The following is a 144,179-nucleotide window of genomic DNA, read 5'->3' as shown; positions in this document are numbered from 1 at the left end:
AGCTTCCCACAATAAGTTGGGTGAATTTTGGCCCATTCCTCCTGACAGAGTTGGTGTAACGGAGTCAGGTGTGTAGGCCTCCTTGCTCGCAAACACTTTTTCAGTTCTGCCAACAACATTTCTATAGGATTGAGGTCAGGGCTTTGTGATGGCCACTTCAATACCTTGACTTTGTAGTCCTTAAGCCATTTTGCCACAACTTTGGAAGTATGCTTGGGGTCATTATCCATTTGGAAGACCCATTGGTGACCAAGCTTTAACTTCCTGACTGAGGTCTTGAGATGTTGCTTCAATAAATCCACATAAGTGTACCAGTCCCTCCTGCACCAAAGCACCCCCACAACATGATGCTGCCACCCCTGTGTCAAGAATCCCGCCGAAGATGGTGCCTCTTCCTGTTCGGGCGGCGCTCGTCGTCGCCGGCCTACTAGCTGCCACCGATCCCATTTTCTGTTGCATTTAGTGTTGTCTGATTAGTTGCACCTGTTTCTTGTTTAGGTTTTGGGCTATTTAAACCCAGTAGGCCCGCCGGCTTTTGTGCGGGCTTGTTTTTCTGTATTTGGTGTGTGTGATTTTTGTGGATTTTATTTCCCGAACCGTTTCGTCCTGTTTGTTTTGCACTGGGTCTTTTAGCGCCCGTGTGTGTGGCGTTGACCAATACTCTGTTGATTTGGGAATAAATATATCCCCGTATCTAACTACCCTGCTCTCTGCGCCTGACTCCTCCACGCACTACTTCTAGAAGTCCTGGCACCCCGTGCTTCCTGGTTGGGATGGTGTTCTTCGGCTTGCAAGCCTCCCCCTTTTTCCTCCAAACATAACGGTGGTCATTATGGCCAAACAGTTCTATATTTGTTTCATCAAACCAGAGGACATTTCTCCAGAAAGTACGATCTTTGTCCCAATGTGCAGATGCAAAACTGTAGTCTGGCTTTTTTATGGCTGTTTTGGAGCAGTGGCTTCTTCCTTGCTGACGGCCTTTCAGGTTATGTCGATTAAGGATTTGTTTTACTGTGGATATAGATACATTTGTGCCTGTTTCCTCCAGCATCTTCACAAGGTCCTTTGCTGTTGTTCTGGGATTGATTTGCACTTTTCGAACCAAAGTATGTTCATCTCTAGGAACGCGTCTCCTTCCTGAGCAGTATGGTGGCTGCGTGGTCCCATGGTGTTTATACTTGCGTACTAATGTTTGTACAGATGAACGTGGTACCTTCAGGTGTTTGGAAATTGCTCCCAATGATGAATCAGACTTGTGGAGGTCTGCACATTTTTTTCTGAGGTCTTGACTGATTACCTTTAGATTATCCCATGATGTCAAGCAAAGAGGCACTGAGTTTGAAGGTAGGCCTTGAAATACATCCACAGGTACACCTCCAATTGACTCAAATTATGTCAATTAGCCTATCAGAAGCTTCTAAAGCCATGACATCATTTTCTGGAATTTTCCAAGCTGTTTAAAGGCAAAGTCAACTTAGTGTATGTAAACTTCTGACCCACTGGAATTGTGATACAGGGAATTATCAGTGAAATAATCTGTCTGTAAACAATTGTTGGAAAAATGACTTGTGTCATGCACAAAGTAGATGTCCTAACCGACTTGCTAAAATTATAGTTTGTTAACAAGAAATTTGTGGAGTGGTTGAAAAGCGAGTTTTAATGACTCCAACCTAAATGTATGTAAACTTCCAACTTCAACTGTATATCCCACTTAAGACACTCCTCCTTCTCTCCAATCCAACCCTTATTATTCCCTTCAGGGGATCTGACCTCATCTCCTGACCACAACCCCTCCTTCACCTAATCCACAGATGTCCATCTGCCTCCCCTATAGCAATCCTTTGATCTCCTCCCATGCACCCAGCACATTCCACAGCCACTCTTGTCTTTCTACAGATCTCACTCCTTTATATACTATGCGTCTGATCTATCATGTCTTTAATATCTCAATGTTCAAAGTATTGAAGTATCGCAGCTGTGCAGCATCTAGATGGTTGCTAGATATTTGGTGGTCAATGATTGCGAGTCGCTCCAATACAATATAAAATACTGAAAGATGACTGCTGCCTGGATAAAGTAGCCTAAAGCAGTTGAACTACTCACAGCTCAGATGTCTGGATGTGCGTGGCGGTGCCCTCGATGGTGTTGCAGTAGTCGATGGTGTTGCAGTAATTTGGTGACGATCTGCAGCAGGGTGGTGCTATGGTCCTCTACTGGCTGGCCGTAGCTGCTGAGCCAGGCCTGGTATTGGGCACCTAGCACGTCACACGGGTCTTCAACTCCGGCAGGCAGTCCCGGATGTAGAGCATGAGGAAGTGGCTCAGGGTGTGGGCCAGGTAGCGAGACCCGCAGCGGGAGGCCAGAGACGGGTAGTGGCACTGGAGGAAGGCCTGCTCGTCCCACGCCATGTCCTCTATGCTCTTCTGGGTGTTGACGTCATGCTGGCTCCTAGAGGGGAGAAACATGGAGAGTGACACCTGGAGTTAGAGAAGACTTCACAGTGGCTCTGCGTGATCAAATAGTCACCAGTTAGCTACAGCATAGCAGGAAATAATACACCTCAATTACAGGATGAAGCACTTTTGAAATGGCCGTTACTATATCTGTAACATTTCTTTAAAACACTAATCCTCAGCACTCTGGGGGAGTTTGCTAGCCTACTGACTCCAGACAGCCTTCCCTGTGAGTTGCTATGATTGACTCAGCTCAGTGAAATTGCTTCAGAAAATGACTTAACATTTCAGCCTCTGAGGAGTGAATATGTCGTTTTTTGGGAATCTTGCAACCTTGGTGAAAAATCACTCACATAACTCATACATCAGCCCTGTGCTGGAAACCAATGAGCAAGACATGGCACACATATTTCAGCAGGATGTGTGAGATCCTAATATCGATCTCAAAGTGGGGAGACAGAAATCTTTAATTGCTGAATGATTGTTTGGCAGATGCAACTAAATTGAGCTGGTGAATAGCATTGGAACATTTGTTGTTTATAGTTAAGGTCTCTGAGGGTACCAGAGTTAATTTAACGACACAAATGACTCAGATCCATCATACTCAGTCTGATAGATGTGGTACAATGATCACATTTTTATATGCCATCTTTCACTGCTATGGAGCTGCATATTTTTAAGCATTGTGGTGAATTCATCCAGTAAAAATGTTAGATAAGTTATAGGCATATGATATAGACAAACCTGTTGACCACTCCCACAATTCCAAGCTGCATTGGAATGACCCGACACAGTAAGGCCTCCAGAGCGTCTGTCCCTGCGTCCATCAGGTCCAGCTTACTGAACACCAGCAGTGTTCTACAGCCTGTAAGACACACAAGGGCACAAAAGCTGGGTAAAGACAAGCTCCTTTTGTCCATGGCTCTCATATACAGTGGGGAAAACAAGTATTTGATACACTGTCAATTTTGCAGGTTTTCCTACTTACAAAGCATGTAGAGGTCTGTCATTTTTTATCATAGGTACATTTCAACTGTGAGAGACGGAATCTAAAACAAAAATCCAGAAAATCACATTGTATGATTTTTAAGTAATTAATTTGCATTTTATTGCATGACATAAGTATTTGATCACCTACCAACCAATAAGAATTCCGGCTCTCACAGACCTGTTAGTTTTTCTTTAAGAAGCCCTCCTGTTCTCCACTCATTACCTGTATTAACTGCACATGTTTGAACTCGTTACCTGTATAAAAGACACCTGTCCACACACTCAATCAAACAGACTCCAGCCTCTCCACAATGGCCAAGACCAGAGAGCTGTGTAAAGACATCAGGGCTAAATTGTAGCCCTGCACAAGGCTGGGATGGACTACAGGACAAGAGGCAAGCAGCTTGGTGAGAAGGCAACAACTGTTGGCGCAATTATTTGAAAATGGAAGAAGTTCAAGATGACGGTCAATCACCATCGGTTTGGGGCTCCATGCAAGATCTCACCTCGTGGGGCATCAATGATCATGAGGAAGGTGAGGGATCAGCCCAGAACTACACGGCAGGACCTGGTCAATGACCTGAAGAGAGCTGGGACCACAGTCTCAAAGAAAACCATTAGAAACACACTACACCGTCATGGATTAAAATCCTGCAGCGCACGCAAGGTCCCCCTGCTCAAGCCAGCGCATGTCCAGGACCGTCTGAAGTTTGCCAATGACCCTCTGGATGATCCAGAGGAGGAATGGGAGAAGGTCATGTGGTCTGATGAGACAAAAATAGAGCTTTTTGGTCTAAACTCCACTCGCCGTGTTTGGAGGAAGAAGAAGGATGAGTACAACCCCAAGAACACCATCCCAACCGTGAAGCATGGAGGTGGAAACATCATTCCTTGGGGATGCTTTTCTGCAAAGGGGACAGGACGACTGCACCGTATTGAGGAGAGGATGGATGGGGCCATGTATCGCGAGATCTTGGCCAACAACCTCCTTCCCTCAGTAAGAGCATTGAAGATGGGTCGTGGCTGGGTCTTCCAGCATGACAACGACCCGAAAAACACAGCCAGGGCAACTAAGGAGTGGCTCCGTAAGAAGCATCTCAAGGTTCTGGAGTGGTCTAGCCAGTCTCCAGACCTGAACCCAAAAGAAAATCTTTGGAGGGAGCTGAAAGTCTGTATTGCCCAGAGACAGCCCCGAAACCTGAAGGATCTGGAGAAGGTCTGTATGGAGGAGTGAGCCAAAATCCCTGCTGCAGTGTGTGCAAACCTGGTCAAGAACTACAGGAAACGTATTATCTCTGTAATTGCAGACAAAGGTTTCTGTACCAAATATTAAGGTCTGCTTTTTTGATGTATCAAATATGTCATGCAATAAAATGCTAATTAATTACTGAAAAATCATACAATGTGATTTTCGGGATTTTTGTTTTAGATTCTGTCTCTCACAGTTGAAGTGTACCTATGATAAAACATTATAGACCTCTACATGCTTTGTAAATAGGAAAACCTGCAAAATCAGCAGTGTATCAAATACTTGTTCTCCCCACTGTACATACATACCCACAATATTTGAATGGCAGTTCATTATGTCCTCTAAAATGTATTGTGCATTTAGGAGTCACTTATCTTAAAGTTCACTGAGGTCAAACCTAAAAAGTAACATTGACCAGGTTTACTGATATTTATTTCAATGAACAAACAATACATATACACTGAAAAGACATGCAATGAGAAATGAAGCAGCATAAGTGTACAGTATGCCTCAGCATCTGGGTCGACATCGCTTTGCCAATTTAATGGCATCAGAGGTGGCCAAGTCAGAGTTGGCAGGAGACACAGAGGATAAGGGAGTTGGGGTTGGAGATGAAGGATAGGATCATGTTTTGGACTTGAGCTTCTGTCCTCTGGCTAGTCTCCAACTGGAACCTTGTACATCAACAATAAATAAATAACTCTACAATACTGTAAATAAATATATTTGTTTTCTATGAGTAATGGTATTTATTTTACCATGAGGAACATCATAGTTCTGCATATTCAAGTAAGTGGGATTAATACACTGGTTGGTATTACCTTGGTTATTCCTGGCAAATCAACCAGTGTGAGATTGAGGACATGAGGAGAGAAAATCTTCAAATAGATGGGCTCAGGGCTGATTCCCTAGGGGTCACAAGAGGAAATACAGATGGCGATAGAGAAGCAGATAAATTAAAGCAGTAGCTCATAAACTAGAGATAAGCCATATTTACCCACAACTATTTATCCAAAACTTGTTGCCTCCCAAGCTATGTTCAGTCTCTTCTTCAATCTCCTTGCGAATCTCCAGGAAATCTGAGAAAATCTATAATTCAAAAAGAGAGATGGAATACTGAAATATCGACTTCACCAACACCACCTAGAAGCATGACATTAGGAGATACAGTGTGTTTGAGACCACCTAAAGCGAGACCAATTCAAGACCAAGTCCGGAGCAAATAGAGTCCGAGTCAAGCCCAAGACCGGAGGGGAGTCAAGATCGAGACCAGAAAAATGCGAGTCCATTTCGAGACCATGATTGTAATTGTCAAATCACCACCATAATTAAGAGTTCAAAATGTCCAGTATTTCTGTGTTCATATTTCAGAACAACATATGGATTCTTTAGACATTCAGAAAAGTGCAAAAAATGCATACTGAGGGAAATTATTACTAACCCAAAACACAGTGGGGAACAACGGGTCTTCAACGCCTTCAGAGAGGGGCTAAGGATTTATAAAATAATTATTACTGACCCAAAACACAGTGGGGAACAACGGGTCTTCGACGTCTTCAGAGAGGGGATAAGGATTTATAAAATAATTATTACTAACCCACAACACAGTGGGGAACAACGGGTCTTCGACGTCTTCAGAGAGGGGATAAGGATTTATAAAATAATTATTACTAACCCAAAACACAGTGGGGAACAACAGGTCTTCAACGCCTTCAGAGAGGGGATAAGGATTTATAAGATAATTATTACTAACCCAAAACACAGTGGGGAACAACGGGTCTTCGACGTCTTCAGAGACGGGATAAGGATTCATAAAATAATTATTACTAACCCAAAACACAGTGGGGAACAACGGGTCTTCGACCCCTTCAGGGAGGGGCTAAGGATTTATAAAATAATGATTATAATAATAATAATTACAACAAAAACTGAAGCGATTAACACTGAAGAGAAGAAAAATATCTAATCAAGGTTTTTCTTTGCTGGTCTCTGGGGAGATAGCTCGCTAGATTTAAGTTAGTCATTGGCTAGGTCATCAGAAGCTAGATAAAGGCATCTTCCATTGAACTGCATTAGGGCCAAATGTTGAGTGACAGTTAAATCAACCAATCACATTTTGACTTAATGTCTGCCTTCTTGAAGGCCAACATGTCACTGCACAACAGCAAGCAGTAGTTATCCCACAGTCTACCTAGCTAGCTTTTGTTGTCGACTAGTATTTTCCCAACAATGCTTGTCATGGAACGTTGATTCAAATATAACTTATTTTTAAAACCTCCTATAAAGTTGGTTTTGTAGTGTAAACTGGGAATTTAATATTTTTTTGACTGATATTATGATTTTGTGTTTAATTTTTTCAAAGTAGTTCATTATTATGTCCGAGTTCATGGTCTACTTATCGTTTAAGATCATGCTGTGTGTGACTGCTGCCTTTCCATCAGCCCTATGCAGTGGTGCCTGGAGAAGTGGGTATACTTTAATTTAGGCAAAAAGTTCCCGCCAAGCGAAGGAAAAGAACCCTGTGTGAAAACTCCGGTTTCCCTATGAGTTCTCCTACAGATTTTCACTCTCAAACATTTTTTTTAATAGAAAAAATACCAAACTTTGATGATCTAAGTACACAACAATACTTAAACCACATCAATATGATGGGGTGGGCCTGCCAGGGTTCCCCAGTGAGTGGGCCTCTGTCCACCCACGCCCATCCATGTCTACGCCCCTGATGCAAACAGGCATGATGACAATTGCGCATTACAAATAGCCTACTAACCAACACTTCGGACAAGGCCTTCCGAGTGGCGCAGCAGTCTAAGGCAATGCATCGCAGTGCTTGAGGCGTCACGACAGAGTCGGGTTCGATCTCGGGCTATGTCGCAGCAGGCCGCAACCCGGAGACGGCGCACAATTGGCCCAGCGTCGTATGGGTTAGGGGAGGGTTTGGCTGGCCGGGATGTCCTTGTCCCATCACGCTCTAGCGACTCCTCGCAGTGGCATGCACACTGACACAGTCGCCAGTTGTACGGTGTTTCCTCCAACACAATGGTGTGGCTGGCTTCCAGGTTATGCGAGCAGTGCGGCTTGGCTGTGTCGTGTTTCAGAGGATGCATGGCTCTCTACCAATTGGATGGGAGAAAATGGGGTAAAAAGTCATTTTAAATGTGTTATTTATTTTTTCTAAATAAATAAATACAAAACTTTTTCAATACCTGGTTTGCATACCCTAGTAAGAATTTACTGGTAGATATCAAAAATGTAAACGTCTTTATTACCCTACCGGCTACCGATGTCATTCTTCTGTGAGCTGCTCCATATCAAAACCAGTTGAGAGCTGCACACCTTTGCTGCCTGCAGATTATATTCCTCTGTAACTAAACTGTGTGGCGCATGAATATATTTAACGTGCTTTGCGACTGTGTAGGCTACTGTGCTTGTTCTCTATTGTACTATATAATTGATACTGTTAAGTCATATACTGCCACTACACTACTCAAATCAACTTTGATACACATCAATAGAGATTAAGGAGTATAAGCAATGCCCACTGAAAAACAAGTGCGTATACGGTTTTTAACGGCATATACCCTACACGGCATAACTGGCCCTTTGTGTTTGACAAAAAGTACACTCTCCTACATAAATGCACTGGTCTTGCAGTTGCTGTCCTTTCAGAATCACAAACCTGTCACACTGCGCAAACATGTCTATAATAAACGCTGTTAAGATAATCATGTTTCAAGAACGGAGTGTATATATTTAGCCTGGCGAAGCGGTTTTATGTGCTGACTGACTGGAAGCTGATAATTTAGTTTTTTACTCCACTGGTCTCGGGAAGAAATTACGAGTCCTCACTGTCCGAGAACGAGTCAAGACGGAGTACAACTATATTCGACAAGACCGAGATGCACAATATGTGGTCTCGAGACCTGTCTAGTGTACTACAACACTGGACATACAAGTACCAAGACTCTCAGACAATGCAATGCTGTTCTACAAATATGGAAACCCTCACAATGTGCATTGCAAAACAGCTAAATAGACGTGCATAGCGAATGATGGCGTCACATACCTGGTTCTTGCTGTGAAGGAATGTGCCCCATTCCTCAGCCTTGATCCCTTGACAAAATATAAAGGAATGAGTATAGAAGGCAATATGACAGAGACAGAGTTTGTAAATTGATGTGATGATTAGACAGAGTATGTAAATTGATGTGATGATTAGACAGAGTAAATGAAAAATGATGAGGATCACAAGACGATATTAAGACGAATAACAACACAACAGGTCCATGCAGATAAACTATGGAATTAAAGACCTGGGTAGGTGTTTTTGCGTTTTGTTTTACCCCATTTCCTGAGAAAAGCAGTGAAGGGAAAGTAAATATAATGTTAGAAAAGAGAAACAAAATCTCTGAAAGATTTTTATCCAGTGAGTGAAACTACATGCATGCGAGATAGAAACGTGGAACCTAACCGTTCAGACCACAGTCCTACCTACAGGTTATGGACAATTTGCTCTTTTAGTTTGCCCAGTCAGTTTCTTCTAGGAGAAAACAACAACTACTAGCCACTTTAAACAATGCCACTTAATATAATGTTTACATACCCTACATTACTCATCTCATATGTACAGTGGGGCAAAACATTATTTAGTCAGCCACCAATTGTGCAAGTTCTCCCATTTAAAAAGATGAGAGAGGCCTGTAATTTTCATCAAAGGTACACTTCCACTATGACAGACAAAATGAGAAAAAAAATCCAGAAAATCATATTGTGGGATTTTTAATGATTTTATTTGCAAATTATGGTGGAAAATAAGTATTTGGTCAATAACAAAAGTTAATCTCAATAATTTGTTAAATACCCTTAGTTGGCAATGACAGAGGTCAAATGTTTTCTGTAAGTCTACACAAGGTTTTCACACACTGTTGCTGGTATTTTGGCCCATTCCTCCATGCAGATCTCCTCTAGAGCAGTGATGTTTTGGGGCTGTTGCTGGGCAACACGGACTTTCAACTCCCTCCAAAGATTTTCTATGGGGTTGAGATCTGGAGACTGGCTAGGCCACTCCAGGACCTTGAAATGCTTCTTCCAAAGCCACTCCTTCGTTGCCCGGGCGGTGTGTTTGGGATCATTGTCATGCTGAAAGACCCAGCCACGTTTCATCTTCAATGCCCTTGCTGATGGTAGGCGTTTATTACTTTGGTCCCAGCTCTCTGCAGGTCATTCACTAGGTCCCCCCGTGTGGTTCTGGGATTTTGCTCACCGTTCTTGTGATCATTTTGACCCCACGGGGTGAGATCTTGCATGGAGCCCCAGATCGAGGGAGATTATCAGTGGTCTTGTATGTCTTCCTAATAATTGCTCCCACAGTTGATTTCTTCAAACCAAGCTGCTTACCTATTGCAGATTCAGTCTTCCCAGCCTGGTGCAGGTCTACAATTTTGTTTCTGGTGTCCTTTGACAGCTCTTTGGTCTTGGCCATAGTGGAGTTTGGAGTGTGACTGTTTGAGGTTGTGGACAGGTGTCTTTTATGCTGATAACAAGTTCAAACAGGTGCCATTAATACAGGTAACGAGTGGAGGACAGAGGAGCCTCTTAAAGAAGAAGTTACAGGTCTGTGAGAGCCAGACATCTTGCTTGTTTGTAGGTGACCAAATACTTATTTTCCACCATAATTCGCAAATAAATTCATTAAAAATCCTACAATGTGATTTTCTGAATTTTATTTCTAATTTTGTCTGTCATAGTTGAAGTGTTCCTATGATGAAAATTACAGGCCTCTCTCATCTTTTTAAGTGGGAGAACTTGCGCAATTGGTGGCTGACTAAATACTTTTTTGCCGCACTGTATATACTGCACTCTATACCATCTACGGCATCTTGCCATCTTTATGTAATACATGTATCACTAGCCACTTTAAACAATGGCACTTTTATATGTTTACATACCCTACATTTCTCATCTCATATGTATATACTGTACTCGATACCATCTACTGCATCTTGCCTATGCCGTTCTGTACCATCACTCATTCATATATTTTTATGTACATATTCTTCATCCCTTTACACTTGTGTTTATAAGGTAGTTGTTGTGAAATTGTTAGTTAGACTACTCATTGGTTATTACTGCATTGTCGGAACTAGAAGCACAAGCATTTCGCTACACTCGCATTAACATCTGCTAACCATGTGTATGTGACAAATACAATTTGATTTGATTTGATAATATTGAAATTAATTGAATACATGTCAACTGGACTGGGTTTGGTTTGAGGAAGTGTGTCCAGTGTACTGTATGTCTGCTAGAAGTAACACGAGATTGGGTTTAAAGTGACAGTCAGGTCTCTGTTCTGTGTCAAGTCCATACCATTTTTCTTGCAGAATCCTCTCCATCAATTGAGACCAGCTGTAACACTAGGGGTCGCTGTGTGACTATCCATGATCCCCGAGGCAAAAAAATCCCTTCCAACCAGACTCTCGAACACAGAACTCTTGGCGCTGCTCTGTAATGGGAAGAGAGGAGATTGATTTTAGAAAGGCTTTGACACGTTGCTACATTAATGATTCATTGCTATTATTTATGCTTTTTTTCATCTCCCTGGACATTGATCTGTTCATTTCAACAATAGCACAATTCTCCAGTGTAACAGGTAACAGTTGATTCTTGCATTTTGATTCTGTAATGACCTGAGATCCAACCACCACTATCTGAGGCAGCTGTATGATCTCTGCCCCCATTGTCATGAAGACTTCCTGGAGCCAGTTGATGATGGGAATTAGAGCCTCCATCGCTCAGGACTGGACACTATAGTTGGTAATAGAAAATGAAAGAAGCAATGGTGAGATTAAACACAATATTGTACGCATCAGTCTCTGTATTCCCCTACAAAAGCAAAAACAAGAGACCTCTTACAGATACTAGATAAGCCTGTGTACAGGACCAAGCAATAAACACGTAATAGCTTAGTGTTTATTGTTGTGATTCATAAGCTCTCGTGATGATAGCCAACACATTACATAAGAAGGGTAGTCAGAATTTGAAAGGGAAAGGAATTCAGGCCCTAATGAGAGGAAACTGGAATCGTTTGGAGTTGACTGTTGATTTAGTGGCCACATATAGCTTGCTTGCTAGCTACTGTAGCTAGCTTTGATGATAGCATATATAGTCTAGCTAATTAGTTAAGGGATCCACCCCCTATTCCCCCCAATTTTCGCATGAAAGGACATACCCAAATCTAACTGCCTGTAGCTCAGGCCCTGAAGCAAGGATATGCATATTCTGTGTACCATCTGACAGGAAACACTTTTAGGTTTGTGGAAATGTGAAAGGAATGTAGGAGAATATAACACAATAGATCTGGTAAAAGATAATACAAAGAAAAAAAACGTTATTTTGTAGTTTTTTTGTACCATCATCTTTGAAATGCGAGATAAAGGCCATAATGTATTATTCCAGCCCAGGTGTAATTTAGATGTTGGCCACTAGATGGCAGCAATGTATGTGCAAAGTTGTAGACTTATCCAATGATTTATTGCATTTCTGTTCAAAATGCTGTATCAAGACTGCCCAAATGTGCCTAATTTCTTTATTAATAACTTTTCATGTTCAAAATTGTGCACTCTACTCAAACAATAGCATTGTATTATTTCACTGTAATAGCTACTGTAAATTGGACAGTGCAGTTAGATTAACAAGAATTTAAGCTTTCTGCAAATATCAGATATGTCTATGTCCTGGGAAATGTTCTTGTTACTTACAACTTCATGCTAATCGCATTAGCCTACGTTAGCTCAACCATCCAGTGGAAGGGACACCGATCCTTAACCCAGCTTGCTTGTGAACCTCTGTGACCCTATCATGCAATAATGTAACGTTAGGCCTCATTTCACAAGCTAGACAGATTTTAAGCATGGCCAAGTCTGCATATCTTTCGCAACATGATTTTGCTATGAAGGGGAACAAACAAAGATGCTGCTGGACGGACGTCCTATTAGCTTAGCCGAATCAGGCCAAGATGCTCTGTCATGAGGAAGCAAGGAAAGTGGCTAGCTAGCTGTTTCCTTACCGGAGGAGGACACGGCGAAGGCTTTCCTCCGAATCCAAGAACGTTCTACTTCATACTGTAATGATAACTACAGCAACTGAAGTTGTGTATTATCTGTCAGCATTTTTAGCGACAACAAACCGGTTCGTATTCAAGGAGTGATGGAAAATTGGGTGTTCTCGCGTCATTTTAAAAAGAGGTGATTGGTCATACAACGTGATTCGTATACATTTATTTAATTAATTTTTGAAGGGGTGGATCAGCTTAATATTATGGAAAGAATGTTGCTTCCATCAATGTAATTGTCTGCATCATTTCCAATCCCCCATATATTTTTTGGGTAAATATATATATCCATACACACATACAGTATATACATACACATACCTATATTGAAATACATACTTTAAAAAAAAATAATATACCTTTATTATTATTCTCTGCAAACCCTACCACCGATCCCCCAATTGGAGTAAACTAATAAACACTTCGGCTTTTACTTTAAATTTATACATCTTATACACATTTTACAGACACCGTCTATTTTACAATCGTTCTTTTTTGTTTGTTTTTAGTCCTTCCTCTATTTCTGATGTCCATCCAGTTTGATTTATATTTGTAACTGTGCTATTTCACAAATATTCTGAACCGATATACATTTTACAGATCCCGTATGTTTTACATTGTTAATCTTGTTATTAGTCCCACCCTTCAGTTCCATTCAACCCCTCCCATCTTTCTCTCAACATCATCCATTTCGGATTTCTATTTGCCATATATTTTTGAACTGTGCTGTGATGCTTCACAAAATAATTGAACCTTTCTATTCTCATGGCTTCTACAGATTGTAAATTAAAAATAAACATTTCTGCTAAAATAATTATTATATTATTGATTTATTGACTATGGCTTTTCAAATCACCCAGTATTGCGATCTGTAGTGTTAGTTCTAGGAAAATGTTGCAATTCTTCAGCCATTCCTGGACCTGTGACCAAAAACGAGCTACATATGGACAATACCAAAATAAATGATCTAATGACTCTGCCTCCTCACAGCAGAATCTGCAGAGCTGGGAAGATTGCATCCCCCATATATCCCCCATATATACAGTGGGGCAAAAAAGTATTTAGTCAGCCACCAATTTTGCAAGTTCTGCCACTTAAAAAAATGAGAGAGGCCTGTAATTTTCATCATAGGTACACTTCAACTATGACAGACAAAATGAGAAAAAACATCCAGAAAATCACATTGTAGGATTTTTAATGAATTTATTTGCAAATTATGGTGGAAAATAAGTATTTGGTCAATAACAAAAGTTTATCTCAATACTTTGTTATATACCCTTTGTTGGCAATCCCAGAGGTCAAACGTTTTCTGTAAGTCTTCACAAGGTTTTCACACACTGTTGCTGGTATTTTGGCCCATTCCTCCATGCAGATCTCCTCTAGAACAGTGATGTTTTGGGGCTGTTGCTGGGCAACATGGACTTTCAACTCCCTCCAAAGATTTTCTATGGGGTTGAGATCTGGAGACTGGCAAGCCCACTCCAGGACCTTGAAATGCTTCTTACGAAGCCACTCCTTCATTGCCCGGGCGGTGTGTTTGGGATCATTGTCATGGTGAAAGACCCAGCCACGTTTCATCTTCAATGCCCTTGCTGATGGAAGGAGGTTTTCACTCAAATTCTCACAATACATGGCCCCATTCATTCTTTCCTTTACACGGATCAGTCGTCCTGGTCCCATTGCAGAAAAACAGCCCCAAAGCATGATGTTTCCACCCCCATGCTTCACAGGAGGTATGGTGTTCTTTGGATGCAACTCAGCATTCTTTGTCCTCCAAACACGACGAATTGAGTTTTTACCAAAAAGTTATATTTTGGTTTCATCTGACCATTTGACATTCTCCCAATCTTCTTCTGGATCATCCAAATTCTCTCTAGCAAACTTCAGACGGGCCTGGACATGTACTGGCTTAAGCAGGGGGACACGTCTGGCACTGCAGGATTTGAGTCCCTGGCGGCGTAGTGTGTTACTGATGGTAGGCTTTGTTACTTTGGTCCCAGCTCTCTGCAGGTCATTCACTAGGTAACCCCCGTGTGGTTCTGGGATTTTTGCTCACCTTGTGATCATTTTGACCCCACGGGGTGAGATCTTGCGTGGAGCCCCAGATCGAAGGAGATTATCAGTGGTCTTGTATGTTTTCCTTTTCCTAATAATTGCTCCCACAGTTGATTTCTTCAAACCAAGCTGCTTACCTATTGCAGATTCAGTCTTCCCAGCCTGGTGCAGGTCTACAATTTTGTTTCTGGTGTCCTTTGACAGCTCGTTGGTCTTGGCCATAGTGGAGTTTGGAGTGTGACTGTTTGAGGTTGTGGACAGGTGTCTTTTATGCTGATAACAAGTTCAAACAGGTGCCATTAATACAGGTAACGAGTGGAGGACAGAGGAGCCTCTTAAAGAAGAAGTTACAGATCTGTGAGAGCCAGAAATCTTGCTTGTTTGTAGGTGACCAAATACTTATTTTCCACCATAATTTGCAAATAAATTCATAAAAAATCCTACAATGTGATTTTCTGGATTTTTTTTCCTCATTTTGTCTGTCATAGTTGAAGTGTACCTATGATGAAAATTACAGGCCTCTCTCATCTTTTTAAGTGGGAGAACTTGCATAATTGGTGGCTGACTAAATACTTTTTTGCCCCACTGTATATCTCACTAGGTCAGGGTATTTAAGTCTCCATATATCCACTAATTCCAATAAATCCATGACATTCATTATTTCCTTAAGTGCCTGAGGGTGATAGTTTGTAGTGTGATTTCCTTTCCGGTCCATAGAGGTATTTAAGACCGTATTAAAATCTCCCACCATAATAACAGAGTCTGCTGTTGCTTGTAGAGTTGATCAATTCTTACAGTGCCTTGCGAAAGTATTCGGCCCCCTTGAACTTTGCGACCTTTTGCCACATTTCAGGCTTCAAACATAAAGATATAAAACTGTATTTTTTTGTGAAGAATCAACAACAAGTTGGACACAATCATGAAGCGGAACGACATTTATTGGATATTTGAAACTTTTTTAACAAAGCAAAAACTGAAAAATTGGGCGTGCAAAATTATTCAGCCCCCTTAAGTTAATACTTTGTAGCGCCACCTTTTGCTGCGATTACAGCTGTAAGTCGCTTGGGGTATGTCTCTATCAGTTTTGCACATCGAGAGACTGACATTTTTTCCCATTCCTCCTTGCAAAACAGCTCGAGCTCAGTGAGGTTGGATGGAGAGCATTTGTTACCAGCAGTTTTCAGTTCTTACAGATTCTCGATTGGATTCAGGTCTGGACTTTGACTTGGCCATTCTAACACCTGGATATGTTTATTTTTGAACCATTCCATTGTAGATTTTGCTTTATGTTTTGGATCATTGTCTTGTTGGAAGACAAATCTCCGTCCCAGTCTCAGGTCTTTTGCAGACTCCATCAGGTTTTCTTCCAGAATGGTCCTGTATTTGTCTCCATCCATCTTCCCATCAATTTTAACCATCTTCCATGTCCCTGCTGAAGAAAAGCAGGCCCAAACCATGATGCTGCCACCGCCATGTTTGACAGTGGGGATGGTGTGTACAGGGTGATGAGCTGTGTTGCTTTTACGCCAAACATAATGTTTTGCATTGTTGCCAAAAAGTTCAATTTTGGTTTCATCTGACCAGAGCACCTTCTTCCACATGTTTGGTGTGTCTCCCAGGTGGCTTGTGGCAAACTTTAAACAACACTTTTTATGGATATCTTTAAGAAATGGCTTTCTTCTTGCCACTCTTCCATAAAGGCCAGATTTGTGCAATATACGACTGATTGTTGTCCTATGGACAGAGTCTCCCACCTCAGCTGTAGATCTCTGCAGTTCATCCAGAGTGATCATGGGCCTCTTGGCTGCATCTCTGATCAGTCTTCTCCTTGTATGAGCTGAAAGTTTAGAGGGACGGCCAGGTCTTGGTAGATTTGCAGTGGTCTGATACTCCTTCCATTTCAATATTATCGCTTGCACAGTGCTCCTTGGGATGTTTAAAGCTTGGGAAATCTTTTTGTATCCAAATCCGGCTTTAAACTTCTTCACAACAGTATCTCGGACCTGCCTGGTGTGTTCCTTGTTCTTCATGATGCTCTCTGCGCTTTTAACGGACCTCTGAGACTATCACAGTGCAGGTGCATTTATACGGAGACTTGATTACACACAGGTGGATTGTATTTATCATCATTAGTCATTTAGGTCAACATTGGATCATTCAGAGATCCTCACTGAACTTCTGGAGAGAGTTTGCTGCACTGAAAGTAAAGGGGCTGAATAATTTTGCACGCCCAATTTTTCAGTTTTTGATTTGTTAAAAAAGTTTGAAATATCCAATAAATGACGTTCCACTTCATGATTGTGTCTCACTTGTTGTTGATTCTTCACAAAAAAATACAGTTTTATATCTTTATGTTTGAAGCCTGAAATGTGGCAAAAGGTCGCAAAGTTCAAGGGGGCCGAATACTTTCGCAAGGCACTGTATATATATTTTCAAAGAATCTTGGATCATCATTATTCGGACCGTATAGGTTAATAAGCCTTATCTATTTATTGTCCCAAAACATATTTAAAATAATCCATCTACCTTGAGGATCTGTTTGGACAATTTGCACATTTGGATCAAGATTACTGTTAATTAAAACCATCACCCCTTTTGAATTTCTTTGCCCATGGGAGAAATATATTTCCCCCCCAGTTCTTTTTCCACAAAACTTAATCTAAAATTGTTGAATGGGTTTCCTGTAAACAATAGATATTATATTCCTTCTCTTTTAGCCAGGTAAATACTGATCGTCTTTTCTTATTATCTGCTAGGCCATTAAAATTGTAACTGGCTATACTTATTTCACCACTTACCATATTGAGACACAACTTTCAATTATTTTTATCAAAATATGTTTTTAAACGTACCATTAAAAAGTAACATGATGATTGAGTGTCTATATAACTGTACCATGATATTTGCTTTGCTACTAAGTAAACCTCCAATTGGTCCCTACTATTCCACCCGCTAAAAGCCCTCCTCATCCTGAGTTGGGATGTCATCCCAATGCCCGGCAGACCACCCCCGACCCCCTGTATCCCATAGCCCTGAACCGACTGGGATCCATCCTTTGAAAAGAGCACACAGTGCCATTTACCGAATTGAAGTAGATCAACTGCCAAATTCATTTCCATCGCCCTCACCTCGATTTGTATTATATATAGCTGTGGATCATCCTCTATTGTCCCTAACATCTTTTACTCCTTCGCAACAGTTGTGGGATACACACATACACCCACACACACTCAACCCTTTCCCCCCACACAACCATAAGCTCACATTCTCAACAATTGCACCATTCCAGAGCCCAACTCAAGAAAGGTCTTGATTTACAAATGCACTTACAGTTGCAGCTGCATGAGAAGGCCTGTAAGACCACGCAAAAAATGGGCAGAAATTGAGAGATTTTATTAACCATTGTCACATCCTAGATGATAGAGGTCAAATGTACACCTTTTCCTTGAAACACCCACACTACGGTCACCCGTATTGACCATATTCCCAAGCATCTCTATGCAGTCAGACTTTTGATTTTGTGCCACCAGGGTCACAATAATATACCCTCTCTCTGAATGTCAGAGTGTGACCGCCTCCCCATGCGTTACTGGGGAAGCAAGGAAAGTGGTTATCTAGCAGTTTCCTTTCCGGAGGACACGGTGAAGGCTTTCCTCCGAATCCAAGAACGTTCTCACTTCATACTGTAATGATAACTACAGTAACTGAAGTTGTGTATTATCTACTATTTAGCGCTGTCTGCATTTTAACTTTTTATGGCTGCAGGGGCAGTATTGAGTAGCTTGGATGAAAAGGTGCCCATTGTAAACGGCCAGCTCCTCAGTCTCAGTTGCTAATATATGCATATTATTATTAATATTGGATTGAAAACACTCTAAAGTTCCCAAAACTGTCAAAATATTGTTTGTGAGTATAACAGAACTGATTTTGCAGACGAAATCCTGAGGAAAATCAAAACATGAAGTGGCTTCTATTTTGAAAACTCCATGTTCCATAGCCTCCCTTTGCTGGATTTAAAGGGATATGAACCAGATTCATTTTCCTATCGCTTCCTCAAGGTGTCAACAGTCTTCAGACAAAGTTTCAGGCTTTTATTTTGAAAAATAAGCCAGAACGATAACATTGCGTCAAGTGGTCACATGAGTTTTGCTCGCGCAACAGAATTTGGATAGGTATTGCGTTCCCCTCTCTTACTGACATTTGCGGTTGATATTTTACCGATCATATATTTTAAAAACAACCTGAGGAATGATTATAAAAACGTTTGACATGTTTCTGTGGACATTATGGAAACTATTTGGAATTTTCGTCTGCGTTGTCGTGACCGCTCTTTCCTGTGGATTTCTGAACATAACGCGACAAACAAACGGAGGTATTTTGGATCTAAAAATAATCTTTATGGAACAAAAGGAACATTTGTTGTGTAACTGGGAGTCTCGTGAGTGAAAACATCCGAAGATCATCAAAGGTAAACGATTAATTTGATTGCTTTTATGATTTTCGTGACCGAGCTACCTGATGCTAAGTGTACTTAATGTTTTATCGTGCGATCGATAAACTTACACAAACGCTTGGATTGCTTTCGCTGTAAAGCATAATTTCAAAATCTGACACGACAGGTGGATTAACAAAAGGCTAATCTGTGTTTTCCTATATTGCACTTGTGATTTCATGAATATAAATATTTATAGTAATATTTATTGTATGTAGCGCTATGCTATTCAGCGGTTGTTGATGACACTTATCCCGATATCGGGATTGCAGCCATAACAAGTTAAGCGACAACAAACCGGTTTGTATTCAAGGAGTGATAGACAATTGGGTGTAATTTTGAGTTGATTGGTCAAACAACGTGTTTCGTATACATTTATTTCTTAGCTGATTGGTTTAAATAAAGATCTCATAATTTTTGACAACGCCCTCCACACTTTTTTTAAAGAGCAATTAAAAATAAAAATACATTTAAACAACGGGTGCGTTTGTAAATTCACTCTGGAGTGCCAAAGAGCGCTCTGGGCGTTCGTAAATTCAGAGCTTTGCCAGATTGTCCGTTCGTAAATTCGGAGCGTTTAGAGCGCACACTGGACGCTCTGGCGGAGGAGCAGGGTTGATCCGAGCGTTCTGACCTCTCAACGTCAGTCAAGCACCCAAGCTAACTGGCTAAAGTTAGCTACCTTGCTAGTTACAGTACTTCCAGACATAAATGAGAGAACACATCACTCTGGCCATTTTACTTGCCCTAGCAGAGCTGGTTAGGCTGTTTTCATGTTATACAGAGGGTTGGTGACTAACTGTGCTGCTGGTAACAATTTAATTAAGCTTTTTTTGCCAATGTTTACTGACACCGGCCATATTCAACTGGGTGTTGAGCTTTCGTAAACTCGTCAGTTATTCTGAGCTCAAGCACTCTGAAAATAGAGTAGATAGCCAGGGTGAATTTACGAACGCGCACTGTATAGAACAGAGTATACAAACAGTCAGGGGAATACAGACAATACATTATATATAAGACCTTGTATGGCAGTTCTATCTTTGTGGAAAATGTTATAGTTAGGGATAGAAATTTCAGGGTTTTTGGTGGTTTTCCTAAACCAGGATTCAGACACGGCTAAGACATTCGGGTTGGCAGAATATGCTAAAGCAGTGAATAAAACAAACTTAGGGAGTAGGCTTCTAATGTTAACATGCATGAAACCAAGGCTTTTACGGTTACAGAAGTCAACAAATGAGAGCACCTGGGGAGTAGGATTAGAGCTAGGCACTGCAGGTCCTGGATTAACCTCTACATCACCAGAGAAGAAATAGGATAAGGGTAAAGGCTATAAGAACTGGCCGTCTAGCACGTTCGGAACAGAGAAAAGGGAGCAGTTTTCTGGGCACAATAGCATAGATTGAAGGCATAATGTACAGACAAAGGTATGGTAAGAAGAGAGTACATTGGAGGTAAACCTAGGCATTGAGTAATGAAGAGAGAGATATAGTCTCTAGAGACGTTTAAACCAGGTGATGTCATCCCATATGTGGGAGGTGGAACAACATGGTTGGTCATTTCATCTCGAGTGTTCCACTTATTCAATATTTTATATAATGCGCAGATGCAACCCAACAGGCACAAAATGTACTTGGCAGCAACTGAAGATGAAATATGAAAATATACTTCAAACAGGTAAGGCATAATTTCATTACAAGCAATTGTGATGTTTAGCCTACCCTACCTAATTAAACAGCATTCAGTGGCTATGTTCAACATGTGATATATTTAAGTAGTTTAAGTAAACTTTTTTTCTTAGATAATTTCACTTTCAGCCATCCCAACACTACCAGTATTTAATATTGTCTATTTGAAAGTAACACCTAAATGCCTTTGTACATACAAATCTCCAAATTTGTGCTTATTGGACATGTTCAAATTTGACCTCCATTATAGCCAATAGAACAAGTCTGAGGGTCAAAAAACAGGTGGGGGTCCACCACAACTCAGAGGCTGAAGAGATGGCCCTCAGTCAAAATAGTGGGTGACCTATTGCTGAAGGCATCTCTGGAGATCTCTCTCTCCCCCCCCCCCCCCCCAGGACACAGGGGCCTACATAAGAGGTTAATTATTGAAATGAATGATATATGTACATTCATCCTTTTGCCAGTATTACCTCAGTGATGCCTACCCATTGATCTTAGACACAACTTGGCACACTGATTTTCTTGTAGCGGTACAATTCTTTGTAGTTGACTGTTACTTTTTCAGATTCTTAGATGTCCTTCAGACATCAATCTATTTTAAGGTGACTCAGAGTTATATATTTGAAAAATTGTGACATGGCCTGCACACTGTTGTAAAAACATGTGGGACACTTTTCTGGGTAAAGTTATAATTTAACTGTCTAATCTTCATCTTCTACCAGTTACTGGTGGTGTAATCTGTCTGGTGGCGCCTTCTGCCATAGGGCCTCCATGCAGTTGTAAGTACCCTTAGTACTCATTTTTCATAATGGGTTAGAGTAGAACACCAAAATTGTTCATTTTCAATACAGGGGAATGATGAAGACGCCTTGTCAGCTGCCACAGAGAGGGACGATAGAGAGGCCTATTGGGGTTTACACCTTAAAAATAACATCTAACAGTTGATAGTGTTGTACCATAATAAAATGTGCACCTTTTTATCTAACAGAGCAATGCTGAAAATTACAAAGAAGAAGAGGGTCCATCCACCTCCAAAGCACAACTTACAGCATTAGCCCATGAATTACAATGAAACTAAGTTGAACTTGCACTGAGAAATTCAATGTAATTTATACTTGCAGGAAATAAAGACTTCATAAAAAGGCATATTGTGTCTGTTTGACATGGGAGAGGTGATGGGTAAATCAGAAATGATGGTAGCATATTGTCTCTGACTGCTCTTCCATCTTGTGCGTCAGTGTGTGGTCAGGATTGTTATCAGGATCGTTCACTGCTTGAGTAGGACATTGTTCTCCTCTAATTGTGGCAATGTTGTGCAGAATCACACATGCCACAATAATGTCACATGCCCTTTCTGGGGTGACCCTGAGCCTATGAAGACACTGGAACCGGGCCAGGAGCATCCTAATGGTCATCTCTACCCTGGTCCGTGTCCTGCAGTGAGCCAAGTTATGTTTCTGCGGATTGGGATCAGGATAAGGGGTCAGCAATTAGGGCTGCCAGGGGTACCCTCTGTCACCGAGCAGGTAACCATTGAACTCTCCTATTATTTTTTATTTAACCAGGTAGGCCAGTTCAGAACTAGTTCTCATTTACAACTATGACCTGGCCAAGATAAAGCAAAGCAGTGTGACACAAACAACAACACAGAGTTACACATGGAATAAACAAATGTACAGTCAATAACACAATAGAAAAGTCTATATACATGATAATTTGATTACACAGTTAACATTTTCAGTTGCAATAGACGGAAACAAAATATTGATTATAATAGGATATATATAAACTCACCACAGGCAAATTTAGCGCTCAGTATACACTCATGAAAAATTTGCGAGTCATGCACAGACCCAGGCCACTTACAGTAGCTTCCACATTGCTGATGATGTGGGCTGCATCACATATGATCTTCACAGTGCAAAACAGTAATTAGCTGTATTGTGAAATATCTTTCACTTGGAATGCTAAAGACTACTATTTAGGTCTACCTGCACATTAATACTGTGGAAAGACTTCCTATTCACAATCTCCTTCATTTACTGATAGGAATATGAGTGCCATCTATGCAGCCCATCACACCTGGAAACCCTAAAATATATCAAATTAATTTATTAGTGCTTCAAGTCTCAAAGCTTCATACTAAAATCAATTATTGCTTAGACTGATACCTGCAATTCTGTGGAATTATTTGATTATTTGAGTCTTGTTGGTCTGTGACTGGGGAACACCACAAAAGTAAATGTTTCAGTGCATAAGTCACATTTCTGACAGCCCGACAGACCGATAATATATAGAAAACTCCTGTTGGCAAAAAAACAAAGTGCAACACATAATTTGTTCCGAACTGAGAGCATGTCCACAATGCGTCATATGAACGATATGAGGGCTGAGAATATTGTTCAGATGAATGATCGATTGTGCATAAAAACGGAAACCCTCAAACAGAATCATCAGGGAATGATAAAACATCAAAGCAGGGTCTGATCACCCTCTCCCAACAGAGATTTCTGTGGAGTATTTGTGCTTCAATATCAACTGGCTCTTCAAGAAATGGACACGCCATGTCTGACACCTGCTTCAGTCTGCAGGCTTCAGCTAAAGAGGAGAAACTCAAGGTTATTTGAAAACCTGCCAGCGAGCAGGTTAGCTTCACTGAGTATGTTGCCATAGTAACTGACTCAGAGTTAAGCTGAACTGGCTTTGTGAAACCAAAAACCCAGTTTCCTTCAACTCTGAGTCAACTAACTGAGTTTTCACTAACCCGCTTCCTGAAACAGGGCCCTGTTGATTAAAAAAACAAACAGCAGAGGATTGTGTATAGACAGACAATCCTAATCTACCAATTTCTAATCAAAGTAGTTAGCTAGTTAATGACAAATAATTATTTGAGAGAAAACAGTTTCTGTGTCGGTTAACGTTATGTGTTACGAACCCCCTTTGCTCAGCAGTCTAGGGGGGATGGAAAAGAGACCCGTAACATATCCCATGCAAATCATAACAGTGAAAAGGAACAGTGAGAACTAAAAGAAATCCACAGACAACTTAAACCTACCGTCAAACACCTTGGGTTTATTTTAAACACACGGTAATGGGGTGGGGAAAACAGGCTGAGCTGGACCCAAGGAAAGAAATAATAAATATCCAAAAACCCTAAGCTAGTCTTACTTGCTTCAAGCACAGCTAGCTAACTAACCAATAAAATACAGTGGGTAGTTCGCCCAGTTCTAACTAGGATATTTAGACAATGTTTTCCTACGGGTAATGTATTTCCATGGGTGACTTGGTATCCCCTTTTCCCACCAACAAACAGTCATACACCACAACAATACATGCTCACAGGATAACGGACAATGTGAGATGTGTGTGTGTGTGTGTGTGTGTGTGTGGGGGGGGGGGGAGAAAGAGAGAGAGAGAGGAGGTCAAAGCCTGTCACACATCCCAAGCATCCTGCATAGACTTATTCTCTCATCAACACATAGCGTCTCGGAAGATGCTACTTAAGGTGATAATCCTTGGAGACTCGGGTGAGTGGAAAACTTGCAGTGTGAAGCCTGTTCATTCCAAAGTATCCTTCCCACAGATCAGTTTTACTTCTTTCGTGTATAGCACAAGTCAAAAGTTTGGACACACCTACTCATTCAAGGGTTTTTCTTTATTTCTACATTGTAGAATAATAGTGAAAACATCAAAACTATGAAATAATGGAATGGAATCATGTAGTATGGAATCGTGTAGTAACCAAAAAGTGTTAAATAAATCAAAATATATTTTACATTTGAGATTCTTCAGTAGCCACCCTTTGCTTTGGTGACAACTTTGCACACTGTTGGCATTCTCTCAACCAGTTTCATGAGGAATGCTTTTCCAACAGGAATTTCCCACATATGCTGAGCACTTGTTGGCTGTTTTCCCTTCGCTCTGCGGTCTAACTCATCCCAAACCATCTCATTTGGGTTGAGGTCAGCTGATTGTGGAGGCCTGGTCATCTGATGCAGCACTCCAACCCTTCTTGATCAAATAGCTCTTACACAGCCTGGAGGTGTGTTGGGTCATTGTCCTGTTAAAAAAATTAATACTAAATAAATCACTGACAGTGTCACCAGCAAAGCATCCCCCATACCATCGCACCTCCTCCTCCATGCTTCACGGTGGGAACCACACATGCGAAGATGATCCGTTCACCTACTCCGCATCTCACAAAGACACGGCGGTTGGAACCAAAAATCTCATCAGACCAAAGGACAGATTTCCACCGGTCTAATGTCCATTGCTTGTGTTTCTTCACTCAAGCAAGTTCTCATTGGTGTCCTTTAGTAGTTGTTTCTTTGCAGCAATTCGACCATGAAGGCCTGATTCACGTAGTCTCCTCTGAACAATTGATGTTGAGATGTGTCTGTTACTTGAACTCTGTGAAGCATTTATTTGGACTGCAATTTCTGAGGCTGGTAACTCCTAATGAACTTGTCCTCTGCAGCAGAGGTAACTCTGGATCTTTCTTTCCTGTGGTGGTCCTCATGAGAGCCAGTTTCATCATAGTGCTTGATGATTTTTGTGACTGCACTTGAAGAAACTTTCAAGTTCTTGAAATGTTCCGCACTGACTGACCTTCATGTCTTAAAGTAATGATGGACTGTTGTTTCTCTTTGCTTATTTGAGCTGTTCTTGCCATAATATGGACTTGGTCTTTTACCAAATAGGGCTATCTTCTGTATAAGACCCCTACATTGTCACAACACAACTGATTGGCTCAAATGTTTTAAGAAGGAAATAAATTCCAGAAATTAACTTAACAAGGCACACTTGTTATATGAAATGCCTTCCAGGTGACAACCTCATGAATATGGTTGAGAGAATGCCAAGAGTGTGCAAAGCTGTCAAGGCAATGGGTGGCTACTTTGAAGAACCTCAAATATCAAATATATTTAGATTTGCTTAAAAAGAAAATGGTCACTACATGATTCCAAATGTGTAGAAAAGAGTAAAAAATAAAGAAAAACCTTGAGTAGGTGTCCAAACTTTTGACTGGTACTGTAGCTCTAAGTATAAGCAAGTGCAAGCAAACGAGCTGCGACAAATTGAGAGATGTTAGTTCAGATACATTTTGCAAGATGTTGAGGCCTGAACTAACACAGAGAGTGAGAGAGCGATGCAGAGTCAGCGGTTAGCCTACGATTTGACATTTTTTACTATGTGGTCTAAAAAGAAAGGAAAATCCACTTTTATAGACAATATACCGACGCGCAGACAATGCATTGCGCAAACAAAACAACCCTCGCCATATCAACTGGAATTACAGGGGTCTATTACTGAACCTTTTTTGAAAAACAATATTTGAATGGGGAGAGACTGTCAAACATGTTTACAGACCCAACAACACTATATAGTATCCCCTCCCCGTGAAAAAAAGTACACACTAATTATAATACAAATAGTAAGCAAAACAATGAAATGCACCATTCTAACATCGCATAAACTGATGAATGAGACGGACCTATATAAGTAATATAACAATGGAGGTGTACAAACGATGGCATAAGGGAACGATGAGCGGTTGAGAGGCAAGCTGTAATTTCGATTAAGACATCAGCAAGCTGAGGCGGACGAGCCTAATGTATATGCCTATTCGTTGGGCACTTTTCAAATTGACAGCGACAGAATTCAGAACATGGGCCGTTTTTACAGTATTCTCTCAGTACACCAAGTCAGAACCGCAGGATAAATAACAGGGGCACATAAGCAGACAATGAAAGCTCTTACAATATTCAATGATTACATTTCTCTAACAGCTATAGGCTACATGTGCACCACCAAGTCAGAACAGTAGGCTAAGTTCTGAGGGGGAGAGGATTTGTAGCTCAATTGGTAGAGTATGGCACTAGTAACGGCAGGGTAGTGGGTTCGATTCCCGGGACCACCCATATATTGAGATGGACAAAATTCTTAGGGTGAGACACATAAGCTACTAACAGCTTACTACACAACATACACTTAGTATTACTTTCTTAGCTAGAGTATACATATCTCCCTGGCATATTACATCACTTATGCAGCAGCATACAATAAATATTTTTGGACTCACTGTTGTTGTCCTGTTCTCACTTGTACAGGAAGATGGCATGGTGGTCCACCTTGTAGACAAACTTGTGACACAGCCCTGCAGTGCTGTCTCACAATTGCCACTCAATTTAATGTGTGCTATAATTTTGGCACGCACGTACCTATTCTCCTTTGTTTATTGGTTGTGAAGGTCGGGGCTTGTCTATACGCAGTGTCTAGCTGAGCCACAATTTTCCCCAGTAATCCCAGTTTAAAGGCCCTGAACAGCCATTCTGAAAAGTACTTTTTCTCTCATGGCTAACTATCAGGAAGTTTGAAAAGACAGGCTGAGTGGCCCGGAAGCTTATATTAATGAGTTGACTGACGGCTCTTTCAAACGTCTATGTCAAGCAACATGGATGCACTCAAAGAAACCAAGTTTGTATTCTGCTGTATTAACTCAAGTAATTTTTTCTCAAAGCTGACCTGTTTTGCATACCCTACCCTACCATGAGACATCCATGTCTTCATCACTGGAAAAGATAAATGGTTGAGTTTGATAAAATTAACAAATAGGGTTGTCAAACTATTAAAACATATCTTGAATAAAACATTAAAAGAAATTGTTTACATTATTTTACCTTTAACATCTAAAAACATGAACGCTTTCGCGTATGTTGTAGCTTAGACCCTATTTGACATAACCTGAGGTATTTGTGTTGTGCCCGCCATCGGCTGAGAGACGGCATACTCTTGAATACAGTGTGGGTCTCATTTCAATCATGGTCTGAAGGGATATGTACAGTCTATTGCAATTTAGCGGGTACATCATTTACATTTTCACTTCCAATTACTACCATAACGATGGCTGTCGGTCAACCCACAAATGTGAATGTATATTTGATTTATTAATTCAAAAGGTTTTCTTTGTAAGATTGAAGTAGAATTTAAAACTACTAATATTCCCATTCAAGTCTAAATGTTCTGATGTGTGGACCTCCAAACATGTTTGCGCTACCTTTTAAATTTTATTCCCATTTCAGTAAATTTATCAGCCAAAACATGACACCCACATGCTGTGTGTCAACCAATGGCAGACACAACACAAACACCTCAGATGATGTAAAATAGGGTTTAACCTAAAATATATGCAGAAATTATAGTTTGTGGTTTTTAAACACATTTCTGGGATTTCCTTTTTTTTTACTAGATCTGGGACATCGCACGGCAGGAGAAATTCCAGTCGTTGGGAGTTGCTTTCTATCAAGGTGCAAACTGTTGTGTCCTTGTGTACGATATTACCGCTCCCAACACCTTCAAACTCTTGAAAGCTGGCAAGATGAGTTCCTGATTTAAGTCACCCCTCGTGACCCAGAGATCCTCCCCTTTTATTGTGCTTGGCAACAAGATTGACTTTGAGAACAGCCAGGTCTGTGCATTTGCCCAGATGTGTGAATTATGTGAAGTTATGCCATGTTGCATAGTTACCTCAGTTTTTGGTTTGCTGTGTGAAATGTCATTTGTAAATATTATATTATTGACCAGGTGATAACCAATCAAGCCCAGGCATGGTGTACAAGTAAGATCAGTACACCTCCTTCGAGACAAGTCCGGAGGCCAATGTTGATCAAGCATTCCAGACTATTTGCCTAAATGCTCTCAAACAGGTAGCCAGCCATATGCTGATTGAATTTAGATGTTAAACTAATGACAACTTTCACACTCGAACAATTGATTGATACAGATACAAACATGCATTCAAAGCTTTTTTTCCTTCCATTTCTAGGAATCAGAAGTAGAGACTTATGATTTCCCAGATCAGACAGAGGGATGACACACCAGCCTCCTCCAGTGATGGCTGCAGCTGTTGAAGGGAGGAAAAAGGATGAATATACACAATGATGTTTGATTGAGGGGGGTGGGACTACAAACATGTACATTCCTAACATTTTATGTCTTCCCATACGTGAGATATCAGATGAAAATGCAAATCTCTGTTTTTCTCTTTTAAGTTTTTTTTTTCTCCCCATGTGACATGAACTGAACATCAGTTACATCAATTTCAGTCTTTTCACCAAGACAACTGGTTTTGTATTAGATATTCATCAGTCATGCCATAACCTATGTTATGTCGGGGAGACATCCAATGCAGATTCTACCTTATCAACGTGCCTTCCATTTTGGTTGTGTTTTCTGTGCTAGCTCAATGTGTTTGTCATGGCAGTCATAACTACCATTCTTCCTCTTTAAAGAACTTGGTGTCACATTGTCATTCTCACTTATCTGCACTACTATTGTATTTACTATTAAAGGAGGTTAATACTTACGTACTGCATAATTGCATGAACAATAGAGAAGAATTGGAAGACAGTTCTGAGCTGCTGATTTGAGTGTAGAAATGGAACTCAAGTGTGACAGTAGGTGGTGGGAGAGAGGAGACAACTCTCACTAGGAAATCCATTATGATCAGCAATTTGTGCTGTATCTCTCTAATATGGACAATGCAGTCAGAGGCAAATTCCTGTTATCAAGTCACATTGATTATACAAAACTGGACATCTTGTTAGATGCGAGCTGAAATAGCTTTTCCCAGCTAAGAATGTTCAATATGCAGGCCAATGTGCACCCTGCTACCATAGATAAGGCAGAACGTCTCTCTCACACACAGACTTTATGTTTTGATATTTTTTAAACCATCCATGGGTATATATACACACAAACACTGCATAGTTATGCAGGTCCTCATCAAGTCTATATACAAAATGTATAAGGTTGTAAGTAGAAGTTAAATACCCCTATAGATTTAATATAAATTGCTAAATAACGTCCTGATAAAGTTGAATAAAAAGGTGAAATTATGACAGCACTATTTGAGGTAGATTGTGCTTTCTTTCATACTAGGGCTAGGCCTATTGAGTTGTACTGTATTTAGAATTTAGGGAAAACAGTTACTTTCTTTTTTAATGCTTGTATAAACACAATATTTACAAATCATACAATGGCTGAACAGACAGGCACCACTCACCTTCTTACAGATAGTTTACAGAAAACATACCATCACTCATTTCAAACACAATGCTTATAAATAAGAACTTCCATAATTACTCAGTGTCCTCTTGTAGCATGATGTAGCAGCCACAGATAACTTTAGACCAACAGTCAAAAGGGATTGGCTCTCATTGCAGTCTTGATTTGATCAAGTGAAAATATCCTATTAATTGAACTGGAATGACTGAAGAAAACAAAGAAAATAATAATTAAGCCAGGCTGTAATCTGGAAGCTTTGCAATAAGACTATAGTCAACAGTTCATTTTATCCCTGTACAATTAAACCTTTATCAGGCTGACACTGGGGATTCTCAGCATGAAGTCAATTTACACTGCAGCTCCCCTGCCATAATCTGTCAAAATTGACCCACCACTCCTCTGGGAATCGCCAGAATACTGTCATGTCAGATAGGTAGGCCTTCAATCCATGTACGATGTGTCCATACCCTCACTGTCTGGGTGAAGCAGTCGCCCAGCCAGGCGTTCAATGTCATCCATGCTGAGTTGCCTAAGTGAACGTTCATAATCCTTAAAGAGAAAGCAGTGTTAATCAATAGCTAGAGAAATACACTGCTCAACAAAATAAAGGGAACACTTAAAACAACACAATGTAACTCCAAGTCAATCACACTTCTGTGAAATCAAACTGTCCACTTAGGAAGCAACACTGGTTGACAATAAATTTCACATGCTGTTGTGCAAATGGAATAGACAACAGGTGGAAATTATAGGCAATTAGCAAGACACCCCCAATAAAGGAGTGGTTCTGCAGGTGGGGACCACAGACCACTTCTCAGTTCCTATGCTTCCTGGCTGATGTTTTGGTCACTTTTGAATGCTGGTGGTGCTTTCACTCTAGTGGTAGCATGAGACGGAGTCTACAACCCACACAAGTGGCTCAGGTAGTGCAGCTCATCCAGGATGGCACATCAATGCGGGCTGTGGCAAGAAGGTTTGCTGTGTCTGTCAGTGTAGTGTCCAGAGTATGGAGGCGCTACCAGGAGACAGGCCAGTACATCAGGAGACATGGAGGAGGCCGTAGGAGGGCAACAACCCAGCAGCAGGACCGCTACCTCCGCCTTTGTGCAAGGAGGAGCAGTAGGAGCACTGCCAGAGCCCTGCAAAATGACCTCCAGCAGGCCACAAATGTGCATGTCTGCTCAAACGGTCAGAAACAGACTCCATGAGGGTGGTATGAGGGCCCGACGTCCACAAGTGGGGGTTGTGCTTACAGCAAAACACCGTGCAGGATATTTTTCATTTGCCAGAGAACACCATGATTAGCAAATTCGCCACTGGCGCCCTGTGCTCTTCACAGATGAAAGCAGGTTCACACTGAGCACATGTGACAGACGTGACAGAGTCTGGAGACGCCATGGAGAACGTTCTGCTGCCTGCAACATCCTCCAACATGACCGGTTTGGCGGTGGGTCAGTCATGGTGTGGGGTGGCATTTCTTTGGGGGGCTGCACAGCCCTCCATGTGCTTGCCAGAGGTAGCCTGACTGCCATTAGGTACTGAGATGAGATCCTCAGACCCCTTGTGAGACCATATGCTGGTGCGGTTGGCCCTGGGTTCCTCCTAATGCAAGACAATGCAGACCTCATGTGGCTGGAGTGTGTCAGCAGTTCCTGCAAGAGGAAGGCATTGATGCTATGGACTGGCCCGCCTGTTCCCCAGACCTGAATCCAATTGAGCACATCTGGGACATCATGTCTCGCTCCATCCACCAACGTTGCACCACAGACTGTCCAGGAGTTGTCCTCATCAGGAGCATGCCCAAGCGTTGTAGGGAGGTCATACAGACACATGGAAGCCACACACACTACTGAGCCTCATTTTGACTTGTTTTAAGGACATTACATCAAAGTTGGATCAGCCTGTAGTGCGGTTTTCCACTTTAATATTGAGTGTGACTCCAAATCCAGACCTCCATGGGTTGACAAATTTGATTTCCATTGATAATGTGCGATTTTGTTGTCAGCACATTCAACTATGTAAAGAAAAACGTTTTTAATAAGAATATTTCATTCATTCAGATCTAGGATGTGTTATTTTAGTGTTCCCTTTATTTTTTTGAGCAGTGTATAAAATAATTCATACAGTACAAAAGTTGTTGTAACTACACAGTCTCAGGTGAAAACATTCAGTGAATTACAGTGCCTTGCGAAAGTATTCAGCCCCCTTGAACTTTGCGACCTTTTGCCTCATTTCAGGCTTCAAACATAAAGATATAAAACTGTATTTTTTTGTGAAGAATCAACAACAAGTGGGACACAATCATGAAGTGGAACGACATTTATTGGATATTTCAAACTTTTTTAACAAATCAAAAACTGAAAAATTGGGCGTGCAAAATTATTCAGCCCCTTTACTTTCAGTGCAGCAAACTCTCTCCAGAAGTTCAGTGAGGATCTCTGAATGATCCAATGTTGACCTAAATGACTAATGATGATAAATACAATCCACCTGTGTGTAATCAAGTCTCCGTATAAATGCACCTGCACTGTCATAGTCTCAGAGGTCCGTTAAAAGCGCAGAGAGCATCATGAAGAACAAGGAACACACCAGGCAGGTCCGAGATACTGTTGTGAAGAAGTTTAAAGCCGGATTTGGATACAAAAAGATTTCCCAAGCTTTAAACATCCCAAGGAGCACTGTGCAAGCGATAATATTGAAATGGAAGGAGTATCAGACCACTGCAAATCTACCAAGACCTGGCCGTCCCTCTAAACTTTCAGCTCATACAAGGAGAAGACTGATCAGAGATGCAGCCAAGAGGCCCATGATCACTCTGGATGAACTGCAGAGATCTACAGCTGAGGTGGGAGACTCTGTCCATAGGACAACAATCAGTCGTATATTGCACAAATCTGGCCTTTATGGAAGAGTGGCAAGAAGAAAGCCATTTCTTAAAGATATCCATAAAAAGTGTTGTTTAAAGTTTGCCACAAGCCACCTGGGAGACACACCAAACAAGGTGCTCTGGTCAGATGAAACCAAAATTGAACTTTTTGGCAACAATGCAAAACGTTATGTTTGGCGTAAAAGCAACACAGCTGAACACACCATCCCCACTGTCAAACATGGTGGTGGCAGCATCATGGTTTGGGCCTGCTTTTCTTCAGCAGGGACAGGGAAGATGGTTAAAATTGATGGGAAGATGGATGGAGCCAAATACAGGACCATTCTGGAAGAGAACCTGATGGAGTCTGCAAAAGACCTGAGACTGGGACGGAGATTTGTCTTCCAACAAGACAATGATCCAAAACATAAAGCAAAATCTACAATGGAATGGTTCAAAAATAAACATATCCAGGTGTTAGAATGGCCAAGTCAAAGTCCAGACCTGAATCCAATCGAATCTGTGGAAAGAACTGAAAACTGCTGTTCACAAATGCTTTCCATCCAACCTCACTGAGCTCGAGCTGTTTTGCAAGGAGGAATGGGAAAAAATGTCAGTCTCTCGATGTGCAAAACTGATAGACATACCCCAAGCGACTTACAGCTAGCTGTAATCGCAGCAAAAGGTGGCGCTACAAAGTATTAACTTAAGGGGGCTGAATAATTTTGCACGCCCAATTTCAGTTTTTGATTTGTTAAAGTTTGAAATATCCAATAAATGTCGTTCCACTTAATGATTGTGTCCCACTTGTTGTTGATTCTTCACAAAAAAATACAGTTTTATATCTTTATGTTTGAAGCCTGAAATGTGGCAAACGGTCGCAAAGTTCAAGGGGGCCGAATACTTTCGCAAGGCACTGTATGTACTTCAGCAAAAGTACAGCGGGATCTTTTTAAACACTTCATTGGTAAATATTGTAGCGTAGAAACAGCATTCATTGGGTGTGCATGAAAAGCAGGTGAAATACTCCAAAATCAGAATAATGCATTTCCTGAGTGTTTTGTTTTTGTTGGTGAGCATGATAAGACCTATGGATATGGACCAACTGCCTACTCTTGTTAATGGAAATACTGTACCTTGACAAGCTGTTCTTGCACTTTAGCTGCATCTGCAGGGCTGAAATGCTTCGCCAGGACAGTGGACAGAGTCTGCCACACCCCACCAACAGCACTGCTACTGCTAGCCATCCCAGCCACACCACTCCTCTCCCCCGCAGGACGAACCACCAAATTTAACTTGGCCTCTGGCCCAATGGAATAATCACTCAATCGGTGTTCATCTGAAAGGAAAATTGACAAAGATGTGTATTGCTTTGTAATATACATTGAGCATACAAACATTAAGAACACCTACTCTTTCCATAACAGACTGACCAGGTGAAAGTTATGATCCCTTATTAAATCCACTTCAAATCAGTGTAGAGGAAGGGGAGGAGACAGGTTAAAGAACTTTAAAGCCTTGAGACATGGATTGTGTATGTGTGGCATTCAGAGGGTGAATGGACAAGACCAATTATTTAAGTGCCTTTGAACAGGGTTTGGTAGTAGGTGTAATGGTGCAGACGGTTTGTGTCAAGAACTGGTTGTCATCAAGGGAAAGGGTGGCTTGCTGCTGGATTTTTCACACAACAGTTTCCTGCATGTACCAAGAATGGTCCACCACCCAAAGGACATCCATCCAATTTGACAACTGTGGGAAGCATTGGCGTAAACATGGGCCAGCATCCCTGTGGACGCTTTCGACACCTTGTCAAGTCCAGGACCTGGCGAATTGAGGCTGCTCTGAGGGGAAAAGTGGGGCATGCAACTCAATATTAGGAAGGTGTTCCTAAAGTTTGGTATACTCAATGCATGTACAGGTATGGATGTTAGAAAGAGTATTCAAACATGCAGCGGGTCAATGTGTAGCTTGGTAGATTCAGTGACTTGACATCATCATACACAGTTGTCTACAACACCTCAGCTGTGTATGATTGTCATATGGCAGAGTCTAGGTAACTGGACTTTTCCGTTAACTACTAGCTACGGTAGTTGGTGTAGGTACCTGCAAGGGCTTTCCCTTTGTAAAGCAATCGCTGCTGATTTGCAGGTATATTCAGACGTTCAGACACCAGTTCTTTCACAGTGGATACTTTTTCATCTTCTGTGACCTGAAATTGTGACAAATTAAACAACTGACATTTAATATTCGTGACTATATTGATGAGCTACTGCAAGTCTTCCTGACTTGAACGCGCACTAACGCCCTGAACCAGAACTACAACGTTAGCTAGCTGTCTTCACTACTAGTACGAACAAGAAAGCTACAGTAACTAGTTAGCTAGCTGACACTACATTTGTAGCCAGCTAGCTATCATTTCATTAAGTTACAGCCCTGTTGTGAACAATACAGTCCGTAGCTAACGTTAGCTAGCTACATTACAAAAAAAAATACACATTTCTTTAAAAATGCTAACTAGCTAGTTTCCTAACTGTAACTTGTACTGAAGCCCGTGATGCAGGAAAACAACATTTGCAGCTAAGCTAGCCAAACATAGCCACCGGCTCTGGGCTGACTTTCGCTCTGCTTACCTGTACGTTGCACTCCTTTCCTTGAAGTGGTTTTACAGTTAAAATCATTTTATTGACTGTTTAATTAAGAACGATTCGAAGTTATTATATCAAGTTTGTTGTTTCTTCCAACAGGCCGAACCTTATCAACAATCCATGTTCTAGTTACTTCCCTACTACTTTTACTACTCAATATGTGCGTGCTGCCCCCTATTGTGTGGAGTATGTTCGACCGGTCACTTATGGGGCTGGAGAAATGTTACTCTCAAATGCATAGATGGAACTATTGGTGCAAGGATAATTTGTGCATGATGATATTAAAATTATTTTCAAAAATGTCATCATGATAATTTTGTTATCGAGAGCATTACACAAATGTAATAGTATTTATGTATGTTATCGAGAGCATTACACAACTGTAATAGTATTTATTTATAACATTAGGTTATTAGAAATATTGAACCTGCTCATCAAATTCAGGAAAAAAATCCTTAGATATAGCCTTTTTGCAATAGGGCTATGTGTACCAGGATGCCAATTTGTAATATGATGACATGACATCCACGATTTTACCTACAAGAAACTTTGGTGAACAAACACCCCCTTACTATTGAGCGAGTCATGTAGGCTAATTAGGTACGAAAAACACTGAAAGAAGTGTGTCCCGTGTCCCAATTAGGTACGAGAGCAATGTTGCGCGACGCGAGAGAACAGGGAATCTGAGAGCCAAGAGTAGCCTACTGGCGAGAGCGTTCAGGCGTCATCTATCCATCGTCTTTCTGTAGCTACAAACATCCAATCTTCACTGACAGTATTGCAAGTGCCTGTGCTGCACCTGTCCATTATTTTAAATCGAGCGAAAACAGAATCGAAAACAGTCAGCGACAGATGTGATTCGATTTTTTAAAACTAAAAGATAGACTATACTGCAAGCATTCGATTTTCAGACTTTCTTGCTGATGTCCTTCAGGTAGGTAAGTTATTTTACTTTGTGATTTATTAATTTTTTGCTGTGAAGTTAAAGCTGAATGCATGTATACTCTTAACAATTTGACATTTTGTTGCGTACTATGCCTATTATTTCATCAACTGCAGACTTAGTAAGAAATTCGTTTTTGAGCTGTCTTTTCAATCAAAGACAGACAAATTAGAATGTTCTGGAAATGCAACAAATAAAACATTTGCAATGTAACACACACTCTAAGTATCTCATAATTCCCTTGCCGATCAGCTCTGCACCGCTCTACAGAGGCAATGGGTACACTTCGAGACTTGCAGTTTGCCCTGCAACTGAAGATTGAGGAGCTTCGCCAGAGGGATACACTCATTGATGAGCTGGAGCTGGAGTTGGATGCCAAGGACGACTTGATTCGGAGGCTGCAGGGTGAACTGGACCGCTACAGGGCAACCATCACTCCCCCAGAGTCTTCTGGAGCTATTGAAGGTAAAACATTATGCAAAAAGTATATCCACATTTCAGGCAATGTTTTTCTTTTATGCTCTTATACATCTTATTTATCACATACAGTGCCTTCAGAAAGTATTCACACCCCTTTACTTTTTCCACATTTTGTTGTGTTACAGCCTGAAATTAAAATGGATGAATTTGAGATTTTGTGTCACAGGCCTACATATACAGATTAATTAAAAATGAAAAGCTGAAATGTCTTGAGTCAATAAGTAACCAACCCCTTTGTTATGGCAAGCCAAATAAGTTCAGGAGTAGAACTGTGCTCAACAAGTCACATCATAAGTTGCATGGACTCACTCTGTGTGCAATAATAGCATGGTTAACCTACTGTTCCTAGGCCGTCATTGAAAATAAGAATTTGTTCTCTGTAACTGTTTTAAAGTCACCATTGGCCTCATGGTGAAATCCCTGATCGGTTTCCTTCTTCTCCGGCAACTGAGTTAAAAAGGACGCCTGTATCTTTGTAGTGACTGGGTGTATTGATAGACCATCCAAAGTGTAATTAATAACTTCACCATGCTCAAAGGGACAGAGTTTAATGGCTGTGATAGGAGAAAACTGAGGATGGATCAACAACATTGTAGTTACTTCAAAGAAGGAAGCCTGTACAGAACTAAAACAACAACAAAAATTGACAAAGAAATTAACTTTATGTCCTAAATACAAAGCATTATGTTTGTGGAAAATCTAAGACGTAAAATGGGTGTCTAGTAATGATGAACAACCAACTTGACAGAGCTTGAAGAATAAAACAAATAATAATGTGCAAATATTGTACAATCCAGCTGAGCAAAGTTCTTGAAGACTTACCCAGAAAGACACTGCCAAAAGTGATTCTAGCATGTATTGACTCAGAGGTGTGAATTCTTATGTAAATTAGATATTTCATTTTCGATACATTTACAAAAAACATTCCAGGTTGTTATTATAGGGTAGTGTGTGTAGATGGGTGAGAAAATAAGTCAAGGGGTATGAAAACTTTCTGAAGGCGCTGTATTTCTATATGTTCCGACACAGGATACATTGTATTGAGTGTCTGAATATTATGATTTTTTTTCTTTATTTAACTAGGCAAGTCAGTTAAGAACAAATTCTTATTTACAATGACGGCCTATCGGGGCATAGTGGGTTAACTGCCTTGTTCAGGGGCAGAACGACATACTTTTACCTTGCCAGCTCGGGAATTCGATCCAGCAACGCTCTAACCACTAGGCTACCTGCAAATACTCTACATTTGGCTATTTGTTGTTTTTAGACTTAAATTGTGCTCCTTATATGTTGCACAAAGAAAGTGAGCAGAAAAATATATTTATTTGCCTGTTTCAGGGCATTCTGCACAGTGTGAAGAGATCCAGAGAACCAGAAGAAAGACCATATTGTCAAAGCCCCTCACTCAGGATCCAAGGCAACGTGCTTTGGCCACCTTGAAAAGCTACAACAAAAGCCAACAGTGAGAGAACACACTAAAGACACCGTTAGCCTTGGCAACATTCCCTTTTAACTGTTCCACTTGAGAAATGTGCTCCTAAAGGCCCTTAAGGCTGATCAAGTGGTACCTGCACAGACACAAACGTCAATAAGGATTTTCATTGATTTATACACACTGTATGAAACTTGGCTCAAGGCTTTAGAGCCTTTGTTGTCAAACACTAGCCACAGTGAAATTGCTTATTGATTGCCTCACACACTCTTTACTCCTTCAGGTCACAGGAGCTGATTCAGACCTCCTTTTTAGAGAATGACTTTCTAAAGAACCTGGAAAGTGGGCAAATCCTGGCTATAATGGACTGTATGTACCCTACCACGGTCAACCAAGGCTGCTGCGTCATTCAAGAGGGAGACAGTGGAACTCTTGCCTATGTTCTAGAAGGTAACAAGTTAAATCAACAGTGATTTAAAAGTGGTGAGTATAGTGTGGATTGACAATACAGTCACTTCAAGGTCCAAACCCTGTTGTCTTCTTTAATTTCCATGCATAGCCCCACTCTCAAAAAGAGGACTTAAGTATACCCAAAGTTCCCAAGGTATAGTAATTGCTCAAGGTGTTTTGGTGAATGATTCTTTGAGCACTTGGTTCCACAATCTAAGAGCAGGCAGCTCTTGGTCTTTAATGTATGTTGGTTGTTCGTTTTTTAAAGTTTGCTCAGAGATATGCCCAGTAAATGTTACTCAAGTACACATCTCCCCCTCCTCATTTCCTCCTCCCTCTGGCTCAAGTTGAGTTGGTATGCTTCTCTGTTAGTGCCGGCACTGCTTTCTGGCGCAATGAGAGGGAATGTTAGAATGACCTGTTTCTGGAAGGAGAGAGGGAGAGATGGTGTTGTGCATGATAAGCGGCATACAAAATGTTTAATGTCAGACAGGGACAGGGCAAGAGGCCCATTCATGATCGGCCCTGGTTTGCAGCGCTCATTGATGCTGGAGCTCAGGCATTTCTCCTGCTACCCTCATATCTGATGTGACAGGCAATCGGGCACGGTTGTCCAATTTGCTTTTCCTGTTACCTGAGCCCTAGACTGTTTCTGTTTCTGCTGTGCTGTTGTAGATGAAAGTGTCTCTACCTGACACATGGCATATCTCAGACAGCTGCGTTCATCTGATTGTGTCAGTCACACTCCCTGCACCTGCAGCTGGGTGAGGGGGGCTGAGCTAACGTGTGGTCACACCTCCTCAGCTGCCACCCTGCTGTTTGTATGGACGCCTCAGACTGCCATCACCATTCTTTACCATCCTCCTCTGAAGGAGATCAAACAGCAACTGCACTGTCATACACACACACATAGTCTAACACGCACATGCCAATGCCATAAACACACACATGCAAACATAAACATGCACAAAGGTAAACACATACATGCATTCTTAAACACAAGGATGCCACATATTGCTGCAACATCACTGGTGCACTTTGATTTTAAGCATTTGTAATCTGTCGATAACAATATATTCTGTATTTGCTGCATTGCGTATTTGTGTTTAAATGGGCATTTAACAGAGGGGAAGATGGAGATGACCAAGGATGCCAAGAAGCTTCTCACAATTGAACCAGGAAAAGTGTTTGGAGAATTGGCACTCCTGTACAGCTGCACCTATACCTACACTATATCAGGTACTGGAGCGTTGTGCATGGAGTGCTGTGTAGTGTGGTTGTTCTATTCCTTTTGTAACAACAGCTGAAGTGAATGCAAAACATGTTGTCTTGAAATCCTTTCACAATTCTGCTGTGCTTGGATTGATTTTTCATTAGCCTAAAAAAGTATTGTTCAAGAGAGCATCACCATCACAGACCAGCCTATTCATCACAGCTGTGTAGATTTGGTGTCAGATTGGGTAGTTCTGTAGAATTTCAAATCAAAATAACTTTTTCAAACACTACATCACAGCTTCAAACACTCCTCTCCTCTGAGATGTGCGGAATAAGAAAACACATCTTTGGCTCATAAATTACCTGACTGCCTAACTCATCTTCTTTCTCAGCTGTCCTACTATTTACACCATTTACTTGGAAATGGAAATTAACATACTGTACGCACATATGTATAATGATATATCAAAACAACACATTTTATTTGGTTATACATTTTCTCTTTATTGATTTCATTGCATTTGTCCTCATGACTGACCAAATATCCTCTCAACAAGACCTATTATTTCTCAGTGACTTGCAGTTGATTTTCTCAATGGAAAATGAAATATGTGCTATCGTCTCTCTACACTGTCTGTGCCCATAGCCCACTGGGAAATGCAGCCACTGCTGCTCACATCTGACCTGCTTTCACATAGAAATAGGTTGACGGAATGGACAGAATCAGTGCAAATAAAAAAAATCTGTTCATTTCTCCCCCTCTTATAGTGTTTCCTTTGTCATCCTCCTGTCCTCTTTTCCACTGTGCCACCATGTCCATTTTCTCTTTCAGGGCATTGCCGGTTTCCTGTTTAATTGTATAGTACATTTATCTTTCAGTCAATCTCCCACTCCCTCCCTATCTGTTCTCACAGCAACATATACATTTATGTTCCTGGCCTTTTCTCTTTCTTCTGTATGCACTCTTCCCAACCCATTCCCTGGTTCTCCTGGCTGACCTGAAATTACTTTTTCTCTTTGTTGCCATCAAAGAACATCAATAAAGCTTTCTATCCTGTAGTCTAAAATCACTGTAACAGTAAGCGGTTTAGGTGAAAAAATGTGTTCCCTGATTTGACATTCATGGTCACACAGGATGTTCTTCCCAGAAAATGGCAAAGAGTATGACATTTAAAAGGGTTAGACTAATATCTGACATTCAAATTTTAGACTCAAATATACACGTTACAATTCCCACCAAGTGGGTTAACCCTATTGGCACGATAGGGTGTTTGCCTTTTCACGTCAGTGACGTCGCTTCCCTGCCTGTCTGCCCTGCCGTTTGGTACATTGGTGTCAGAAGTGGGATGACAGTTGTCGAGACCATCGGAACACATGACCAGACGCGTGAGGGGGCTGCGGTAGTGATGAAGCACGGGGACGTGCCTTCCTGTTCGAAGGCAGCAGTGTAGTGACCCTTGCTATATGAGCCACGTTAGAATTCCCACCAAGTGGGATAACCCTATTGGCGCAATGCGTAGGCCAGCGACCCGGGTTCACTTCCCTGCCGTTCGCTACAATTACGTACCATATAAAGATAACAATGGCATGTTGATTTCCCACCGTGCTTTCATTACCAACTTAAATAATGGCATGATTGGGAGGGGAAGGTCTAGATGGATTGGAGTTGTATGGCCAGTACAGGACGGAGCCTCCTGTTCGCACAAAGCCCTGCTGAATCAATTAATTTGGATCATTATTCATTTACAACATCTCTATCAGAGTTCCATTACTGTCTGCCCACAGAACAGACAAAGGAAGAGAGGAAGGCTGCGTGGGGAATGTAATCTAGAATCTGTCCTCCTTATTCTTTTATCCACTCTCCTCCTTATTCTTTTATCCACAACACTTTCAGAGAAAGGAACACAAACACTCAGACATTCATTTTAAGAGTACAGGAAACGTTTATAGTAATGTTATGTAACTGTGTTTCTAGGAGTAAATTGTTTGTAGAGCCTCGTTTGCAAACCCGGCCTTGACATCTATTTATAGAGATGAAAATGTTGTGAAATAGAAGACATTTGCTAAGTCTCATAGCCTTACATTGTAATGTAACAGAGGGGATTATCTATAATACTAACATAAACTGTAAGGGTAAGAATTAAAATTTCCACTCAACACACATAAGGTATACTCACAGAATACATTCATCCCTAAAGAGATTTCTGTTTCTTCCTACCACTGCTCTTGACATTGTGTGATTTGGAAGATCTTCTTTCATTCCCTGTCTTTCTCTGCAGCCCTAAAACACAGCATGTTGTGGGTTATTGACCGGCAGAGCTTTCAGACCATCATGGTGCAGAGTGGCCTCGGCAGACTGGCCGAGTTCAGAGAGCTCCTCTGCAGGTCAATACCACCCTCATCACTACACAAGGAAAATACATATCTGTGTAAAATTGAAAATACATATTTGTGTAGAATTGAGACTAATCTACAATCTACGCGACTATAGTAGAATCGTTAAAATGTAATATGTTGTGAGTCAGTCATCCTGCTGTTTGTGTGTTTGTCTGGCTGCAGAGTACCCTTCCTGCGCTCGCTGCCAGAGGATGTGCTCATGAAAGTGTCTGATATTCTGGAAGAGGTACAGAACATGAATCTATTATACACATTCACTCCTCAGATTCACGAACACAACATGCTGTAGAAAAGCCATGTTCCACAAACAGAATCTAGCTAGCTAATCATTTTCGTATGTCTTCCAAATAATTATTACCCATCTGCTATGCATTCTCTGTTGACAGTTTACAGGTGTATTTGCATTGCATTGGCGGCCTAATCAGGTTGGCACACAGACAAAATATCTGTGTTGATTGGTTGGTGATGTACACATGCCAGGATTCTCAACATCTCACATGCTACATATCCCTTCTCCCCCTGCCGTGATACTTTTATTTCTAACTCCTGTCGCTCATTTTCCCACCTATCCACCATCTCTCACCTGTCTGTCTCAACAGAGTCGCTACAGTGAAGGTGATTATATTATTCGCCAGGGTGCCACAGGGGACACGTTCTACATCATCAGTAGTGGCCAGGTAAGGATGAGGATGGCTGAACCTTACCTTGAACTCAATAAACAAGCTTCAACTAGTGGAGGACAGAAATAGGCATCTGCAGGGGTTAGTCTGACACAACAACTGTACTGGTACAGATGGTGCTAATTAATCCGTGCATCGCCACATTTCAAAGATGGCGTGAAAGAGACAAGACAGACAAGCAGTCTCTACCCCCTCTATCTGCCTCCCGACCTAGGTGAAGGTGACAGAGAACAAGTCAGCCGATGAAGAGGCAGTACTCTTGTCAACTCTCTCTGAGGGCCATTGGTTTGGAGAGAAAGCACTGAGGGGGTGAGAAACAGTAATACATCATGTGCTTTTATCCAAATGTCTGTTATACAGCAGCTTACATTCCTACACATTACATGGCTTGATATACATTGACATACTAGCTCTCTCGTATCATAAATCTCAATAACCACTAGACAGTTGTAGTTACAGAGTAATAGAACATACATGCCATTATACTATATGTAAAATTCAGCTATTACTAAGCCAACATTGTCCAAGTTTGATTGACGGAATCATCTGGGGAATGAGACATACTCTCCCTGTGTGATTGCATTTTGCTCATCATGTTGTCCCTCACAATCAACTACAATCATTAGGACAGTGTGAGCTAGTGACAATATGCAAATTCATAATGGAACTATCGAGGTCAATGGATTCGAGAAAATGATAGTAATAAAAGCAACACGGGGTCTCACAGATTTCAAGAGAATATTCTGAGCGATAACATTTTCTGTCTGCATGGTGTCAGTGCTGTTGTCATTTATTGCAATGCCATTTTGATAACCTTTCAATTACAAACCTTTTGTTCGATTTCCAGAGAGGATGTGCGGACAGTGAATGTCATTGCTGCTGGTGATGTCACATGCCTGGTTGTGGATAGAGAGTAAGTGATTTGTTTAGACTATGGCATGGTTATTTGAGAATGTTGGATATTCTGCTTCAATCTTATTTGTAGAATTATGTAGTACAGATCTCCAACATGCACACAATGCCCCACCACAGTGACTCCCAAGCACACAGTGCCAGTATAGTTTTTATAAGCCACTTTGTTATGATGTGAAAATTGTTAAAAATGTTTTAAGTGACCTAAGACCATATCATCTTTCATCAGGTCTTTCAAAAAGATCATAGGTTTGGTAGAGGACAGTCATAATGTGCACAAGAGCAGCGAACTCAAAGCCCAGTAAGTAGCAACTGAAACTATAGGTAACACTTTCCAGCCAACAGGTATATTGCGTTTGTACTTGTTATAAGCATGGTATAAACCTTTATAATGTCTTATCATAAGGCTTACACGTTTTGTCTCTCTAGCTCTCTGTTTATATTTTAATGAGCCTTGATCCAAATTAACCATTTTTTATGGATTTAACCTTTATTTAGAACAAGTAAAGCAACATTGGCTAATTCATCTTTTCCATGTGTGCAGGTCAGAGGAAGATGCAGCTCTCCTATCCAACGCCTCTCTCAGAGATTTCCAGGTCATCTGTAACCTAGGAGAGGGAGAAACAGGTCATTCAGAGCTGGTGAGTTGTTTCAAGTTGTATTAGTAGTATGTACGGGATATGCATAGAATACATCATCCAAGGAAATGCTTACTTGCAGGTTCCTTCTTGACAATGCAACAACAATAAAAGATAAGAATACAAACAAAGTAAATGGCAGTAGAATAGAATAAACATTTTAGCATAAGTATTATACAGGAAGGCACAATTTATAGTCCAATATTTACATGTGTATTGGGGAAGGGGGACAGTGTATAAACTGAGAAATATAATAAGAGTCTGTTAGCAGCAGTTGTGTGTGTGTGTGTAGCATGAATGTATATGCGTGTGTGTATGTCTGTCTGGGTGTGTGCATGACTGAGGGAATGTGTGCTAAGGTGCGGCGAGTCAGAGCAGATGGTCAGTCCAATTCAAGTGTTCAGCAGTCTGATGGCTTGTAGATAGAAACTGTCTCTGAACCTGTTGGTATCAGACCTCACGCTCCGATACCGTCCTGCAGTCTCGTTGATGTGGATCAGGTCAACAATCAACTCCTTTGTTTTTCTGACGTTGAGGTCTTTGTCATGTCACCATAATGCCAGTTCACTTACCTCCACCCCATAGGGTGACTTGTCGTTGTTAGTTATCAGCAAACTTGATGATAGAGTTGGTGTCGTGCAAAGCCACGCAGTTGTGGGTGAACAGGGAGTACAGCAGAGGACTGAGGACACACACCTGGGGGGCCCTGTGTTAAGAGAGTGTAATCACTTGGGCGTCCGGAGCAGTGAGAGTATTCCTGGATGGTTGGGTATTGTCTACCTCGAAGCGAGCATAGAATGTGTTAAGCTTGTCTGTGAGGGAGACTTTGGTGGGCAACGTACAGCTAGAGTTGCCATTGTGACACGAGTCTGTGTTGTCGACCATCAATTCAAGTTTGAGTCTGTATTGTCGTTTTGCGTCCCGAATGTATTGAGCTCGTACCTGCTTGTCTTGTACGCGCTATGCACAACCGAGTCATCGGGGTTCGTTCTGCTGACATTGAATGCTGAAATACGGGCTCTCAGCATTGTACGGATATCGCCGTTCATCCATGGTTTTTGGTTGGGGTATGTCCGGATTATTATTGTGGGTACAACATCGTCAACACATATCCTAATGAAACCTGTGACTGACGATGTATATTCATGTTGATGGATGAGTCCTGGGTGGATGAATCTTTGAACATATTCCAAGCATCATTCTCAAAACAATCATGCAGCATTGAGTCTGCCTCCTCTGTCCAGCGCCTCACTATTCTCTGTGTTGGTGACTCCCTCTTGAGTTCCTGCTTGTAGGCGGAGAGTAGGAATACCGACGTGGTCTAATTGGCCGAAGTTGGGAGTAAGTAGTGGGTCAAGCTTGAAACTGTGTCAGTAAATCCCAGTGCATTATTGTCTGGTTTCCATGTTGCTTTTAATGGATTAACCTACATGTTGATGTTTTTGCATTCCTTCTAGGTACAGCTTAAGACCAACATCAACTGCCTGTTCACCATGAGGGTGTTGAGGAAGCATCAGATCCTAAGCACTGCTCAACAGGAGTGCATCCTGAGGGAAAGACACATCCTCATGGCAGCTCATAGTCCATTCATCGTCAGGTGTGCTGTGCACCCAACCACCAGCCAAACATACCTAGGCCAGGATTCAATCCTATCGCGGGTTATAGGCATTGCGGCTTAGGCAATGTTCCCATGTTCGCGGAGATCCCATTCACTGTATAAACACTCCATATTTCGGTTCAGTTTCTTTTTTAAAACTCAACGCCTATCACCTGTGATCGGACTGAATCCTTGCACTAATCTTAGACTGGTTGACTCACTATATGCTTATCAACTGGACAACACCTGTGTCTTCTTTGCCACTCCTAGGTTATACCGTACCTTCCGAGATGCAAAGTGCCTGTACATGCTGACAGAAGCTTGTTTAGGTGGTGAGCTCTGGAATCTACTGAAAGACAGGTACTGCTAACTTCACTACTGTCTACTACATGTTGTTTTTTATATTTTACAGTATGGATTTTATAACTGAATTGATAGCGTTTGAATTCTTATTTTTAGGGCACAACATCAGTATGTCCCACTTTCTAATCCCTATTGTGCTCTTGCTCCTACATTTCAGAGGCTCGTTTGATGACAGTAGCACACGTTTTTACACTGCCTGTGTTGTTGAGGCCCTTATCTTCCTGCACCACAACAATATCACATACAGGGATCTGAAGCCTGAGAATGTAGTTCTTGACCAGCGTGGATATGCCAAAGTGGTAACATGACTAGAGCTCCTTTCACTGCATTTCAAACCCACACAAGATGGAGGGGTACATTCTTATAATATATTATAGTAATTGTCAATTTTGCACAAGGTTACACAAAGAAATACAGTACTTTCAAAGGTTACATTTACAGTGCATTCGGAAAGTATTCAGACCCCTAGACTTTTTCCACATTTTGTTACGTTACAGCCTTATTCTAAAATTGATTAAATAGTTTCTTCCCCCCCTAATCAATCTACACACAATACCTGGCCACTCTACCATCAGGGAGGTGACCAAGAACCTGATGGTCTCTCTGACAGAGGTCCAGAATTCATCTGCGAAGATGGAAGAACATTCCAGAAGGACAACCATCTCTGAAGCACGCCACCAATCAGGCCCTAATGGTAGAGTGGCCCACTTGGAGTTTGCCAAAAGACACATAAAGACTCTCAGACCATGAGAAACAAGATTCTCTGGTCTGAAGAAACCAAGATTGAACTCTTTGGCCTGAATGCCAAGCATCACATCTGGAGGAAACCTGGCACCATCCCTACGGTGAAGCATGGTGTTGGAAGCATCATGCGGTGGAGATGTTTTTCAGCTGCAGAGACTGGAAGACTAGTGAGGATTGAGGGAAAGATGAACGGAGCAAAGTACAGAGATCCTTGATGAAAACCTGCTCCATAGCGCTCAAGACCTCAGACTGGGGCGAAATTTCACCTTCCAACAGGACAACGACCCTAAGCACACAGCCAACACAATGCAGGAGTGGCTTCGGGACAAGTCTCTGAATGTCCTTGAGTGACCCAGCCAGAGCCCGGGCTTGAACTCGATCGAACATCTCTGGAAAGACCTGAAAATAGCTGTGCAGCGACACTTCCCATCCGACCTGACAGTGCTTGAGAGGATCTGCAGAGAAGAATGGGAGAAACTTCCCAAATACAGGTGTGCCAAGCTTGTAGCGTCATACCCAAGAAGACACAGGGCTGTAATCACTGCCAATGGTGCTTCAACAAAGAACTGAGTAAAGGGTCTGAATACTTATGTAAATGTCATATTTCCGTTTGTTTTGTTTTTATACATTTTCAAAAAATTCTAAAAACCTGTTTTTTCTTTGTCATGATGGGGTATTGTGTGTAGATTGATTAAGAAAAAAACCAATATAATACATTTTAGAATAAGGCTGTAATGTAACAAAATGGGGGGAAAAAATCAAGGAGTCTGAATAATCTATGGAAAATATCACTTTGGAAAATATATGTTATGTTGAGATACTGAACATCCATATTCATGACTTCACTGTGCTACTATTCCTAGGTGGGGTTTGGTTGTGCTAAAAAAGTGGGCTTGGGTAAGAAAACGTGGACGTTCTGTGGCACACCTGACTATGTGGCCCCTGAGATAATCCTGAACAAGGGGCACAGTGTGTCTGCAGATCTCTGGTCTCTAGGCGTCTTCGTGTTTGAACTGCTGAGTGGAAGGTGCGATTATAAGACAGTCCATTACTCTCCAGAGTTCCAGTTTTTTGTTCTTGTCTCTGTCAGTCATTCTCGTAGATGTCTCTTCCCAATCTTTACCTTTCCAGTCTCCCATTCTGTGGCCCTGATCCTATGAAGACTTTCACAGCCACCATCCGTGGGATTGACCTGGTTGAATTCCCAAAAACCATCAGTAAGAGTGCCTCAAGCCTGATCAAGAAGCTCTGCAGGTGTGACACATTTAGAAATGTCTGAAAACAGACATTCATTGTATCACACTTCCTCAGCTATTAGTTGTGTGTCATGATGACTTTCTGTCCTGGTCTCTCAGGAACAACCCTGCAGAGAGACTGGGGAACCAGAGAAACGGGGCCAAGGACATCCAGAAGCACAAGTAAGATGAAAGGCTGAGATGAAAACATCAGACTGTGTCACTGTCATCTATAAAGCAGCAGCGTCTAGTCTGTTATCTTGTTCTTTCTTTCAGGTGGTTTGAAGGTTTCAACTGGGAAGGACTTCGCAAAGGCACTTTGTCTCCCCCAATCATACCGAAAGTAAGTACTTGGCAGAGCTACAGTTGAAGTCGGAAGTTTACATACACCTTAGCCAAATACATTTAAACTCAGTTTTTCACAATTCCTGACATTTAATCCTAGTAAAAATTCCCTGTCTTAGGTCAGTTAGGATCACCACTTTATTTTAAGAATGTGAAATATCACATTAATAGTAGAGGGATTTATTTCAGCTTTTATTTATTTCATCACATTCCCAGTGGGTCAGAGGTTTACATACACTCAATTAGTATTTGGTGGCATTGCCTTTAAATTGTTTAACTTGGGTCAAATGTTTCAGGTAGCCTTCCACAAGCTTCCCACGATAAATTGTGTGAATTTTCGCCCATTCCTCCTGACAGAGTTGGTGTAACTGAGTCAGGTTTGTAGGCCTCCTTGCTCGCACACATTTTTTCAGTTCTGCCCACAACTTTTCTATGGGATTGAGGTCAGGGCTTTGTGATGGCCACTCCAATACCTTGACTTTGTTGTCCATAAGCCATTTTGCCACAACTTTGGAAGTACGCTTTGGGTCATTGTCCATTTGGAAGACCCATTTGCGACCAAGCTTTAACTTGGTCGCAAATGGGATGTGATGTAGCTTCAATATATCCACATAATTTTCCTCCCACATGATGCCATCTATTTTGTGAAGTGCGTACGGTGCAAATCAATTCCAGAACAACAGCAAAGGACCTTGTGAAGATTCTGGAGGAAACAGGTACAAAAGTATCTATATCCACAGTAAAACAAGTCCTATATCGACATAACCTGAAAGGCCACTCAGCAAGGAAGAAGCCACTGCTCCAAAACCGCCATAAAAATGCCAGACTATGGTTTGCAACTGCACATGGGGACAAAGATCATACTTTTTGTCCTCTGGTCTGATGAAACAAAAATAGAACTGTTTTCCGTAATGACCATCGTAATGTTTGGAGGAAAAAGGGGGAGGCTTGCAAGCCGAAGAACACCATCCCAACCGTGAAGCATGGGGATGGCAGCATCATGTGTGGGCGTGCTTTGGGCAGGAGGGACTGGTACACTTCACAAAATAGATGGCATCATGAGAATGGAAAATTGTGGTTATATTGAAGCAACATCTCAAGACATCAGTCAGAAAGTTCATGCTTGGTCACAAATGGGTCTTCCAAATGGACAATGACCCCAAGCACACTTCCAAGGTTGTGGCAAAATGGCTTAAGGACAACAAAATCAAGGTATTGGAGTGGCAATCACAAAGCCCTGACCTCAATTCCATAGAAAATTTGTTGGTAGAACTGAAAACTTCTGTGCGAGCAAGGAAGCCTACAAACCTGACTCAGTTACACCAACTCTGTCAGGTTGAATGGGCCAAAATTCACCCAACTTATTGTGGGAAGCTTGTGGAAGGCTGCCCAAAATATTTGACCCAAGTTCAACAATTTAAAGGCAATGCTACCAAATACTAATTGAGTGTATGTAAACTTCTGACCCACTGGGAATATGAAAGAAATAAAAACTGAAATAAATAATTCTCTCTACTATTATTCTGACCCTAACTGACCTAAGACAAGGAATTTTTACTATGATTAAATGTCAGGAATTGTAACGATCGTTGTGCTCCTCGGATGAGGAATAGGAAGGATCGGACCAAAACGCAGCGTGGTAAGTGTCCATGTTAATTTTAATAAATGATCACGAGACAGCGAGTGTGAACAAAACAGTTCTGTAAGGTGAAGACACACAAAACAGAAAACAACTACCCACAAACACAGGTGGGAACAGGCTAACTAAGAAAGGTTCTCAATCAGAGACAACGATAGACAGCTGCCTCTGATTGTGAACCATACCAGGCCAAACAAAGAAATACAAAACATAGAACAAAAACATAGAATGCCCACCCCATCTCACGCTCTGACCAAACCAAAAATAGAGACATAAAAAAGGAACTAAGGTCAGGACGTGACAGGAATTGAGAACGCCAAATACATTTAAACCTAGTTAAGGTATATGTAAACTTCCGACTTCAACTCTAATATAGTACCAGTCAAAAGTTAGGACACACCTACTCATTCCAGGGTTTTCATCATTTTTACTATTTTTTTACATTGTAGAATAATAGTGAAGACATCAAAACTATGAAATAACACATCTGGAATCATGTAGTAACCAAAAAAGTGTTAAACAAATGAAAATATTTTATATTTGAGATTCTTCAAAGTAGCCACCCTTTGCTTTGATGACAGCTTTGCACACTCTTGGCATTTTCTCAACCAGCTTCATGTGGTAGTCACCTGGAATGCATTTCAATTAACAGGTGTGCCTTGTTAAAAGTTAATTTGTGGAATTTCTTAACTTAATGCGTTTGAGCCAATCAGTTGTGTTGTGACAAGCTAGGGGTGTTATACAGAAGATAGCCCTATTTGGTAAAAGACCCAAGTCCATATTATGGTAAGAACAAATCAATTAAGCAAAGAGAAATGACAGTCCATCATTACTTTAAGACATTAAGGTCAGTCAATCCGGAAAATGTCAAGAACTTTGAAAGTTTCTTCAAGTGCAGTTGCAAAAACCATCAAGCGCTATGATGAACCTGGCTCTCATGAAGATCGCCACAGGAAAGGAAGACCCAGAGTTACCTCTGCTGCAGAGGATACGTTCATTAGAGTTACCAGCCTCAGAAATTGCCAAATAAACGCATCACAGAATTTAAGTTACAGACACATCTCAACATCAACTGTTCAGAGGAGACTGCGTGAATCAGGCCTTTGTGGTCTAATTGCTGCAAGGAACCACTACTAAAGGACACCAATAATAAGAAGAGACTTGCTTGGGCCAAGAAACACGAGCAATGGACATTAGACCGGTGGAAATCTGTCCTTTGATCTGATGAGTCCATATTTGAGATTTTTGGTTCCAACCTCCGTGTCTTTGTGAGACGCAGAGTAGGTGAACGGATGATCTCTGCATGTGTGATTCCCACTGTGAAGCATGGTGGAGGAGGGGTGCTTTGCTGGTGACACTGTCTATGATTTATTTTGAATTCAAGGCACACTTAACCAGCATGGCTACCACAGCATTCTGCAGCAGTACACCATCCCATCTGGTTTGCACTTAGTCCCACTATCATTTGTTTTTCAACAGGACAATGACCCAACACAACTCCAGGCTGTGTAAGGGCTATGTGACCAAGAAGGAGAGTGATGGAGTGCTTCATCAGATGACCTGGCCTCCACAATCACCCGACCTCAACCCAATTGAGATGGTTTGAGATGAGTTGGACCACAGAGTGAAGGAAAAGCAGCCAACAAGTGCTCAGCATATGTGGGAACTCCTTCAAGACTGCTGGAAAAGCATTCCAGGTGAAGCTGGTTGAGAGAATGCCAAGCGTGTGCAAAGCTGTCATCAAGGGTGGCTACTTTGAAGAATCTAAAATATTTTTGATTCCATATGTGTTATTTCACAGTTTTGATGTCTTCCCTATTAATCTACAATGTCAAAAATAGTAAAAAGAATGAAAAACCCTTGAATGAGTAAGTGTGTCCAAACCTTTGACTGGTACTAAAATAATCATATGTTGACTATATATATACTTGCATATTGTATTTTACCATTAGAAATATTATTTTTTTCAGTTCATCAGTCACTTGGAGGACAGCAAATTGGACCCCTTCACTGACATCCTTGAGGACTCACCAGCTGTTGAGGACTCAGACTGGGACATAGATTTCTGATTGAACAATATAATGCTGATCTGGGTTGAATCCTACACATGATCTGATACGAAAATAGTTTTTGGTACTGGAAATAAATTAAACCGAAGAGACAGAGCAATGTAATGCAATTGTGTTCAGCGTTCTTTTATTTCAACGGGTTAGAATATTTTGTAAATACATATTTTGTGAACTGGCAAAGAAGTGAATGTTGTTAGCTGTTCCTGTATTATCATGTGATATTTCTTACTTTGTATTATTGTTTTACCAAAAGTGTTATGTAGGCATTTTCAATTCATAAACGAATGAGTCAACATCTGAATATTTGTAATGAAATAAACAAACAAATAATAATCTGAGCTTTATCATGTGAATGTATTCAATAACTGGTTGTTAAATCATAAGGTGTTGTAAAGCACTTTAATGTTTTTGTTTTTTTAATCACCTCCAGCATTTGTTGAGTTGAGATATGAAGTGCTTTACGAATTCAATATCTTTTTTTTCTCTCATTATCATTTATTTCAAGAGCAATAGACTAGCTGCAGACCTCATCCCTCAGGCCCCTCATCTCTCAGGCCCCTCTCTATACTGCCACATATTGGAGACCTCATCTCTCAGGTCCTTCTCATCGCTCAGGCCCCTCAGTGACGAACCGCCCAGGAAAAACGAATCCCCTCTTTCAAAAGGCTGTTGGATGTGTAACAGTATAACTTTAGACCGTCCCCTCGCCCATACCCGGGCGCGAACCAGGGACCCTCTGCACACACCAACAACAGTCACCCTCGAAGCATCGTTACCCATCGCTCCACAAAAGCCGCGGCCCTTGCAGAGCAAAGGGAACCACTACTTCAAAGTCTCAGAGCAAGTGACGTCACCGATTGAAACGCTATTTAGCGCGCACCACCGCTAACTAGCTAGCCGTTTCACATCCGTTACAGATGCTTATCTTTCTATTGGCTCGTGACTACTTTATCGTTCTACGGGTCGCAGTGGCAGCCATTTTTTGACAGGCTACTGTTCCTGATTTATATGCTAATTTGTAAGTATTTTATTATTGGAATGCCTTTCATGTCGCTATCCCAATTGTTTCATTGACGTGTTTATTTCATTCTATTTGGGAGACAACAAATTGAACCCTATTTTGTATTATTGAAGAATTGTGAATTATGTTGGATGATGACGATAATCCTGTCTGACATGTAGAGTTCAGTTCTATGGCAATCTCTGATAGATGAGAGGTACCTGAGGATGAGGGTATGAGACATGAGGGGCCTGAGAGATCTCCAATAGGTGGCATTATAGAGACGAGCCTGAGAGATGAGGTCTCCAGTAGGTGGCGGTATAAAGAGGGGCCCGAGGGATGAGGTCTGCAGCTGTACCCCTCTCAAGAAGAGGGGGGTTAAGGGTTACACTTTGGTGTGTTTGGTGTCGGTTGGTGATTTCGCTACTCCTGCCGAACTAGAAGACCACAATTTGAAGAAAATTGGGTGACCTAGATTTCGTTTAGGTAAGAGTCGGTTGCCTCGACTCTTGTGAAACTATTTCTTTAAACTGTGGGGAAAGTTCTCTACTAGGTACAAATTAGCTAAAGTAGGTAATTGTAACACACTGGTAGTGACTATTGGATACAAGCGAGTGTACTCATCGTGGGGCATTAAGTGCAATACACTTAAAACCTGTTTACCATTTCCATTCGATACAAGCTTTGAAACAGGTAACGTTACAGTACATTTTTGACGATTTTGAGTTGTCCTGCATAATTATGTCAACGGAGAAAGAGAGAGGCGTGTGTCTTTTCTGAAGATGATGCATGTTAAGTTATGTATTGGTCATGAATGGGACAGAAATAAGATTTTCGAGCTCGATATTCTAAACTTTGCAATGCATGGTAAGAAATTGTCAGCTGCCATAACAGTAGGTTATCAGTTTCAAGTAAGGATATATTTCAAATAGTTCTTTATACTTTTAATTCTAGCATATGAGGTGAGAACACCCATTGCAGAATAATGTGGTCCTTCTTTTTCTCCACACAAAGGTAATTGCTATATGGCTTGAAACCCATTGAAACCCATTGGCCAGCTGGACCAAACACATGTATAGCTTGAGTTCTTTGGAATTCCTCCAGTTGCAATTCATGCTGTACAGACATAATGTCTGGCTGCATGTACCCATGTGTCTGCATTGAGTTTGTTTTTGCAGGGGCTTTGTGCCTTTGCATTAATATCGAAGTCTATGTCTGTCTATGGAAACCACAGGCAACGTGTTTAAAAGTTGTCCATGTTGCTGGAATGCAGTCTGGGCAGGGCTGAGTTGGCATACTGTTGTGTCACTGGTACAGTCAGATAGTGGAGGTATAGTAACACTGGTTAAAAGTGACACCTTGGACAGCTGAAGTTTGAGTGTCCATTTATGCATAGTGGGCTGTGCTGCTTTAGTGCACAAACACACATTCAAGACAGGCCCTCCTAATCAATACCATGGGAGTCTAATGATGGTGGTAGAAGTTCTGCAAAGAACTCCTGTGTTCTCTGAGTGTGTGTGACTCGAGTGATGCTGCTCTGTCTGCTCCTGGACAGTTAATCTTCCCAGCAGCCATCACCGTGACGCATACCGTGCCATCTTTCTTCCTCTCCGCCGCCTTTCCCTTCCCAAAACCCTAATTGTGACTATGTCTGTGTTTTTCACGCTTCATTTGGGAATCACAGCCGAAAAACAACCGTGCATTTCACTCGTTCTCCCCCTTACTCTGCCACTTACTCTGTCACTTCACTAACCTCACGTGTCCCCAGTGCTCTTCCCATCTCCATTCAGAGAACCGTTTGGTGTAGTGCTAGGCTATGCTGCCACTCAGTCCTTCCTCTCACCACCTGTAGTTTTCTGGGTCAGAGAATAACACGCCATTTGTCTTTCATCATCAGGGATGGTCTTTGAAGCCAACATGCCATTTGCTCACACGTGTAATGAGATTTTTGTAGTGTGGTGGCTTTTGATCACTGGAAATCTGGAAAATGCTGAATCTCTGCTTGATGAATAAATCCCTTGTCAACCACATTCCCCCATACACCTCTCTCCTGTGGAACATAGATCCAGGCCTGCAGTGACATAGGTACCTATGTTATTTTAGTACAAAGACAATGAGGATACAGATAGTGGATGCAATACTGCTCCTGATCCTCATTATTTTCCATTGGAGAGAATGACACATTATGTGGTTTCTGCTTTTGTCTTAGTATTGCTCTGTTTTTTAATCTCGGTTTCTGCCTGCCAGCAGGAGTGAATATGCACAGACATGCAAACTGCCCTTGGGTGTCTTGTTAAATATTTGTCACTTTTGAAACTCTCAGCTGGTGCTTTATGCTACCCTTTAATGCCTATCTTACTGAGCAGTATAGGTGATTAATTCCAGATTGTCGTGTTTAATCTACACGTTATAACACAGCAAATATATGTTAGAGGCCTACAATGGGTGTATTTAATCCCTCTTAGATATTTCATTTGCTTAGTAACTGTTTCACATGTCTCCATTATTCCCTTTGTCTCATCTCTGTTTGGGAGCAAGTGACAGGGAAGCACAATAGTCCCTGTCTGGCTCTGACAATAGCCATAATGAATGGGCCTGAGGGAGGAAGGGAGATAATACTACATTCTAGTCTAGATAAAGAGAGAAATAGGGGAACATAGGGGGATATTTTTCTTAGCAAGCCATTTGTTATGTGTCATATATGAAAGACCATTTATTTTGTCTTTGTATACGTCAAAGGAGCCATGGGGACCTTCCAAACTCAGACTGCCACTTTTCAGCAGGTGTTGGCTCGTACTGTAGTGCAACGCTTAAGACAATTGTAGCCATATGTATTATTTTACCACTCCAACATGCCATTGTATTTGAGTTCAGGGCAATGTATTCTGGCTAGATATTGTGCATTTGGAGAGGTCCTAGAACTTTCAAAGAACTTGAAGAAAAAGTAATGAGAAAAAGAATGATGGATCTTTGGTAATTATTTTCTCCAGGGGAGCGAACTGGGACATAGTTGGCCTGGTTCAAAGACTGAAGGAGAGGGGGGTGACCACCCTTTATCCCCTTCACTTTTGAAAGAAGGGGGGAGAAAGTGGGTGAGAGGTTGAGGGGTATAGGGGAGGGGGATTTATTTGGTGATGTGAATTCCATGTGCATAAGCAGAGAAAGTAGAACTGTGGGCAAACTCATAGTTTGGAAGGACATACGAGATTTAAAAGACAGGAGGGTGTGAGAATGAAATGTTTTAGTAGATGTACGTTTGTTTCACATTTGTTTTGGTTAACATATTGAGTCCATGTTTCTTTCTCGTACTCTGGTTTGGTTATGAGCAATTACAGACTGGCAGGGAAACATGAGGGTGGACCTACAGGCCATCACGCTGTCCCTCCCATCTCGCCACCAAACTCTGTTACTGTATGCATCTACTCTCTCCCTCACTCGCTCCCTCTTTATTCTCTCCTCCCTGTAGCTCCATCTACGTTGGTAGACACAGAATTGACTAAGAGTAACCTAAGCGCATGTTTCTGGTTAGCCAATCAGGATTACTTCCGAGTCCCTCTCCCCTATACACCCCAGCCCATTCATTCTCTCCTCAGTCCCCTTGTCTGTCTGCTGAGCCGGAGGGCCAGTGTGATTCGGCTGGGCTTTTTAAAAACAGTCCCCTTGTCTGTCTGCTGAGCCGGAGGGCCAGTGTGATTCGGCTGGGCTTTTTAAAAACAGTCCCCTTGTCTGTCTGCTGAGCCGGAGGGCCAGTGTGATTCGGCTGGGCTTTTTAAAAACAGTCCCCTTGTCTGTCTGCTGAGCCGGAGGGCCAGTGTGATTCGGCTTGGCTTTTTAAAAACAGTGGATGTTGCATTATTTAGTTTTGGTCACCAAGTTTGTTTGTAATTTTGCTTTATTCATTTTGGGCTGCATAGGATCTGTCAGTCTCATTCCTAATTGTTCCATAAACATTTACCCCCCCAGCCTCTCTTATCCCTGAAACTGACATGTACAGTCGTGGCCAAAAGTTTTGAGAATGAAACAAATATACATTTTCAGTCTGCTGCCTCAGTTTGTATGATGGCAATTTGCATATACTTCCTTCATAACAGAATGTTATGAAGGGTGATCAGAAGAATTGCAATTAATTGCAAAGTCCCTCTTTGCCATGCAAATGAACTGAATCCCCCAAAAACATTTCCACTGCACCAGGAGCATCTCCTAAAGTTGATTCAGCTGCGGGATCGGGGCACCACCAGTACAGAGCTTGCTCAGGAATGGCAGCAGGCAGGTGTGAGTGCATCTGCACGCACAGTGAGGCAAAGACTTTTGGAGGATGGTCTGGTGTCAAGAAGGGCAGCAGAGAAGCCACTTCTCTCCAGGAAAAACATCAGGGACAGACTGATATTCTTCACAAGGTACAGGGATTGGACTGCTGAGGACTGGGGTAAAGTCATTTTCTCTGAATCCCCTTTCCGAATGTTTGGGGCATCCGGAAAGAAGCTTGTCTGGAGAAGACAAGGTGAGCGCTACCATCAGTCCTGTGTCATGCCAACAGTAAAGCATCCTGAGACCATTCATTTGTGGGGTTGCTTCTCAGCCAAAGGAGTGGGCTCACTCACGATTTTGCCTAAGAACACAGCCATGAATAAAGAATGGTACCAACACATCCTCCGAGAGCAACTTCTCCCAACCATCCAGGAACAGTTTGGTGATGATGCCTTTTCCAGCATGATGGAGCACCTTGTCATAAGGAAAAAGTGATAATTAAGTGTCTCGGGGAACAAAACATTGATATTTTGGGTCCATGGCCAGGAAACTACCCAGACCTTAATCCCATTGAGAACTTGTGGTCAATCCTCAAGAGGCGGGTGGACAAACAAAACCCCACAAATTCTGACAAACTCCAAGCATTGATTATGCGAGAATGGGCAGCCATCAGTCAGGATGTGGCCCAGAAGTTATTTGACCGCATGCCAGGCCGGATTGCAGAAGTCTTGAAAAAGAAGGGTCAACACTGCAAATATTGACTCTTTGTATCAACTTCATGTAATTGTCAATGAAAGCCTTTGACACTTATGAAATGCTTGTAAAAATATCTAAAGACACTGAAGCAGAAAACTTTGAAAATTAATATTTGTCATTCTCAAAACTTTTGGCCACGACTGTGGAATACTATTGTATAAGGGAGATTAACTCCTCTTTCTTGCATACATGTTTTATGTTCTGTTTCTAAAGTACAATAGCACCTGGACGTCTTTTCACAAGTTTGTAGAGAATTCCTGGATGTAATTGCTTTCACTTTTGACTCTCATATTTCTCTCTCATTCATTCAGGCAAATACACTCTCTCTCTCTCTCTCTCTCCCTCTCTCTCTCTCTCTCAGCTATGCATTTTCAGGAGTGGTTACAATCCCTTCGTACCAGTGGGGGGGTTCGAGGACCTGAAAACAAAGACTTCTGGAGCCTTGTCCCCTCTCTCCCTTTGTCGTCCTCTTTCTCCTTCTCCTCCCTCTCTCTATCCCCATCCTCTCTGCTGGGTATAGGGGCTCTGGCCTCCTTCACTGCATACTGGCTGGTGACTCGCCCTCGGCCCATGCGCCCCCCTTGTGATCTGAATGCCCAGTCTATCCCTGTACAGGTGAGAGCATTGTGTTCTGGAAGCTTCAAGGAGCAGATGAGTGTTAGTAAGAGTAATATTTATTCCGAACAGTCATGTTTGTGTGTAATAGTAGTTTGTATTTATCGCTGTATTTTGGTTTGTAGTTATACTACTACATTAACGTTGATTATATTAAAGAGCTGAAGAGGGGGAGTTTTATGGAGTCTGTGTATTGCAGGGAGAGCCCAATTGGAGGCGTTCAGCTTTGCTCAAGGATGACGTTCTGTTGGAGTTCTACTATGATGACACCAGGACAGCCTATGACATGTTCCAGAGAGGACTGAGGGTGGCAGGTGAGCTGGCCGGACACAGTGGACTAACAGGCTAGTTAGGAGCACTGACAACTTACCAGACATGCCAGAGTGTACCTGACTAGATTGTTGATGCACAGGGGATGGCCCATGCCTTGGCTTCAGGAAACCTGGGGAACCTTACCAGTGGATATCCTACACTGAGGTCTGTGGAGTGTGGATCTTTGGTCTTTGATTATTATTACCAAGTAATTACATTATAAGGTATGCTCAAGCTCTATTCATTGATTTGAATTATTGTTGCTGTCTGATTGTCCTGTTTTAGGTGGCTGAACAGGCACAGGTGCTGGGCTCTGGGCTTTTGGGCAAAGGCTGCCAACCAAACCCTGAGCAGTTAGTTGGAATATTTGCCCAGAACAGACCAGAGGTACAGAAGGCTACAGATTCCTTCCCTGCTATTCTACGTAGTGTGATGCCATGATGTTTAATCCTAAGATTTCCCTGTCTGTTAGAGCACTGTCCTTGTAGAGACTCCACTAATGTAGTGACCAAGCATCAGTTAGGAAGGAGTCTGGGCTCTGTCTTTCTAATAGTGATGCTCTGTCTCCCTCTGTTGGTGGCAGTGGATCATTTCAGAGCTGGCCTGCTACACCTTCTCAATGGCTGTGGTGCCCCTGTATGACACACTTGGAGAGGAGGCCATGGTGCATATCCTCAACCTGGGTAAGGCTGGAATACTCTCTCTCTGTGTGTGTATATATATATAAAGTTGACAGACCTACTCATTCCAGGGTTTTTATTTATTTTTAATAGTGAATACATCAAAGCTATTAAATAACACATCTGGAAGGATGTAGTAACCAAAAAAAGTGTTAAACAAATCAAAATATGTTTTATATTTGAGACTTCAAAGTAGCCACCCTTTGCCTTGATGACAACTTTGCACACTCTTGGAATTCTCTCAGCCAGCTTCATGAGGTCTGGAATGCATTTCAATTAACAGGTGTTCCTTGTTAATTTGTGGAATTTCTTTCCTTATGTGTTTGAGCCAATAAGTTGTGTGGTGACAAGGTACGGGTGGTATACAGAAGATAGCCCTATTTGGTAAAAGACCCAAGTCCATATTATGGCAAGAACAGCTCAGATAAGAAAAGAGAAATGACAGTCCATCATCCACCATGAAGGTCAGTCAATCTGGAAAATGTCTTGAACTTTGAAAGTTTCTTCAAGTGCAGTCGCAAAAACCATCAAGCGCTACGATGAGGACCACCACAGGAAAGGAAGACCCAGAGTTACCTCTGCTGCAGAGGATTAGAGTTACCAGCCTCAGCAATTGGCAATTAACTGCACCTCAGATTGCAGCCAAAAAAAATGCTTCACAAAGTTCAAGTAACAGACACATCTCAACATCAACTGTTCAGAGGAGACTGCATGAATCAGGCTTTCCTGGTTGAATTTCTGCAAAGAAACCACTACTAAAGACACCAATAAGAAGAAGACTTGCTTGGGCCAAGAAACACGAGCAATGGACATTAGACTGGTGGAAATCTTTCCTTTTGGTCTGATGAGTCCAAATTTGAGATTTTCGGATGCAACCGCCGTGTCTTTGTGAGATGCAGAGTAGGTGAACAGATGATCTTTGCATGTGTGGATCCCCTCATGAAGCATGGAGGAGGTGGTGTGGGGGTGCTTTGCTGTTGACCCTGTCTGTGATTTATTTTGAATTCAAGGCACACTTTTGGTTTGCACTTGGTCCCACTATCATTTGTTTTTCAACAGGACAATAACCCAACACACCTCAAGGCTGTGTAAGGGATATTTGACCACCAAGAAGGAGAGTGATGGAGTGCTGCATCAGATGACCTGGCCTCCACAATCACCAAACCTCAACTAAATTGAGATGCATTGGGATGAGTAGGACCACAGATTGAAGGAAAAGCAGCCACAAGTGCTCAGCATATGTGGGACCTCCTTCTGTTGGAAAAGCATTCCAAGTGAAGACTGTTGGAAAAGCATTCCAAGTGAAGCTGGTTGAGAGAATGCTGAGTGTGCATCAAGGCAAAGGGTGGATACTTTGAAGAATCTCAAATCTCAAATATATTTTGATTTGTTTAACACATTTTTTGGTTACTCCATCATTCCATATGTGTTTAATAGTTTTGTCTTCACTATTATTCTACAATGTAGAAAATAGTAAAAGTTAACAAAAACCCTGGAATGAGTAAGTGTGGCCAAACCTTTGACTCGTACTATGTATATAATATACAGTTGAAGTCGGAAGTTTACATACACCCAGGTTGGAGTCCTTAAAACTTGTTTTTCAACCACTCCACAAATTTCTTGTTAACAAACTGTAGTTTTTGCAAGTTGGTTAGGACATCTACTTTGTGCATGACACAAGTCATTTTTACAACAATTGTTGGAATAATTCACTTTCACAATTCCAGTGGGTCAGAAGTGTACATACACTAAGTTGACTGTGCCTTTAAACAGTTTGGAAAATTCCAGAAAATTATGTCATGGCTTTAGAAGCTTCTGATAGGCTAATTGACGTCATTTCAGTCAATTGGAGGTGTACCTGTGGATATATTACAAGGCCTACCTTCAAACTCAGTGCCTCTTTGCTTGACATCATGGGAATAAAAATTAAAAAATCAGCCAAGACAAGTCTGGTTGATCCTTGCGAGCAATTTCCAAACACCTGAATGTACCATGTTCATCTGTACAAACAGTAGTATGCAAGTATAAACACCATGCAACCTTCATACCACTCAGGAAGGAGATCTGTCTCCTAGAGATGAACGTACTTTGGTGCGAACAGGGCAAATCAATCCCAGAACAACAGCAAAGGACCTTGTGAAGATGCTGGAGGAAACAGTTATAAAAGTATCTATATCCACAGTAAAACGATTCCTATATAAACAGAACCTGAAGGCCCCTCAGGAAGGAAGAAGCCACTGCTCCAAAACCTCCATTAAAAAGGCCAGACTACGGTTTGCAACTGCATATGGGGACAAAGGTCGTACTTTTTGGAGAAATGTTCTCTGGTCTGATGAAACAAAAATAGATCTGTTTGGCCATAATGACCATCGTTATGTTTGGAGGAAAAAGGGGGAGGCTTGCAAGCCGAAGAACACCATCCCAATCGTGACGCATGGGGGTGCTTTGCTGCATGAGGGACTGGTGCACTCCACAAAATATATGGCATCATGAGGGAGGAAAATTACGTGGATAAATTGAAGCAACATCTCAAGACATCAGTCAGGAAGTTAAAGCTTGGTCGTGAATGGGTCTTCCAAATGGACAATGACCCAAAGCGTACTTCCAAAGTTGTGGCAAAATGGCTTATGGACAACAAAGTCAAGGTATTGGAGTGGCCATCACAAAGCCCTGACCTCAATCCCATAGAAAAGTTGTAGGCAGAACTTAAGTATGTGTGTGTGTGTGTGTGTGAGCAAGGAGGCCTGCAAACCTGACTCCGTTACACCAGCTCTGTCAGGAGGAATGGGCCAAAATTCACCCAACTTATTGTGGGAAGCTTGTGGAAGGCTACTCAAAACGTTTGACCCAAGTTCAACAATTTAAAGGCAATGCTACCAAATACTAATTGAGTGAATGTAAACTTCTGACCCACTGGGAATATGAAAGAAATAAAAACTGAAATAAATAATTCTCTCTACTATTATTCTGACATTTCACATTCTTAAAATAAAGTGGTGATCCTAACTGATCTACGACCGGGAATTTTTACTAGGATTAAATGTCAGGAATTGTGAAAAACTGAGTTTAAATGTATTTGGCTACGTTGTGTATATAAACTTCCGACTTCAACTGTATGGGTGTGTGTGTGTGTTTATTTATTTATTGGTCCACTCCTATACCACTGTCCTTTTAATCTTCATGTTAATTTTGGCTGTTTCACCTCCTAGCTGAGATCTCCCTGGTGATCTGTGACAAGGAGGAGAAGGCAGAGTCCCTTCTGGGGAATAAGGAGAAGGGTGTGACGCCTACTCTCTCCTGTCTGGTGCTCTTCAATCCCTGCAGTGATGCCATAGTGGAGAGGGGGAAGAACTGTGGAGTGGAGATTCTTCAACTCACACAGATCATGGTGGGAGGAGGGTAGATGTATAAAATGTAAAGAGGATGAATTGATAGAATAGATGCCTACTTCTTTGGTTGTGATACTGGATCAACATCACAAACAAAAGATCCCATCACACACCCTGTCGCTGGGGTTAGAAGTCACCTTGAGTACCACAGACATGACCGCGTGTGTGTGTGTGTGTGTGTGTGTGTATTGCAGGAACTTGGACGACAGAACCTCAAAGATCCTGCGGTGAGTTTTTCTGTGGTAAATGTCGATTGGGTCACAATTACAGTTTTTGCTGCTTCCTTACTGTTTTTGATCCTGTTGTCATTCATCCGTGTCTGTTTGTTGCAGCCACCCCAACCCCAGGACCTGGCAGTCGTGTGCTTCACCAGTGGAACCACAGGTACCATGTGTTTTTATAGATCTCTGTGTGAGTCCTCAAGTACCCCCACTACCCTGCATGTTAATCATATACTTAAGCATTTACCCACGCTACTAGGAATGTGCCCATGGGGGCCCACTGACAACCTCTCATTAAGTTATGAGATAAATTCTGGTGTTACACAGAGCCGTGCAGTGATGCCCTCCTCCAAACTAAACTGTGTTCTGTTTATTTGACCAGGAAAGCCCAAGGGAGCCATGATCACCCACGGCAACATCGCCTCCAATTCCTCCTCTGTTATTAAGATCCTGGAGGTCTGTTCTGGCTCCCACCTCCGTCTTGAATTCAGAAGGAGTTTCATGGCTAGCTACATTTTCTCTCTTTTTGTCTCACTCCATCCCTCGTTCCATCTCTCTCTGTTCTTCTCCCTGTAGTGTTTTAAGAGATGATAAATGGGATGTTTAATAGCCCTTGTGAATGCAAAATAGTTTACCCATAATTGTCCTTGTAAAATATACATTGCTGTTGTAAAATCTAGATTGCATATTTTAATTGGTTGTATGTCATCTCTATTATCCACGGTGTAACTTTTTTTTATGCGTCAATTATTTCCCTCCATTACAGGGGTCATTTGTAATTCAGCAAGAGGACGTGTCAATATCTTACCTGCCTCTTGCCCACATGTTTGAGAGGATGATTCAGGTAGCTCACCCTCTTATGATTACAATAATACTTTTCTATGTCTGTCTTGGTGACTATACATGTCAGACAGTGCTCTAAATGCTCCTGTCTGCCTCAGGTGTCCATGCTATGTCATGGGGCCAGGGTAGGATTCTACCAGGGGGATATCTCCCTGCTCATGGATGATATTAAGACTCTGAAACCCACCTTCTTCCCAGTGGTGCCTCGCCTACTCAACCGCATCTACGACAAGGTCAGCAGATGAGTGCAAATCCTATGATACTGTACCAACCCTACAATTGGTATTTGTTTATGTGGCCTTACTTCTAATTTTTTTATATGCTCTCTTCTGTGTGCATGCATGTCTGTGTGTAGATCTTAGGCTCCGTGACGTCCCCATTGCGCCGGGCAGTGCTGCACTATGCAGTGAGGAGGAAGCAGGCTGAGCTCAGCAGTGGGGTGGTACGTAACAACAGTCTGTGGGACAGGCTGGTGTTCAACAGGATTCAGGTGCGTCACTGAACACATACAGTGCATTCTGAAAGTATTCAGACCCCTTCCTTTTTTCCACATTTTGGTATGTTACAGCCTTATTCTAAAATTAATTAAATGTTTTTTTTCTCATCAATTTACACACAATACCCCATAATGACAGAGTGAAATCAGGTTTTTAGAAATTTTTGCAAATCTATTAAAAATAAATACCTTAAGTATTCAGACCCTTTACTATGAGACTCAGAATTTGAGCTCAGGTACATCCTGTTTCCATTGATCATCCTTGAGATGTTTCTACAACTTAATTGGAGTCCACCTGTGGTAAATTCAATTGATTGGACACACACCTGTTTATATAAGGTCCCACAGTTGACCGTGCATGTTAGAGCAAAAACCAAGCCATGAGGTCGAAAGAATTGTCCATAGAGCTCCGAGACAGGATTGTGTCGAGGCACAGATCTGGGGAAGGATACCAAACCATTTCTGCAGTATTGAAGGTCCCCAAGAACACAGTGGCTTCCATCATTCTTAAATGGAAGAAGTTTGGAACCACCAATACTCTTACTAGAGCTGGCCACCTGGCCAAATTTAGCAATCGGGGGGAAAAGGGCCTTGGTCAGGGAGGGGACCAAGAACCCTATGATCACTCTGACAGAGCAGAGTTCCTCTGTGGAGATGGAAGAACCTTCCAGAAGGACAACCATCTCTGCAGCACTCCAACAATCAGGTCTTTATGGTAGTGGCAGCATCATGCTGTAGGGTTGTTTTTCAGGGACTGGGAGACTAGTCAGAATCAAGAAAAAGATGAACGGAGCAAAGTACAGAGAGTCTTGATGAAAACCTGCTCCAGAGCGTTAGGTCCTTAGACTGGGGTGAAGGTTCACCTTCCAACAGGACAACGACCCTAAGCACACAAGCAAGACAATGCAGGAGTGGCTTCAGGACAAGTTTCTGAATGTTCTTGAGTGGCCCAGCCAGAGCCTGGACTTGAACCCGATCTAACATCTCTGGAGAGACCTGAAAATAGCTGTGCCCCGACGCTCCCCATCCAACGTGACAGAGCTTGAGAGGATCTGCAGAGAAGAATGGGAGAACTTCCCCAAATAAAGTTGTGCTAAGATTATAGCGTCCATACCCAAGAAGACTCAATATTGTAATCGCTGCCAAAGGTGCCTTAACAAAGTTGAGGCGGCAGGTTAGAGCATTGGACTAGTAACCCAAAAGTTGCAAGATCGAATCCCCGAGCTGACAAGGTAAAAATCTGTCATTCTGCCCCTGAACAAGGCAGTTAACCCACTGTTCCTAGGTTGTCATTGAAAATAAGAATTTGTTCTTAACTGACTTACCTAGTTAAATAAATAATAGTACTGAGTAAAGGGTCTGAGTACTTATGTATATTATTTTTCAGTTTTTTAAATTTTATATATTTGCAAAAATGTCTAACCTGTTTTTGCTTTGTTATTATGGGCTATTATGTATAGATTTGATGGAAAATCAATTGAATACATTTTAGAATACGGCTGTAGGGTAACAAAATGTGGAAAAAGTCAAGGGGTCTGAATACTTTCTTAATGCACTGTTAAGTCTCCCTTTTCAGAAAACTGTATTTGCTAGATGTAATTGGATTCTCGTTGTTTCTTTTCTGTTTCAGGCTAATTTAGGAGGTAATCTGAGGTTCATCCTGACCGCCTCGGCCCCCATCTCCCCCACCGTGCTTTCCTTCCTCAGGGCCACCCTCGGCTGTCTGGTGAGAATACCTGCCTGGAGCTCAGACTAAATATGTGGGTTTATTTCAGATGGGGGTGTGAGGTTTAGTGATGTGGAATGTGCCTGCTGCTCTGTGCAGATCTTTGAGGGCTACGGTCAGACTGAATGCACAGCAGGCTGCACCTTCTCCATGCCAGGTGACTGGAGTGCAGGTAAAGGCTGACTCTGACTATGGGAAACTATGTACTTCATATCTGGAGACGACTAGTCACTGATCCCAGTAGCTGCATGTTGGTTATACTCTGGTACTGTGTGTGTGTGTGTGTGTGTGTGTGTGTGTGTGTGTGTGTGTGTCTCAGGCCATGTTGGTGCTCCATTGCCCTGTGCCATGGTGAAGTTGATTGACATTCCTGATATGAACTATTATGCCAAGAACGGAGAAGGAGAGGTGAGGGGGTAACAAAGCATCATGGTGTTATTGTACAACATACCCAGCAAAAATGTATTCCTCTGGCTGTTGTGTATCATATGCTGTTCCTATATTAACACTGTTCCTACCTTTCTGCTGAGTTAGATCTGTATCCGTGGCCACAGTGTGTTCCGGGGTTACCTGAAAGATGAGGAGAAAACAACAGAGGCCCTGGACCGTGATGGCTGGCTGCACAGTGGAGACGTGGGCCAGTGGCTACCGGTGAGCTGGGTTACAATAGAGGACAATGATCAGTAGATCCTCCAGTCAGTCAAGTCACGTAGATTTTTATGTGAATGTGTGTCGGTATGTTTTCCTGTTAGAATGGGACACTTCGCATCATCGACAGGAAGAAGCACATCTTCAAGCTGTCCCAGGGAGAGTACATTGCCCCTGAGAAGATTGAGAATGTCTACATGCGTTGTGTCCCTGTGCTACAGGTCTTTGTGCACGGAGACAGCCTACAGGTATTTGTGATATTTGTGATACTCTCATATTCACTGTCAGAGAATAGTCCCTTTTCTAAGAATCAGTCATTCTTTCTAACACTGTTTTTATGTTTTTTTTCTTCTGTGTGAATGTCCTGTTTCCAGTCTCACCTGATCGGTATTGTTGTGCCAGACCCAGAAGTGTTCATTGACTGGGTTAAGAAGAGGGGAATCGTTGGATCCTATGAGGAACTCTGCCAGAATCCAGTATGTGACGTCACCCTGGTTCACTCAATAGGCCATCTGCACCTTTACAATGTTTGCTGTTGTTGGATTGTATCAATTCTGAAGGTACTGATTTGAAATCTTCTCTCACTACAGGATGTGAAGAAAGAAGTGTTAGAAGACATGACAGCCGTGGGGAAGGAAGCTGGGCTGAAGTCATTTGAGCAGGTGAGGAATCTTCAACATGAATACAGGCATACATTGACTTCATATTTGTAACAAATGGTGCCATGGTATATGAAGACATAAAACATGGTGTAACAGGAAACTGAATACAACATAGAGACATGAGTCTGATCCTTCTGCCATCTCTTTCCTCACTGTCAGGTGAAGGACCTGCACCTGCATCCAGAGATGTTCAGTGTGAGCAACGGTCTCCTCACCCCCACTCTGAAGACCAGACGAGTGGACATCCACAGGGTCTTCCAGGAACAGATCACAGACATGTATAGCACAACAGCCATCTAGAAGACCTCTATCCACTGTCACATGTTCACACACTCCAATGACATTTACAGTTGAAGTCAGGAAGTTTACATACACTTAGGTTGGAGTCATTAAAACTCGTTTTTCAACCACTCCACAAATGTCTTGTTAACAAACTATAGTTTTGGCAAGTCGGTTAGGGCATCTAAGTAATTTTTCCAACAATTGTTTAGACAGATTATTTCACTTATAATTCACTTTCACAATTCCAGTGGGTCAGAAGTTTACATACACTAAGTTGACTGTGCCTTTAAACAGCTGGGAAAATTCCATAAAATTATGTCATGGTTTTAGAAGCTTCTGATAGGGTAAATTACATAATCTGAGTCAATTGGAGGTGTACCTGTGGATGTATTTCAAGGCCTACCTTCAAACTCTGTGCCTCTTTGCTTGACATGGGAAAATCAAAAGAAATCAGCCAAGACCTCAGAATTTTTCTTGTAAACCTCCACAAGTCTGGTTGATCCTTGGGAGCAATTTCCAAACACCTGAAGGTACAACGTTCATCTGTACAAACAATAGTATGCAAGTATAAACACCATGGGACCATGCAGCCGTCATACCGCTCAGGAAGGAGACGCCTTCTGTCTACTAGAGATGAGCGTACTTTGGTTTGAAAAGTGCAAATCCATCCCAGAACAACAGCAAAGGCCCTTGTGAAGGTGTTGGAGGAAACAGTTACAAAAGTATCTATATCCACAGTAAAACAAGTCCTATATCGACAGAACCTGAAAGGCCACTCAGGAAGGAAGCAGCTACTGCTCCAAAACTGCCATAAAAAAAACAGACTGGTTTGCAACTGCATATGGGGACAAAGATCATACTTTTTTGGAGGAATGTCCTTTGGTCTGATGAAACAAAAATAGAACTGTTTGGCCATAATGACCATCGTTATGTTTGGAGGAAAAAGGGGGAGGCTTGCAAGCTGAAGAATACCATCCCAACCGTGAAGCATGGGGATAGCAGCATCATGTTATGGGGGTGCTTTGCTGCAGGAGGGACTGGTACACTTCACAAAGTAGATGGATCATGAGGGAGGAAAATTTACGTGGATATATTGAAACAACATCTCAAGACATCAGTCAGGAAGTTAAAGCTTGGTCGCAAATGGGTCTTCCAAATGGACAATGACCCCAAGCACACTTCCAAAGTTGTGGCAAAATGGCTTAAGGAAAACAAAGTCAAAGTATTGGAGTGGCCATCAAAGCCTTGACCTCAATCCCATAGAACATTTGTGGGCAGAACTGAAAAAGTGTGTGTGAACAAGGAGGCCTACAAACCTGACTGTTACACCAGCTCTGTCAGCAGGAATGGGCCAAAATTCACCTTATTGTGGAAAGCTTGTGGAACACTACCCAAAACGTTTGACCCAAGTTAAACAATTTAAAGGCAATGCTACCAAATACTAATTGAGTGTATGTAAACTTCTGACCCACTGGGAATGTGAAGCAAATCATTCTCTCTACTATTATTCTGACATTTCACATTCTTTAAACAAAGTGGTGACCCTAACTGACCTAAGACAGGGAATTTTTTACTAGGATTAGTTGAAATGTATTTGGCTAAGGTGTATGTAAACTTCTGACTTCAACTGTACATGAACTGTCTGTGTTTTCTGTAACTGGACAAAGATATGCAGTTTGTTGGATCTCACTATAGTACTAAAAACTGAGCATGTAGCCATGCCAATAGAGGTTATTGCTACAGTACACCGCTCAATACTATCAAACACAATTGGTACGGTTTTCAGGGGATTCCATACTTTTTAGATTTTTGGACATCACTATGTCAAATGTATTTTCATTATTTGCATATTATAGACAGTAGGAACAACAACATTAAATGGGACCAAACTATTTTCCTTGCAGAAAACCTGGCCATTTTTTTAAATGGTAGAGTGAGTGGGTAAGTAGACATTAGGTGAGCCTGATATTGCCCCCCTGGGCCACACTTCCATCCTTCCGACTAATACGTAGCATCTAAACCTCGGGAAGCTGTTTCTTACAGTGCAAAATAATTAATATTCACTTGTGTATTCTCTGATTCTAGAGATGATTTAGTGTTCTCAGTGAAGCTGTGGCTGAGATACAGTAGCTTTGAACAAGATATCTGCAATTAAATCATTCCCATTTACTGACCACTGTCCTTTCTCCAAAGTTATATAAGGGATTCAACTGAAACAAAGACATGCTCCAGAACTTATTTTAAACCTCCCGCTTTGGGCTGGGTGTGTCAATGTGTAGTTCATACTACGAGCAGAATTACCATCTTCTCAATTAGCCATTACATCCTTAGTTTGAAAGGGATTGTGCTGTGTCGTTTTCCCCACATGGGCCAGCCCCTAGCAATTCAAGATGTAGTCAATGAGCTTCGGCCCCTCGCCATTTGGGTGACCGCTAGAAAGATGCATACACAGTAGAGCCTGAGAAAACACAATGACGTGGTGCACATATGGCATAACATTTTCAGGGACTATTTTTAAAACTACTGGCAAGACATTATACAAAAGTACTGGAGAATCTCTCATGTAATTTATGCAGTTGCCATTAAATAGTGAATTTGTAAATGGGAAGAACAAACTGAATATTGATGAGATATGTTCACTGGACACTATTTTGACTAATTCCCAACAATGTAGAAATATTATTGTATGTTCCTTAATAAAGAACCTGATTATCATCAGTCAATTTCATTTAGTTGAAGTGTATGTCAAGGCAGATCACTGAAGGAGACTCTTCTTACATCCATTTATTGCATGGTTGTTCATAGAAAATGACAATGGAAAAAGCTTTACTGAAAACAATGTCTAAACAGGATGGTAAGTAAGAGCTAAAAAATAGACAGCTTCATAAAGACCATTAACATAACAGATTACAAGTCATGTTTCTCACTCAATAATAATGGTAATTAAGTTGAACTAGAACTATGTTTTGGATAAGATTATTTTTTTTAAATACACATTTAGTCAATAATGCATTTTGTACATAGCTGTCCACAAAGTAAAGGCACATTCATTGCATTGTTCATAGAAAAACAGTCAATTTGTCATGTTGAGGGAATTCTAAGGAACAATTTCATCCATTTTCCATTAATAAATATGCAACAAATGTGGGTATAATAGTTAAGTGATGTACTTAAATCATATGCATGACCTCCCCTTAGGCAATAACTGATAGATATAGTCCTCTCCTAGTTTTATTTTATCTGTTATGTAGTAGGAACATTTACTGGAGAGTTTAAATCAATAATTAATCTGAGGACAAACAATGGAACAAAGAACCACTTCGATTACGGTCAAATGGAGGAAAGCTATGGGAACAATGAACAGTAAGTGTCACTAGAGGGAGCAAGAGCGTTGCTTTTGGAAGGCAAGTACTCTAGCTCGACTTGTAAACCTACTGTACGTGAAGAAGAACAAGAGAAGGGTACAAGGACTATCTGTCATATTTTCCTTTTCAGAAGTAGGGGACGATTAGGGAACAAACAAACATTTTGACACGTTTTATACAGTCACCATCAGAGGTTTGAAGATGAGAGTTTGACATATATCCATAGCTGGGAAGCTGGAGTGGCTAGTGTTAAATACTACTTTCAATATATATATTTTTTACCCCAACAAATAAGCTCCTGGGCCACAATGCACAGGCTAGATCACTGTGCATAAACCCTGAGGGAAGGAGAAATACAGAGATTCAAATGAATGTAGCTTTCTGACCTACACTTCCTCTAGTCCGATAACATTTAAATACTAGTGTTCAATACAGTACCACCAATTTGTTACAATAAATTCCATATTGGTACGTACCTTGATTTGGAAAAGATTACAAAACTCAAATGATCAAAAACAAGTATGCAGCTTTGAGAAGAAATTGTGATCCACAGATATCCTACACATCTATAGTTATATGTGTAATTCTATGGTGTGACCCACAAATGAGAACGGTTTCATTCCATCATTTAAAAAATATATACATATTGGCTTATGATAATAGCACTTGGCTGATGGCTTGGTGGCAGGTAAAATGCTTGGAGTTGCTATCAGTGTTTCTTTAGACGTGAGGAAAGGGTCAGATGAGAGAGGTGGGAAGATGAGTGCAAGAAACAGTTGATGATTAGGATATGACCAAAGCTGTCCATTTGCACAGTGAGAAGGATTCTGAAGAGCAATCCATTCACTGAGGTTTGAAAGGAGTCAAGGCCAGAGGTATAGAGCGAGCCCTTCCTCTCCTTGGTGTTCTCTCCCTCTCTCAGTCATCAGCGACAAAGGACAGAGCACGCAGCTCACTCAGCTTGGCTTCATTCTCCCTCTGCTCATCACTCAGCCCTGCCTGGTCGATCTGATCCGTCAACTCTCTGAAAATATTGTGCATCTCCGTGAAGTACACCACCTGAAAGAAAGAAGGAAAGATAATGGTGAATTTACTGGGGTGGAAAACTTTAAGACGATGAGGGTCTTACGGAAAGAGAGCAGTTAAAGTTCAAATCAGAACCCTGCCCAGTCCACCCCCACAATCTAGCTACAATTTACTTACAACATGCAGAGGCTCATGGTCCTATAGCCCTTCACCTACACTAATGAGAAGCCATTCAGACGTAAAGGAGCGAGCCCGTAGAAATCAAACAACTAAAACAAACCCCAGCTCTTCAGTGGGTAGTGACCCTGCCTTTTCTCTCCCAATCTGAACATGAGATAGAGAGTGTTCGCTGAAAGCTTTCTTGACACATCCCACCCCTGCTTCTTCCCCCAGTTCATGAGTCAGGATCCCAGGAGAGATGCTTTGATGATTAATAGACTTTAATCACATTACAAGACTCCAGAAGAGTGGGCCGAGAATGAAAGTACTGGGAAATACAACCCCTTGAAACCCACACACATTTCAATATTTATTCATGCAGCGATGCATACGCTACAGTGCACTTTAGGGGGCATTTCGGACTTATTTGGAAATGCACACGTGTGTTCTGCATAGAGGCTGGAATAAAAGAAGAGCTGCTGGCAGATCAAGGCATTGAAGAATAGAGAGAGAGGCCATTTCAGATAGGAAAATGAAGATCTCTCTCTTGGGTAGGGAGAAGACGTAACCACATGCAACTATAAGAGATTTGTCACAGGATGCATGCTGGTAGAGAAATGATCATGTAGCCATTTTCAACTAATTACATTTTAACTGTGATTAACTATCCAAATGTCTATTCCACATGACGTGTTCCAGCTTCAGTCCAGTTATATTAACAGAAGCTAGTTGGTATACCCAGTGACTAACCGGAAGAGGAACCCAGTTTGAAAAGCCTCTGTGTTTATACCGAACTCTGTCACTTAGACCACATGAGTGGGCCATGAGTATTGGGTTACCAGTGCTAAAGCGGATATTTTTCATTTAAAAAGTGGCTTGGTGAAAAAGCTATGGGATACATGTCAGTTATAATGTACACCAGATCACTGTGTCCGGTCTGGGGTGAACATCCTTTATGTCATCCAGTCTCTACAATTAGCCCAGTAATCATGTGCCATAAACTCCACGGACCACCTATGAAAAGGAGCCAATGGCCAAATTCATAATTATTTATATTACCTTTTTAAAAAAAATATATATATATATTTTTTTACAAATGACCAAATACACACCCTCGTCACCCTGGCCCTGATGACTAAATATTTATTTAGACAGAGAGCTACACCGACTCATCTGACCTCAACTCTTTATTTCACTAACAATATTTAAAAAACATGAGATCATTTTTTGGAGGATCCAATAAGATCCCATCTCTGTCAATCTGGTCTATCAATTGCCTCAGGAGAAGTGCAATATAACTAAATCATTATGATTTAGCGTGTCAAAAGAACACATTTCTTTCTGCTAGTACAAGCAGTACAGAACACCCTAACCAAGAACAACCACAGGGAATCCACACTCAGACAATGTCTCAATTATCCAGCATCTGTACAGGTGGACAGGCACATCCGATCACAGCAGAGCATTGCGTCCCATTCATAGCCATTTCGTGAAACTCCTGCTAGTGGTGCTAGAGCTCAGAACAAAGGGAGGCATTGTGAGGGCGCCCTGGGAGCCATGCAGCAGGTCCGGGGGAGTGGGAGTCCAGACCGTGCATGGGCTGCTGTGCTGACTGACCACCCAGGAGTGGCTGTGTTGGAGGAGTGGGTGTGTAGACCAGCCCAGCACTGGAGTCTGTCCCTCTGGCCCAACTGCGCACCCCCCGCCTCCATTCACAGTGTTCTGGAGTTAGAGATGAGCTTTTGAATTTGAGTCATCAGCGCTTTGCCTTCAGAGGGCCCTCATTACTGTTTCAAGTCATTCTTTGCAGATGACTGAGTACAGACGTGCTCCAATGTCCATAGAGGACAGAGCACTGAAAAGGGGACACTAACAGTGGGAAGGCCCAAAATCTTCACCCAACAGTTTTATATCCACAACCTGTCTCTATTAAATCCTTATCTTATAGGGCATTGGATCCATGTTTCTACAATCATCATTCTAGGGAGAGGTGATGTCCAGTGTTACATTACAGAGCTACTATGGAGGAGATAATCCTGATCAATTAACAAGATTACCAAAGACCTAATGGCAGCTGCCAAGTTTATTCAGACTGCCTCCAGTGACACCATCTCCTGAGCTGTGAAGATCAGGCTACGCTGCTGTTACACAAGTCTGTCTTTACTCAGCCAGCCCAGGAGGGCTTCATTCACTTCCAGTCTTCCAGTAACAGTCATCACATACAAGCCTACCCTCTTGTTGTAATCTAACAGAAACACAGAGAAAGTAAAGAACTCTGTCACGGAAGACAGAACTATGGATAGATCAAAGGGCGCAAATATCAACTTCCTTTGAACCCCCTCTGGGCTAGCCTGGTTGTATCAATGACTAAATGTTGTTTGAGTCTGATAGGCAGCTTTCGGTCTGTCAGTGTGTTTGGGGGTGGGGTGCCAGCCTGGCCTAGTGACGTGGCCACTACTCAATCTGATTAGGCGTGTGCCAGTCTCTATCCCAAAAACAAAATGACATGGCTGGGGTGGGGTGCGGGGGGGTAGGCGTGGGCGACGGTTGAGGGTGCCCGGTTCAGCTGCTGGTCCGGTTAAAGCGAGACGGGCTTGCAGGTTAGAGGGGCTGGAGCCAGACAGATAGACGGACAGACCTGGGCCTCCCGGGCTAATCAGGGAGGCGTGGGGGGTTAATCACGTTAAGACTATGTGGAGGGAGACAGGAAGGATTACACTCTCTCTCCACTCCACTAGCACCCTCTCTGCTGTTGGTCAAAAGACAGCTGGGGGCAACACAACACTACAGATCAACAATCTGCTAAAATTACGAATAAAACCCATTGGAAACTTTTCGGCCTGGGATTGGACAGATGTGAACAAGTTTTGTGTATCAACTGAATGCTCATACATACCTAGGCCTAATAATTCATAACTGTGCATGTATATATGCATTACAAAGATGGCTCACGGGAGTAAAACTGGGTATGTGTGCACCAAGCCACACTATAGCTATACCTGTGCCCGGATGAGTGCCTCAAAGCTGGGCTGAAAGTAGTCGATGAGGCTGTGGTAGAACTTGGGCATCTCGTCCAGCAGCTGTTTGTTCTTGGCTTCAAAGTCCTCCCTGACTGGTCTCAGCTCCTCCCTGGCCTGGCCGGGGGCAAACAGAAGACAGGTCAACACTTCAACAAAACACACATCATTACTATGGAGTCTCAACAATCACATTCCAGCTACGTTCTCAGGAATGTAATCTGTCAATAACCATGAAAAACAATAGAATGAAAATGTGTTCTGACGCAGAACAATAGAGAAAAAAAGAAAAAGACTAATCACGACCACAAGTGAAGAGGAGTGGGTTATGTGGGAAGACTTGGCTGTGTGCAGACCACACCACCGCTGATCAGGATGATGTGTGATGTATTAGTACGTAGTCTATTGGTGGGCATAAAGAAATGATATCTCAACGAATATGTATGATTTAGAGTGCATGATGTGTGTGTATGTTCGTGGGGGGGGGTGTAACAGCATCACCTGTGAGCACTCATGTTTATCTTGAGAATCTACTCTGTGTGTCCGTCCTTAGTGAGTCTGTTAAAATGGTGTGGTAGTGTTTTGTCAAGATCATTTCTCTAAGAGCTGTGAGATTCAAAGACCAAGGAGATAGGGGGCCTGTTTAGGCTTTGTGCCCCTGACAATGCTTTTTTCAATGTGTGTGGGTGGGCAGCCATGTGAGGGTGTGAGCCCAGGCAGCATTGCATTGATATCTGTGAATGTGTGTGTGCTGCTGAAGAGGTCTCTGTGAGTGTGTCTCCAATACTCAATTACGTGCCTGTATATGTGCAGCAGTGTCTTTTCTAAAGGCTATACTTGAGAGCCTGGTAGCTTGTGTGGGTGAACAGAGAGCACATGTACAGTATGCATTGCGCTCAACTATTTTTGTTCACAGCCAGTCAACATTTGTACCTTGTTCACTTCTTGATTGTATTGAACACACTGACATCATACTAGGACTTCTGCTGCCCAAAAGAGAGATGAAGTGGCAACACGTGCCAGCAGAAGCTGTTAGCACTGTTCCATTACATTGAAAGAGCAGCGTACCTGGTGCAGTTTGACCATGGTGGGGCCCGTCTTCTCCTTCTCTTCATACTTCTCTACTTTGGACTGTAACCTCTTGTAGTCCTGTAGAGCCTGCTCCCTTCATTTCACAGCCATGTTGAGGCTGGGGAACACACTGCTGTACCGGAGACGCACAGACAGAGAAACAGTGAATCAGAACTGACACACAGAGGCAGACCTTGAGACACAGAGAGACAGAGCGACAGATACCAAAGAGCCAAAGTGACTGCTTTGTACATGAGATGTGGACATAACGAGACATGACATTGCTCTGTGTACATGGACATACAGACAAGAGCCTGTCAGAGGAACAGCTGCCTATTGACAATATGAATGAAACTTCCTACATATTGCAATGTTTCCGCAATTCAGACCAATAAATCTAAACAAATCATGCAAAAATGAACCTAAGTTGTTGTCTTAAAATAATAAACATGCATTGAAAAAAGTATTGCACTTTAAAATCGAAATTAAACTAGACAAGAAAGAATAAGCTTTCTCTAAACCACTGACAACTTGTTGAAGTGCTCATGTGAGGTCTCGTGGATCGATAGCATGCAGCACAGAAAAGTGTTCTCAAGTAGGAGACATCTTAGTGTAGACTGGAGTCACTTTCAAACAACCAAGGAGGCCAATTTTCGGTCAAACCGACTCCAATGTTTATTTAACTACTATAGCGCAAATGGCATGAAACAATTCAATTGGTTTCAATGATTTTATTCAAAATGAAAATACAATCTTTCCGAAAGAATCCTTGTCTCAGGTACTAAAAATAGGAAACACATTTGTAACTTAGCAACAGGAGTCCGTGCCTCATCCTGGGACTTACTTTGCTCCAACACACTGGTTCTGTACGTTCTGTTTTTATGGGAAATACAGTACAGAAATGCAGCTACACCACTTAATTTGCAAAAGATTTACATTTTCCAAACTAGAAAACTAAAACGGTTGCAAACCTGTTTAGTCAGAAAATCTTACCATTATAGACTAACCATTAAGTCAATGGTGGAGATGTCTAACTAGACATCTGGATTTTCACACATTTGAGAGCACTTTAATGTACTTTGTATGATTCTATATAAGTCAGGTGTCACATTCATCATGCATGTTTACCCAGGTCTAAGTTTCATAACCTGATGACAATTCTTAGCTTTTCTATGATTCATCTGGGAGGATTCCATACAGGCTGCAGCTAGCTATAGCCTAGTTCCTTGAACGTCTGCTACTCTCACTAGTGTACAGTGTGCCAGTGATTCATTTTTTCCTCAAACAATGAGCCAATTCTCCTGGTCCTCTTCTTAATATACCACAGGTGAGGGGAATCCACAATGGACCTGACAAGAGGTTGCGAAATCCAGTCTGCCTCAACAAAGAGTAGAATAAGCCCTGTGAGGGGGTGGCCAGCTGGGGTGGGGGGAGTTGGGCAGCGTGACGTGACCTGGGCTCAGCCTAAGACAAGCTGTAGATTGTTTCCCACAGGAAGTTTAGAAGGGAGCGGCCCTGTATCGTTTTGGCGACGTCACAGAGCCCAGCCCCACGACCCACGCTCTCCCTCTATTTATAAAACAACACTTTGGCCCAGTTTACGGCAGGCAGCCAGGCTGGGTGGATGCCTTCCTCTAGTAATTTACGATCTGTCTCTTGCTCCAGTGTAGTGTACACATACTTCAAGTGCCAGGGGATTACACAACCGCCCCCTAAGCATGAATGCACTCCGACACGATTCCATTGGCCCATGACAACAATACACACCACACTGACTCATTAAAGACATAAAGGCTGACCGCATTCTCCTCCTCCAGAGCACCTCACTTCACACCACCTCTGCACGGCATCATGAGGTGCCATGTGATCAGATGCTCTCACTTCAGACTACATCACAATAGAGTAGTAATGATAACATCTGGGTCACTCACACATGATCACATTGTAGGTAGGAGGTTTCCGACAGTCAGGAAGACCACCACTTCCTTTCTCTTAATGATGTGACTGAGAGAACACCTGTGTGAGCCGATATTAGGAGGTCACTGTTCTAATGCTGTCATACCTAGAGGATGCCAATGTGTCTGTTGTGCACAGACTATCTAAAGAGTAGCTCTGTGGGAGCCTGGCTGACTCAGCTGACAGTGGCTGTGTTTGAAAGTCACTGTACACACTGCGTAATGATAGTTTGGGATCGCTGGCTGGGCTGGACATTTCCCTAGATGTCTCTGGTCTGACTTCCACATACTGACAAGTCGGCTCCAGACCAGCCTATATTTAATCGGGCCTCGTCTAGGCCTAAGCTCTGCTGGACCAAGGGCGCACCACCACTGTCTGTGTGACAGGTCAGTCAGGGTGTGGTGGCTGGCTGGATGGAAAAAGCAGCTGGACGAGAGCTTGTTTATGACAAGTTGATCCACAGCCGGACCGACACAACCAGACAGCCAGCCAGACAAGCCCAAGTCTGGACCAACCAGCCCTGCCGGAGCAGAGACAGTAGTCTGGCAGGTTGACTGACCGGTCCACTGAACACTGTCACATGACAAAAGGCCTCTCTAAGAACATGTTCATCTTCCATGTCTCATTGTCTATGAAATGAGGAAGTAACACAATGAAAGCCAAGTTTACGCAATCACATAAGGCATTATTTATGCGTAATGAAAATACAAAGTCACTGAGAGGCTAAGTGTTGCGTGAAGGCTAGAGTGCCAACAGAACCTCTGTTTTGATAGGGAAGGTTTGCTCTGCCGCAACATGCCTGATGCTTTGTCTGTTGATCGAAAGTGGGAGGACGACTCACGCAAGCTAGATAGATACCTGATACACCAGATATAAAAAAAATACATGGTTTTATTGTCACATTCACCAGATAGGTGAAATGTGTTGTTTTACAGGGTCAGCTATAAGGCAAGAGCAGAAAAAAATGTCTAAAATAACTTAAATAAAAAAACATTTCTGTGATTGTGAAATAAAATGTAGGCTAGTTTATAGGCTACATAACTTTGAGACACCCCCGTAAAACACATCTAATTGCTTCAATCTGACAGTGACAGAAAACAAAACAGCACCTTGAGTAACTCCCAAAGTAGACTAAATTAACCAGAGTGTCAGGGGCAGTCACTTTCTTCCCTAACCCCAGGTCTTACAACAGGGCAGCATTCTGTGTCACCTAAAAGAGCAACAAAGCAGAAAGGGTTAGGATAGGAGGCCTCATACCCACTTACTCCCCCTTAGGTATGAGCATGAGTAATCGAGTCCTCAAACGAACATCAAAGCTCGATCTTTAACCAGAGATCACTTTTTCTTTTTAAATACTGTAAAACTATTTGGTGGAATGTGCTTTGTGGCTGCCAGAACGGGCAAGTGAAATTTTGTCTTGAAGACAAAGGTAATTTGCTCTGACTCTAATGTTCCATTTGTACATGGGGCCTTTCCAAGGAACAACAAAAAAGAAAACAAGTTAAGCATCACACTGTTCTCCTTAAATTCCCTTTCCCCTCCATATCTCATTCACTCAATTGCATTCCGACTCCTCCCTCCACACACGCGTTCTGAGTGCACACAAGCTCCTTATACCCGGACTATACCACTCGCATTGCGTGCGCGAGCGTTGCAAAATAAATGTAGGAATATATGTTATTCAATTATTGCGCCAACGAGCGTCTGCGTTGCCAAGGGCTAAAATAGAAGTCATTCCTATTTCTGATGCAGATCGCGCTGCAAGCCCTGTCTCTCCCATCTCCTCATTGGTTTATAGAAGCAGATACCCACGTGCCATCTCCTCATTGGTTATACCCTGATTGAAAGACGAACTGTTTTGCCGGTCGTCGTGGTAATACTATGAAAGTGTAGATGCCAATCACCATATAAAGTTCAAAGATGAAAAGGTCTGGAAGGAGGAGAGATGACTAGAAACGATTCGGTTGACCGTTTTATGTGTGGATTAATTGTCAGAGGACCTTGTGCATTTCAGGTAAAATAACAACAGAATGTTTATATCCCAGGACAAATTAGTTAGCAACAGCAAGCTAGCTAAATAGGACAAATTAGCTAGCAAGTGCAAGCTAACTAGCTAAATTGCATGTTTAATGCTTTTCGACCTGTCCCCAAATTAATGTCATTGGTTCAGAGTTTGTTTTGATATTTTAACCTGCGTGTCGTGATCGCGTTTGGTGGAGGGGGACAAAATACATTTATGCACGATGGCGCACACGTGCAGCCGGTTTGGGTTCCATGTTAGGCTTACAGAAATACAAGTCTATAAAACAAATATGATGGGATACACAAGATATATTCCTTGTCAAGTTTTATCACAAATTCAAAATGGACTGTTTGATTGAAGTAGGAAAATATGTGTTCCAACAAGGAGCTACAGTTTTGGAATAATTGCGTCCTGTTTATTTCTTGCTTATGCTACTTTGCAAACTGCTAGTGCCATTTAGTATTGGTTAGCCTAGGGCCCTAGGCTATAACCCCCCTAAACATTGACAAGTTCCACACTGAAAATATGCAAAAATGGTTTGATAAAGACAAAGAGCGTACTTTCATCAGAATCATTGAGCATAGGCCTACTCACCAAACTGATGTCGTGGCTGTAATTAATCACCATACAATGTTCAATGTGGAAATGTTCATCCACTTAAATTCCAGAGAACAGGCAGAATAAACTAAATCAAACATCTGTATATCGAAAAGAAGACAGATTTTGGTTTGTAACTCAGATTTTTGTTATATTTCAACTGGCCAAATTGAGCCAGGTTTCAAATGATCACTCTTTGAAAATAACTGTTCCAGGCACGAGATGTGAATTACTTCACAATGGCAACTTTTTACATTTGGAAAAATAATGTTATATTTTATTCTGTTATATTTAATTTCTTTACAATGAAATAGGCGTGTCTTGACTATGATAAGGGCTCGAGAAATAAGAACATCTTGTCTGCTAAATAAATCAAAAACAAGGCTTCTAGAAGCAAGCACCACTGCTGAGGTTACTGCCTTTTTAAGATTGTGTTCCACAATGTAATATAAACAGTTGATATTACGGTTTCAATAAATTAATGTACATTTTATTGACAGAATATATATGGGGCAATTTAGCAATTAGGATTTGTTATCTGTAATGGTTATGATAAATTAGGCATTGTTGCGGTCTGTTGGCATATAGATAAACGTGCAATATTTATTTTCCAGTGCGGGCCTTGAGTTCTAAAAATAGATTTGCTTTTCCATTCGAGTACTCGAGAAAAAAAAATAATGCGGGTACTTGAACAGTCAAAGAATGTCAAATGCCCATCCCTACATATAAATACCCTGATGTCATTCACTGTCCCCCCTGAGTAGATGGAATTCACGGCTGAGAGAGAGCGAGAGCGAGAGGGCGAGAAAGAGAGATTACAGAGATTACAGAGAGCTGGTAGTCCCATCCACCAAATGACCAGGTGTGAAACAGGGAAGAGACTCAGGGGGTATGCTAATTTGGTATATAGGTGACCTAACCCACTCTATTAAATTAGTCAAAACAGGAACATTTGGCAAGAAATGAATAAGGACATTATCTCAACAGAGAAAAATGTCCTCATGTGTGCTACCTATATCCCCCCAGTAGAATCCCCATACTTTAATGATGACAGCTTCTCCATCCTAGAGGGGGAGATCAGCGATTTCCAGGCCCAGGGGGCATGTACTAGTCTGTGGCGACCTAAATGCCAGAACTGGACAAGAACCTGACACCCTCAGCACACAGGGGGACAAACACCTACCTGGGAGGTGACAGCATTCCCTCTGCCATATGCCCCACTAGACACAACTGCGACAACATAACTAACAAAAACGGGTCACAACTCCTGCAGCTCGGTCGGACCCTGGGTATGTACATAGTCAATGGTAGGCTTTGCGGGGACTCCTATGGTAGGTACACCTATAGCTAAAGTAGTACTGTAGTCTACTTTATTACTGACCTCAACCCAGTCTCTTAGAGCATTCACAGTCAGCCCACTGACACCCCTATCAGATCACAGCAAAATCAGTCTACTTGAACGGAGCTTTGCTCAATCATGAGGCATCAAAGCCAAAGGAACTGAATACTATTAAGAAATACTATAGATGGAAGGAAAGTAGTGTGGAAATCTACCAAAAAACAATTAGGCAACAAATTCAATCCATTCTAGACAATTTCCTGGACAAAACATTTCACTGTAATAGTGAAGGTGTAAACTTGGCAGTAAAAAACATAAACAGTACATTTGACCTCTCAGCTTCCCTATCAAATCTAAACATTTCAAGCAGACAACCTAAGAACATTAACAACAATGACAAATGGTTTGATGAAGAATGCAAAAACCTCAGAAAGAAATTGAGAAACCTAACCAATGGAAAACATAGAGACCGGAGCCTACGCCTTCACTAAGGTGAATCACAAAAACAATACAGAAATACACTTCGGAAAAAGAAGGAACAGCACGTCAGAAATCAGCTCAATGTAATTGAAGAATCCATATAATCGAACCACTTCTGGGAAAATTGGAAAACTCTAAACAAACAACAACACGAAGACGGAGATGTATGGATAAACCGCTTCTATAACAAAGAACAAACAGCAAAAACATATACAAATCTTAGAATCAACTATTAAAGACTACCAGAACCCACTGGACTATCCAATTACATTGAATGTAATTAAAACAACAGGACACAATAACAACCCTCCAACCCCAAAAGGCATGTAGTGTTGATGGTATCCTAAATTAAATTATAAAATATACAGACCACAACTTCCAATTAGCTATACTTAAACACTTTAACATCATCCTCAGCTCTGGTATATTCCCCAATATGTGGAACCAAGGACTGATCACCCCAATCCACAAAAGTGGAGACAAATTTGACCCCAATAACTACCGTGGGATAGACTCGTACATTTCCTCAGCGAAAACAATGTACTGAGCAAATGTCAAATTGGCTTTTTACCATATTACTGTACGACAGACCACGTATTCACCATGCACACCCTAATTGACAAACAAACCAAAATATAGGCGAAGTCTTCAAAAAAGCTTTCGACTCAATTTGGCATGAGGGCCTGATATACAAATTGATAAAAAGTGGTGTTGGGGGGAAAATATACAACATTATAAAATCCATGTACACAAACAGCAAGTGTGCGGTTACAATTGGCAAAAAAACACACACATTTCTTTCCACGGGGCCTGGGGGTGAGACAGGGTACCAGCTTAAGCCCCACTCTCTTCAACATATATATCAACGAATTGGTTAGGGCACTAGAACAGTCTGCAACACCCATCCTCACCCTACTAGAATCTGAAGTCAAATGACTAGTGTTTGCTGATGATCTAGTGCTTCTCTCCCCAACCAAGGAGGGCCTACAGCAGCACCTAGATCTTCTGCACAGATTCTGTCAGACCTGGGCCCTGACAGAAAATATCAGTAAGACAAAAATAATGGTGTTCCAAAAAATGTCCAGTTGCCAGGAACACGAATACAAATTCCATCTAGACACCATTGCCCTAGAGCGCACAAAAAAGCGATATACCTCGGCCTAAACATCAGCGCCACAGGTAACTTCCACAAAGCTGTGAACAATCTTATAGACAAGGCAAGGGCCTTCTATACCATCGAAAGGAACATAAAATTCGACATACAAATGAGGATCTGGCCAAAAATACTTGAATCAGTTACAGAAACCATTGTCCTTTATGGTTGTGAGGTCTGGGGTCCGCTCACCATCCAAGAATTCACAAAATGGGACAAACACCAAATAGAGACTCTGCATGCAGAATTCTGCTAAATATCGTCCGTGTACAAAGTAAAACACCAAATAATGTATGCAGAGCAGAATTAGGCCAATATCAGCTAATTATCCAAATTCAGAAAAGAGACTTTAAATTCTACAACCACCTAAAAGGAAGCGATTCCCAAACCTTCCATTACAAAGCCATCACCTACAGAGAAATTAACCTGGTGAAGAACATCCTAAGCAAGCTGGTCCTGGGGCTATGTTCACAAACAGACCGCACAGAGAGCCAGGACAGCAACACAATTCGACCCAACCAAATCATGAGAAAAAAAGATACTTGACACATTGGAAAGAATTAACAAAAAAAACTGAGCAAACTTGAATTCTATTTGGCCCTAAACAGAGAGTACACAGTGGCAGAATACCTGACCAACGTGACTGACCCAAAATTAAAGAAATATTTGACTATGTACAGACTCACTGAGCATAGCCTTGCTATTGAGAAAGGCCGCCGAAGGCAGTCCCCGCTCTCAAGAGAAGACAGGCTACAGTATGTGCACACTTCCCACAAAATGAGGTGGAAACTGAGCTACACTTCCTAACCTTGTGCCAAATGTATGACCATATTAGAGAGACATATTTTCCTCAGATACACAGACCCACAAAGAATTAGAAAACAATCTGTTTGTGACCTGTTGCCACAAGAAAAGAGCAACCAGTGAAGAACAAACACCATTGTAAATACAACCTATATTTAATGTTTATTTATTTTCCCTTTTGTACTTTAACTACTTGTACATCATTACAACACTGTATATAGACATATGACATTTTAAATGTATATTATTTTGGAACTTTTGTAAGTGTAATGTTTACTGTTAATCTTTTATTGTTTATTATCTATTTCACTTGCTTTGGCAATGTTAACATATGTTTCCTATGCCAATAAAGCCCTTAAATTGAATGGAGAGAGGGAGTGACAGAGAAAGGGAGAGACAGAGAAAGGGAGAGCACATTTTCGTGCTCATAATTTCCTGGATATGTTGGTGGGTGCTTATATTTGTCCTAATACAGTGAGTGTTAATTACCCAACTAAGTGTAGCCTAAATTTGAATACACATACTCTGGCACGTACACAGCCCATTGAAGTGACAAATAAAAAAAACTCCATTAACACTGTCCAGGCTCAGGCCATTCTCGGCTCTATTTAAGATTCCACACATTTTCTTACAGATCGACACAAAAACATCAAGACTATTGAGACTTCAGAAACAATGATTAACATTCTGTTACTGGTGGACTAATGGCATTTTATTTCTAATGGAAGCTTAATGTATGGTGGCTTAATAAAGCAGTCCTCTACTTTGATGTCTAATTACAATATGCAGAGTTTCAACGCCATATACAGCAACAGGACTGACGGCTTGTTTTCCTTGTCCTAAAATAGCGGTCACCAACCTTTTGAGTCAAGATCACTTTCCGAATTAAAATGCAAGCCAAATTAAAATGCAAGCCGAGATCTACCGCTCAGATTTTAATATATAACAAACAAATATATATATATATATATATATATATATATATATATATTTATTTTTTTGTTGTGAAGAATCAACAACAAGTGGGACACAATCATGAAGTGGAACGACATTTATTGGATATTTCAAACTTTTTTCAAACAAATCAAAAACTGAAAAATTGGGCGTGCAAAATTATTCAGCCCCCTTAAGTTAATACTTTGTAGCGCCACCTTTTGCTGCGATTACAGCTGTAAGTCACTTGGGGTATGTCTCTATCAGTTTTGCACATCGAGAGACTGACATTTTTTCCCATTCCTCCTTGCAAAACAGCTCGAGCTCAGTGAGGTTGGATGGAGAGCATTTGTGAACAGCAGTTTTCAGTTCTTTCCACAGATTCTCGATTGGATTCAGGTCTGGACTTTGACTTGGCCATTCTAACACCTGGATATGTTTATTTTTGAACCATTCCATTGTAGATTTTGCTTTATGTTTTGGATCATTGTCTTGTTGGAAGACAAATCTCCGTCCCAGTCTCAGGTCTTTTGCAGACTCCATCAGGTTTTCTTCCAGAATGGTCCTGTATTTGGCTCCATCCATCTTCCCATCAATTTTAACCATCTTCCCTGTCCCTGCTGAAGAAAAGCAGGCCCAAACCATGATGCTGCCACCACCATGTTTGACAGTGGGGATGGTGTGTTCAGGGTGATGAGCTGTGTTGCTTTTACGCCAAACATAACGTTTTGCATTGTTGCCAAAAAGTTCAATTTTGGTTTCATCTGACCAGACCACCTTCTTCCACATGTTTGGTGTGTCTCCCAGGTGGCGTGTGGGGCTTTAAACGACACTTTTTATGGATATATTTAAGAAATGGCTTTCTTCTTGCCACTCTTCCATAAAGGCCAGATTTGTGCAATATACGACTGATTGTTGTCCTATGGACAGAGTCTCCCACCTCAGCTGTAGATCTCTGCAGTTCATCCAGAGTGATCATGGGCCTCTTGGCTGCATCTCTGATCAGTCTTCTTTTTGTATGAGCTGAAAGTTTAGAGGGACGGCCAGGTCTTGGTAGATTTGCAGTGGTCTGATACTCCTTCCATTTCAATATTATCGCTTGCACAGTGCTCCTTGGGATGTTTAAAGCTTGGGAAATGTTTGTATCCAAATCCGGCTTTAAACTTCTTCACAACAGTATCTCGGACCTGCCTGGTGTGTTCCTTGTTCTTCATGATGCTCTCTGCGCTTTTAACGGACCTCTGAGACTATCACAGTGCAGGTGCATTTATACGGAGACTTGATTACACACAGGTGGATTGTATTTATCATCATTAGTCATTTAGGTCAACATTGGATCATTCAGAGATCCTCACTGAACTTCTGGAGAGAGTTTGCTGCACTGAAAGTAAAGGGGCTGAATAATTATGCACGCCCAATTTTTCAGTTTTTGATTTGTTAAAAAAGTTTGAAATATCAAATAAATGTCGTTCCACGTCATGATTGTGTCCCACTTGTTGTTGATTCTTCACAAAAAAATACAGTTTTATATCTTTATGTTTGAAGCCTGAAATGTGGCAAAAGGTCGCAAAGTTCAAGGGGGCCGAATACTTTCGCAAGGCACTGTATATTAAAATCTGAGCGATAGATCTCTCTCTCTCTCTCTATATATATATATATATATATATATATATATATATATATATATATATATATATATATATAATATGTTTTTTTTAACATCTTCAAAATGTAAGCCTGTAACAGTTCTGTAGAAATAACATTTGTGCAGTAGGCTATAGGCCCAAAATATTACACTGCATATTGGCTATGCTTGAATTGCCAATGTTGTTCTTCACAGACCATTTTGAAATTATATAAATATTTTTTTATTAGGTACAGTGGGGCAAAAAAGTATTTAGTCAGCCACCAATTGTGCAATTGTCCCACTTAAAAAGATGAGAGAGGCCTGTAATTTTCATCATAGGTACACTTCAACTATGACAGACAAAATCAGAAAAAAAATCCAGAAAATCACATTGTAGGATTTTTTATGAATTTATTTGCAAATTATGGCGGAAAATAAGTATTTGGTCAATAACAAAAGTTTCTCAATACTTTGTTATATACCCTTTGTTGGCAATGACAGAGGTCAAACGTTTTCTGTAAGTCTTCACAAGGTTTTCACACACTGTTGCTGGTATTTTGGCCCATTCCTCCATGCAGATCTCCTCTAGAGCAGTGATGTTTTGGGGCTGTTGCTGGGCAACACGGACTTTCAACTCCCTCCAAAGATTTTCTATGGGGTTGAGATCTGGAGATTGGCTAGGCCACTCCAGGACCTTGAAATGCTTCTTACGAAGCCACTCCTTCGTTGCCCGGGCGGTGTGTTTGGGATCATTGTCATGCTGAAAGACCCAGCCACGTTTCATCTTCAACGCCCTTGCTGATGGAAGGAGGTTTTCACTCAAAATCTCACGATACATGGCCCCATTCATTCTTAACTTTACACGGATCAGTCGTCCTGGTCCCTTTGCAGAAAAACAGCCCCAAAGCATGATGTTTCCACCCCCATGCTTCACAGTAGGTATGGTGTTCTTTGGATGCAACTCAGCATTCTTTGTCCTCCAAACACGACGAGTTGAGTTTTTACCAAAAAGTTATATTTTGGTTTCATCTGACCATATGACATTCTCCCAATCTTCTTCTGGATCATCCAAATGCTCTCTAGCAAACTTCAGACGGGCCTGGACATGTACTGGTTTAAGCAGGGGGACACGTCTGGCACTGCAGGATTTGAGTCCCTGGGGGCGTAGTGTGTTACTGATGGTAGGCTTTGTTACTTTGGTCCCAGCTCTCTGCAGGTCATATACTAGATCCCCCCGTGTGGTTCTGGGATTTTTGCTCGCCGTTCTTGTGATCATTTTGACCCCACGGGGTGAGATCTTGCGTGGAGCCCCAGATCAAGGGAGATTATCAGTGGTCTTGTATGTCTTCCATTTCCTAATAATTGCTCCCACAGTTGATTTCTTCAAACCAAGCTGCTTACCTATTGCAGATTCAGTCTTCCCAGCCTGGTGCAGGTCTACAATTTTGTTTCTGGTGTCCTTTGACAGCTCTTTGGTCTTGGCCATAGTGGAGTTTGGAGTGTGACTGTTTGAGGTTGTGGACAGGTGTCTTTTAGACTGATAACAAGTTCAAACAGGTTCCATTAATACAGGTAACGAGTGGAGGACAGAGGAGCCTCTTAAAGAAGAAGTTACAGGTCTGTGAGAGCCAGAAATCTTGCTTGTTTGTAGGTGACCAAATACTTATTTTCCACCATTATTTGCAAATAAAATCATTAGAAATCCTACAATGTGGTGAATTTCTGGATTTTTTTTCTCATTTTGTCTGTCATAGTTGAAGTGTACCTATGATGAAAATTACAGGCCTCTCATCTTTTTAAGTGGGAGAACTTGCACAATTGGTGGCTGACTAAATACTTTCCCCCCCCACTGTATATGATCACACAGATAATGGATCATTTGTTGTGTTACTTGTGAGGCACAGCTGAGTGAGCTTAATAATTTGCTTTTTTTTACTGGACAGATGGGCCTGCATCTGATGGTCAGTTGGAGAGGGAGGGATGGAGGGAGCAGTGTTGAGGCTGCCTCTCACCCATCCCTCCGCCCTCCGCTGAGAAAAGGTGACATAGTCTTCCAGCTGATGGTGAAACTCAAGTCATGCACCTCATGCACCAATTCATGTTGTTACTCCTATGACCAGAGAAAGTGAAATATTCCTTGATATTAAAAAAGACACACCGGCTGCAAATAATAACAATGCAGGCTTATCGGAACACTTTGCTATACTCATTCATTGCAGCTGCAGTCCTGGTTGTAGCGTGTGGAACTAGGGATAACGTGCATTTTATGGCTAATAAAGAAAGGTGTTGAACAAAAATGTTGACAGTGCTGAATAACAATTTAAACATGAACATACACAAAAACAGCAGCTCTTTGCTGTATTCGTTGAGTCTCTCTAGTCATGGTTTTAAAAGTTTTGAAATCACAGTATCAACTTTGCTGTGTGTTCTAGGCTTTTTTTACCCAGTCTATGGCTTGAAGAAACTGTGCAGACACAGTGATCTGAGCTATCTGATTGGTCAGCGGTGGGCCTATAGGTGCACTTGATTTGCTCTCTGGGCCTGCTGGGTAGGCGGAGTTCTACCTTCAGTTAAAAATGGGAACATTTTGCCTTCCCGGCGCTAGGGCTGCTGAATCAAGAGCACCTACCACCAACAGTGCAAAACTAATTTTAAAAAATAGGAACGCAAGGCTGTCACAAAATTGGGGAGAAAAATGAGTAAAAAAAAAGAAAAAAAAAAGACATTTAAAAATAAAAGTTTGGTGATAAACTAGGAATGCCTAAGAGATCAACCAGTCTCTCCCCACAATGTGTTCGTCCAATGCGGTGTATGTTTGTGTACTGTCCTGAGACAGTCCTGCTCTCCAGCCAATCCCCTGCCCCTGGCCCAGGAAGCTGGGCCCTCTGCCATATTCAGAGCCTGCCCACACGTCCGCCTGCCGCCCACCAGGAAGAGGAAATTAGAACCGTTCCATCCTGTCACAGCTCTGCTACCAGAACACACGAGGAGACAAATAGTGCATGCACACAATCACTAACTAGTGCATTCATATGTTCCATCAAAGTTAATTTTGCCAGGGGTTTGACATGACAAGATCAGGAATTTCAGACAGATTTTTTGTTATAAACAAAAAAGTTAAAACACACACAAATTCACCAGACAACAAACACATTGAGTCCCTCTCTCTCAAACACACACCCCACTCCAAAAAGCAGCCTCTGGGGGAGGGGCCAGCAGGAGGAAGCAGGACCTTAACAAGCACTACGGAAGACGGATGGGATCCCTGCCTGGCCACTCCCTCTACCGCCTCTGCACTCTGTGTGTGTGTGTGTGTGTGTGTGTGTGTGTGTGTGTGTGTGTGTGTGTGTGTGTGTGTGTGTGTGTGTCAGGCTTTTCAGGAATGGAATAGCACTCACTGCGTGCTCGGACGGACGGGGGCGAGTATAGGGAATTAAACTTTAAACTTTCTTCCAGACACACTACCACAGCAGCCCCATTCCCTCCCCTGTCCAGTTCAGTTTTACTATCTGCTATGCTTTATTACAGCGCCTTCTGGAGCTAATGCTACGTACCAACTCCCCTTGTGTGTGCGCTCCTTCCCACTCTACAGACACAGCAGCTGTGGCTTGTGATGTATTAAAAACATGCGGACAATGGGAGAGGTGCAGGTCTAGATAGACACATACTTTTTAAGAGGATCGATCACCGTCTTCGAAATCTGGTTCACCTGTGGACGAACAGACATGGGTCAAAGTTCAATTTCTTTTTTTAAGTACAGTACTTCTCTTAATATGAATGTCTTTATGAATTAAAATGTGTTGTCAAAGTGGATTACATCAAGTTGAACATAATAGTTCCTCCAAGTCCCTGCCTCCACGCAAACAATCAACAATTGTGTATTTTCAAACAGAGCACTCAAGACAGAGGGGAGGGAGGTGAGGCGGGTTGCAAAGAAACTTTTGTGACGTTGACTGTTTTATTGTACACAAGCCCCGAGGAGAAATCCCTGAATATTCATTGAGCTCAACAATACAAAAGGATACAACTGTCAGGGGACGGACATGAAAGCAAAGCCCCACTGATTTCAAATCCTGCGGAGGGTGGGTTGCTTTACAAGATGAAAGTTCTTTGCAAACAAACATTTTAACAATAACAGTTTATATTTTCCTGCATTCTCCTTCTCGTTGCCAGAGCCGACAGGGGAAGGGAGGGAGGGGGAATTTGTTAAATGGAAGTAAATTAACATCTCATCTTGAGGCCTCCAGCCCTGACGCCAAAGTCCCATCAATAGAAGTTGGCACACAATTAACAACATGTCCAGTGTCATTTATATTGCATAGTCAAAATGAATGCTAGATCTCTGACAGAACGCTAAGTTAACCTGGCAAACAACTCCAGTGAACAACATCGCTAAGAACATTTCATGAGAAATAAAAGTGGCAAGACAACTCCATAAAGTGACAGCTCCATGTGAACAGTGAGCCTAGTACAAGTAATCACTTGCTCACTAGTTATTGGAAGGATAGTCAATCACAGAATATAAGAAACAAATACTGTAAAACAGCAGAGCTTTCTGAATGCCCTGACCATCTCTGAGAAGACACACACACATCAACACTGCTTCGCTAAAACAAGTACATAACACAAATTAATTTGGTTTGAGGGAAAACAAGAGAACCAATAACAAATAAGTACATGGGAATTTACATTTTCCTCTGTTTTACATATTCACACCATCCCCCCCTCCCTGGGAGAGAGAAAAGTCTGGAGCTGCGCTGCTGCTGAGGTGAGTGCATGCAGTAAGCGGGGAGAACAACAACAGCACATTTGCTTAAGCATGCTGGTGCCCTCTACCCTCTGCCCCTTCTCACAGAGGAGGGGGGGGGGGGGGGGGGGGGGGGGGGGCAGGACTATTCCACTGAGGCCCAGCAGTGCCTGGGGCCAGAACTCTAGCAGCAGTCTCCATGAGTGAGTCACGGGGCAGAGGCCATCCCGGCACACAGGCCTCCCAAAAATACACGCAGATCGCAGAGGAAATCAATATCCCTCCAAACGGAGCATCCTCTACTGCTCAGCCGCCATTTTCACTGGGGCTCGGCTTCAGCAGCAGTGTGCCGGGGGGGCTGTGCGCCCTCCTCAGCCCCAGAAATAAACACACAGGCCTGGGCCACTGCTGCCTTCATTATCCCTGCACATTTTATCTGCTCGCTCGCTCTCTCACTCACAGCCCCGCGGCAGAACATCTTCTCTCAACACCAAAGAGAGCAAAGGGTGGTTGCTTTTGTGTCTGTTTTGCTTGAGCAGTTGAGTTGTTGGTGGTGCCGTCAGAAGGAAGGAACAGCCAGCTTGGAGGGAGAGCTGGTGGAGTATGATTCTGGAGAGCTGCACTGGGCTTTAACAACTCTGGACTCCTGAGGTGATATTCAAAAAAATATTGAAGCAACTGACCAACCAAGGTCCTAGAAACGCTTTGCTTGTGCGTCAGCTCTCAACCAGTTAACCGAATGCCAAGCTATGCTGCTCAGAGAGACATACTGCAGCAGAACACAGTCATGTCAAACATCTTATCGACTGAGACTGTCTGAAAAGGAGGCCTCTAAACTCAAGCACCAACTTGTGATAACAGAAGGGTTGCATGTCAAAATACTGTGAAGGCTACCTAACTACCAGGCTCAATATAATGGAGAATAATGTATTTTGGTTTTTGTATTTTCTAACTTATGATGACTGCTTCACTTCCATAAGTAAGAAGGTATACTTGGCTCCATGCTGCCTGGCTAGAGAACTGTCCAGTAGACCATGGCCATGGAGCCAAGCAGGGAAATTATACCCTATGGAGCCAGCCAACGCCTCCAATCCTACGCACTGTACAGCAAACCTGCACCTTTGTTTCTGACCTGCAAAACGCCAGTGATGTAAAAATACAATACCACATAGACATCTTGCTGTTCCTGACCATATGACTCAAAGCAGCTCAAAACCGATTCGAGATGATTTCGAAAGCTCAAGTAGAGTCCAGCAAGATGAGTGCTGTGTAGTGCAGAGCTGGCCTCCCATTTTTGTCCAAGGTGAAGGTTACGAGGGTTATTAGCATAGCCAGAGGGAAGAGGACTCAGAGGAGAACAGTAAGAGATGTTAACTACACTTCAGGGTTCTGACACACTGTTTAACTAAGAGGGAAGTGGAGAAGGAAAGAGAAAAGCAGACTGAAAATGGATAATCACAAATACATTTGCCTTGGACATTTTCATAGAAATTGGGTAGAGAATATTGACTACTCTTCATCTTTTGCAAGAGTTCCAGATTTTAAGGGGAGAATAACTCTTGTTCTGATGTAAAAATGTTACTCATTTCCAATCTTCAGAAGAATGAGAAGACATGTCATCTTAAATACAGTCAAAATGGAAGGACTGGTCTTGGCAGACCACCAAGCCAAACTCTTGAAAAGACCTACCATAGGTCACAAGCTGTGAACCACAAGCACAGTCACCACACACATCTTTGTCCAGTCATTCCAAATGGCTACTGTAAAAGTTGATCTGAGCACACTGTGTGTTTTACGTCCAGTCTTTGCTTGAAAGGAATTCACAGAGATCTTCAGAATATGTACAGAGAGGGACATTGTTACTCAAGGTAAGGCCACAAGACGCTGGGAAAACCAGTCTAAAGCACACTCATGGAAAAAGCACTCTTCTAAAATTGTAGTAGAATCAGGTCTTGTACATATTTGTTTTTCTGCATTCTTGATGATCAGTGTGATTCCCTGTTGACTTCTCTCTCTTAACAGAGATGTCTCTCACAGTGCAATGCCCTGAAGAAACACACATGCAATGCCATCCCTATGATTACCTGCAGCGATGATTTTAATCAAATATGTGATGTACACATGGCAAATAATATAAAGGAGCTGAGAACAGAAGCAGCATTCCTCACATAGAGATACTGTGGAAGATCATGCAGAGAACAAATCCCATTAAAACAGCCTGTGACATTTCCAAGTGAAGCTATTCCATAGTACGAGTTATTTTAAACACTAGTGAGTCACAAATGCATCCGATCTACAGCTCTCTGATATTCGACAAAGACGAGCAGCTAATAGACCAGTGTGCTGCTGGAGACGCTCTCAAAAGAAGAAAAGATAAGAAAAGAGATCCTGAGTGAGTTTTTTCTTCTCGTTCACACAATATTGACAAAGATGAAAATACACTTAGGAAAACCAAACCCTTTTGGTTTCAGCCGTTTGAGTGTTTGAAGAGAGGGGAGCGTATGAGGCATACCTGTCAGAATTCTGAATCAAATGCTCATAGGTAGAGCTGTGAAAGCTAGGCTGGGGGAGGGTTTCTTCTACCATTGTATAGGCCCCCTGCCTAAAAGAGTATACAGTTTATTGCCCCCCTGCCTAGAAGAGTATATTGTATATTTTGGTTTCAATAGACAATTTCGATGCAAGAGGACCTGACCTAGATGTTGCTCTGGGGTTTTTGCAATTGCACCTCACCTGGAAAATAATCTAGGGGAACGACTCGGCTGTGGTGTGAGGCTGAGGAATAGCACAGACAGTACCTGACCTTCTCCTGATTGAAGGAGCCCATCCTCTCATGGCTGTGTCCAGAGCAGTCATGGACTCCAGAAAAGCCTGGTCCTGTACACACAGTGGGTTAGTGAGCAAGTCCCCTGATATCTTCACTGCTGCCTTGGACATGGCTGAGAGACAAATATAGAACACGCAAGGAATATTGTTATTACCATGTTAAAACTGAGCCTGAGAAGGGAAAGAGGGAAATTATATATATTTTTTAAACGCCATAACCAAATAGATATGGCGGAACGGAGAAACATCACCATGCCAACATACAATCTGTGTTATTAATTGTTGGCCTGGTTTGACTATTTGGCCCAGACATGGGGCGGCAGGGTAGCCTAGTGGTTAGAGTGTTGGGCTAGTAACCGGAAGGTTTCAAGTTCAAATCCCCAAGCTGACAAGGTTCAAATCTGTCGTTCTGCCCCTGAACAGGCAGTTAACCCACTGTTCCTAGGCCATCATTGAAAATAAGAATTTGTTCTTAACCGACTTGCCTAGTTAAATAAAGGTAAAATAAAAAATGCTTGGTGGGCATGGCTAGCAGCAGAGGTTAGCACTGTGCCAAGACTGACACAGTGGGAGGGGTTCAAAAGTTTGAGCTTTTCGTGTAATAAACTGAAAGGAAAAGTAGGATAGAGCAGCACAGCATCAGTTGGAAGGAGTTGAGGGTGTGGTGGGCTCGGCTGCTCTCATGAATATTCACAAAAGCACTGGGAATCTGTGCAAATGTTTCTACAGTGCCAATTACTGTTAATCTGCACCCTTGACACTTTATCTTTAGACCTAGAGTGCATATTGAATCACAGCATCACAATCAAAATAAATGAGCTGCACTGGGGACAGAAAAGAAGTTGATAAGGCAGGAAGTAAAAAAAGAAAAACATCAGATTCAACGTAGGACTCATTCAAACACTCTTAGGATCAGGTATCAGGTACCCATTTACTGTCAATCAAACATATGCAGGTGGAGTTTCTGGTTTTGTAATAACAGGTTGAGCCTGCCCTAACCTGGCATTCACATGATAATGTCTATGTGGGTAAAAACAAACCACGTTGATTTAGTGGTTATGAAACTGACTAAAAGGCCCTTTCTCACCAAGTTCTTTATTTTTGTCCGAATAATTTAGACGGAAAAAATAAATACAGCACGTCTTGTTTATGACACCTTTCACACTAATTGCGAAATATCCTGCCGTAAATAAGTCAATTATTTAGTATTGGCCCAGGTTCGATTTTTGCTTCTTTTCGCACGTGAAAATAAACTGTTGACCAATAGAAATTGTTATCTGGGATACTGCCACTGACACGCCGCGCACTACCCCTGACAGGTCGGTGTTCTTCGTGCGAATTAATTCATTTATATTTGCCTGTTTTTTGCGTTTACAATTAATCAATGATGCAATGTATCAATTTAGCCAACGTGATCACATCACACCAGAGCTACACGTCACTCTCGCCATTAAAACTTCGCCATTAAAACTTCTCCGCCAGTTCATTGCCAACGCTGTAACCTATTTCATTGCCATTCAGCAAGCAAGAGGATCGATCGATGCTTCTCTTCTCAAATAGGCCTATTAGTTTAACCCCCTAGAGTCAATGTCCGCGCCCCTGCGAAAATAAAATTAGCATAATAAAAATAGCTTGAAATATATTTTAAACAATATTGCTGTTCATTGTCTATCTATAAGTTACTCGTTCGAGACCTAGAGGGGAAAGAGAGAGGCCAGTGGCTTTGCTAGCAGAGATACGTGAATTGCGCAAGAAGGGAACAGTGAAGACTGAGATCAGTCAGAAGTTAATATATTAACGAATCATTCATATAGCCTATATATTAGGCTATGTATTATAGGCCTGCTAAAATGTGATATAGACAACCCTGAAATACAGACCAAAAAAGATATGCTGGAATTTACCCTTTGCGAAGTTTTTGCGAATTGTGTATCGGATTGTGTATTTTTTCTGAATTCGGACAAAAAGATTGCACTGCAGTTGGTGAGCAAAGATCTTAAACATGGTTGTCAAGCTACAGAAAGTCTAACTGTTAAATTCCATTGTATCAGGTAATGAATAAACCGTTTGTGTTGCCAATATAGAACTTGACTCAGCTTTTCTGCTTGCAGTCAAACAGATTGAAAAAAATGGCTCGTGGCCAGTGATATACCGACTCAGTAAAGATTTCTCTCTAAAGGCTTATATGGACTTGCCTCAGAAGAGCCCACAATTTCATCGTCTTACTTTAAATAGACTAGACAAATGATTGTGTTATGAAAAGCTGTGTGGAGCACACTGTGCTAACATATTGTGCAGGCAGGTCTACTCTTTGTTTGGTTGCTGTTGGTGGAGAAAGGACCTGTGCAACAGATGGAATCCATTAATTCTAATGAGACATTGACAGCTCTGATACTTTGATGAGGCATCATCCCATATTCCAGAGCACAAAGCAGAGGAAATGAAGCCCTACACTCCCCCATCCTTCCCCTCTCCACCCTCAGAGTAGCTATCTACCAGGGGCACATTCTGCTACTGCTCCTCCCAAAGATACCCATTTCCATCTCCAAAAGAGCCAACCAAAAATATAGATTTCTTCTGCGCAGAAATACACAAGTTATGAGTAGGAAGCATGTGAGAAATGTTGCTAATCTTTAAGGGCTACTGAATAAAACCTCACATTCACAAAATTATTTTTTCCAAAATTGCATAAGACATGCCCCTGAAAAACCTGACAGGGACAACAATTAAGGTGTCAGTAAATGTATGCCTAGCGTGTGAAAGAGATGAGATGAATGAGAGCAAGTTAATGACAAAGGAGATTTGTACATAAAAGAAAAGATGATCAGTGGGAAATCATTTTTTGGGCCAAAATATACAACACTGGGTCAACAACAAACCTATATCAGCCTCTGGGCTTTTCTTCATGTCTTTGTGGAGCTTCTTTGTCTGATCTTCCAACCTGTAAAGGAAGGGATTTTTTTTCAGGTGTACCTTGGATATCACAATAATACAACATATGACATTTGGTAAGCATCTGTCCAAGTACAGTTGGGCATCAACAGAGCAAATTGACAGTAGGATCATGTTTTTACATTTAGCAGCTAGAGTAGGGAGAGAGGGAGAGTACTGAAAAAGGGTGGACTGTGTCCATCCTGATCAAACCCCTCTAATCTCTATAAAGCATTCACTGACACAGTCTTAATGGGATATCTCAGTCCAGCCAGCATGTTACAAATAAACACCTACAAGTCACTATGGACTGGGACATTCAATAGGATTACAAAAATGCATTGATTTAATATAAAACACATTATTATGACTTCCCTTTTGCTAATTAAAAATACTAGGATTGCTTTTTGTTACCGTCAACTAAATTCTGGCATAAAAGCATTTATGTCTTCAATCATCCCTCTGCATTCATTTAAATGATGGGTGTTAAAATGGCAATTACGAGACTACGGAGGCTGAATCGTGTGCCGTTCATTATATCAATTAAGGGAAACGAGGGGCTGTTTAGCAACTCCCAGGAGAATGCTGTCACATCAGTTTTCAGGGTTTCATTAAGGGAGGGGGGAGGAGAAGGGGACTGAAAAAACAACCGTTTTCCTATTTCCATCTTCATTCTCCAATCTGTGTGAACTGACGGGAGGCAGGAGAATGCGAGGGCTGAGGAGGGCTCTTCTGGATGTGGGCCAGAAGTCCGTTTCTACAAGGTGTTAATGGAGGCCTGCTGGAGCAGCTGCTACTCCTCGCTCCTGTGTGCCCCAACAGTTTGCCCTTTACTGCCGACAACAGCCAGCCTCTCTACACTCCCAGATGCTGCGGTATAATGCCGTAGGAGTATGGATTTAGAAGCTGATCTCAGGTAGACAAATATTGCTATGGGATTATAGATGCTAGACTTACTGTGGAAGGCATTGGATGATGAAATAATTTGCTAAATTTGACCCGACCTGTCTTTCAAATGACACTAGGTATATTTCCACACAAATTAATAGATTATTGAATTCAACAACAGTTCAAAGAGCTAGATGGCAGATTTATGTTCACTAAGAGTTAACAATATGTAACAGAGGGGAGTGCTAAGACGTCTGTACATGCCTGCTCCTCTTACTCATCATGTGTATTGTGGTGCCATGTCTCCTACTCAACAAAACCTAAATGTGAAGTGCTCTCACTCAGTCTGCAGGCCCCTTGGGGAGTCTCTTTAACCTCTGACACACAACAGGGGAGGGCCTCCTATGTGCTAGCTCACAGAAGGTCTTGGGCAAGAGAATGCTTCTCACACAAACCATCTACACTGAAGAAAAAGATAAATGCAACATGCAACAATGTCAAAGATTTTACTGAGCTACAGTTCAAATAAGGAAATCAGTTAATTTAAATAAATTCATTAGGCCCTAATCTATGGCTTTCACATGACTGGGAATACAGATATGCATCTGTTGGTCACAACTTTAAAAATAAAATAAATAAAAACTAGGGGCATGGATCAGAAAACCCGTCAGTATCTGATATGACCACTATTTGCCTCATGTAACGTGACATTTCTCCTTCACATAGAGTTGATCAGGCTGTTGATTGTGGAATGTTGTCCCACTCCTCTTCAATGGCTGAGCAAAGTTGCTGGATATTAGCGGGAACTGGAACACGCTGTCATACACGTAGATCCAGTGTCTCCCAAACATGCTTAATGGGTGACATATCTGGTGAGTATGCAGGCCGTGGAAGAACTGGGACATTTTCAGCTTCCAGAAGTTGTGTACTGATCCTTGCGACATGGGGCCGTGCATTATCATGCTGAAACATAAGGTGATGGCAGTGGATGAATGCCACCATAATTGGTTTCTGGATCTGGTCTCTGTATCTCTGTGCATTCAAATTTCCATCGATAAAATGCAATTGTGTTCATTGTCTGTAGCTTATGCCTGCCCATACCATAACCCCACCGCCACTCTGTTCATAACGTTGACATCTGCACAATACATTTGAAACCGGGATTAATCTGTAAATGAGCACACCTCCACTGAAGTCGGTCACGACGACGAACTGCAGTTAGGTCAAGACTCTGGCGAGGACGACGAGCACGCAGATGAGCTTCCTTGACAGTTTGTGCAGAAGTTTTTAGGGGGTGGGCAAACCCAGTTTCATCAGCTGTCTGGGTGGCTGGTCTCAGACGATCCCGCAGGTGAATAAGCCCGATGTGGAGATTCTGGGCTGGCGTAGCTACACGTGGTCTGCGGTTGTGAAGCCAGTTTAACGTACTGCCAAATTCTGTAAAACAGCATTGGCAGCTTATGGTAGAGAATTAATCAATTATCTTGCAACAGCTCAGGTAAACATTCCTGTAGTCAGCATGCCAATTGCATGCTCCCTCAAAACTTGAGACATCTGTGGCATTGCGCTGTGACAAAACTGCACATTTAATTGTGTCCTTTTGTCCCCAGCACAAGGTGCACCTGTGTAATGATCCCGCTGTTTAATCCACTTCTTGATATGCTACATCTGTCAGGTGGATAGATTATTTTAGCAAAGCTGAAATGCTCACTAACAGGGATGCAAACAAATTTGTGCACAACATTTGAGAGAAATAAGCTTTTTGTGTGTATGGAAACAAGGGACCAACACTTCACATGTTGCGTTTATATTTTAGTTCAGTGTATATTGTGTAACCTAACTCACTTCAGCATTGGGTCAGAAGAGAGAGGTGAAAGATTCTAACATGGTATTTCCCATGAAAATAATTATTTCAAGGTTAAATGTTGAGAGAACAGGCATGTGTGTTCACCTCTAAAAATCAATGGCACTCGTTATGTTTTCTAGTCTGTCAACTCCGGGTTCATCTGCAATGAGGGTTTTTGCTGCACTAATGATGCAGAGTCAATACATACAGTATGTAAAACGGAGTACAAATGACAAACGAAGTCATCTCCAGCACAATAACAGTGTCTACATACAGTGCCTTGCGAAAGTATTCGGCCCCCTTGAACTTTGCGACCTTTTGCCACATTTCAGGCTTCAAACATAAAGATATAAAACGTCTTTTTTTGTGAAGAATCAACAACAAGTGGGACACAATCATGAAGTGGAACGACATTTATTGGATATTTCAAACTTTTTTAACAAATCAAAAACTGAAAAATTGGGCGTGCAAAATTATTCAGCCCCCTTAAGTTAATACTTTGTAGCGCCACCTTTTGCTGCGATTACAGCTGTAAGTCGCTTGGGGTATGTCTCTTTCAGTTTTGCACATCGAGAGACTGACATTTTTTCCCATTCCTCCTTGCAAAACAGCTCGAGCTCAGTGAGGTTGGATGGAGAGCATTTGTGAACAGCAGTTTTCAGTTCTTTCCACATATTCTCGATTGGATTCAGGTCTGGACTTTGACTTTGCCATTCTAACACCTGGATATGTTTATTTTTGAACCATTCCATTGTAGATTTTGCTTTATGTTTTGGATCATTGTCTTGTTGGAAGACAAATCTCCGTCCCAGTCTCAGGTCTTTTGCAGACTCCATCAGGTTTTCTTCCAGAATGGTCCTGTATTTGGCTCCATCCATCTTCCCTGTCCCTGCTGAAGAAAAGCAGGCCCAAACCATGATGCTGCCACCACCATGTTTGACAGTGAGGATGGTGTGTTCAGCTGTGTTGCTTTTACGCCAAACATAACGTTTTGCATTGTTGCCAAAAAGTTCCATTTTGGTTTCATCTGACCAGAGCACCTTCTTCCACATGTTTGGTGTGTCTCCCAGGTGGCTTGTGGCAAACTTTAAACAACACTTTTTATGGATATCTTTAAGAAATGGCTTTCTTCTATACGACTGATTGTTGTCCTATGGACAGAGTCTCCCACCTCAGCTGTAGATCTCTGCAGTTCATCCAGAGTGATCATGGGCCTCTTGGCTGCATCTCTGATCAGTCTTCTCCTTGTATGAGCTGAACGTTTAGAGGGACGGCCAGGTCTTGGTAGATTTGCAGTGGTCTGATACTCTTTCCATTTCAATATTATCGCTTGCACATTGCTCCTTGGGATGTTTAAAGCTTGGGAAATCTTTTTGTATCCAAATCCGGCTTTAAACTTCTTCACAACAGTATCTCGGACCTGCCTGGTGTGTTCCTTGTTCTTCATGATGCTCTCTGCGCTTTTAACGGACCTCTGAGACTATCACAGTGCAGGTGCATTTATACGGAGACTTGATTACACACAGGTGGATTGTATTTATCATCATTAGTCATTTAGGTCAACATTGGATCATTCAGAGATCCTCACTGAACTTCTGGAGAGAGTTTGCTGCACTGAAAGTAAAGGGGCTGAATAATTTTGCATGCCCAATTTTCAGTTTTTGATTTGTTAAAAAAGTTTGAAATATCCAATAAATGTCGTTCCACTTCATGATTGTGTCCCACTTGTTGTTGATTTTTCACAAAAAAATACAGTTTTATATCTTTATGTTTGAAGCCTGAAATGTGGCAAAAGGTCGCAAAGTTCAAGGGGGCCGAATACTTTCGCAAGGCACTGCATGTACAAATGGCACATTTCTATGATCTGTGGTTAAAAAGAGAGAAAAAAGGTATTAAAAATGCCTCTCTGTGACATCACATAGTAGGATTAAAATATATCAATTTTTAAGGGTATTTTCTTGCTGCCCACAAATCTCATGTGTTTGAAGATCAGTTCATCGGGTAGAACTTAACATTGTTTTTTTTTCGACAAAATTTAGAAATGTGCCGTTTTCACATATGTAGACACTGGTTTGGTGCTAGAGATAATGAATATGAGTTTGAAAAGAGGAGTTCCCCTTTAACATTAGTGGCAACAAACCTACTTTTGGAGCTTGTTATATTCTCGTTCAAAGTCTCTTTCAACCTGTAAAAACACATTGAAACTCATCGTTAGATACAACATTATCATCTTTGTGTTCATGTTTGTTCATTCAATGATGTTACCTTCGATTATGGTCCTAACATGTGCTTGATGAATACTGAATATCCCTACTATTGGAGAGCCAATAAAGCCATATCCTGAGCACAGCCTGGCTCCCCCTAATTTGCTTCATGTTGTTAGTTCTAAAGGTCTGGTTGACAGCCCCCACCCACCCCCTCCCTGCTCCTCCTCAGATCAGACTGGACTGATTGAACAGGCCAGCACTGGTTATGGAGGTAGCAGGGGTTCCTGTCTTGTGGTTCTGTGGGCTTCTGGATAAACAAATAAACAGTGAGGGAGGCAGCTGCCTGTCTGTCAGTGGAGGCAGGGTTGTCCACTGGGCTCCCTGTACTGTAGCCCATTCCCTGGGTCTGGCCTGGGATGTCACAGGAAGCTGCCTGGGAACCGGTTCTGACTGTCTGCCACTGCCGGACCACAGAGACAGACAGATTACTGTGGAAGTGGTTTTCCCCAAAGGAAGGCACCCACTCACCGGCACTTCAAGGCAGCCACCTCTGCCCCCTCACATGGTTTGGACAAATTGGCACCCCACAGGCCCATGCTCATTGATGAGAGTGCAGTCACTTGTCTGACGATTTGCTGTTGGTTACCTCTAGTACACTATGTTCATTTTGTGAATAGACTAGTATGCCTTATACAATGAAGATATTTCAGAAAACCAAAGAAACAAGTTAAAGATGCAGTTGGTTAGGATAAGGGACTTCATTTGGGTTTCCTTCTCATCTTTAAACTGAATTTCTGATTACAGGCTTCTTTGGAGGTCAATGATTGGATGTAAAAGCTGTATAACTCTTGTCCATTCAGTTCTGAAAACAACCATGCTGTGAGACCTGGAACATTGAGGTTTATGTGTGATTCTCTCCACAGGCCAAACAGACATGCATTAACTCCTTCACTGTCCAGTGTGTGGACAGAGGTGCTCTGCTCTCCCCAAGTCTAAATCCAACGTTTCAGAGAAAATATTGACAGGTTAAGACAAATGTCCTCTTCCATAGCCACCACAGGGCTTTGATCTTTTAGCATACAATTTGAACAACAAAATGCAACCAAATATTTTAATTAGTTGGGCCAGACTTAGCCTAGCCTTCTCCTATAAAAGAGGTAAAAATATCTAGCTTGTATTTCTGCAGTCTGAAAGTCTCTTACTCATCTGTAACAAAGTGAGGAGTCGTAAGATCCCAGTATGCTTCCATATACACTACATGACCGAAAGTGTTTGGCCACTCCTTCAAATTAGTGGAATTGGCTATTTCAGCCACACCCGTTGCTGACCGGTGTATAACATCAAGCACACAGCCATGCAATCTCCATAGACAAACATTGGCAGTAGAATGGCCTTACTGAAGAGCTCAGTGACTTTCAACATGGCACAGTAATAGGATGCCACCTTTCCAACAAGTCAGTTCCTCAAATTTCTGCCCTGCTAGAGTTGCCCCGGTCAACTTTAAGTGCTGTTATTGTGAAGTGGAAACGTCTAGGAGCAACAATGGCTCAGCCACGAAGTGGTAGACCACCGAGTGCTGAAGCCTTAGCGCGTAACAATTCTCTCTCCACATTTGCAACACTCACTACCGAGTTTCAATCTGCCTCTTGAAGCAATGTCAGCACAAGAACTGTTCGTTGGGAGCTTCATGAAATGGGCTTCTATGGCCAAGCAGCTGCACACAACACTAAAATCACCATGTGCAATGCCAAGCGTCGGCTGGAGTTGTGTAAAAGTTGCCGCCATTGGAGCAGTAGAAACGCGTTCTCTGGAGTGATGAATCACGCTTCACCAGCTGGAAGTCCGAGAGACAAACCTCGATTTGGCAGATGCCAGGAAAACGCTACCTGCCCCAATGCATAGTGCAAACTGTAAAGTTTGGTGGAGGAGGAATAATGGTCTGGGGCTGTTTTTCATGGTTCGGGCTAGGTCTCAGTTTCAGTGAAGGGAAATCTTAGCGCTACAACATAGAATGACATTCTAGACAATTCTGTGCTTCCAACTTTGTGGAAACAATTTGGGGAAGGCCCTTTTCTGTTTCAGCATGATAATGCCCTCGTGCACAAAACGAGCTTCATACAGAAATGGTTTGTTGAGATTAGTGTGGAAAAACTTGACTGGCCTGCATAGAGCCCTGACCTCAACCCCATCAAACACCTTTGGGATGAATTGGAACGCCGACTGCAAGCCAGGCCTAATCGCCCAACATCAGTACCCGCCCTCACTAATGCACGGCAGGGTAGCCTAGTGGTTAGAGCGTTGGACTAGTAACCGCAAGGTTGCAAGTTCAAACCCCCGAGCTGACAAGGTACAAATCTGTCGTTCTGCCCCTGAACAGGCAGTTAACCCACTGTTCCTAGGCCGTCATTGAAAATAAGAATTTGTTCTTAACTGACTTGCCTAGTTAAATAAAGGTAAAATAAATAAAAAACTTGTGGCTGAATGGAAGCAAGTCCCCACAGCAATGTTCCAACATCTAGTCGAAAGCCTTCACAGAAGAGTGGAGGCTGTTATAGCAGCAAATGGGGGACCAACGCCATATTAATGTCCATGATTTTGGAATGAGATGTTCAACTATCCACATATTTTTGGCCATGTAGTGTAACAACCATACAACAACAGACTAAATAAAGCCTGGTAGCGAATGTCTAGTGAAATTAGACATTTAATTATGTATTGTCTAGTTTCATAGGTGTTGCAACACAAATAATGCATGGAAGACCTTATGTTGGCACATTAGTCTTTTTTTATTGGGGGGGGGGGGCAGAAGACTGAACACTTACCGTTTTTGAAACAATCTGCTTTTTTGGTTGTTCAATCTTGAAGGGCATCCTAGAAGTAGACAAAATTATAAATTGGTGGGACAGACCACATTCCGCACATCACAAATACAATCTAACACATCCAAACAGGCATTTAACTGAAATGAGGCATTTTAAGGGGCTTGCAGACAGGTACTCTGAATGGTAGGTAATAATGTGTTGCGAGGTGAGTACAAGTGAACAAGTGAATCCTTTAGCTCAGTCACAGCTAGCCAAATCCAAATGCTGTTAACCCCTGGCCTTCTGGAGTGTGCTTCAGGAGCCCTGTGCATTGACTTCCTGTCATCACACGCCACATCTGGCTTCCATTACTGGTGGATATCACTAATTAGAAGTGGCTGTCCCCTCTGCTCTGTGTGGCTTTCCTGCAACCCCCCCCCCCCCAGTCGAACACAGGCCCACATGTTGTACTGGCCATGGCCTGACAGATTGCTGTGAATGGAGACTGCAGCATGGTAGTTCACAATGCATCACTCTGCACCCCTTACAGAATCCAGTCTGCCTACACCCTAAGCCTACAGTGCATTCAGGAAAGTATTCAGAGCCCTTGACTTTTTCCACATTGTTACGTTACAGCCTTACTCTAAAATTGATTAAATTGTTTGTTTTTCCCCTCAATCTACACACAAATCCCCATAATGACAAAGTGAAAAGTTTATTTTTGCACATTGATTCAAAATAAAAACAGAAATACCTTATTTACATAAGTATTCAGACCCTTTGCTATGATACTTGAAATTGCATCCTGTTTCCATTGATCATCCTTGAGATGTTTCTACAACTTGATTGGAGTTCACCTGTGGTAAATTCAATTGATTGGACATGATTTGGAAAGGCACAAACCTGTCTATATAAGGTCCCACAGTTGACAGTGCATGTCAGAGCAAAAAACCAAGCCATGAGGTTGAGGGAATTGTCCGTAGAGCTCGGAGAGGCACAGATCCGGGGAAGGGTACCAAAAAATGTCTGCAGCATTGAAGGTTCCCAAGAGCACAGTGGCCTCCATCTTAAATGGAAAAAGTTTGGAACCACCAAGACTCTTCCTAGAGCTGGCCGCCCAGCCAAACTGAGCAATCGGGGGAGAAGGGCTTTGGTCAGGGAGGTGACTAAGAACCCGTCACTCAGACAGAGCTCTAACGTTCGACTGTGGAGATGGGATAACCTTCCAGAAGGACAACCATCTCTGCAGTACTCCACCAATCAGGCCTATATGGTAGAGTGGCCAGACGGAAGCCATTCCTCAGTAAAAGGCACAGGACAGCCCGCTTGGAGTTTGCCGAAAAAACACCTAAAGGAGTCTCAGACCATGAGAAACATATTTCTCTGGTCTGATGAAACCAAGATTGAACTCTTTGGCCTGAACGCCAAGCACCATGTCTGGAGGAGACCTGGCACCATCCCTATGATGAAGCATGGTAGTGGCAGCATCATGCTGTGGGGATGTTTTCAGTGGCAGGGAGACTAGTCAGAATCAAGGGAAAGATGAGCGGCACGAAGCACAGAAATCCTTGAAGAAAACCTGCTCCAGAGCACTCAGGACCTCAGACTGGGGGCGAAGTTTCACCTTCCAACAGGACAATGACCCGAAGCACACAGTCAATATCAAAATGTGTATGTGTGTAGAGTCAGTATAAATACGTGTGTGTGTTATGTGCGAGTGAGCAAATGAACTGTGTGTTGATGCCTGTTGGTGTCAGACTTCTTGCTCTGGTACCGCTTGCCGTGCGGAAGCAGAGAGAATAGTCTATGGCTTTACCAAATTTTCCAGATCTTACTCTCACACTGCCTGATATAAGAGGTCCTGGGTGGCAGGGAGCTGTGATGTACTGGGCTGTCCGCACCACCCTCTGTAGCGCCATGCAATCGAGGGCGGTGCAGTTGCCATACCAAACAGTTATGTAGCCAGTCAAGAGGGCCCATGCCAAATATTTTCAAAATCGTGAGGGGAAAGAGGCACTGAGTGTGTGTGGACTAATTTAAGTCTTTAGTGATTTGGACACCAAGGAACTTGAAGCTCTCAACCCGCTGCACTGGATTGGGCTTGCTCGCCCACCCGTTTCATGTAGTTCACGATTAGCTGCTTGGTCTTACTGACGTTGAGGGAGAAGTTGTCCTGGCACAACACTGCCAGGTCACTGACCTCCTCCCTGGAGACAAGGGTTCCCCAACTGGTGGCATGTAAGCTGAATTTGGCCTGCAGGTGGTTTTATTTGGCCACCCAAGTAATAAATATATATACACAGTGGGGAGAACAAGTATTTGATACACTGTCGATTTTGCAGGTTTTCCTACTTACAAAGCATGTAGAGGTCTGTCATTTTTATCATAGCTACACTTCAACTGTGAGAGATGGAATCTAAAACAAAAAAATCATACAATGTGATTTTCTGGATTTAAGTAATTAATTTGCATTTTATTGCATGACATAAGTATTTGATCACCTACCAACGAGTAAGAATTCAGTCTCTCACAGACCTGTTAGTTTTTCTTTAAGAAGCCCTCCTGTTCTCCACTCATTACCTGTTAACTGCACCGGTTTTAACTCGTTACCTGTATAAAAGACACCTGTCCACACACTCAAACAGACTCCAACCTCTCCACAATGGCCAAGACCAAAGAGCTGCGTAAGGACATCAGGGATAAAATTGTAGACCTGCACAAGGCTGGGTGGCAGAGCCTTGACTTCCGGCGCCGACAGAGATGGCCGCCTCGCTTCGCGTTCCTAGGAAACTATGCAGTTTTTTGTTTTTTTACGTGTTATTTCTTACATTAGTACCCCAGGTCATCTTAGGTTTCATTACATACAGTCGAGAAGAACTACTGAATATAAGATCAGCGTCAACTCACCATCAGTACGACCAAGAATATGTTTTTCGCGACGCGGACGCGGATCCTGTGTTCTGCCTTACAAACAGGACAACGGAGTGGATCCTATGCAGCGACCCAAAAAAACGACTCCGAAAGAGAGGGAAACGAGGCGGTCTTCTGGTCAGACTCCGGAGACGGGCACACCGTGCACCACTCCCTAGCATTCTTCTTGCCAATGTCCAGTCTCTTGACAACAAGGTTGATGAAATCCGAGCAAGGGTAGCATTCCAGAGGGACATCAGAGACTGTAACGTCCTTTGCTTCACTGAAACATGGCTCACTGGAGAGACTCTATCCGAAGCGGTGCAGCCAACGGGTTTCTCCACGCATCGCGCTGACAGAAACAAACATCTTTCTGGTAAGAAGAGGGGCGGAGGCGTATGCCTCATGGCCAACGTGACATGGTGTGATGAAAGAAACATACAGGAACTCAAATCCTTCTGTTCACCCGATTTAGAATTCCTCACAATCAAATGTAGACCGCATTATCTACCAAGAGAATTCTCTTCGATTATAATCACAGCCGTATATGCAGACACATCGATGGCTCTGAACGAACTTTATTTAACTCTCTGCAAACTGGAAACGATTTATCCGGAGGCTGCATTCATTGTAGCTGGGGATTTTAACAAGGCTAATCTGAAAACAAGACTCCCTAAATTTTATCAGCATATCGATTGCGCAACCAGGGGTGGAAAGACCTTGGATCATTGTTACTCTAACTTCCGCGACGCATATAAGGCCCTGCCCCGCCCCCCTTTCGGAAAAGCTGACCACGACTCCATTTTGTTGATCCCTGCCTACAGACAGAAACTAAAACAAGAGGCTCCCACGCTGAGGTCTGTCCAACGCTGGTCCGACCAAGCTGACTCCACACTCCAAGACTGCTTCCATCACGTGGACTGGGAGATGTTTCGTATTGCGTCAGATAACAACATTGACGAATACGCTGATTCGGTGTGCGAGTTCATTAGAACGTGCGTTGAAGATGTCGTTCCCATAGCAACGATTAAGACATTCCCTAACCAGAAACCGTGGATTGATGGCAGCATTCGTGTGAAACTGAAAGCGCGAACCACTGCTTTTAATCAGGGCAAGGTGTCTGGTAACATGACCGAATACAAACAGTGCAGCTATTCCCTCCGCAAGGCTATCAAACAAGCTAAGTGCCAGTACAGAGACAAAGTAGAATCTCAATTCAACGGCTCAGACACAAGAGGCATGTGGCAGGGTCTACAGTCAATCACGGATCACAGGAAGAAATCCAGCCCAGTCACGGACCAGGATGTCTTGCTCCCAGGCAGACTAAATAACTTTTTTGCCCGCTTTGAGGACAATACAGTGCCACTGACACGGCCTGCAACGAAAACATGCGGTCTCTCCTTCACTGCAGCCGAGGTGAGTAAGACATTTAAACGTGTTAACCCTCGCAAGGCTGCAGGCCCAGACGGCATCCCCAGCCGCGCCCTCAGAGCATGCGCAGACCAGCTGGCCGGTGTGTTTACGGACATATTCAATCAATCCCTATACCAGTCTGCTGTTCCCACATGCTTCAAGAGGGCCACCATTGTTCCTGTTCCCAAGAAAGCTAAGGTAACTGAGCTAAACGACTACCGCCCCGTAGCACTCACATCCGTCATCATGAAGTGCTTTGAGAGACTAGTCAAGGACCATATCACCTCCACCCTACCTGACACCCTAGACCCACTCCAATTTGCTTACCGCCCAAATAGGTCCACAGACGATGCAATCTCAACCACACTGCACACTGCCCTAACCCATCTGGACAAGAGGAATACCTATGTGAGAATGCTGTTCATCGACTACAGCTCGGCATTCAACACCATAGTACCCTCCAAGCTCGTCATCAAGCTCGAGACCCTGGGTCTCGACCCCGCCCTGTGCAACTGGGTACTGGACTTCCTGACGGGCCGCCCCCAGGTGGTGAGGGTAGGCAACAACATCTCCTCCCCGCTGATCCTCAACACTGGGGCCCCACAAGGGTGCGTTCTGAGCCCTCTACTGTACTCCCTGTTCACCCACGACTGCGTGGCCACGCACGCCTCCAACTCAATCATCAAGTTTGCGGACGACACAACAGTGGTAGGCTTGATTACCAACAACGACGAGACGGCCTACAGGGAGGAGGTGAGGGCCCTCTGAGTGTGGTGTCAGGAAAATAACCTCACACTCAACGTCAACAAAACTAAGGAGATGATTGTGGACTTCAGGAAACAGCAGAGGGAACACCCCCCTATCCACATCGATGGAACAGTAGTGGAGAGGGTAGCAAGTTTTAAGTTCCTCGGCATACACATCACAGACAAACTGAATTGGTCCACTCACACAGACAGCATCGTGAAGAAGGCGCAGCAGCGCCTCTTCAACCTCAGGAGGCTGAAGAAATTCGGCTTGTCACCAAAAGCACTCACAAACTTCTACAGATGCACAATCGAGAGCATCCTGGCGGGCTGTATCACCGCCTGGTATGGCAACTGCACCGCCCTCAACCGTAAGGCTCTCCAGAGGGTAGTGAGGTCTGCACAACGCATCACCGGGGGCAAACTACCTGCCCTCCATCCAGGACACCTACACCACCCGATGTCACAGGAAGGCCATAAAGATCATCAAGGACATCAACCACCCGAGCCACTGCCTGTTCACCCCGCTATCATCCAGAAGGCGAGGTCAGTACAGGTGCATCAAAGCTGGGACCGAGAGACTGAAAAACAGCTTCTATCTCAAGGCCATCAGACTGTTAAACAGCCACCACTAACACTGAGTGGCTGCTGCCAACACACTGACACTGACTCAACTCCAGCCACTTTAATAATGGGAATTGATGGGAAATGATGTAAATATATCACTAGCCACTTTAAACAATGCTACCTTATATAATGTTACTTACCCTACATTATTCATCTCATATGCATAAGTATATACTGTACTCTATATCATCGACTGTATCCTTATGTAATACATGTATCACTAGCCACTTTAAACTATGCCACTTTGTTTACATACTTTAGGTAAACTTCTGACCCACTGGGAATGTGATGAAATAAATAAAAGCCGAAATAAATCTCTACTATTATTCTGACATTTCACATTCTTAAAATAAAGTGGTGATCCTAACTGACCTAGGACAGGGCATTTTTACTAGGATTAAATGTCAGGAAATTGGGAAAACTGAGTTTAAATGTATTTGTAAGGTGTATGTAAACTTCCAATATATTTCACTGTTGTACATGAAATACTAAATAACCAGGAAATCAGCTCCAAGTGATTTACATTTTGGAAATATATGTTCCCACCTAATCCCACACATAATAGATATGTAAGTGTTGAAATTATTATGTTTTAGTCAAATATTGTATCTGTTTGGGCTTCTTGTGGTCAATTTGCAGTCTACAATTTTTTTGTAAACAGAGGACCAATTTTTTTTGTAATTTGCCACTATCAATAAATAAAAAAATTGTCCCGTGGTTGAATCTCGTTGATGATTCCTGTTGTAGGCTGTCTTATTCTCAACGGTGATGAGGCCTACCACTGTCATGTTGTCAGCAAACTTGATGATGGTGTTGGAGTTTTGCGTGGCCACGTAGTCGTTGGTGAACAAGAAGTACAGGAGGGAACTAAGCACACACCCCTGTAGGGCCCCCGTGTCAGCGTGGCAGAGGAAATGTTGCCTTCCCTCAACACCTGGGGTTGGCCCGTCAGGAAGTCCAGGATCCAGCTGCAGAGGGCGGTGTTCAGTCCTAGGGTCCAAAGCTTGGTGACGAGCTTGGAGGGGACTATGGTGTTGAACGCTGACCTGTAGTAAATGAACAGCATTCTCACATAGGTGTTCATTCCTCTTATCTAGGTGGATGGGGGCAGTGTGGAGTGCAATTGAGATTGCATCGTCTATGGATCTGTTGGAGCGGTATGCGAATTGGAATGGGTCTAGGGTTTCTGGGATGATGGGAGTTGATGTGTGCCATAACCTTTCAAAGCACGATTACAGATGTGTGCTACAGGGCGGTAGTCATTGTGGCAGGTAGGCTTAAAGTTCTTGGGAACAGGAATGATGGTGGTCAGCTTGAGATGTGGGAATTACTGACTGGGACAAGGAAAGGTTGAAAATGACCGTGAATATGCCTGCCAGCTGTTCTCCGCATGCTCTGAGAACGCACCCTGGAATACCACCCGGCCTCGCGGCGTTAAGCGTGTTTAACTTTTTAAAAACCTTACGACAGCCTTGGAGTAGCAACATCAACCAGTCCCCTGGGTCAGCGGGGGCCCTCGTTCCCGGCTCAGTGTTATTTTTTGTCAAATAGTGCATAAAATACATTGAGTTCGTCTAGTAGAGAGGCATCGTTGGCAGACCACAGCTGGGTCTTCCTTTGTAATTCGTAATGGACTGTAGCCCCTTCTTAATGCACCGGAGCCTATGTAATAGGATTCCACCTTGTTCCTATATTGCCCTTTTGCTTGTTTGATGGCTCTGCGGAGGTCGTAGCGGGACTTCATGCACTTGTTTGTGTCTTCAGCCGTAGTCTCCTGGTTGGCTGCGATAGCCCTGTGTGCGGGAGCCCTGTTCTTTAGCTTAGAGCCAACCTCTGTGTTAACCCTGGGCTTTTGATTGGGGAAGCAGCGAAACTTCTCTTTAGGGACAACGTTGTGATGCATTTCCTAATGAAGCCAGTGACGGAGGTGGTTAGCTTGTCGATGCTATTGGCAGAGTCATGGGACATATTCCAGTCAGCGCAAGCAAAGCAGTTTTGTAGCATAGCATCAGAAACAGAGGACCATTTCTCAATGGAGCGCATCAAGGGTACTTCCTGTTTGAGCTTCTACTTGTGACATCTTTAAACAATGCTACCTTATATAATGTTACTTACCCTACATTATTAATCTCATATGCATACGTATATACTGTACTCTATATCATCGACTGTATCCTTATGTAATACATGTATCACTAGCCACTTTAAACTATGCCACTTTGTTTACATACTCATCTCATTTGTACATACTGTACTCGATACCATCTACTGTATCTTGCCTATGCTGCTCTGTACCATCACTCATTCATATATCCTTATGTACATATTCTTTATCCCCTTACACTGTGTACAAGACAGTAGTTTTGGAATTGTTAGTTAGATTACTTGTTATTACTGCATTGTCGGAACTAGAAGCACAAGCATTTCGCTACACTCGCATTAACATCTGCTAACCATGTGTATGTGACAAATAAAATTTGATTTGATTTGATAGTTTTGATAGGTAACAACTTATTTTCTTAATGCCATCCGTCTTTTATCTGCCTGGATCCAACTTTCTAAACCATGTCTTGCTACATAAGTTGTGATGGAGAATCCATGAGAAAGAAAACACTTTTTATTGCCACTACACATGGCTGTAGGTTGACATTGACGTGACACTAATAACATCCAAGGAACATGATGGACGTTTGCCGTTGACAGGCACAGTGAGACAACAGCTGCGTCAAAAGAAAGGTGTGTAAACTAATGAGATGGAAAGATGAGGGTGCGAGGCAGGGCCGTGTTGTATAACCAGGGAACACCACTGATGTGTGTGTGTGTGGCAGTTCCCTTTGATAACAGCTCAATCAGAAAACCCAACACAGCCAAGAGAGGCAACAGGAAAATGGGCTTAATCCGAATTACAACAGAAAGGATGCTTTCACTGGCAGGAGGGAGTATTAAGTCCCTATCAAACTAACCCTGGTGAAGCGCTGGGAAAAATGTTCTTTGATTCCCCTTTTGACTCCTAGAGATAAGCAGTGTTGTAACAACATGGATGCATCCCATTCATAAAATCACGACTCATATCAGATCAAGATCTACGGTCAAAATGGCTGATTCAGGAGGAAAAGTTTCACATGTCATACTTTTGGTGAGCCAACACCATCATGGAAAACTACATTTCGTCACCCACTGAAATTCCTGAGGTCCACGGGGTGAATCATCTTACTACCCATGCAACGCATCACTAGAACACTACGGCAGTAACTGGGCCTAGCCTACCTATCTGAGCAGTGATCACATAAGACTTGGCAAGGACTGTACAATATGTCAAACACGCAGTAACTTTCCAAGAAAGAAGGTAAGATCATAAAGGTGGCAAAGACTGCTAGAACTCGTGCTAAACACCACGACTATATCTTTGGCCCAATACAAAAGATCTTGGCCCAGCAGAACATACAATCGAGCCCCACAGTCACAAAGTCAACAGTGCATTCGGAAAGTATTCAGACCCCTTTACTTTTTCCACGTTTTGTTACGTTACAGCCTCTAAAATTGATTAAATAAAGAATCCTCATCAATCTACACACAATATCCCACAATGACAAAGCGAAAACAGGTTTTTATAAAGTACCAGTCCAAAGTTTGGACACACCTACTCATTCAAGGGTTTTTCTATCTTTTTACTATTTTATACATTGTAGAATAATATTGAAGACATAAACTTTGAAATAACACATATGGAATGACTTAGTAATTAAGAAAGTGTTAAACCAAACAAATTATATTTGAGATTCTTGAAAGCAGCCACCCTTTGCCTTGATGACAGCTTTGCACACACTTGGCATTCTCTCAACCAGCATCATGAGGTGGAATTTCTTTCATTCAATGCATTTGAGCCAATCAGTTGTGTTGTGACAAGATTGGGGTGGTATACGGAAGATAGCCCTATTTGGTAAAAGATCAAGTCCATATTATGGCAAGAACAGCTCAAATAAGCGTAGAGAAACGACAGACCATCTTTACTTTAAGACATGAAGGTCAGTCAATCCGGAAAACTATAAAGAACTTTGAAAGTTCCTTCAAGTGCAGTCTCAAAAACCATCAAGTGATATGATGAAACTAGCTCTCATGAGGACCGCCACGGGAAAGGAAGACCAAGAGTTACCTCTTGTGCAGAGGAAAAGTTCAATAGAGTTACCAGCCCAAATAAATGCTTCACAGTGTTCAAGTAACAGACACATCTCAACAACTGTTCAGAGGAGACTGCATGAATCAGGCCTTCATGGTCGAATTGCTGCAAAGAAACCACTACTAAAGGACACCAATAAGAAGACTTGCTTGGGCCAAGAAACACAAGCAATGGACATTAGACCGGTGGAAATCTGTTCTTTGGGCTGATGAGTCCAAATTTGAGTTTTTTGGTTCCAAACGATGTGTCTTTGTGAGACACAGAGAAGGTGAACAAATGATCTCTGCATGTGTGGATTGCACTGTGACGCACAGAGGAGGTGGTGTGATGGTGTGGGGGTGCTTTGCTGGTGACACTGCCAGTGATTTACTTTAAAAAATGAACCAGTAAGGCTGCCACAGCATTCTGCAGTGATATGCCATCCCATCTGGTTTGTGCTTAGTAGGACTATCATTTGTTTTTCAACAGGACAATGACCCAACACACCTCCAGGCTGTGTAAGGGCTATTTGACCAATAAGGAGAGTGATGGAGTGCTGCATCACATAACCTGGCCTCCACAATCACTCGACCTCAACCCAATTGCGATGGTTTGGGATGAGTTGGACCGCAGAGGGAAGGAAAATCAGCCAACAAGTGCTCAACATATGTGGGAACTCCTTCAAAACTGTTGGAAAAGCATTCCAGATGAAGCTGGTTGAGAGAATGCCAAGGGTGTGCAAAGCTGTCATCAAGGTTGGCTACTTCGAAGAATCTAAAATACAAAATACATTGATTGACACTTTTTGGATTACTACATGATTCCATATGTGTTCAATAGTTGTCTTCACTACAACGTAGAAAATAGTCAAAATAAACAAAACCCTTGAATGAATAGATGGGTCAACTTTTGACTGGTACTGTACATTTTTGCAAATGTATTCAAAATAAAATAGAGGAATACCTTATTTACATAAGTATTCAGACACTTTGCTATGATACTCGAAATTGAACTCAGGTGCATCCTGTTTCCATTGATCACCCTTGAGATGTTTCTACAACTTGATTGGAGTCCACCTCTGGCAAATTCAATTGATTGGACGTGATTTGGAAAGGCACACACCTGTCTATATAAGGTCCCACAGTTGACAGTGCATGTCAGAGCAAAAAACCAAGCCATGAGGTTGAAGGAATTGTACATAGAGCTCCCGAGACAGGATTGTGTCGAGGCACAGATCCGGGGAAGGGTACCAAAAAATGTCTGCAGCATTGAAGGTCCCCAAGAACACAGTGGCATCCATCATTCTTAAATGGAAGAAGTTTGGAACCACCAAGACTCTTCCTCGAGTTGGCCACCTGGCCAAACTGAGCAATCGGGGAGAAGGGCCTTGGTCAGGGAGGCGACCAAGAACCCGATGGTCACTCTGACAGAGCTCCAGAATTCCTCTGTGGAGATGGGGAAACCTTCCAGAAAGCCAACCAGCTCTGCAGCACTCCACCAATCAGACCTTTATGGTAGTGACCAGACAGAAGACACTCCTCAGTAAAAAGGCACATTACAGCCCGCTTGGAGTTTGCCAAAAGGCACCTAAAGGACTCTCAGACCATGAGAAACAAGATTCTCTGGTCTGATGAAAACAAGATTGAACTATTTGGCCTGAATGCCAAGCTTCACGTCTGGAGGAAACCTGGCACCAACCCTACAGTGAAGCATGGTGATAGCAACATCATGCTGAGGGGATGTTCTTCCAGAGGTAGTGACTGGGAGACTAGTCCGGATCGAGGGAAAGATGAACGGAGCAAAGTACAGAGAGATCCTTGATGAAAACCTGCTCCAGAGCGCTCAGCACCTCAGACCGGGGCAAGGGATCACCTTCCAACAGGACAACAACCCTAAGCACACAGCCAAGACAACGCAGAAGTGGCTTCGGGACTAATCTCTGAATGTCCTTGAATGGCCCAGCCAGAGCCCGGACTTGAACCCGATCAGCCATCCCTGGAAAGACCTGAAAATAGCTGTGTAGCGACTCTCCCCATCCAACCTGACAGAGCTTGAAAGGATCTGCAAAGAAGAATGGGAGAAACTCCCCAAATACAGGTGTGCCAAGCTTGTAACATCATACCCAAGAAGACTCAGTTTTTTATTTTGAATACATTCACAAAAATGTCTGTTTTTGCTTTGTCATTATTGGGTATTGGGTTATTGGGTATTGATGAAAATAAAATAATTGTATCAATTTTGTATCAATTATAATAAGGCTGTAACATAACAAAATGTGGAAAAGGTCAAGGGGTCTGAATACTTTTGAATGCACTGTACTTAGCTAACAGACTGTGGACACTGCCTTATTTGCTCAAATCCCAAAGCGATCCAAAGAGAATGGTAGGCTAGAGGGGTAGAGGAAGGAGGGTGGTCTATGCTGTGGGAATCGTTTGTTATGTTTCTTCACACACAGTGGCATTTCAGTAGAGGCCTGTACATTTAGAAACTTTGGTTAGTCTGTAAGCCCTGATCCCATGACCTACTCAAAGAAGGGCAGGAAAGACAGAGTGCGCACAGAGCATGTTACATTTGGTAAATAAGGAGCACAACCTTCTCTTCTATGGACAGACTTACAACTTAAGCTATTAGTCAAAGTGAACACTACACAGGGGTTACAGTGAACCAAGCACAATAGCACTACATTGTACTCAAACTACAATAGGTTAGATGTCAGGTTCATCGACTGTATGGATAAGTATGGATAATTCCATAGGCTAAATTGTTAAACTGCATTGTTTCTAGGCGCAGTGATGTTCTTAAATACAAATTCCAGGTCGCACAGCAAAATATTTAAGCACATATGTGAGTAAAATTGTCTCACTGTAGAGCCTAACTTATCCTATAGGACAATATCCTTGATATATCCTGGACCTATTCTGAATTATGTTAAAAGTAAAAGCATTATTATAGTATATTAGGCTATATTGCATGGTGTTGTTGTTTAAGGCAGGGCAATTCCATGCCAGTGTAGACTGAAACATTTTTGGTATCTCAGATGGTTCTGGCAATTCTCACATAGTAACTTCATTGGGAGGAAAGACTCTCGAGATGATTTTTATTTTTACTTTTATGACAAACGCTGTGTCTTTATGAGACGCAGAGTAGGTGAACGGATGATCTCCGCATGTGTGGTTCTCACCGTGAAGCATGGAGGAGGTGGTGTGGGGTTGCTTTGCTGGTGACCCTGTCTGTGATTTATTTAGAATTCAAGGCACACTTAACCAGCATGGCTACCACAGCATTCTTCTGCAACACGCCATCCCATCTAGTTTGTGCTTAGTGGGACTATCATTTGTTTTTCAACGGGACAATGACCCAACACACCTCCAGGCTGTGTAAGGAGAGTGATGGTGCTGCATCAGATGACCTGGCCTCCACAATCACCAAATCTCAACCCAATTGAAATGTACTGGTACGAGATGGACCACAAGGTGAAGGAAAAGCAGCCAACAAGTCTTCAGCAAACCTGTCATCAAGGCAAAGGGTGGCTAGTTTCAAGAATCTAAAATATGTTGATTTGGTTTAACACTTTTTTGTTACTACATGATTCCATATGTGTTATTTCATGTTTGATGTCTTCACTCTTATTCTACAGTATAGAAAAAGAAAGTAAAATGTTTGAATGAGTAGGCGTCCAAACTTTTGACTGGTACTATACTTTTAAAATCATTAACATGTACAGTGGCTTGCGAAAGTATTCACCCCCTCGGCATTTTTCCTATTTTGCTGTCTAACAACTTGGAATCAAAGTGGATTTTGGGGGGGTTTGTATCATTTCATTTACACAACATGCCTACCATTTTGAAGATGCAAAAAACTTTTTGGGGTGAAAGAAACAAGAAATAACAACAAGAACCCCCCCAAAGTCAATACTTTGTAGAGACACCTTTTGCAGCAATTACAGCTGCAAGTCTCTTAGGATATGTCTCTATAAGCTTGGCACATCTAGCCACTGGGATTTTTGCTAAACTGCTCCAGCTCCTTCAAGTTGGATGGGTTCCGCTGGTGTACAGCATCTTTAAGTCATACCACAGATTCTCAATTGGATTGAGGTCTGGGTTTTGACTAGGCCATTCCAAGACATTTAAATGTTTCCCCTTAAACCACTCAAGTGTTGCTTTAGCAATAAGCTTAGGGTCATTGTCCTGCTGGAAGGTGAACCTCTGTCCCAGACTCAAATCTCTGGAAGACAAACAGGTTTCCCTCAAGAATTTCCCTGTATTTAGCACCATCCATCATTCCTTCAATTCTGGCCAGTTTCCCAGTCCCTGGAGATGAAAAACATCCCCACAGCATGATGCTGCCACCACCATGCTTCACTGTGGAGATGGTGTTCTCGGGTGATGGGAGGCGTTGGGTTTGCGCCAGACATAGTGTTTTCCTTGATGGCCAAAAAGCTCATCTGACCAGAGTACCTCCTTCCATATGGTTGGGTAGTCTCCCACATGCCTTTTGGCGGACACCAAACGTGTTTGCTTATTTTTTCTTTAAGCAATGGCTTTTTTTCTGGACACTCTTCCGTAAAGCCCAGCTCTGTGGAGTGTACGGCTTAAAGTGGTCCTATGGACAGATACTCCAATCTCTGCTGTGTAGCTTTGCAGCTCCTTCAGGGTTATCTTTGGTCTCTTTGTTGCCTCTCTGATTAATGCCCTCCTTGCCTGGTCTGTGAGTTTTGGTGGGCGGCCCTCTCTTGGCAGGTTGTTTGTGTTGCCATATTCTTTCCATGTTTTAATAATGGATTTAATAGTGCTCTGTGGGATGCTCAAAGTTTCTGATATTTTTTTATAACCCTACCCTGATCTGTACTTCTCCACAACTTTGTCCCTGACCTGTTTGGAGAGCTCCTTGGTCTTCATGGTACCCCTTGCTTAGTGGTGTTGCAGACTCTGGGGCCTTTCAGAACAGGTGTATATATACTGAGATCATGTGACAGATCATGTTATACTTAGACTTTATTTAACTAATTATGCGACTTCTGAAGGTAATTGGTTGCACCAGGTCTTATTATGGGCTTCATAGCAAAGGGGGTGAATACATATGGACCAACCACTTTTCCGTTTTACTTTTTTTTTCTTTTCAAACAAGTTAGCCTTTTCATTTAACTTCACCAATTTGGACTATTTTGTGTATGTCCATTACATGAAACCCACATAAAAATCTATTTATTTTACAGGTTGTAATGCAACAAAATAGGAAAAATGCCAAGGGGGATGAATACTTTTGCAAGGCACTGTAGTGTGCATCTATCAGGTACACATACATGTTAGTACATACACACAACAATAGGAGAGGTGTTGCTTTATTCGTTTTTTGAACGCAGGTTTGCTGTTCACTTGCGCTATCCTATATGAAATGGGAGTTCTGTGCAATCATGGCTTTGTAAAATACTGCACATTTCCTTGAATTTTCCTTGAATCTGGACCTGGGGAATGTGATAAGACCCCTGGTGGCATGTCTGGTAGGGTAAGTGTGATTGTCAATGCTGTGTGTGTGTAAGCTGACTATGCAAACAATTTGGAATCTCCAACACATTAAATGTGTCTTATAAAAACAAGAAGTGATTCCGTCAGTCTTTCCTCAACTCTTAGCCAAGAGAGTCTAGCATGCATAGTATTGATATTAGCCCTCTGACTGCAATAAAGAGCAAAGTGTGCTGCTCTGTTCTGGGCCAGCTGCAGCTTAACTTGGTCTTTCTTTGCAGCACTTGACCATATGACTGGACAGAAATCAATATAAGACTAGAGCATGCAGGAATTTAGTTCCTTGTTGCAAACTGGATTCATCTTTTGGAGTATTTGTATTCTGTACAGGCTTCCTTTTCACTCTGTCAATTAGGTTGGTATTGTGGAATAATTACAATGTTGTTGATCAATCCTCTTGTCACCTATCACAGCCATTAAACTCTGTTTTAAAGTCAACATTGCCCTCATGGTGAAATCACTGAGGTTTCCATCCTCTCCGGCAACTGAGTTACGAGAGACACCTGTATCTTTAGTGACTGGGTGTATTGATACACCATTAAAAGGTGTAATTAATAACTTCACCATACTCAGAGGGATATTCCATGTCTGATTTTTCTATTTTTACCCATCTACCGATAGGTGCCCTTCTTCACGAGGCATTGGAAAACCTTCTTGGTCTTTGTGGTTGAATCTTTGTTTGAAATTCACTGCTTAACTGAGGGACCATACAGATTATTGTATTTGTGGGGTACAGAGATGAGGTACCTATTCAAACACTATTATTGCACACAGTGTGAGTCCATGCAACTTATTATGTGACTTGTTAAGCAAATATTTACTCCTGAAATTATTTAGGCTTGTCATAATAGGGTTGAATACATAAGACATTTCAGCCTTTATATTTGTAAAAACATAATTCCACTTTTGACATTATGGGGTATTGTGTGTAGGCCAGTGAAAATCTAAATGTAGTCCATTTTAAATTCACACAACAAAATGTGGAAAAAGTCAAGGGGTGTGAATACTTTCTGAAGGCACTGTAATTATCAGCGAGCCCATTCTGGAAAATGTACTTGTAGAGTATATTGTTCCAAACAAAAGCCTGTCTTACAATTTAAGATATTAAAATGTTCAATAAGCTTGTTTTATTTCAGCAACAAGACTTGCTCCATATTTTAGAGCACACTATAAGGAGTATAATGACACCAAGATTTCTATACGATTTACATGTACAGTTGACAGATGTCTGTATGATTTACATGTAAGGTTCACAGATCTCTACCTTTTTTTCTTGTAAAAATGTAGCTAATGAGAGCAAGGCATAAACCCTAATTTGCCCTGAGTTCAACACAACAATATGGCTCTTGGTGTAGGCCTAAGTAATGTAGGTAAGGCTCACTGTTTTAGCTGTCAGCAAACTGCTGTGCCCGGTTTTACATTCCCTAAAACTCATGTTAAAACCAACAGTTTAACACCCCTGCTCTCCCCCTTGACCAAACCTTTAGAACTAAGCTGTTTCCTTATGGACGTCACTCTAGTCTAGACGTATGCATGCTCAGAGAAACAACAGTCTTATTTACCAGCATAGCCATTAGCTCTGCATGATAAAAATACAGAAATGATGCGGCTACAGGAAGAACCAATGACTACGTTGGAACTATAAATGTGTGCGCCATTGGCAAGGGGATAAGATATCACTTCAATTGGGGCTATTGCCTGGAGTACAGAGGGCTGGTTCAGGACATTAGGAGTGCAATTGTTCGGATGACCCGAGTCAAATCTCTCACGTCACAGAAGCAAGAGTGAGGGCCTGACTGGAATGAGTTGGTCAGCATAGTTGATAAAGGGCTCTTTCACTGGACAGGCACCACACATTTGACCTTGTGCTTGGCTGTGCGTAGAGCCCTGCACGGGCATGAATTTTAAGCCTGAGCCCTACCCATACCAGCAACCATTAAGCCCTACCCTACACAGGCCCGATTGCTTCTGCAAAATTTAAGGCACCCCACATTTGACCCTGTGCTTGGCTGTGCGTAGATCCCTGCACAAGCATACATTTTAAGCCCAAACCCTACCCCGATTGTTTCTGCCAAATTTAAGGCCCGGACCAAAGGCCAAAATAACTTAAATCATTAGCATCCATTAGCTGCTGGTCTCGGTCTGTCCTCCTCCCTGTAGTGCTCACACAGCATGCACTCTGCTGCTAGTCTGTCACCCTCAGTGGGGCTGTAAAAAAACAGGATGCGACTTCTGCTTTTGGACGTCAACAAGGCAACACTCAATCTTAACTCCGCCACAACATTTACTGGATTGGTTGAACAGTGCAGAAGAGACCCTTCCTTGATAGTTTGTTTTTCTCTCATCAGGACCAGAAATAGACACTGCCCAAGTGTTTCTTTAACGCCTGCTACGTTAGGTTAATAGTCTGCCTGTGTGAGTATCCAGAGCAATGGCTCCGCCTCGGGCTGCTCAAAGACGAGACAAGTTTTTGTCACTCTAAACTCAGGAACAGTATTATTTTCTGTGAAATAATCTGTCCTGTGGACTCGGACAATGTTCTGGTCTTATATTTCACGTGGTTGAAGCACGTCTGACACCATGTTATGATCTTAGTAGGTTAAGACTGTAGGCTAGCCTACTGCGCAGCAGAGCAAATGGCTCAGCTGCAAAATGCTTGATCAATTTAGTCATACACGAGCCCTGCCCGTACCCTAGCAATTGATGAAAAAAACAGGCCCAAACCCAATAAAGGTGTGCGGTAATTGAACCTCCCAGGGACACTTATCAAAACTCCAGCAGCTTCTATGAGTGGGTTAACTCCTACCTAAGCAGGTAACGTTAGTTAGCTAAAATTGGCAACCTGGCTAGCTAACTAATATTTTAACTCTACTACAACGTAACATTGAAGTTAAATCCTAAGGTTAGTGCCAGGTAACTATTAGCTATCTTTGCTAGACAGTTGCAAGCCAACATGTCATAAGTTGTTGTTTATGGTCACTATGTTAACGTTAGCTAGGGTGCTAACTATTTAGCCAATGTAAATAACAGCTCTCAAGCTACGCTCAGGATGCTAGCCTTTTAAAGTTAGTTGACGAGTTTGCAAGGCAAATGACACCATACTGTAAGCTATAATTGTTAACACATTACATGTGTATAATATTTCTAAACTGCTTGGCCAGTTCTAGACACCGTTAACTTACTGAAAGCTAAGCCAATGACTAGCTGCTAAGTTAGCTAGCTAACCCCACAATTTCACTAGTCGAGTCAAACCGTTAGCTTGTTGAAGACGATTAATGTGTCTAGCTGTCTTATACATACCAGCTCATTTTGTCTGAATTTCTCATCCAGTTTCAATTGGAAGCTTTTTCCTTTTCAGAAAACCTCATCCCCTTTCACATAAAATAATTGCTAGCTAGATAAAGTAACCAGGAAGTGGCTACAGCAGTAGCACAGATAAATGAGAATATATTTGGTAGTAGTTTTTTTTGGGGGTGGGGGGTAAAACTACGGAAAGCAGAAAGGACTGCATGGCGCACTGGGTTAGTGAGAGGGAGACGAAGTATAGATCCAACTATTTATGTGGGCTTGTCTGTTCAGCAATGTCATTTTTGGAGTTTGAAATGTAATATTATAGCTTAGAAAATTGTTACTGACAGATGAGCTCGCATCAAGGAAAGATCAGAAATAAAAGAGATCCTGGACATTCAGGATTTCATGCTGATATCTCTTGATTTCAGCCCAGAGGTGGAAGCATGGAGATAGTATGGATGGAGTAGAATGCCATTGCCATTAAGTGCGTAGGCAGATCACATTTTCCAAACTTCTTTAAAATCTGTGTGTCTAACTATATGCTATTTCATAACATAATACACCTGTTGATAGGCATAACATAATGTTTGAGGACTATTCCTCTAATAAATCAAATCTAATTTGAGAAGTCTTTATAGGCATCAGGCTGGGGAACACACCATCCACGTCGTTCATTATTTTTCCATAGAACATATACTGTAACCCCTCATTGATTATCCCTTACATACTTATATACAGTACCAGTCAAAAGTTTGGACACATACTCATTCAAGGGTTTTTCTTTATTTGTACTATTTAAATAGTATAAAATTGTATTAGTCACGCGTGCCAAATAGAACAAGTGTAGACTTTACAGTGAAATTCTTACTTGTGAGCCCCTAACCAACAATGCAGTTTAAAAATATAAAAAATCATATATAAAAACATTTGAATAAGAGATAAAAGTAACAAGTAAATAAGGAGCAGCAGTAAAATAACAATAGCGGGACTATATACAGAGGGGTATCGGTACAGAGTCAATGTAAAAAATCATATATAAAAACATTTGAATAAGAGATAAAAGTAACAAGTAAATAGGGAGCAGCAGTAAAATAACAATAGCGGGACTATATACAGGGCGGTATCGGTACAGAGTCAATGTGCTGGTTAGTCGAGGTAATATGTACATTTAGGTAGAGTTATTAAAATGAATATGCATAGATGATAACAACAGAGTAGTAGCTGTGTAAAAAGGGGGAGCAATGTAAATAGTCTGGGTAGCTATTTGATTAGATGTTCAGGAGTCTTATGGCTTGGGGGTAGAAGCTGTTTAGAAGCCTCTTGGACCTAGACTTGGCGCTCCGGTACCACTTGCCATGCGGTAGCAGAGAGAACAGCCTATGACTATGGTGGCTGCAGTCTTTGACCATTTTTAGGATCTTGCTCTGACACCGCCTGGTATAGAGGTACTGGATGGCAGGAAGCTTTGCCCCAGTGATGTACTGGGCCGTACGCACTACCCTCTGTAGTGCCTTGTGATCGGAGGCCGAGCAGTTGCTATACCAGGCAGTGACGCTCGATAGTGCAGCTGTAGAACATGTTGAGGATCTGAGGACCCATGCCAAATATTTTCAGTCTCCTGAGGGGGAATAGGTTTTGTCGTGCCAGCTTTACGACTGTCTTGGACCATGATAGTTTGTTGGTGATGTGGACACCAAGGGACTTGAAGTTCTTAACCTGCTCCACTACAGCCCTGTCCTGTAGTCCACAATCATCTCCTTTGTCTTGATCACGTGGAGAGAAATGTTGTTGTCCTGGCACCACACGGCCAGGTCTCTGATCTCCTCCCTATAGGCTGTCTCGTTGTTGTCGGTGATCAGGCCTACCACTGTTGTGTCATCGGCAAACTTAATGATGGTGTTGGAGTCATGCCTGGCCGTGCAGTCATGAGTGAACGGAATACAGGAGGGGACTGAGCACGCATCCTTGAGGGGCCCCTGTTTTGAGGATCAACGTGGCGGATGTGTTGTTACCTACCCTTATCACCTGGGGGCGGCCCGTCAGGAAGTCCAGGATCCAGTTGCAGAGGGAGGTGTTCAGTCCCACGATCCTTAGCTTATTCATGAGCTTTGAGGGCACTATGGTGTTGAACACTGAGCTGCAGTCAATGGATAGCATTCTCACATAGGTGTTCATTTTGTACAGGTGAGAAAGGGAAGTGTGGAGTGCAATAGAGTGCATCATTTCTGGATCTGTTAGGGCGGTATGCAAATTGGAGTGGGTCAAGAGTTTCTGGGATAATGGTGTTGATGTGAGCCATGACCAGCCTTTCAAAGCACTTCATGGCTACAGATGTGAGTGCTACGGGTCGGTAGTCATTTAGGCAAGTTACCTTAGTGTTCTTGGGCACAGGTGGTTTGCTTAAACTATGTTGGTATTACAGACTCGGATAGGGAGAGGTTGAACATTTCAGTGAAGTCACTTGCCAGTTGGTCAGCGCAAGCTCGCAGTACACGTCCTAGTAATCCGTTTGGCCCTGCGGCCTTGTGAATGTTGACCTGTTTAAAGGTCTTACTCACATCGGCTGTGGAGAGCGTGATCACACAGTCTTCCGGAACAGCCGGTGCTCTCATGCATGTTTCAGTGTTCTTTGCCTCGAAGCGAGCATAGAAGTAGTTTAGCTCATCTGGTAGGCTCGTGTCACTGGGCAGCTCTCGGCTGTGCTTCCCTTTGTAGTCTGTAATGGATTGCGAGCCCTGCCACCTCCGACGAACATCAGAGCCGGTGTAGTACAATTTGATCTTAGTCTCTATTGACACTTTTCCTGTTTGATAGTTCGTTGGAGGGCATAGCGGGATTTCTTATAAGCTTCCGGGTTAGAGTCCCACTCCTTGATAGTGGCAGCTCTAGCTTTTAGCTCATTGCGGATGTTGCCTGTAATCCAAGGCTTCTGGTTGGGGTATGTACATACCGTCACTGTGGGGACGATGTCATCGATGCACTTATTGATGAACCCAATGACTGTTGTGGTGCACTCCTCAATGTCCTCAGAGGAATCCCAGAACATATTCCTGTCTGTGCTAGCAAAACAGTCCCGTAGCTTAGCATCTGCTTCATCTGACCACTTTTTTAATGATGGAGTCACTGGTGCTTCCTGCTTTAACTTTTGTTTGTAAGCAGGAATCAGGAGGATAGAATTATGGTCAGATTTTCCAAATGGAGGGTGAGGGAGAGCTTTGTATGCGTCTCTGTGTGTGGAGTAAAGGTCGTCCAGAGTTGTTTTTACCCCTGGTTGCACATTTAACATGCTGATAGAAATGTGGTAAGACTTATTTAAGTTTCTCTGCATTAAAGTCCCCAGCCACTAGGAGTGCCGCCTCTGGGTGAGAGTTTTCCTGTTTGCTTATGGCGGAATACAGCTCATTGAGTGCAGTCTTATTGCCAGCTTCAGTTTGTGGTGGTGTGTAGATAGCCACGAAAAATACAGATGAAAACTCTCTAGGTAGATAGTGTGGTCTACAGCTTATCATGAGCTACTCTACCTCAGGCGAGCAAAACCTTGAGACTTCCTTAGATATCGTGCACCAGCTGTTATTTACAAAAATACATAGTCCGCCTCCCCTTGTCTTACCAGACGCCACTGTTCTATCTTGCCAATACAGCGTATAACCAGCCAGCTGTATGTTGATAATATCTTCATTCAGCCATGACTCCGTGAAGCATAAGATATTACAGTTTTGAACGTCCCGTTGGTAGTTTAATCTTCTGCGTAGGTTAGCGATTTTATTTTCCAAAGATTGTATGTTTGCTAGCAGAATGGAAGGCAGTGGGAGTTTATTCGATCGCCTACGAATGACGGGGATCTGGGCCTGTTCCCGGGAAAGCACTAAGTCATTCACGTCGGACTTGTTAAATGGAAAAGAAGGATTCTGACAGTTTATGGTGAGTAATCTCAGTGCTGATGTCCAGAAGTTATTTTCGGTCATAAGAGGTGGAAGCGGCAACATTATGTACAAAATAAGTTTAAAAAAACAACAACTTACAAACAACGCAAAGAAATGAACAAAAAAAACACATTTGGATAGGAACACGTAAATATCAGCCTTCTTCTCCGTAAATATCAGCCTTCTTCTCCGGCACCATCTTAGCACCCAGTGAATAATAGTGAAGACATTAAATAACACATATGGAATCATGTAGTAACCAAAAAAGTGTTAAACAAATCTAAATATATTTTAGATTTGAGTTTCTTGAAAGTAGCCACCCTTTGACTTGATGACAGCTTTGCACACTCTTGACATTATCTCAACCAGCTTCACCTGGAATGCTTTTCCAACAGTCTTGAAGGAGTTCACACATATGCTGAGCACTTGTTGGCTGCTTTTCCTTCATGAGGTAGTCACCTGGAATGCATTTCAATGAACAGGTGTGCCTTGTTAAATGTTAATTTTGTGGAATTTCTTTCTTAATGCGTTTGAGCCAATCAGTTGTGTTGTGACAAGGTAGGGGTGGTATACAGAAGATAGCCCTATTTGGTAGTCCATATTATGGCAAGAATAAGCAAAGAGAGACGAGAGTCCATCAATACTTTAAGACATGAAGGTCAGTCAATTTCAAGAACTTTGCAAGTTTATTTGCGTGTAGTCGCAAAAAACATCAAGAGCTTTGATGAAACTGGCTCTCATGAGGACCGCCACAGGAAGGGAAGACCCAGTGTTACCTCTGCTATAGAGGATAAGTTCATTAGAGTTACCAGCCTCAGAAATTGCAGCCCAAAAAACTCTGTGAAGCATTTAAAGGAACAGTTATCTCAACATCAACTGTTTATCGGAGGCTGCGTGAATCAGGCCTTCATGGTTGAATTGCTGCAAGGACACCAATAAGAAGAGACTTGCTTGGGCCAAGACAACACGAGCAATGGACATTAGACCGGTGGAAATCTGTCCCATCTGGTTTGCGCTTAGTGGGGCTACCATTTGTTTTTCAACATGACAATGACCCAACACACCTCCAGGCTGTGTAAGGGCTACTTGACCAAGAAGGAGAGTGATGGAGTGCTGCATCAGATGACCTGGCCTCCACAATCACATGACCTCAGTCCAATTGAGATGGTTTGGGATGAGTTGGACTGCAAAGTGATGGAAAAGCAGACAACAAGACTGTTGGAAAAGCATTCCATGTGAAACTGGTTGAGAGAATGCCAAGAGTGTGCAAAGCGGTCATCTATGCAAATTGGTGGCTTCATTGAAGAATCTAAAATATATTTTGATTAAAAAATGAATACATTCTTACTACATGATTCCATATATGTTATTTCATAGTTTTGATGTCTTCACTATTATTCTACAATGTAGAAAATAGTAAAAATAAAGAAACACTTGAATGTACTGTATATATATCAGTATGTAAGGGATAATCAATGAGGGGCCACAGTATGCGTTCTATTGAAAATAATGAACGACATGGAAGGTGTGTGTCATGACACCCTAGCTGAGTGGAACTATTATTTTCAGAGTTGATTATTCCTTTTATACCATGGCTATAATTTACCAGATTTGCTGGTAGAAATCCACTAAAGTAGCTAGCAAGTTTAGCTACAGTAGTTGCCATGGTAACAAAACAACTAAGACTTGCTAGTTTAGCTAACCAAACCGTCAGTCCTACCTTGCCATTATGAAAATCGAATTCAACAATGCCAAAAAAAAATTCTATTCGACTTTTGCTTTCAAAAGCAGCTCAAAAATAGAAAATGTTAGAAGGAACTATAGGCATTGAATTCTAACATGCAAATAAATATACAGTGCATTATTTAAGCAATAAGGCCAGAGTAGGTGTTGTAAATGGCCAATATACCCCGGCTAAGGGCTGTTGTTAGCATGACGCAATGCGGTGTATATTGGCTATATACCACAAACCCCCGAGGTGCCTTATTAAGTGATAATGCCAGAGAAGCCGGTGTTTGGAGGATATATTGGCACGGGTGTTGTTAGGCCCGAGACTAAGACCTCCAAACAACGGCTTCAAGGAGCTTACCACTCAATAAGGCACCTCAGGGATTTGTGGTATATGGCTAATATACCATGGCTGGGTATCCCTTTCCTACGCATGCCTTTGCTATGCACTTCTCAGTAGGTGATATTCAGACTTACCTTGTGCAGGTGTGTAACTGGCTTTCAATTGCATGGTTTCCTTGCACGTGGTGAATACATTTAATTCAACCACTGAAAACCCTCTCAACAGATTTTCTCATGGAGTTTTCATTCAATAGGGTTTTCAGTACATTTATCTAAAGCCAAAAAGGTGTACCTTTTTCATTTTGTATTTTCTTGACAGACTCACTAGAATTTATGGAGAGAACGGTTCAGAATATTAAGGCTCAATGACAGAAAGCATGTAAATACTCATTCATCTCCTTTTCAGCACCAATTAATATATTTAAAAATACTCTGGTCTTGTATATTATTTTGGGTTAGGGAAGTATTTATGCCAAATACTTTTTAAAAATGGTTTTGGAGAGCCTTTATGCACAAAATATAATGGTGAATAAAAAATGCAGTTTGATTCATCCTGAAAGTTGCAATATTCAGTTGTTCAATACATGAAAAATTGGAAGGTGAGAAAAGTGTACAGTAGGGGTTGAACAGTAGTCCTATAAATCTACCCGAATAATCCTCACTAATCATGAAACTGTGATGACAACGCTCCAGTCATCGTGAACTGTGCGCCAGGCTCCAGGGTTTAATTAAGTGATAATGTCCGAGAAGCCGGTGTTTGGAGGATATATTGCCACTGGTGTTGTGCTTTGAAGGCATTATCACTTTTATACAACGGGTTACCAACATATTCAAATAATGATTGACATATTTCATTAAAAACATTATTTTGTTTAATTTATTCATACTATTTCATCCTTCCACAATATATAGTCCCGACACAAATCTAGGTTTGCTACCCAAGCTGGCTGGTCGTTTGTTCTATCGGTTCAGTTGCCAGAGACGCGACCCAGTCGTTCAGTCTTTTTGTTCTGTATCTATGGAAGAGACCCAGTTGTTCGTTCTAAATGTTCCATTGCCATACTGGCTGGCAACGTTCATATCCCTTGCTTGCTAGCTAGCCAACTACGGCCAATTTACAGTCATGCCAAACAGTGCAGCCAGAATAACAACAGTAGATGCATTTTCATTTGTTTAAGCTGTTTTCTAGTGACATTTATTTAGACATATCCATAACATAACAGTGAACTAATGAGGCGCGATTTCGCCTGGCATAGAAAATGTGTTTCTCGTCAGGGCACTGGTGTTCAGAGGAGCTAGCCAACAACACAGCTGACGCAATCACTTCAAACTGAAGCTGTAAAGACTACAAACTAGCTGCTCTTCGTTTCGTTTTACCTTTTTTCGATTGACATGTCCATAAAAATTATGCCAGCTGATTTAATGATTTCGACTGGCTGAGAAACGCTGCGTGTCTGTCTTGTCCCGACTCCCGACATGTTTGTTACTATGGGACAGCTGTAGATCGAATTTGAATATTGAAACAATGCTGCAAATGTCGGAGATCCAGACAGCAAGGTTTATACAAATATCCGTTGTTGACAACTAAATGTTAGTCTAAAAGAAATATGAGATAATGTATAGATGCTTTTTATAGTAGAGCTCATGTTTATAAATTGTCTTGCTGGGCTGATGAGACAGTGGATTGAGCAGAGTAAATGGGCATTTTAAAGTCATTGATTTAGCCAGTGGTAACTTGTGGAATAGACATGTAATGTGGTTTTAACCAATCAGCATTCAGGATTAGACCCACCTGTTGTGTAATTGCTATTATAAACTGGTTACCAACATAATTAGAGCAGTGAAAATAGATGTTTTGTCACACCCTTTGTATACCACGGTTTTTCAGCCAATCAGCATTAAGGACTCGAACCACCCAGTTTATAAAGGGAAATAATGCATTCTCTAGAATGCCCTTTAAGCCAATCAGAAACAAGTATTCAACAACGCCATGGTATAAACATACAGTTGAAGTCGGAAGTTTACATACACTTAGATTGTAGTCATTAAAACTCGTTTTTCAACCACTCCACGCATTTCTTGTTAACAAACTATAGTTTTGGCAAGTCAGTTAAGACATCGACTTTGTGCATGACACAAGTAATTTTTCAACAATTGTTTACACACAGATTATTTAACTCTATCACAATTCCAGTTGGTCAGAAGTTTACATACACTAACTAAGTTGACTGTGCCTTTAAACAGTTTGGAAAATTACAGAAAATTATGTCATGGCTTTAGAAGCTTCTGCTAGGATAATTTACATATTTTGAGTCAATTGGAGGTGTACCTGTGGATGTATTTCAAGGCCTACCTTCAAACTCAGTGCCTCTTTGCTTTATAATCATGGGAAAATCAAAATAAATCAGCCCAAGACCTCAGAAAAACAATTGTAAACCTCCACAAGTCTGGTTCATCCTTGGGAGCAATTTCCAAACGCCTGAAGGTACCACGTTCATCTGTACAAACAATAGTACGCAAGTATAAACATCATGGGACCACGCAGCCGTCAAACCGCTCAGGAAGGAGACACATGTCTCCTAGAGATGAACGTACTTTGGTGTGAAAAGTGCAAATCAATCCCAGAACAGCAGCAAAGGACCTTGTGAAGATGCTGGAGGAAACAGGCACAAATGTATCTATATCCACAGTAAAACGAGTCCAATATCGACATAACCTGAAAGGCCGCTCAGCAAGGACGAAGCCACTGCTCCAAAACCGCCATAAAAAAGCCAGACTACGGTTTGCAACTGCACATGGGGACAAAGTTCATACTTTTTGGAGAAATATCCTCTGGTCTGATGAAACAGAAATAGAACTGTTTGGCCATAATGACCATCGTTATGTTTGGAGGAAAAAGGGGGAGGCTTGCAAGCCGAAGAACACCATCCCAACCGTGAAGCACGGGGGTGGCAGCATCATGTTGTGAGGGTGCTTTGCTGCAGAAGGGACTGATGCACTTGATGACATCATAAGGATGGAAAATTACGTGGATAAATTGAAGCAAATGGGTCTTCCAAATGGACAATGACCCCAAGCATACTTCCAAAGTTGTGGCAAAATGGCTTAAGGACAACAAAGTCAAGTTATTGGAGTGGCCATCACAAAGCCCTGACCTCAATCCCATAATACATTTGTGGGCAGAACTGAAAAAGCTTGTGCAAGCAAGGAGGCCTACAAACCTGACTCAGTTACACCAGCTCTGTCAGGAGGAATAGGCCAAAATTCACCCAACTTATTGTGGGAAGGTTGTGGAAGGCTACCCAAAATGCTTTACCAAAGTTAAACAATTTAAAGGCAATGCTGCCAAATACTAATTGAGTGTATGTAAACTTCTGACCCACTGGGAATGTGATGAAAGAAATAAAAGCTGAAATAAATCACTCTCTCTACTATTATTCTGACGTCTCACATTCATAAAATAAAGTGGTGATCCTAACTGACCTAAGACGGGGCATTTTTTACTTGGAATAAATGTCAGGAATTGTGATAAACTGAGTTTAAATGTATTTGGCTAGGGTGTATATAAATTTCCGACTTCAACGGTGTATATATAATAGTGCAAATGGTACACACACACATTTTCATTTTCTTTATTCAAGTACTTTACAGAGAAATAACAAAAACAATTGCGTTACAACAAACTGAAGTGCCAAGTTAACAATGAGGGGAGTACATCTCCCCACCACAAAAGGATAATACATTTCATTACAATATTCAAAATTTATATTAGGACCTTATTATAAGGTAATAGAAAAACATGAAGTAAGACAATCCACAACATTTTCAACAAGACCTCTTGTTTTCTTAAAAAAAAAAATCCCAGTGTGTTTTCCAAAATGTCCATATTTGTAGCTCCGCAGTTTGTCTGTCCCCTTTTACTTAAGTTTAATATTTTTGTTGTAATCATTATTTTCATGCATAATAAAATAATTTAGCACCACCTTTAGAACCTGAAGGTGGCTCTAAACATGGTTGGAACATTTTCGTGCACATGCAAACAAGAAGATATAATGAAAAGAAAACACAGGAGATAACAAAGAAACATTTCCCTAAAACATTTCAGTGCCATCTACCAAAGATGAACCTACTCTAGTATGAACCACCTTGAAAATGTCTGGTACCATCCTAAAAATTAGCATTTAGGATAGAAATCTATCATCATTTTACATTTTTAGATTTTTTTTGGTTATTATTATGAGATGAGCTGCCAGTCATTTATCCTGGTACAAAAGTGGTCATGTAGGTTTTGTGTGGAATGTTTACTTTCAGTCTTTTATGACCTTGCACAAAGGCAGCTTTACAGGGAGTAAATTAATGAGTAAACACAGACATCAGCACAGGGACGCCTTGAGCTGTAAGCTGACTGAGGTCACATTTACATTTTGTTACTTTTGTGGAGTTCTCATCGCATATTGTTCCTAATCACCCAACCTTGCATCCCAATTTGGCCCAAACATGGCTGTTAAGGTTGGCTCGAGTCCAGGACTGAGCAGAGAACTATCAGGATGAGGAGGAGAAGATATGAAGGGAGATCTCTTATTTAAATCTCTTACACACTTAATGTATCCTCTAAAATCATTCCAGTTCAAGACAAATACAAAAAGGAAAACAGTCTTGATAGTACTGTGTTCAGATCAAATGGGACAAAGAAAGCACTATTGAATCATGATTCATGAGGACAGTTTTTGATTTCAGACCTTGTTACAGTGATTTTATATTTAACAGTAATGTGAAATAAAATGTACAATTGTTAAATGTAATATAGACCATGCTTTTACACTGAACTTTGCATTAGTCAGAAATATGACAGATGACAACATCCCCTTGTAATTACGTCTTTGGGTGACAGATGGACATAATGCTGGCGTATTCTCCTCTCTTCTGAGCAAAACTTCAACTCTTCTCACCGAGAGCTAGATAAACACAGTATTCTTTAAAACCAAACCTCATTCACCATAAACTTAACATTTTAATCCCCACATACAAGCATCAAATGCACAGGGCTGCCATATGATCTCTGAAAACTGTCTTTGTCTTTGTTATTCTACTCTTACTACAAGGCTTTGTTGCTGAACTATGTTGGCTGAATGAAAAGGTACAGAATAAGTCTGAGGATATTTAGCTCATTATCGATGTGCCCTTAAAAACGAAGTCATCATTCTAAACCAGAAGAGGATGAAACAATATCCCAAATCAGCAAATAATGTCTACACCAAATCCTTAGACATTTCTTGTTCCACTGAATAAAGATAGAAACGCAACATGTAAAATGTTGGTTTCATGAGCTGAAATAAAAGATCCCAGAAATGTTCCATAAGCACAAAAATATAATTTTTTTCCAATTTTGTGCACAAATTTGTTTACATCCCTATTACTGAGCATTTCTCCTTTGCCAAGATAACCCATCCACCTGACAGGTGTGGTATATCAAAAAACTGATTGAACAGCATGATCATTACACAGGTGTACCTTGTGCTGGGGGCAATAAAAGGCCACTCTAAAATGTGCAGTTTTGTCACACAACACAATACCGCAGATTTCTCAAGTTTTGAGGGAGCATGCAATTGGCATGCTGACTGCAGAAATGTCCATTAGAGCTGTTGCCAGGGCATTGCCTGTTCATTTCTCTACCATAAGCCGCATCCAACGTCATTTTAGAGAATTTATCAGTATGTCCAACCAGCCTCGCAACCGCAGACCACATGTACCACGCTATCCCAGGACCGCCACATCCAGCTTCTTCACTTGCGGGATCATCTGAAACCAGCCACCCGGACAGCTGATGAAACAGAGGAGTATTTCTTTCTGTAATAAAGCCCTTTTGTGGGGGAAAACTCATTCTGATTGGCTGGGCCTGGCTCCTAAGTGAGTGAGCCTATGTCCTCCTAGGCCCACCCTTGGCTGCACCCCTGCCCAGTCATGTAAAATCCACAGATTCGGGCCTAATGAATTTATTTCAATTGGCTGATTTTCTTATATGAACTTTAACTCAGTAAAATTGTTGCATATTGCATTTATATATTTGTTCAGTATAGATTGTATTTGCCTTTTCCACCTGTGAGCCAATCCCATCTCAGCTGTTGAGAATTTCATCTCTTCAATTAACCAGAGAAGTTAAGATGGATACACTTGCTTATGCACACACTTTTAACATTAAAGGCCATAACTGAATATTCCAAGCCATACATACAGTTTTCTACACTTCACTTAGCTTAAGGCAAATCCCACTTCAAATGATACATGTTTTGAATCAATACAGACCAGTGTTATTTGAGTATCATTATAGATGGACTGTAATCATCTACATTCCCCTTTTATATCGTTTATTTTTTCACTTACTACTATTCACTTGCTAACTAATCATGATCAGTGAACTATCCTTTTTAAAATCCTGCCATTCATCAAACTAGCTCAAGCAAAGTCCCGGAAATATTAATAATTGGCACCAGGAATACACCTGTCCTAAAATGCACTTCAGAAAGCAATTGATTTAAATAATAAGTGAGATGATACTGTATGTGTGAACTCACCAAGTCTGTCAGACAATGCAAGGGGTCTGTTCATTTACCCATTTACAGTAGATGAACTGGAGAAAGACACTCTGGGGCCAAATTAATTGGAAAATAAGTGGACACTTGCCAGGAAGCCTAGCAATGAAAACCAGTTTGCACAGGAAAGAGGGAATGTGGCCTTGGAAGCACATTGGAGAATGCTGTAATTTAGTGAGCAACGCATTTATAAATCCTTGTTTTTGACCTTTGTTGAAATTTTCAATCAAGATTTGTGAAAGTTTTTGCTATCAGGCACAGCTGCTATGACAATAAGTAATCCATATCAAACACACAGAGAAAACATTCGACTGTGGTGCATTAATTATCGCACACAGGGCCAGATGGGAGAGGAGGGGTAAAATAACTGCCCTTTCAGGGGACATCAGAGAAACTCCAAGACCAAAGCTGACTAGAGCATTGAGCACAGTGAAGACAACAATCAAATGTAGTGGATAAATTCCCAAACAGTTTGGATTTACATCCCTCAAATGAATTGTAGTACATTATTACCTATACATTGTTATCATTAATGAAATTATAAGATTATATGATTTGACTTAGTTGACTACTTGTTTAATGATTTTATATATTTGACACACGAGTGCATTTTTTTAATCAGTGTGACCCAAGATTATTGTAAGAAATGTATTTATCTGAATCTAAAGTAATTCAAGTAGCGTAGCCTTCAGTCAATGCCAGACTTGCCACTTGTAACTGTATATTGCATACTGATATTGCCTTACTGATCTAAAAATCCATGTGGATAGTGAAAAATGTTGCATACTGTGTACTAGGCTTGTTTTTTTCAATATATTTGTCTGAACTTTGGAATCCATACATTACAGGCTTGTTTGCAATTGAAATACAAAGATTTTTGTTCAGATTTTTGTTTTTTAGTTTAAGAACACATTTAGTGTTTCCTCAAACCAGTTTCTGCTAAGAACCCTATAGTAGGTACAAATAATATTAGATCGTTTTGAAATGGAAGATAATGAACCCCATTTGGCACTGTCAATGCTCAAGTCTTTTGCAATGACTTGTGTTCACAAAACTTTCTGCATTATCATTACTTTACAAGAAGCATTTTAAGACCCCTTCTGCACAAGCATTCAGTCAATAAGAAATGTGTGTATGTATACATTTGTTTTTATATATTGTACTTCTACATACACATGCATACAAATGCACAATTTAATACTGAAGTATATGGTGCCTTTGACAGTCTGAGTATAAAAGTTGAAGTACCTGTATATATCTCTCACTATACAAAAAAAATAACCATTTTAAATTCAGGATCTCTCAAAATAGTAGGTGTAAGCATGGCAATACCATGTAGATTCTATAGTACTTCTTAAAGATGTTGCTCATTGTAACAATATGCAAAACATTTTATTTTACAATATCTCTAATTACATGAATATAACTGGCAGGTCTCTCAGTGAATGCACAGATAAAAGGCCCTCTTCATCTCTGCTGTTATTCAGAAATGTTGACTTGTAGTATAGATGCAGGTATTTCAATGTTTCAGTCTTATTCTCTGCGCTCTTAGCATTTCACTTCAAGTTTGGTCGAGTGTGTCTTTAAATACACATATAAATGAAGATAGACGGTAATATATATATTTTTAAAGCAACATAAGCACTAAACTTAAAATATAGATTTTTGTTTTATCTTGGGTATCTTGATAAGCTTTATGTCATGGATTTGTGTAATTTGTAGTGAATATGTTACATTCTTCATCAGTACATGAAGATTTAACATTAATTTTGCAATCCATTTTATTTAGTGTGCATCAGACGACAATAGATTACCACCAAAGACTGGTCCATTGAACACAGGATTGGGTTTGGATGGACAAAACCAATATTCATGTGTTTTTTTTTTATGCTGATGTTTTTGAGTTTATAGCAAAATAATTTTGACCAACTGAGTTGTAACTGTGATACTTATAATTGCTCAAATTATAATAAAATAACACGTTTCAGTATTTTGGGGCTAAAGTTAACAATCTGCCTTAAATCAATGTCGGAAACATAGTTTATGTATTTGTAATGTTTGGTTAATCCCAGGCACAATTAAGAAAACAAACTTAGCAGTGTTATCCCAAAACGTTTGGCACATTATTTTGAGAAACAATAATAATAATAAAAAATATGTGTAAAAAAGTATTTTACAACAAAAAGACAAGGCAATGGAAAGTGCAGCAAATAAGGTATCAACAACAGTACACAAATACAACCAATTGCACTTTTAAACAACCAGATGAAATAAATGCATACATCTCAAACATAGCTCACCTTATTCTACGCCCAGTTGTAATTCAATCTAAACCCAAATCAGAATTTTTTTGAATCCCATCACATCCAAGATTTTTGGTGAATTTCTCAGAAAACACAATACATGATAAAGTATGACTTCAGAAACTTGAATTTCATTATCAAAGATATGCCATGTCCTCTTGGACAGCCGGTGCCATGATGCCCCTCTGCTTGCAAACATTCACACAGTTGCTGTCTCTCCCGTCTATGTCCTCTTCTTCCCATACTCTTACAAGATAACATCTCCAAATAGAGGAGGGAAATATTACATGGAAATAAAAATTAAAAGAGATGGAGTGTAAGAGAAAAAGAGAGAGAAAGAGTCACCTATTTGTCTCATTGTGGATAGGATCCCTCCCTCCCCAGTCTTATGTTAGGGCATGGTGATGGTCCATCCTAAGCACAGGTAGTGACAGTCATGATGTTGCCACTGCTAGGCCCCCCACTGCCACCACAGGAATTGGGGGGTGAGCTGTGGCTGCCAGCCGCTCCACTCCCCTTGTCGGCCGGCTTCTTGTCCTTCTGCTTGAGGTGAACTTTGGCATGTCTCTTGCGCTCATCACTCCGGGCAAACTTGCGTCCACAGAATTCACAGGAGAAAGGCTTCTCGCCCGTGTGCGTGCGGATGTGGGTAGTCAGGTGGTCGCTTCGGCTGAAGGAGCGCATACATATGCGGCACTGGAAGGGTTTGTGACCCGTGTGGATGCGGAGGTGGCGTGTCAGTTCATCTGAACGGGAGAAGCGTCTGTCACAGTTTTCTGCTGGGCAGGCATGTGGCCGCTCATGCACAGGGGTTTTGCTGGGCCGGTTTGGGTACTTCCGTGGTCGGATTGGTTTGAGTGTTAGTGTCTGTGGTGGCTGGTGGTGCTGAGGAGCATGCTGCTGCCCGCCCATGAAGCCTGGATGAATCTGCTTGTCTTTGAATGCGCGAATGGTCTCTAGTGGTGTGATGGGTGGGGGGTTAACACGAATGGGGTCCATGGACTGGAAAGGCTTGTGCTCCATCATGCCAACCTCACCCTGATGATGGAAGAGGTTATAGTCTGGGATCATGGAGAAAAGGCTCCCGTCCATGGAGGGCTTGGAGGTGGTGTGGTAGTCATTGCTGGGGTAGCCGAGGGTAGTGCTGGTAGCAGGACTGTGGTGGAAGGAGACCTGATCCTGGTACAGCTCGCTGCAGGTGGAATAAGCTGGCAGTGGCGGACCATAGACCTGCTCCATATCTGAGGACTGGCCGCCCATGCTGGCTCCAGAGGACGATGTCTGTGTGGTGATAGTGCCAGGCGACGGGGAGACGCCCAAGATCCCAGCACTTACTAAACTAATGATATTGTTGTCTGAACACCAGCCAGAGCCCCCCATTCCACCCGACGGAGGAGTATCGAAGGCAAACTTCCCCAAATAGGTGACCGGCTGCCCGCTGCGGCTGGACTGGAAGCTAGAGCCGTACTGGATCTCTGCATTTCCTTTATCACTTCCCATCCCCAGATCCATGATATTATCTGGATGAAAGGGAAACAAATTGAAGTAGAGTGTCAATGAGTAGTTCACCCAGTTGTTATAACATGTTAGAAACCTGTTAGAAAAAAAACATACGTGAAAGTGCGCAGTACTACTAGTACAGAAAAGTTTGAGTCTAGAAGCTACTAGACTATGATAAATATGAACCTGCTTGATATTTCAGTCAGAGTCCTCGATTAGTCTGAAATTCAGCTTCTCTGCATATCTCTGCAAATAGTCTGCCAAGAAGAAATCTTAAAACAAAGCAGTCCAATCCAGTTCATTAGGAAAAAGTGAGCGGTGGTGTCAGACCTGCAAGTTTATCCACTGACTTGTGCATCTGAGACAATGTTCGTTCTCTCAGATCCCACAAGCTCTCATAAATCAAGACCTAAACACCCCCCTTTGATCCAGTCATTGTATGTCCCACAGGAGGACAGCCACAGTGAATGGTAAGATCTGATTCCCCCTCAACAGGGCGTAAGCCAGACACCACTGCCAGCACTCTCACAGATACATGTATGTCCACTGTACTGTAGCTGCATGGGTTTTAGCAGAACATGAAATCTACACAAAATGAGCAAATCGAACTGTAAAGGGTACTTCCTACTCGGATCACTTGGTCAGCTACAATGTACGCACATTCGACCATAGAAATGCACATTTGGTCTTCTAGCTAAATGTTATGTTCACAGTAACTTTCTTGTTTCTTTCACTTTTGTCAGGCTACTACAGTACTAGTAAAAAACACACTATCTTAGGTATATGTGGCAGCATTACAATTATTACATGTCATATCAGACGCCTGCAATGAAAATATCCAAATGAATGCAGTTCTGAGATGGCACAGTTGCGTGCAGAGATTTAAACAGGTTTTGTGCAGACATTTTGAAAGAATTCATACATCATCAGACAGCCTATATCAGCCTATCATTCAAGTTGCAATAAATTATACACAGGGGTGCTTATATATTCAGTCCCAGTAATTACTGTCTGTTTACCAGAATTTGGCTAAGGGCAAAGCATGATGAAACAAACAAAACCAAAACTACATATGTTTCACACATCTATTGAACACATGATGTAAATTAAAACAACTTTTGGCATATGTTTTAATTATTCTGGAGGTGAAGTTGAAGAAAACAAGCCTAAAAATAGCAAATGCTTAGGTGTGTGTGTTTTAGACATTAGCCTATATGAAAACAAGGCAGCCATTGTATCTTGCTGTAATCTTCCTCAATATTTTGACTTGAACATTTAAGCAGTGTCACAGATATTGCTCTCAAGTGAGCTGGTGTTATTGCTTTGGTGGTGAATATTGTGAGAGAACACCACTTGCACGCGGGACCTAACACCTGACTCTAGAGGTATCAAATAGGTACTTCAAAGTGTTCCTCATCATAGTCAATAGTTATCAGAAACATATGTGATTTAAATGAGAATATGTAGTCAGATATTATATGTAATGAACATGTCACATTATAATTTATTGATGACTACCTGGTAAACACCTGGTAAACACCTGGCTAACCTAATTGTGAGACATGTAAAGGGTTTCCATCTCTTTCATGACCTTTGTCAGAAATGTATTGATTAGTTATAAAAAGCATGCTGTTATCTCTGGAGTATCGAGAGGTGATACTTATATCAGAGCAAATATAATTTTAAGGGATTGGCAAACACTACTGTACTAAATCACGGGGATGTGTAATGATAGAGTATAGCTATATCCATATTATAATTAGAAGTGTGTTTAGGTGCTGTGTTTTCAGACATTTGAAAGGTTGTTTACAATTTCTAATTATTAATCTACATTTACTTTGCAAATTAATAGGCCTTAACATATTGACAAATAACACATGTCCATAGATATTCGATTATCAATATAGATCATATTAGGACAATTTTAACCATACATTGATGAACCTCTAAAGAGTAATGACACTTCAGCTGGCTTTATACTTCTGTATAGTGAAATAATTAGACTACTTTACTGTACAATATTTAATTATTAAAGATTGTATAGGCCTTTATCTTTATCTTGCCGCTAACAACTCAAACAACAATTATTTAATGCGAAACATATTAATTTCAGTAGGCTACTATACAATTGTCATTCCTCACCTAATTGATGTCCAAGAGGGCCAATTGAAATGTGCTACAGCTGTATATAGCATACTGTCGGCTGTACATTTGAATAAAATCTGTTGGTGTGTCGGGAGCATATTGATCTGAAAACATGTATGTACAGCTATTGCTATCAAGGATCGTTTCAATGATTATATAAAAGTGATTCTTCTAAACTTCATTTTGAAATTGACAAACCCTTGCATTCAATTTAAACAGAATACATTATAATTGTATGACACACATCTCTAAAAATGAAAGTTGCTGTCATCTGGAGACTTGCATTCAAGTGAGAGCAAACAAATAAATTATCTTCATAGATTTGTAGCTAGCTATATGTAGCCTAATCGTAAAGCCTACAGTCTACTCGTTAGGCTATAGGCATGGGCAAGTTTGAAACGTTGGTCAAACTCCCACTTTAAAGTGAATGGCCATGCCACTCATAGTCCAATCCAAAAATAATCTCTAAATTGTCAATAAATAAACAAACAGTGCTGAATTAATTAATGTAATGTTGCTAGAAAGAATGAATGTCTTATGCACAGGCAATGTGTGC

The 144,179-nt window shown here is 41.9% G+C and overlaps 4 protein-coding genes, 1 long non-coding RNA gene and 2 pseudogenes across 9 annotated transcripts in view; 2 read left to right on the top strand and 5 right to left on the bottom strand.

Moving 5' to 3' along the window:
• Positions 1 to 2,542, bottom strand: part of LOC110526216 (dynamin-1-like protein) — a 5,193-nt pseudogene extending 2,651 nt beyond the window's left edge.
• Positions 2,543 to 3,196: 654 nt separating this feature from the next.
• Positions 3,197 to 5,783, bottom strand: LOC149982823 (uncharacterized). The gene is made up of 3 exons (XR_016496582.1): positions 5,690 to 5,783; positions 5,514 to 5,600; positions 3,197 to 3,318 (listed from the first exon to the last, which is right to left on the bottom strand). It is a non-coding gene; the product is annotated as an uncharacterized LOC149982823 (long non-coding RNA).
• A 24,227-nt stretch (positions 5,784 to 30,010) lies between these two features.
• LOC110525646 (ubiquitin-like protein 4A-A) lies at positions 30,011 to 36,367 on the bottom strand. Its single transcript, XM_021605961.3, has 4 exons — positions 35,600 to 36,367; positions 35,073 to 35,178; positions 34,106 to 34,308; positions 30,011 to 30,652 (listed from the first exon to the last, which is right to left on the bottom strand). Exons 1-4 carry the CDS (start codon positions 35,645 to 35,647, stop codon positions 30,545 to 30,547), a joined length of 465 nt encoding a protein of 154 aa, XP_021461636.1. The 5' UTR covers positions 35,648 to 36,367; the 3' UTR covers positions 30,011 to 30,544.
• Positions 36,262 to 53,091, top strand: LOC110525644 (cGMP-dependent protein kinase 1). 3 transcript variants are annotated; one of them, XM_021605957.3, is made up of 20 exons: positions 36,262 to 36,548; positions 36,810 to 37,022; positions 38,376 to 38,499; positions 38,753 to 38,919; positions 40,045 to 40,158; positions 42,414 to 42,519; positions 42,694 to 42,757; positions 43,131 to 43,208; positions 43,426 to 43,520; positions 44,059 to 44,124; positions 44,353 to 44,424; positions 44,668 to 44,764; positions 46,219 to 46,358; positions 46,629 to 46,718; positions 46,879 to 47,020; positions 48,329 to 48,492; positions 48,597 to 48,719; positions 48,821 to 48,883; positions 48,977 to 49,043; positions 52,655 to 53,091. In XM_021605957.3, the coding sequence occupies exons 2-20, from the start codon at positions 36,833 to 36,835 to the stop codon at positions 52,751 to 52,753; spliced, it is 2,061 nt and encodes a 686-aa protein (XP_021461632.3). In that variant the 5' UTR covers positions 36,262 to 36,548; positions 36,810 to 36,832; the 3' UTR covers positions 52,754 to 53,091. The 3 variants fall into 3 exon arrangements, with proteins under 3 accessions (XP_021461632.3, XP_090093571.1, XP_021461631.3); XM_090237445.1 differs by lacking the exon at positions 52,655 to 53,091 and adding an exon at positions 52,164 to 52,381; XM_021605956.3 differs by having other exon boundaries at positions 36,283 to 36,552.
• Positions 53,092 to 54,087: 996 nt separating this feature from the next.
• Positions 54,088 to 71,349, top strand: LOC110525643 (long-chain-fatty-acid--CoA ligase 1). 2 transcript variants are annotated; one of them, XM_036979752.2, is made up of 21 exons: positions 54,088 to 54,239; positions 59,119 to 59,372; positions 59,572 to 59,686; positions 59,785 to 59,849; positions 59,970 to 60,071; positions 60,268 to 60,367; positions 63,574 to 63,752; positions 63,948 to 63,980; positions 64,086 to 64,137; positions 64,357 to 64,430; positions 64,741 to 64,818; positions 64,916 to 65,050; positions 65,173 to 65,307; positions 66,944 to 67,039; positions 67,139 to 67,211; positions 67,359 to 67,447; positions 67,574 to 67,690; positions 67,792 to 67,935; positions 68,062 to 68,163; positions 68,278 to 68,349; positions 68,509 to 71,349. In XM_036979752.2, exons 2-21 carry the CDS (start codon positions 59,121 to 59,123, stop codon positions 68,647 to 68,649), a joined length of 2,154 nt encoding a protein of 717 aa, XP_036835647.2. In that variant the 5' UTR covers positions 54,088 to 54,239; positions 59,119 to 59,120; the 3' UTR covers positions 68,650 to 71,349. The 2 variants fall into 2 exon arrangements, with proteins under 2 accessions (XP_036835647.2, XP_036835646.2); XM_036979751.2 differs by having other exon boundaries at positions 54,102 to 54,446.
• A 51-nt stretch (positions 71,350 to 71,400) lies between these two features.
• Positions 71,401 to 125,290, bottom strand: LOC110525642 (bridging integrator 3-like; annotated as a pseudogene). Its single transcript, XR_016496581.1, has 9 exons — positions 125,102 to 125,290; positions 106,449 to 106,497; positions 103,564 to 103,604; positions 98,634 to 98,695; positions 95,732 to 95,867; positions 91,844 to 91,890; positions 77,267 to 77,402; positions 76,181 to 76,315; positions 71,401 to 73,055 (listed from the first exon to the last, which is right to left on the bottom strand). The product of XR_016496581.1 is annotated as a bridging integrator 3-like (transcript).
• A 9,411-nt stretch (positions 125,291 to 134,701) lies between these two features.
• Positions 134,702 to 144,179, bottom strand: part of LOC110525641 (early growth response protein 3) — a 10,602-nt gene continuing 1,124 nt past the window's right edge. The window contains exon 2 of the mRNA XM_021605954.3: positions 134,702 to 141,498. Within this exon, the coding sequence (XP_021461629.1) occupies positions 140,393 to 141,498 (1,106 nt within the window). The 3' untranslated portion in view covers positions 134,702 to 140,392. The remainder of the gene's footprint in view (positions 141,499 to 144,179) is intronic.

This window comes from Oncorhynchus mykiss, chromosome 6 (assembly GCF_057628025.1).
Source record: "Oncorhynchus mykiss isolate SJ-2025 chromosome 6, ASM5762802v1, whole genome shotgun sequence".
In the NCBI taxonomy this organism is placed as follows: domain Eukaryota; kingdom Metazoa; phylum Chordata; class Actinopteri; order Salmoniformes; family Salmonidae; genus Oncorhynchus; species Oncorhynchus mykiss.
Note: the sequence above shows the minus strand (reverse complement) of the source record. Positions and strands in the feature narration are given on the sequence as shown.

What these genes read in the sequence shown, in the direction of transcription:
- LOC110525646 (XM_021605961.3), bottom strand. Translation starts at nt 35,647, where the DNA reads ATGATTTTAACTGTAAAACCACTTCAAGGAAAGGAGTGCAACGTACAG. An exon ending in GAAAGGAGTGCAACGTACAG is followed by an intron (nt 35,179 to 35,599) that starts GTAAGCAGAGCG and finishes TCACAATTTCAG; the next exon opens with GTCACAGAAGATGAAAAAGT. An exon ending in CAAAGGGAAAGCCCTTGCAG is followed by an intron (nt 34,309 to 35,072) that starts GTACCTACACCA and finishes TTTTCCTTTCAG; the next exon opens with ATGAACACCGATTGAGTGAT.
- LOC110525644 (XM_021605957.3), top strand. Translation starts at nt 36,833, where the DNA reads ATGGGTACACTTCGAGACTTGCAGTTTGCCCTGCAACTGAAGATTGAG. An exon ending in AGCTACAACAAAAGCCAACA is followed by an intron (nt 38,500 to 38,752) that starts GTGAGAGAACAC and finishes TTACTCCTTCAG; the next exon opens with GTCACAGGAGCTGATTCAGA. An exon ending in TTTGAACTGCTGAGTGGAAG is followed by an intron (nt 48,493 to 48,596) that starts GTGCGATTATAA and finishes TTACCTTTCCAG; the next exon opens with TCTCCCATTCTGTGGCCCTG.
- LOC110525643 (XM_036979752.2), top strand. Translation starts at nt 59,121, where the DNA reads ATGCATTTTCAGGAGTGGTTACAATCCCTTCGTACCAGTGGGGGGGTT. An exon ending in AGTGGATATCCTACACTGAG is followed by an intron (nt 59,850 to 59,969) that starts GTCTGTGGAGTG and finishes GTCCTGTTTTAG; the next exon opens with GTGGCTGAACAGGCACAGGT. An exon ending in TGCACGGAGACAGCCTACAG is followed by an intron (nt 67,936 to 68,061) that starts GTATTTGTGATA and finishes TCCTGTTTCCAG; the next exon opens with TCTCACCTGATCGGTATTGT.